This window comes from Antedon mediterranea, chromosome 1 (assembly GCF_964355755.1).
Source record: "Antedon mediterranea chromosome 1, ecAntMedi1.1, whole genome shotgun sequence".
Taxonomy (NCBI): domain Eukaryota; kingdom Metazoa; phylum Echinodermata; class Crinoidea; order Comatulida; family Antedonidae; genus Antedon; species Antedon mediterranea.
This window is the reverse complement of record NC_092670.1, coordinates 34,078,322-34,203,792: the sequence shown is the minus strand read 5'-3', so window position 1 is coordinate 34,203,792 and position 125,471 is coordinate 34,078,322. Positions and strand designations below refer to the sequence as shown.

At 34.2% G+C, this 125,471-nt stretch overlaps 5 protein-coding genes across 6 annotated transcripts in view; 3 read left to right on the top strand and 2 right to left on the bottom strand.

Moving 5' to 3' along the window:
* Positions 1-5,686: 5,686 nt before the first annotated feature.
* Positions 5,687-13,063, bottom strand: LOC140054331 (cathepsin B-like). Its single transcript, XM_072099673.1, has 9 exons — positions 12,962-13,063; positions 10,932-11,064; positions 9,676-9,882; positions 9,049-9,164; positions 8,060-8,289; positions 7,639-7,752; positions 7,030-7,158; positions 6,838-6,922; positions 5,687-5,950 (listed from the first exon to the last, which is right to left on the bottom strand). The coding sequence occupies exons 2-8, from the start codon at positions 11,055-11,057 to the stop codon at positions 6,843-6,845; spliced, it is 1,002 nt and encodes a 333-aa protein (XP_071955774.1). The 5' UTR covers positions 11,058-11,064; positions 12,962-13,063; the 3' UTR covers positions 5,687-5,950; positions 6,838-6,842.
* Positions 13,064-16,018: 2,955 nt separating this feature from the next.
* Positions 16,019-72,159, top strand: LOC140044479 (uncharacterized). The gene is made up of 46 exons (XM_072089002.1): positions 16,019-16,097; positions 16,577-16,693; positions 19,908-20,045; positions 20,966-21,133; positions 21,510-21,580; positions 21,891-22,110; positions 22,482-22,655; positions 23,448-23,558; positions 24,093-24,218; positions 24,812-24,934; positions 25,755-25,916; positions 26,521-26,685; positions 27,192-27,347; positions 27,957-28,154; positions 31,231-31,365; positions 31,882-32,001; positions 32,135-32,254; positions 32,804-32,989; positions 34,002-34,163; positions 34,626-34,838; positions 35,292-35,483; positions 35,899-36,078; positions 36,985-37,146; positions 37,673-37,834; positions 39,593-39,733; positions 41,887-42,048; positions 42,510-42,668; positions 43,951-44,145; positions 45,026-45,157; positions 46,156-46,350; positions 47,821-47,952; positions 49,110-49,274; positions 49,726-49,890; positions 64,434-64,565; positions 65,548-65,655; positions 65,778-65,915; positions 66,030-66,137; positions 66,645-66,779; positions 67,415-67,522; positions 67,664-67,792; positions 67,888-67,995; positions 68,597-68,749; positions 69,504-69,611; positions 70,225-70,353; positions 70,924-71,067; positions 71,417-72,159. Exons 1-46 carry the CDS (start codon positions 16,019-16,021, stop codon positions 71,443-71,445), a joined length of 6,615 nt encoding a protein of 2,204 aa, XP_071945103.1. The 3' UTR covers positions 71,446-72,159.
* On the top strand, positions 50,597-64,271 carry LOC140050704 (uncharacterized). The gene is made up of 37 exons (XM_072095808.1): positions 50,597-50,600; positions 51,335-51,469; positions 51,986-52,090; positions 52,397-52,531; positions 53,343-53,450; positions 53,558-53,692; positions 53,875-53,982; positions 54,086-54,220; positions 54,313-54,420; positions 54,522-54,650; positions 55,653-55,760; positions 55,871-55,999; positions 56,189-56,296; positions 56,402-56,530; positions 56,723-56,830; positions 56,944-57,072; positions 57,254-57,364; positions 57,475-57,609; positions 57,813-57,923; positions 58,035-58,169; positions 58,268-58,375; positions 58,495-58,623; positions 58,719-58,826; positions 59,380-59,493; positions 59,609-59,740; positions 59,871-59,978; positions 60,135-60,269; positions 60,375-60,482; positions 60,765-60,911; positions 61,150-61,257; positions 61,843-61,983; positions 62,168-62,275; positions 62,370-62,504; positions 62,666-62,773; positions 63,046-63,180; positions 63,660-63,767; positions 64,243-64,271. The coding sequence occupies exons 1-37, from the start codon at positions 50,597-50,599 to the stop codon at positions 64,269-64,271; spliced, it is 4,266 nt and encodes a 1,421-aa protein (XP_071951909.1).
* A 1,050-nt stretch (positions 72,160-73,209) lies between the features above and the next one.
* Positions 73,210-112,832, bottom strand: LOC140052453 (uncharacterized). 2 transcript variants are annotated; one of them, XM_072098428.1, is made up of 22 exons: positions 112,671-112,832; positions 95,849-96,062; positions 92,878-92,970; positions 87,694-87,794; positions 86,300-86,367; positions 83,795-83,973; positions 82,754-83,512; positions 82,494-82,616; positions 81,936-82,046; positions 81,567-81,695; positions 81,150-81,399; positions 80,540-80,697; positions 80,077-80,205; positions 79,657-79,794; positions 79,031-79,438; positions 78,587-78,697; positions 77,985-78,116; positions 76,988-77,095; positions 76,645-76,779; positions 76,333-76,449; positions 75,425-75,538; positions 73,210-75,126 (listed from the first exon to the last, which is right to left on the bottom strand). In XM_072098428.1, exons 1-22 carry the CDS (start codon positions 112,701-112,703, stop codon positions 75,098-75,100), a joined length of 3,639 nt encoding a protein of 1,212 aa, XP_071954529.1. In that variant the 5' UTR covers positions 112,704-112,832; the 3' UTR covers positions 73,210-75,097. The 2 variants fall into 2 exon arrangements, with proteins under 2 accessions (XP_071954529.1, XP_071954616.1); XM_072098515.1 differs by having other exon boundaries at positions 73,210-75,123.
* A 7,497-nt stretch (positions 112,833-120,329) lies between these two features.
* The window catches only part of LOC140044468 (uncharacterized), a 7,171-nt gene continuing 2,029 nt past the window's right edge, over positions 120,330-125,471 (top strand). The window contains exons 1-7 of the mRNA XM_072088991.1: positions 120,330-120,691; positions 121,426-121,492; positions 121,669-121,807; positions 122,941-123,026; positions 123,474-124,138; positions 124,291-124,502; positions 124,897-125,192. Coding sequence (XP_071945092.1) covers positions 120,330-120,691; positions 121,426-121,492; positions 121,669-121,807; positions 122,941-123,026; positions 123,474-124,138; positions 124,291-124,502; positions 124,897-125,192 — 1,827 coding nt within the window. The remainder of the gene's footprint in view (positions 120,692-121,425; positions 121,493-121,668; positions 121,808-122,940; positions 123,027-123,473; positions 124,139-124,290; positions 124,503-124,896; positions 125,193-125,471) is intronic.

Sequence of the window (125,471 nt, the reverse complement as noted above, 5' to 3'; positions counted from 1 at the left end):
TGAACTTGAATCTAATAAAGAATATTTTAATTCATTAATTAATCGTGAAAAAATATCTGAAAATCCATGGGCACATTTTGAATCACAATCAGTTAAAGATTATATGGTAGAATTTTTATGTAATATTCGATCTGAACTCATACGTTATGAATACATAATCGATTATGATATTGTACATCGTAGCCTAACAATTATAGAAAATGTACTTCTCTGTGATAACACAGCATTTAAACTTGGAGATCTCGAAGAATTGGCAATTGCATCATTTTGCCTTGCATTGAAATGTGCTGAACGATACCAATCTAAACACATCATCCCTTATGCTTGTGACCGCCTCCGGAATCTTGGCTTCTTTAATCCTAAAAAAATTGCACAAATAGAATTTAAAATATTACAGATATTAAACTTTAATATCAATAGTGTCACTTGTCTTGATTTTGTTCACATTTATTGCGATATTGCTATCAGTAAAGCTACAACCAACAACAACAAACGTAGAATAGAAAAAGTGAGACACGAATCTGTCAAATATTTGATTACAAATAAAATATCTCTTACAACAGTAAAGCCATCAGCAATAGCTTACTTAATAATTAACGCAATTCTTGAGAAATTTGAATTACAAGACTCATTCTATTTTGAGAATAATGACGATAGTTCTTGAGCAAATTAAGATAATTTAAAACATAGTTTAAGTAACCATTTACGTTAAGACAAAACAATTTAAGGGATTAGATTTAGAATATAGTTATAGGAATCTTAAGACGATTAAATTGATTGAAGAAAAGTTAAACTAAATAGACTAGTCTAAGATGTGCAATAAATGACTACTATAAGGTAAGAAGTATATAAATAACGTTTTAAAAATGTAGATTACTGAAGCACTTATACTTAAGAAAAACAAAGTAAGATACCGTAAGTAATGTGAATTAAAAACAATATTGCTATTGTAATATTATAATGATAAAACAAACTCTAAGGAGGATATTAATATAATACCAATGATAAATTAAAAATAGATTATTGATAATAATGATAAAAATAAGTAATTTGTTTCACTAGTAAGCAATACAAAAAAAGGAGGAAATAACAAAAAAACATTATTTAATTAGTTTTAAAAAAAATTGTTAATGATATTTAGGATAGTTGATAGAAGTTTTTAGTTAGTAAGAATAAAAAAACAAAATTTTTTACGAATTTATATTTTATTAATACATTTTAATAAAAAAATGTTATCGTAAGTTGATTTAGTTAGTAAGAAATAATTTAAAAAAAAATAATAATATTGTAATTATTCCTATTAATTTCGTATAATAATAGGTTTTAGACCTATATTATTGTAGAGTAAATAATTAAAATAAGTAATTTGTTCAATAATATAAACTTATTTATTTAGTTTATAAGGAATTATAAAAAAAAAAAAGAACAAAAAAAAAAACACAAAAAAAAAAACATCCCAGTCTGAAGTCGGAGATGCTACCTCATCGTGGTAGACTGGTGTCAACATCATTGGTAACCAAACTTGTACCAAGATGGCTAACAGCATCACGCATCTTGTATCATAGTTAAAATCGCACACTTACCATACAGTTGTGCTGTCACTGTCAATTTCGGTCGGTTACCATTATTTAAATGCTTTTGATATTTGTAAAACTAAACAATACTCACTAACCTAAGTGTCTTAGATGATAGCGTTTTAGGCGTATAGTGTTTATTGTAGATATGAAAAGTGGTAAAAAAGAATATCAAATGTTTGGTAAATTGTAAAACAGTCAAGAAATCTTCTAAAAATAGTATAATTGTGTTATAAATATAATGCAATATTGTGTGTATAAATGTGGATGGGCGTTTATTAGATGTATTTGGGGTTGGGGGGGGGGGGGGGGGGTGGGGGGGGGGGGGGGGTTGAGTAGCGAGATAATTATTTTAATTGATGTTTTATTGGGGAGGTGTTCCGGGCGTTTATTCAAATAAATCCCAGGGCCCTGACGGGACACAGATAACGCACAGTAGGCATATACATAAAGTCCTGGAAGCTTACTCAACAAATCGGCTATCGGGGTTTTATTCGATTTCAAAATAAAAGCTTTTATCATCAATTCTCTCGATGTAATGTAATTTTATATAATTATTTCCCACAATTTACTCCTTTGTTTCATGAATGTATTTAATTTGATCTTTATGTACTACCATACCTTCATAAACAAAAAAACAAAATGGCTATCGCCACCAAGCACCAACGGCCAACTTACGAAACAGTTGTTTTACAACTCACTGTTTTTTTTTTATTTTTTTTTTATTTATTCAATTTCTGCCATATGCATAACAAAGAAGACAAAACAATTATAAAAAGGAGGCACGGAAAGACCAAACAGGTGCTAAACACCTATGCTAGTTGGTCAACCCAGAACAGAGAAAAATAAATAAATTACGTTCTACAATAAAAGCATCGACAAGAAAGCGACCAACTACACACATTTTCAATATCAAAATTATTTAAAAAATAAATATTGAGATAATTAAGTAATTTGGTTTTAAAAGAACTAACAGAAATATTTAAGTTGCGGATTTCACTGGGTAAGTTATTCCAAATTCTGGTAACACGTGGGATATATGATTGAAAAGAAGATTCAGTTCTGCAGCGACGAATATCAAAAAAAGTACCAACAGAAAAAGAGCTACGAGTAACACGTTGTGGATTACGAATATTAAATAAATTGTCAGTATTAATTATATTAGAATTGAAAATCTTAAAGAGAAAAACGATATCAGTAAAGTGACGCCTATAACATAATGGTAATAAATTGCATGTTTGAAGTCTGCATTTGTAATCAGCTTCAAAATTATTTAAAATAAATTTAGTTGCTCTACGCTGAACTCCCTCAAGTTGTCTTATATAAGTTTTGTAATTGGGAGACCAGACAGTAGAGCAGTATTCAAGGTAACTACGAACAACACTTAAATAAAGAGACCGTTTTACATGTGAATTACAATGGAAACTAACACGTTTAACCAGGCCTAACATACGATTTGCTTTGGAAATAATATAATTATAATGATCCTTCCAAGATAACTGAGAATAAATTATGATACCAAGATCATTCATTTCACTAACTCGTTCAAGAACATCGTTATTAATTATATAATCAAAATGAACAGAATTTCGAGATCGGGTAATAGAAATAATTTTACATTTAGAAGTATTAAAATTCAAATCCCATTTTTTAGACCAGGTGCTCAAAGTATCAATATCAGTCTGAAGTGAATGGCAATCCTGGACACTGTGAATTTCTCTGTAACATTTGGCATCATCAGCATAAAGTGCAATATTTGTGTCACAACTTAATTTATCAGGCAGATCATTAATATATAGGATAAACATTAATGGCCCTAGAATCGATCCCTGTGGGACACCTGATGATACTGGGAACCACTCTGAAGACTGACCTTCAATTACAACTTTCTGTGCTCGGTTTGTTATATAATTACGAAACCAGGTAAGTAAGTTACCAGATATACCATAAGACTGAAGTTTATGAATCAATTTAAGGTGAGGCACAGAGTCAAAAGCACGGGAAAAATCAAGATAAATTACATCAGTCTGACCTAACTGCTTATCTAAGACTATACTAAAATCATTGATGACCTCAGTGAGTTGACCTCATGTTGTCCAGCATATATCTTGTGTTGAAGATGAGGATATACTTTGTCAAAGACGCACCGTTCAAATACTTTAGATACAGTACTTAGTAGGGAAATTGGCCTATAATTTTTTACGTCCTCTTTATTTCCTTTCTTATGAACTGGAGTTACATGTGCTGCTTTCCATGAAGATGGAAGGGTACCAAAGCAAAGTGATTTGTTAAATAAACAACACAATTAGGAAGAAAGCTCAGCTCAGGATAAGCGGAGAAATATTATCAGTTGAAACCAACACCTTCCGTGAACCCGGAAATTACTTCTACCGCGCGTAGAGTTAAAATTTACCGATTGAAATCAGAAAATTTCTTATAAAACCCTTTATAATATCTTCCTAAGATCTTTAAAGATTTGAAAAAATGACGCACTGTCAGACTTATATGAACATTTTAAAGAATAAAGTTAATGTTAAGTTGGTTATTTCGGCCCATAGTTCGTTTGATTGTCGAAATTATTTTTTTTAAATTGAATATACACACAATTAATGATGACTTAATCAATTTTTGTTCTCTTAATGTCATAATTAATCATACATGATACATACACTTTAAGTAAATGAAATGCAAAATAGGTGTTCCCGAGCATTCTGACGATCTATATTAATTTCAAAATGTAGCATATTTTTACCCTTTTGTTAACTTAGGCCTACACGTGTGCGTAGCCTGTCACTTTTGACGTGTTTTAGTATAACGCAATTTCAAGTTGAAAAGTGGATCAAATATAGGCCTACATACATTAGTGGAAATCATCATTTTTATTTTCATTCGGATATACAGTAAAACAAAATATATACATAGAAATTGTGTTTGCTCTGAGACACAAAATATTATGATATTATTAAAGAAAGGTTGTAAAACAGAAATCGGGCAAAAGAGTTCATATCAACGTTTAACGCGCAGTGCGCGTGCAATTTTTAAAGGCCTAAAATTGTCTGAAACGTACTCTAATTTCATCGAAAATTTTAAGCGCGCGTACGCATGCGTTATATGCGCTAAACACGTAATTGTATTGCCATATGATGAAATATGACCTGAAATTTATGAGTGCCAAATGTTGTTTAATTTTTATTCATGTTTTTGAAAATATGATTACAAACATGATTTCGTTAAATCGTGCGTAGACCGCGTAATTTGTGATTGCGCACTGTAAAAACATAACCACATCGATACCTGGCCATAAGGAATAAACTCTGAAAAATTGAATTAGCTAGTATCCATCTCCAGTACGTCAATGTATGCGAGAGCTGGCCTTCCTTGTTTTTCAAATCCATGTTTTGGCTGCCAAAGCAGAACATCTGAAAACATTTCTTCTTTACTGCGAAGACAGTGTCCAGCAAATGCCAGTCTTCTAAGCTTATTATTTTTGGTATGGCCAAAGAGCCATATAGTACTTCGTTACTGATTCTTTGTTGCCATTTTATGCCCATAGCAGCACTAAGTAGTGAGTGACTGCCATCAATTGATTTTTCAAGTTTCTTTGTAATGGTTCAACTTTCTGACCAATATAGAATGATTCAACAATACTCATGAAGAGCCGTAGTTTAAGGTTTTTACTTATATTTTACCTCCATATTTGATTTAATTCATTAATTGCTTTTCCTTTTCTTATTTCAAAATCTCTGCTGGTCGTGTTAATAAAGCTTCCCAGATGAATGTAGGCCTACATAATATAAAAACGATCACGAAATGTATAATGAAGACGAAAATGTATTTAGTGCGCCAAATACAAAATAGCACGACGCAATAAAACCCAATCGATTATCATAGCTGGTGGCGCGTGCCATAAAAAATTGCAAAAGTTGGTTTTATTATAACCAAATGGTTAATGTAAATTCAAGAAAAAGCCAATAGAGGTTTGAACCATCTTTCCTTTTTCTGTTCAAACAAGGTAAGCAATGGACACACCCTCTAAAAGTTCTGGCTGCAGGCTGGCTTAAAAAGTCAACATCCTTCTTGAGCCATAACATAAAAAGTACACAAACACCAGGTCATAGGTCATAGTTTATTTCAAGTACTGTGCCTTTCTTGCTATTAACATTTATCACCATCACGATTTATAAAAACGGACAAATTTAATTCATGATCTATGATTTATTTCTAATATTACAAAATATAAAAAGACTTCTATTGACTAGTGGGACATCTTCATTTGTTTTTTTTTATGTAATTACACAAAATAAATTGCATTTAAATACAGCTGAATTAAGTTTTTCTTCAATCTTGCACTTATTATCATTGAATCGACAATGATCCTAAAATGAGAGAAATAAAATTGTTAAGAAAAAATAAAATTGTTGAAAAAAAAGTCAAACTGTTTTATTTGTTAGAACTGCACCATAAAGCTCCCGGAGAAAAGAGAGGAAAAAAAGAGAAAAATGGCATGGCAGTTGAAATGACTATTAATAAAAACCAGTGCTTCCCATTTAAAATTCATACCTTTGAGGTATTCATTGCTCAATGTTATCCTTCTTACTTTTTTTTGGGAAATTTGGAAACAAATTGTTCAATAAAGTAAGAGATATTAACAATAAAGGATTGATATAAATATAGCTCCAGGCCCATTATAAGGTTCGTTTGCTTTTATTTCGAATCCATACATCATACATAACAACAGTCAAATAAAAAACATCAGAGAAAAAACAAAGGAAAAACATTCAATGATGAATTCAGGAAAACCCAATTAATCCTAAAAAAAGAATTAGTTTTCATTAGGGACTGATGGTAGTTCAGGTAGTTTCATAATTTGAATTGCATTTCAACAATTCTGTTTGGTTAAAGATGTATTGTCTCCCTGAAAAAAATAATTATTAAAACAATTTTTGTTGAATATTCCATAACATAATAGTTATCCACTTTGACCAAAAATTGGATTGAAAAAAAATGTATTTACCTGAAAAAAATGTAATTTAAAGTAAAAAATGGTCAAATTGGCTGCCAGCCAATGGATTTTTGGTTGAATTTAACCATTTATTTTGTCATTTTACAAGTGAAAACATTATTTTTTTTCGTTTTTTTTATGCAAGTGATTAACTTTATTAAAACTACAAAATAACATATTCAAATTTTGATTTAATTAATTCATTTTTCATGTTTTTGGAGGACAATATATCTTTAACCTTAACTACTAGTATAGACTCACTACAATTAAGGCAGTTTGGGAATTCCAGCATTTATATCACTCTCTATTCCACATTCATTAGTGCCACGAACAATCTTGAAAAAGCCTAAAATGTAAAGAAAAATAAAACCACATATGATAAGAGATGTACTCTATGTTAAAAAAAAAATTAAAAAAATTAGAGTAATGAAATAAAAGAAATGAAATAAGTACCATTATCACCCCAGTCTGGATTCCAGGAGTTGGCAACAAGCCAATAGTCAACACCATCCTCAACACCCCAACCAAGGATCCTGATAGCATGTCCACCTAACACACCTCCGGTCTCATGCTTGTAAACACCTAAAAAAGAAAGAAAAGGAATTAGATAAACAATATGCTTACAGTATGATATACATGAGAAGGAATTGTTATAAAAACTGAAGATGACCTAAAACAATTGGTAGCCTACAAGTATCAAGTACAATGATCATGGATGGATGGATCATAATATACAGTAGTAAGTTTACCAAATTGCAAAACCTCAAGCAGAAACAATGAATAATTCATGAGATTAATTATGGCATAAATTAGGACATCATAGGGGGCACTATATAAGCATGGACATAGATGTAATAGGTAGTATCAACAGTTTTTATTGCAAGCCAGCTTGTGAGCAGCAACTGTTTAGATTTTAAGTTGTGGAACTGAAGCCCTTGGTTCGACCACTAAGTTATAGTTAAGAAATAGGTCAGCTTTCTCAATAATAAATCTCTTATTCATGATTTCTCTCCAAGACTTTGAGTAATAACAATTTTATCAGACAGCAGCTTGCATGCTTACCGGATTTGTAGGTTGGAAAATCTGCATACACAGTGAAGTCTGCTTCTACTGGTCCATTGGTCATTATCTCCGTCATAATTTGTTGTACTCCAGAAACTTGATAGGCTGTAGCACCTTTAGGCGATAAAGAAATGACTTTATGTAGATTTTGAATAAGAACCAAAGATCTGAGCAGTAGAAATTTTAAGCTTAAAACACTGAGCGACAGTTGAGATGCAGCTAATGACTAAGCGATGGTATGACCTCTATTAAAGGACTCATTTGACTTTCGTGTCGGACAGACGATGCTTTCTTCATGTTTCTAACATATTCTGTACATATATACTATATTAATATGAATTTACAGCATTTGGGAAGTTTTATATATATAAAAGAACAAAATGTTGAATACATAGTGAAATATTTATTGTGCAGTACTTACCAAATTTCTTATCATCATTGTACTTGACTGAGTAGCCACTCTCGCAAGACCTGGAACATTTTGGAGTTGGCTTGCTATCACCACATGGCTGAAGCTTTCCAACGACATGATGGTCACATGATGGAATGAGGTATGGCTGACAGCCTTGATTGGTGTTGTAATTACCCCCCGTTACAATTCCGTTATTTTTCCAGTAGTTCCAGGCTTCAGGAGGATATCCACCATTGCATCTTTAATCAAAATCAGATCACTAGATAATGTTCGAGATTTTCTAATGAATGTTACGCACTTTTTTGTTTTTATTTTTTTATTTATTCAATCCATTTTGGAAATAATTTAATTTTGATTGATTGAAGAAAAAGACAAAACGAAATATAAAAGGCAAGGAATGACCAAAGTGCTAAACACCTATGCTAGTTGGTCAACCCAGAACAGTGCACAGAAATAAACAAATAATTACATTCTACAATTAAATCATCTACAATAAAGCGACAAACTACAAACATTTTCAACATCACAATTATTTAAAAATTGATTCACACTGTAACATGTTTGAATAAATGTCAATTTTAAAGAAATACCAATAATTTTGAGAAAGATTTGTAGTTTTGTTATAATGAATTGTGGAATTCAATGCAATGTATTGTATTATCTCACATGATTTTGTTGTATACTGCCTGATTTACTTATTTACTTATTTTTTTATTCACTAATGTTGATTGTAAATATTTATTATTTTCTAAGGTTGCTTATTAGCTTAAAGATCTGTGCTTAATTGCTTAGATCTTAAATTATGCATCCTCCATGTACTTTATTGTTGTAGTGGTAGTATGTTGTGGAAAATAAATTGAATTAAATTTAACCTTTGGTAAGAAGACTAAAGAAGACCGAAGACTGTCCCAATAAACGTGAATTTCAATCTAATGTTTGCAGTTACCTAAACTTTCTAAAAGTGTTGCTGTAAAGTTTAAACCAGTAGCAATACCCACCCAGCGCCGCAGCTGCTACAGCAGGTTGTCAAATCTTCTGCAGAGATGTGGAAATTTACTTTTCCTCCCGAGTGGATACAGTACCTATCAGACATTGATTCAACTGCGCCGAATGCCTACAACAATCAACAAACATTTAATAATTATTATATCATAATACTGTAGTTGATTATGTGTACAAAGGTGCGTTGTACAAAAGAAATGACATAAGCAATTTGCAGATTTAGAATCTAGGAAATACTTAATGAATGATTAAAGATGCATGTCCCCCCAAGAACATAAAAAAAAAGTTATTCACATCCGTAAAAAAACCCCCAAAAATAATGTTTTCACTTATAAAAAGACAAAATAAATGGTCAATCAAAATCTCTGGGGGGAAAAGTTTTAAATTTTTCAGATCCAATTTTTGGTCAAAGTGAATACTATTATGCGACATTAAAATGGCATATTCAACAAAAAGTTTAATCTACCTCTAAGTAACAACAATGGTTATAGGTAGATTTATGAGTGTATATAAACTTGTATGTCTTGTGAACTAGATATTTAGAATAAAATGCTAAGGGTTTTGCCATGTAAAGCTCATTCGTCTAAGAATAACCCGTCCCTTCACACTTCTCCAACACTTACCCAGCAAGACCCACATGAGCCCTGATCACGAACTTCCTTGATAGTTGGGCAATTAGACCACTTGGTTCGGCTGTCAAAGTTTTCTGGTAGATCACCAACAATGACAGATTTCCTGGGCAGCTTCATGCTTTCAGGAACTGGTAGAGCTCCCATCATTCCTTTGATTTGCTTTATTGTCATGCCTTCAAAATTCTTGTTGTGGCCAGCCTGTAAAGATTGTAACACTTGTATTTTTAGATATATAATTTCTCTGATGTTTCACAAGTCAAGTGGCTGAGCGGTTAGGGCAGGGGCGCCGCAAACCATAGCTATACAATCGGCACAGGTTCAAGACACTCCTTGACCATTGTTCTAGTGGTAGAACAGGTCTTCTCGAATAAGGACTTAAAATTGGAGGTCCAGTGTAGATCATCATCATCATCATCATCATCATCAGTTGGCTGCGGAGCAGGCGACTACAAGCTTTCTCCAGCCACAACGGTCCTTGGCGAACATCTTTCAAAAGAGTAAGGGGTTACCCTGGTTTACTGGTCCATTCAGCTCCAGTCATGGACAGACGAACAGGAGCCGTTTGGTGGCAGCACTCGATACGAAGGGACCCTTAGGGAAGAAGAAAGTTATGGTATCGTCCACACCTGTGCGCAATTCAGTCCAATGGAATGCAAGTCGCAGGTGATTCCCCATTTACATTTATGTTTAATGCACAATGCACATTACTACCACTTCAAGATGTTTATCTTTCCGGGCATCTGCCTTCATTCCTTGACCTATTATCATATTATTTGCATTGTATTTTTCCTTACTTTTTTTGTCAGAGTTTGTTATGTTAAATGTTATGAATGAAAAAAAAATACTACCCAAGTCATTAATTCTTAAAGTCAAGTTTGCCATTCTTGTGTTTTATTGTTTTTTTAAAAAGAAACATTTGGAGTCAAAATCTATAATTACTACTAATTTAATAGCTCAAATATTATAAATTTGGTAAAATTAACAATTTGTAACATTGTGACATATCAAAGGGCGGTTTAGAATTTATTCTGTGCCTGTGATGGGTATATAACATAATGAAGATATTTTCAATGAGCATACAGCTGCTGTATTAAGTAGACATTTCTCATCAATTAAACAAGGGTAAAGTATGTTTTAATATACAGCCAACACCTACTCAGGTATAACTCGTATTAAGGCAACACATTTGGAAAGTGTCCCCTGACCTTAATAGGTGTTCTACCAGTGTGTTCAATTGGTATACTTACTTTCCAAGTAGTGTTGATATAGTTGATGTAATTCACCATATCTTGTGATAATGGTTTTAAGCCATACAAGGTTTTGGCCTGAACCATGCCTAAACAGGCTACAGCAACAAAAATGACAATCTTCATTTTTTATCTGTTGACCAAAATTAAATGATTTATAATATAAATAATACAATTTTTAGCTACACTTTCACGAAGAACTACCAACCATACAAGAAATTCAAAAGTCGACATGCGAAATTATTCCAAACAAAATAAACTGAACAAGTTTTAGTCAGTATGAGTGAGAGCAACTAGTAGCGATCAGTTTGATGTTACCATAATTATACAGTAAGCGCTCCTGGGACTGGTTCCTAAACTACGCGCATGATACGTGGAAATGATATTGATAACCATGCCTATAGTTACAATCAATTATCAATTCCAGTGTCGACAAATGCACTCGCCAACCAGTTTGGTTGCTAGAAAAATTCTCTTGCACAACTATAGATAGCTCCTTTCATTTGAGTACGTTGCGTTGAGTTCTCTGTTGTCATAACAACTGCGTAAAGGAGATGTTATTAATTCAAGCTGACAGTGCTCCATAAAATACCAAAGTTGATTTTTTTCACAAAAGTAAAACGATTTATATCAATCATTAAATTATGGTAAACCGCACCAAAAACTGGGTGTGGTACTGACCAGGAAGAGTATGTTTTTTTTTGCAAATAATATAAATAAATTATTAAAATTATTTATTTATATGATTTTTTTGCAAGAACTTATAGCCTACATGAGAATATTTCTCCATGATGCATGCCATCGATCGGTAGGTAGGTAACACTAACAGCAGCTAAGTATTTAGCAAAAAGACCTTAGAACTTAAACAGACCAAAATGGGCCTGCTGGTACTACAAAGACATAATTATTATAGTTATACATGTGTTATGCGCGATTTGAACGATTTGCGCAATTTGAAATTGCGCAAAAAAAATCCTTGCGCAATTTGAATTGAAACATGTGTTTCAAATTGCGCAAGCAACGTATTAAATTGCGCAAGTAATCTGCAAACTGCGCAAGGTTTTTCGACAGATTGTGAAATCATGCACACCCATATTTATATAGTAATTTCTAAGAATGATTCAAAATTAAAGATAAATATTGCATTTCCTTATTTTAGTAGTGCAAATATTGTTATAAGTTAGCATACCGTCGAAGAACCGACGAAGGAAAACGAAGCGGTGGTGTTCCACCAGGCGGGCGCGGCGCGGGCGGCCGGCTATACTACTCTAGCCTAGCTAGGGTCTGGACTACTGATACTGACTAGGTTACATATGGCCTAGCTTAAACTAATATTAAAAACTTAATTTTTTCATTTATTTTGATTTATTTCAAGTTACAGTGATAATATTATTTAATTGTAATAATAAATGTTATGCATTTATTATACACATGTTATCTTCGCATTTATTATGTTTTATTTTGAGTTATTTAGTTTCCAATAAATTATTATAATACCGTTGTCTGGTAGAATTTTGTTGCGCAATTTGAAAATTTACAGTTCGTTTTCAAATTGCGCAAAGGTGTCATATTGCGCAAGAACTATCTTGCGCAATTTACAAATTGTGCAGCGCAATTTAAAATTGCGCAAAGATTTTCTTGCGCAATTTGAAATTGCGCAAGTTGATTGCGCAATTTGAAATTGCGCAAAAAAATCCTTGCGCAATTTTAAATTGCGCAAGAATTCTTTGCGCAATTTCAAATTGCGCAAGGATTTTTTTGCGCAATTTCAAATTGCGCAAATCGTTCAAATCGCGCATAACACATGTACTATTTTACTAGGCCTAGCTAGTTAGGCTATGCTTATGGTGCACACAGTTGGTTGGTGTAGACAATCATTTATCATTACCTATCTACTACAGACACTATCTAATAATACACAGTCAGCTTTCCCATCTGTGTATGCCACTCAACTTCAAACAAGTCCCATCGGCAGCAGTGGAATTAATTTTCTTACATACAAAACAAAGAAACCCTGAACTGATACATACCGATGTTTCACCAACAAAAAAGAAAACTCAACTGCGAAACACCGAGTCCGAGTCGTTTAGAGTCATGTGATGAATACACATGTGATCCAACTCACGTGATACTACTAAACTTAAATGCACGTGATAAAATCACTGAAGTGTATCGATAGTGATGTACTTATAATAGTAGACTTACCAAGTCTGTATTCATTGTCTTTTTTTAAATTTATTTGTTTTTATTTCGATTTCTGTCTGAAGTATCCAAAATCATATGTGCCAAAATATCTTTTTACTAATATTAAGACAATGACAATGACAATGATTCTTTATTTCTTTATCGACCCTTTTTCAGGGTATGAAAGAACATTCTTTCAATCTTATACAGAAACAAATTAAACACTTCCACACATAAATATTTGGTCTTATACATAATTGATATATCGAAAAGCAACATCTAACTAAAACATATTAAATTTCATGAATAAATTTAGCTAAGTTTGATAGTTTTTTTTCGGATCTGGTATTAAGTAGCCTAATTGGTGCATTTTGGTTCTATTTCGGCGGGTGATATAATACCTTTGAATGTATATTTGGCGCATGAGAACAAGTAAGGGGAAAATAAATAAATAGTGATATTCGTCTCCAGTATCGTTTTGGTTACATAAAGTACATTTGGTTTCGTGTTCATTACTGTATATTTTAGATATTGGAAGTCGATGATTTCCCCATCTGAACATGCAGAGATCATCCTTTCATTATCTTTTAGTAAAATTAATGACTGTTCAAATACTAAAATATCCTTAAAATATCTATAGTTATCACACATAATTAGGAAAAACATCATGGCGCCATTTCTGTTTTGAGATGTCACTCAATCGGAGATTAATACTCTTAGATAACAATTTTTTATTAAAATTATCGAATCATTCCACATTTTGGGCATACCACAATATTGTTGAGTATATTTTGAATTTTGCTAGTCCATTGCAAGAGATAAATTCCCTGATCATGTATTTTTTTAGCAACCTGAACATAATATTTGACAATTTGCTTTGTTTGCTACTTATGATGCGTACCCAAAACTGAACACTCTTTTATCAATTCCTAATATAATGTTTACTCTACCGAATTCACCATAAACCATGCAAATTGCAGTGGATTTATTTAGTTTGAGAAAATGCTTAAAACATTTCCTGTAAAAGACCTCGATCCGATCAAGCTTTTGGAATCCCCAAATTTCGTAACCACATTACCAAAATTGGCAAAACGAGCTGGTCAAAGAGTTCACACACAATGTCTAACGGAAGATTTAATTGTTTGGCTTTTGTTAACATACTGTACATTGCTCTTTTGGCTTGTGTTACCTGCTTGTCAATAGGTTTATTAAATTTGCCATTAAAATTAAAGGCTGTCTCTAAATAAATGTAATCATCTACAATCTCAATTTGTTCATCACCAAACATAAACATGGGTTTATTTCTAACTTTACCTCTAGAGAAAATAATAATATATGTTGTTGTCGTGTTAACTGTGAGGTTCCACATACCACGATAGTTATGAATAGCTTTTAATGCATTCTGAAGTTCTGTGGGACTTTCTGCCATAACAATTGTATCATCCGCATACAATAAAACATATAATTTGAGGAAAACTTCTACATCATCATCACTTAAAACCTTGTTGAATTCTTTGTATGTAATCTAGACCTTTATAGTAACGACTAACAAAACATTCAAAATCATAAAGGTAAATCGCAAACAAAAGTGGTGATAAGTTTTCCCCTTGTCGTACTCCAATATTACATGGGAAACAATCGGAAATTAAACCATTCAATTTGACACAAGACTTGGCCGTTGCATACATTTATTATAAATAACAGTAATAACTTTACCGTTTTTGCCACATGAAATTAATTTGGTCCACAAAAACGATCTGTCAACTAAGTCGAACGCTTTCTTATAGTCAATGAATGCGCAAAACAACCTTTTGTGTTTGTTTAAATATAATTCAATTATGGAGTGTAAAACTAGTATATTATCATTAGTTGAGTACCCATCCCTAAATCCTGCTTGTTCTTCGCCCATAATACCTGCACCTTCGATGTAAGAAGAGAGTCGATTGTTAATATAGTTGCCGTAAACAATTTCCCCATAATGCTAAATAGGGTGATCCCTCGATAGTTATCAGGATCATTGGGGGAACCCTTCTTTTTGTAGATTGGCACAATAATTCCGATGCACCAGCCTTGTGACACAACACCCGAATCAAGAATCAAGTTAAACAATCGAGTAATTAATTCAATTAATTCAACAGGGCTGTTTTTAAAGTATTCGTTGATTATGTTATCAATAATACCACCTCCTTTATTGTTACGCAGTTTGCTAAATTTGTTCAATTTTATTTCTTAGTGTAGGCCTATAGATTATACACATGATTTATATTGAAATTTAATTAATGTAACAAATGTGGTTTATGATATTCTACACACAGGGATCTTTGATCGGATTGTGATACCAGCTATTGTATTTGCGTAAGCAAGATCCTATCATATAATAGGCCTAATATAAATAATAAAAGATTCTGACAAAATCAATCAATCAATATATCTTTTAAGAAGAAAGTGCATTATTTCAAAAGGAAATCATTTAGAAAATAAAAATTGTTTAATGAATTAACCGATTGGTCAATGCAACCGTAGAACAGAGCCGATAATACGGCCAAGTTTAGTACCGTAAGTTTTTGACCACTGACGGATTAAGTTTGGGGAGGGCTCACAGGGCCGCCACTTGGAAGACTGGCTATTTAAATCGCGCCATAGATATTCTTTTCACTAGCCAATAAAAGGCGTGCCTTGTAATTAGTAATTAAAAGATTAAGTAATATTAAATTATTATATATCATAATACCAATTAAGATCCAGGCCATCGATGTTCCGTTATGAACACCGGAAACCCGTTTCCGTTGCAAGCTCTGCCAACTTTTTCTTTTCGTTTCTTTATAAGCTCACTCTTTGGAAAGGTCGTGAGCTGAGAAGAGTGGAGTACTTAATGTTAATTAGTTTAAAAGGCGTTAACAAAGATGTTTAACGGTTGTTTGTATCTGGTTATTAGCGTTTTATATGCTACTATTCTTGTACCAGGACACGTGACTGCAGATCGTAAGTGAACTTTTATAGTTTGATGCTAGGAATATTTTTGTTCGTAACTGTAATTTGTCAACTAAATATATACACTTATGTGCCTGATGTTTGTGTTAGCTGGTCATTGGATGTGGCCATAGTCCAATTATTACCGCTGTTGTAGGCCTATCTATGTTTTGGCCAGGTTAATAACGATCTTTCTAGACGGGACATCGATCACAGAATACTTCCTGTAGGCCTATGAATGATATGATATTATCGCATACGACATACTATACTTGATTTACATTTTTAGCCCATTAGGCCGGTATACGTAGAAAATGTTTGTTTAGGATAAGCGACCCTCCTTCCCAAATTTTATTATCGATTTCCACATTATAGGCTTATTTATGTTTGTCATCAAAATAGTTTGATAGTGTAGACAGAGGTGTATACGTCCAAATGAAAACCAAGCTTTACATTATGACAAAATTTATGAATTTGTATAATTATAACAGAAAGTTCGTGTGAATCAAGTCCTTGTGAAAATGGTGGAACTTGTACCCCTGGAAACGGAGTTGGAGTGTTTGAATGTGAATGTAAAACTGGATTTGCAGGAGTAACTTGTAGTGTTGGTGAGTATCGGTCAGTTATCGATTAATTGATTAAACGGTTATTAATCATTCATCACAAATCATGCATTTTGTTAGTTGACAGTTTAAATGACCGAGATTGCAAGAACCATGGAAACATGAATAATCTAGGTCCATTATATTAATATGTATTGTCCCCCAAAATATGAACAATTATGAATGAACTGAACTAACTGGTTGGCTGACTGAATTGACTAGTTGACAGACTAAATTGACTGGTTTACTGACAAAATAAACTGACTGATTGACTGACAAAATAAACTAACTGGTTGACTGACAAAATAAACTGACTGGTAGGCTGACAAAATAAAATGACTGGTTGGCTAATTAAAGCTGACTGGTTGACTGACTAAATAAACTGACTGGTTGGCTGACTAAAACTGACTGGTTGACTTACTAAATAAGCTGACTGGTTGGCTGACTAAAACTGACTGGTTTACTGACTAAATAAACTGACTGGTTGGCTGACTAAAAGTGACTGGTTTACTGACAAAATAAACTGACAGGTAAACTGACTAGTTGACTGACTAAATTAACTGGTCGACTGACTAAATAAACTGACTGATGCTGACTTACTAAACTGACTGGTTGACTGACTGACCACTAAAAGCTGACTGGTCGACTGATAAAATAAACTGACTGATTGCTAAATAATTTTGCTAAAATGACTGATTCAATAACCATATTGATTTGAATGATCACCTGAAACGTCGAGACAGTAACCTTAACTGATTAAACTGACCGATTGTCTATGACTGTCTAAAGCGTCACACCACACGTCCTAATCAATACGTACGATGACTAAATCTAAAAAATGAGTAATTTAATATACATAATTGACAAGCAGTTATTGTATGCAATGTAATATAGACATTTTATTAAATTTGACGGTAACACTATCTTTAAATATTATCAGAGAATTAAAAGCTAATTGGGTGTGGTTTGCTAATCCATGAGCCTTCGATGATAATCCACGGTAATCCAGTGATTAAGGAGTGTTTTAAATTTGTTCCTGTCGATGTCCCACCTTTTGGATTGCTAACTAACTATTTATATTAGATTCTCGTCCTTTTTTTAACAGGCACAATATATTATTTGAACATCAGTATGGATTTAGGAAAAACTTCTCAACGAATCTTGCTTTATTAGACATTTATGATAATTATTATAACTAAAGCCCTAAGTAATGATAAATTTACTATTGGACTTTTCCTTGACTTGTCAAAGGCATTTGACACCATTTAACCATGATATCCTTCTATATAAACTTAGACATTATGGAGTCAGAGGCCTTCCTCTCCAACTCATTACAAGTTATCTATCTAATCGTTACCAATTTACCTCTGTCAATTCCTTTACTTCTAGTTACTCACTTATTACATGTGGAGTTCCCCAAGGCTCAATCGTAGGCCCACTTTTATTTTCTATTTTCGTTAACGACATACCCTCCAGCTCTAGAATACTCAAATTTATTCTTTTTGCCGATGATACTAACATATTTTATTCACATTCTAATCTTAACACTTTATTTAATATCATGAACAATGAACTTTGTAACATATCAAACTGGTTAAAATGCAACAAATTAATTCTTAACATATCCAAAACCAATTACATTATTTTTTCAAAACCTAAAGCCAAAACAAAAACAGATAAAAATATATACATTGATAAAATGCTAATTAACCATGTTCATGAAATCAAGTTCCTTGGTGTCATTATTGACTCAAATTTGACATGGAAGCAACATATTAATACAACCAGTAGCTTGATCGCTAGAAACATAGGTATAATTAACAAACTTAAACATCTACTCCCTCAACAAATCCTACTCACATTATACAATGTCTTAGTTTTACCTTATCTTTCATATATTAATTTAAGTTGGGCCGTTACCTTAGATAAGTTCGATACATTGTGCCCATGGCTTAGTAATGAGACTACCCATATTGACTGCTTGTTCAAATTACAAAAACGTGCTTTACGTATTTGTGCAGGGCAATCTTATAGATCACATTCGAAATTACTTTTTTATAAGCTTAACGTTCTAAACATTTATGATTTGAATAAGCTTCAGATAGCTCTATTTATGTTCCGCTTATCTAAAAATATCTTGCCTTTTCATATAAGTTCTCTATTTTCAAAAACTGCTGAAGGTCATACACATAACACTAGAAGTTCGATAAATAATTTTATTCCTGATAAGTCGTTTTATAAGCCCCGTCGTCACTCTGTTTTTTATGTTGGACCTAAGCTCTGGAGAGTTATCTCACAAGAGTTAAAAAAAAAATGTACAGTCTCTAGTTTTAAATACAACTACAAAAAGCTTTTAGTCTCTGAATATAATAAATAATTTATTAGTACGGTACTTAAATACTACGTATTTATTATTATTATTAACTTATTATTACTTGTGCAAATGCTAAAGTTTAAAACACTTATGATTCATTTTAATAACTTATACTCTGTTTTTCTTATTTATTTACTTTTCTAAATTTTTTATTTTACTTATGTATTTTTACTTCTTATTTTATATTCTTACTATGTATTAATTACTCGTTATACTTGATAATGTTTATTGTATCTTTTCTGGTGGGTAAGCCTTAAAGTTCTTTGAACTTATTTGCCCACCAGCCACACATCTTTCTTGTATATATATATATGTTTATTGTTACTTAATTATCATATTCATTTTGTGTGGAAAATCAATAAAAACAAACAAACAAACAAACAAACAAACTCATCCAAGTGTGTAAACTCGGCCTCCTACTTTCCCTATTCAACAGCCACTATTATATCAGAAAGAGGGGGAGGGAACATTTTGCATTGATGCACCATTACACACATAATGTGCCTCGATATAATTATAACTATTCCTTGACATTGCTTAAAATAAATAATATTAAACGGAGGAGCACTGACATAAAAATAAAGTACGGTAAGAGTTCGTAATTTCACTTTAGCTGTCAAGGGGTGGAGGTTGTGGTATGGGTCAGATTTTCACCCATACCCCCTTTAATATTGAACACTACTCGTTCCTGTTTACAAATATAAAGGACATACTGTGTACTTTTGCATCTTATCGGAGTGAAAGTTTCTTTAAACGACCAAAAGAAAAAAAATCAAAAATAAAATTTTTATATTATACTGTTTTGTCTTTTTACTGATATTAGATATTCTCATTTTATTTCTAAAGGAAAACCTGCAGCACCAGTATCTGTGACAGCAACAGCTGTTGCTGGCGATATTAGAACAATTCTTATAGAGTGGTCTCAATATTCAACAAAGAAATCCAGTCAACCTGAGGAGTATACTCTGGAGTATAAGATGAACAGTAAGTTTCTACTGTTGTTAATATACTAATACAGTATTTTCAAGGTTAAACGGAGGGTGAAAATGGGCCCGGGTGGGTGGCTGTACGGCACGTCACAATTCTATCTTGAGCGGTTTCATTACGGACTCGAATGTAAACCTCATTTTCTCCATGTGTTAATTGGGTAATAAGTAACTACAGATGTAACGTATTTACTTTCTTTAATTATTATGCCAAAGAAAAAAGAAGAAAATTCCATTCCAGAGCTGCGCCTAAAAAAGGAAGAGTGAAAAAGTTTCTTTTTGTAGAGGGCGTCAACAAAATCGACCATACATCCATCATCCATCCATCCATGACCATCCAGGTCAAGCAGCGCTAAAATCAAAACAGTTTTAACTTAACGCAATGTTAAACTCAAACTCAATTTAAATAACTGTAGCCCATCATATAGTTATTACACTAATACATTTGTCTATCCATAAGCTTGTAGGCCTAGCTAATTAGGTCGTAACACAGAGTTTAGAGTGAGATATTCCTAGCTAAGCATTACCGGTAAATACTAAATAGTATAGCCTAGATAGGCCTACCTAGGCCTAGCCCTAGGCCCCACTACTAGACCTGGTCTAGCTAGGCCCTCTCTAGCTAGGCCCTTATTTAGGCTATACTTACTTATTATATTTAGGCCTCCTATCCTAGGTATAGGCCTAGTCCCCTAAAGTTTAGCCAAGCCTAGGCTAAGGTAGGCCCACTCAACCTAGCTTAGCTAGGTCAGGCCTAGATTAGATAGATAATAGGCCTAGCTAGGCCTAGCTAGACACTGGCTAGCCAGGCTATAGGGTAGGCCTATTTTGTATTCTAATGTGGCTGGGATGAGGAAGGAAGGAAAATCAAAACTGTTTTCTTTTAGGACCTAGGCCTCATAATCAATTTTTACATTTAAGCAAAATCTTATAAACGGGTGAAGGCATCCATATTTGGAAATGAACGATCACACGAGGTGACATCACTTCAACCAGGAGCGACGTACAAATTCCGATTGATTGCGATCAATATTGCAGGTGACAGTAGAGCTAGTGAACCCAGCAATGATGTCATTATTCCAGAAATGGGTACGAAAAATGTTTTGTTATTATATTCTGATAAAAATCAAACTACAGTACTTTTGAATCCTCTTTTATGATGAATACCCTATTCAGAAGACTTTCCTGTGATTGTTAAGGATCTTTTTCTTTTCAATTTAATATTGTTCTTTCCACCATTTTTGTGTAGAGCGTTTTTCCAAAACTTGAAAACAGAACATTGTGTAACCAACTTGCCGTAATAAGGTTTTGGACGACTTCAAATCGGATTCAGATTCATGCTATGACAATATGACATTACATAAAAGAGAATACAATAATAACTGATTATCGAAATCTAGTTGTTTTATTACTGTACATCTGATTGTGTCTCCCAATGACATTTCTATTTACATTGTATGTTTAGCGCCCTCAAGTCCACCAAGAGAGGTGTCTGCAAAAGCAAAATCTGCCACAAAAATCCGAGTTCGCTGGAGGGTAAGTAAAAAAAAACAAAACATTAATACTCACACTATTAAGAACATTTATAATTACAAATATAGTTTATCTCTATTGGTAATATGATTGAAACATTTAAACTGTGGTTAAGTAACCACTGCAGGAAATGGTCTAGCTAGCATATTACATTTCAATTGTTGTATTTCAAACGTCATTATTGATTGTGTGTAAATATGAATTTCTGATTATAGGGAGGGTGTGCAGAGGATGTAACATCTGCTCACTCCCACCCTCTGGATTCACAACTGAGTACTAAATCAAAATTTGATTCCAATTGTTGTTGTCATAGAAACCACACAGAGACGATTTGAATGGAGTGCTTCTTGGATTCCGGGTAATTTACCAGGTGGATAATGAAGACAAATATATTACGGTATCAGATTCGGAACAAAGTTATGTGGATTTACTAAACCTTGCACAAGACACAAGTTACACAGTATACGTAGTTGCATTTAACGCTGCTGGTCAAAGTTCATATTCTGAGGCCGTAGAAGCAAGAACGCTCATGCGTATGTCTGTCAATTTTAATATTTTAAATTCCTGTAGTAATCCCCCAGTGGCATAACATAGATATCTAAAGCCCCTGGTTTAGGAATATAAGTGGAGGCCTCGGGCGTTTTTAGCCTTTTTGTCATATTTTAATGCCTGTTTTTTCCTCTGGGCACTGCTCAGGGGCCTCCATAAGCTCCGGAGCCCCTGGCTTTAGCCAGTGAACTCTCATAGCCATTACACCACTGTAAACACTGTTAAATAAATGAATATTCATTTTATAATAACGTATTGTTAGTAGAAACCGTCCTTTGACAAAAAAAAAAAAATTCCTTATAAAAAATCATAGGGGCCTTATTATTTATATTAATTTTATTTTTGTTTTATTTAGAAGGTGCAACAATTCAGTCTCGTATTGGAGAAGATGGAACCCCGTCTCCAGGGGCTGTAAATCCACCCTCAGGTTCTGGATGTCCGTGTGTAAATGGCGGAAAATGCATTCTGTTAAATGACAGATATTCTTGTATATGTGGACATCGATATACAGGAGTGCATTGCGAGAAAAGTAAGTGTTTGTCAAAGTTGTATTTTATTTAGTGGAAAAGAATAGAATGGCAAAATCAATGTACCCCTTCTCTCTGTTTCTGCTGCATAGCGCTGCTGAATAAATCATTTATTTCAAAATAGATTTAAAATATAATTTTTATACCGAATGTATTTCTGCTTAATTTTATAACTCAATAACTTTGAGTCAGCGGGTGGTCGTCGATGGAAATTGTTAGCTGTACCCAAAATGCAATGGTCACTGGCAGTCAATTCAAACATTACTACAGTATAGTTGATAGCAAATGTCAATCAAATAACCATTTTTTTCGCATTGCAGCTAAAAGCTGGTTAAACAACGTGCTAACACCGAATCGTTTGTTTTTTTTTCACCGTTATTTTCAGGCTGCCATTTAACCGGTTATGCTCCCAAGAAATTGGGGTTAATTTAATCACACAGTTATTATTACGGTTATGTTTTTGCACTGCAGAAAAGGACCTATAACAGGACAAAGTATTTAATGGAGTTATTTGATAAGCCTGGATCCAGTCCCATCCCTCAAAGTAATTCTCCACCTGCCCACTTTTCTAAAATGATAAACCAAATAGCATACACACTGGAGATCCTAAGTGTGTGAGAGTAATGATGGTCCCCACATTTTTTGTATAGAATTATCAACTACTTTGTATTGTTGGAAAGCCTGCTTTAATTTAAAATTGTTTTTTGACTTCACCACCTGTGGTGAAAATTTGTTTGTTGTCTGTATTGGTTAGGAGAAATTTGAATAAATAAGATAAACATGTATCTTAATAGAGATTAGTGACTTCTGCTTTCCGTGTGTGGATGGTACTTGTAAGTTGGCTAGTGATGGTAAATATTATTGCGTATGCCATCAAGGATTCTATGGAGAAAACTGTGAACATCGTAAGTATATTTAGTGAAATTACATTGATTGAACTTTACTCTGTAATCCTTGTGTCCAAGATTTTGCTAATATAGACCCAATACTGTAATAAACTTATTAGGCACCTCAGACCAATGTGTTTGTAAGTCAATGTGTTTGTAAGTTAAAAAATAAATTTTCAATATTAATTTTACTCAAATACCCTTTTCAAACCTGCGAAAAATAACAGCCAGGTTTGCCTTGCATAGTGTGAAGAGAATTTTCTGGCAAATCTTCCGAGATTTCACAAGGGACCCCTGTAAAATCTGAAAAAAAAAACACTGACAAGAGGCCTGTTTTTTTGTTCTGAGATGTCCTGAGTTGCCGGGCAACTATGTTTTTTGTCCCAAGATTTCTCGCGATTCGCGTATGCATGTATGAAAATGTGTAAGAAATTGGGAGATCAAACCCAGTTGTAAAAATGTGCGTGAAAAGGGTTTTAGTGTTTTTGTTTACATTTTTTATTATGCTTCATTTTTACAACCTTACAGTTAGTTTTTTTTTTTTTTTTTCAGGTATTGTTACTGCCTGTACCAATAATCCGTGTAACAATGGTGGAATGTGTAAAACACATATCATCAACATCAACAAGTACACATGCGAATGTCCACCTCAATTCACTGGACTACATTGTGATGAAAGTAAAGTCATATTGTAGATTGTTGATATTATGTATTTGTGTATTTATTTATTTAATCACAATGAAATACAAGACCAGCCAATTCTGGCTTATGAGTGAATATATAAAATAACATTTATAAATAGACACCGATTAAAAATAGACACGGATAAAAAACATGAAATAAAATAACTACTTTAAACAGACTTACTACGCCAAACTTTTATTTTTCTTCTCTTTTTCCGAGTAGAATTATGTGCCTGCAAAACAAAAATTTAGAAAGAAATACTCTGATGGCATAATGTGTTGTTGCACTATACAAGCTTTATGTGACGTCATATCACTACCATATTTGGCACGTCACACATGTAGACGTGGCTTTAGGAATAATGTCGAAATCTTTCTACTGCAGTTACTGCAGTAACTGCATTTTTTTATTTTAGCTTTTTCAATGCCTGAAGGTTTTTTAGTTCAACATCACAGCTTGGTAAATAATTGCATTAAATAGGTGAAAGAGTACAGTAAACAAAAGTTACTGCAGTAGAATAATATTAACATTGTCCCTTAAAAAACATCTATGTGATGGATTAATATTACTATCATTTTATTTATTAGGAGTTAAAGGACCATGTGAAGAGACAAATTATTGTCAAAATGGAGGTGCATGTATCGAAGTCAGTTTAAAGATTTACAGATGCCACTGTCTCCCTGGATTTATTGGTCACAACTGCCAACAAGGTGAGTTAAGATTGATTGTATTTCTAGAGAGGGTACTCTCTAGAAATATGTTCATTTTTTAGTTATACACCTTCCTAGGGTACAATATTGTTTTCAATATTTGCATGGTATCAATATAAGCATGTAAATATAAATAAAATACTTGCATTTAAACTTAATCTTTATTATCAGTTAAAATTCATTAAATCTTGAAGAAGAAAATAAAAAAATAAGAAGATACTTTACCATGGATCAGATAAAATATGCAATCTCTATGTTAAACTTAAACTTTACAATTATTATTATTTATGAACTTGATATGGTAAAATAATTTGAAAACTTGTAAATACTAGTAAATTTAGATTTGCGGTACACCATTTGTTTCCAAAAGGATATAAAGTTTGTCTTAACATTTTGGTTGTTATACTACAACGCTACATCATTATCATTGTCATCATCTTCACATGTATGCAGGGTCGTAGCCACCAGTTATTCAGTTTTCGACCGGACCACTTCAACAAGACACACACTACTGGATTTATCTCTTCCTATCACGCACCATTAAATTATTGGAGATTTCCTAAAAAAATATAAAATTTTTACATGATACTGTGCACTTTGACAGCCTCTTACTCTCTTATTACCCAGCCAGAAGGATCACTTCTTTGGCTACTGCTCCACACTTCTTGGGGCTACAGCACTAGTATGGAGAGTGAATGAGTGGCCAAATGGTTAAGACACTCTGGTTTTATTCAACATTTTAAATAAAAAATGTAGAAAGATATGTGGTTACAAATTAAGATTGTATTAATTAGTTGATTTTACTTGTGTGTTCTTTCAGTCGACGACAACCAAAATTCCTTCTCCTTTTCAAGTGAAAATAGTGAAAGTGAACTGCAACTTTGTGTGCTTGATTGTGGCAACAATGGAATTTGTCGAGGCGGCCCATTTAATAGAGAGCAGTTCTGTGACTGCTATGATGGTTACACTGGTGAATTCTGCAGTAAGTCTTCACAATCACATATTTGGACATATCACTACCATATTTGGGCAACTATACTACCCAAGCACATCACACTTTTTTTGTAAAACTAGTTTGATAGTGTAGAAAGAGCTTAAGACAACTAAAACTTGGTTGCAATGCAATGACGAATAATCAATGCAATTAATTACATCAATCACATGTGACAGTTTGAATGATTTATGTGATTGGCTGAACAACGCGTGCGTGTAATTACATCAATCACATGTGACAGTTTGAATGATTTATGTGATTGGCTGAACAACGCGTGCGTGTCCTTATGTTGTGACCATAGTGAGAACCAGGCTTAAAGGTGACAATAGGAAGCTTTTTATTTCATGACCCACAACTTTCTAGGTGAGGTTAATCGATGTGTCGTCTGGCCTTAGAAGCGATCAAAACTGTGTCAACGTGGGGAGCGATGAAACAAGTCCCAATATCCCTGAATGCGCACGGTGAACATGACACGCTGATCATTGGTCATCGCAAATCAAATGCTCCCTATTATCTGTTTGAGTAAATGTCATAATAATAAACTATTCAAAACATACATTGAATTTATACATATTACATATATTTTTTTTAGCAATTCCATCAGTGTCCGAAGGTCCTTGTCATTCACATCCATGCTTAAATGGCGCCACCTGTAGTTCAGTACCTGTACCAGGTGTCGACAACCTAGTTAATAACTACGTGTGTATCTGTGAGATTGGTTTTGTAGGCACTAATTGCCAAATAATTATTGAACAAGGTATGTTGTTTTCAAAGAATTTAATCTTTAATCAACATTTCTTTTTAAATAAACTAAATGATTAAATGGAATATACTCGGAACGTTGATAAAGCAGCCTGGTTGCGAAAAGTTTCCAGTAAGCAGCATATTTACCACCGTGTGTGGCAATTTTTTGCCGACCTTTTTTCTGAAATTCGTGGGTTTATTCAAATCAGCATATGCCAAAAAGAATGTTTTTATATATATTGCTAAACAATGACAGCATCAATTTGGAAACTGATATTAATAATACAAGTGGACTGCATGGGAGTGATTTCCATAACTCCTGTATTTAAAATACATTTATACAATATGTGTTTAATATTTAGTGTAATAATTTTAAAAGTTTGGAAGACTAACTTGCTATAATCAGCATTTATAATTGTGCTACTGAAATAAAAATGTGTTTACTTATATTGTTTTGTATTTTGTAACCATCAATCAAATTAAAGTTATATAAAATAAAATAAATTTCTTTCACTGAAGAATTATGCACACCACAAAGATGTAAAAATGGTGGTACGTGTCGTGAGTATATTGGCGATGAAGAAGATTCATATAGTGATTCATCTGCTTTCGAGCATTACATATGTACCTGTCGTGTTGGTTACACTGGAACACATTGTGAAAACCGCATACCACGTGAGTAATACACATTGACTATATGGGGTAATTCAGTGTTTAACGCTTTAAAAAAGCTTAACAGTTACTATGGTTCTGCATAGCATAGCTCAAAACGGATATATTCCAAATAAATTTATTTTGTTATAAAACGCGTCTGTGGTGCAATGGTTGTGATACTGACCTTGTCATCACCTTGTCAGCTAGAAGTTGATGGTTCAAATCTCTTAGGATTCATTTACTACTCAGAGTAGTGCTAGTCATGTTGTGTCATTGAAAATCAACTTAAATATGATATGTAAAGGTAAAGGTTATGTAAAGGTAAAGGTAAGTCCCATATTTATCCCATAATGTATTAAATGATTCACACTTTTTCCGCTTTAAGCTCTGTCTACAATAGCAAACTAGTTTGACAAACAAAGTGTGATGTGCCCAAATATGGTGGTGATGTGCACAAATATGATGTGATGATTGATGTGATATCATTTTGTCCATATATGGGCACATCAAATTATTTTGTCACATATTGTTTTATAGTGTAGACAGAGCTTTAGACTATACATCTTCAAATATAATATAATCACTCATTCTTATCACAACGAATGTCTTTTTTGATATTTTTATCACTAGTTGAATCATCAACATCTTCAGCATCCGTCATCGGTCCATGTGACCTGAACCCATGTCAGCACGAAGGGCGATGTTTGGAATTACAACCAGCTGAAGAAAAAAGCGTAGCTAGCTCATTCAGCTTTAGCTTCAGCTACACTGAGGAATATTCATGTCTTTGTAAGCCTGGGTATTCTGGGAAAAATTGTGAAATTTCAGGTAAACAATAATTTAGAAAATTTTGCATTTATGCTTGCGTTTCCTGTATTATGAAGTCATATTTTTTTTACTGCTGCAAACACAATCACATACATCTAGTTAAAACTACTGAGTGCTTATAAGCTCAGTGATGTAGCTAGAGATTGGTGGAAAAAGTTAAGCTGGCTGGAAGACTTTGAAATTGTGTCTGTCCACCTTTCATCTTTGAAAGTTAGAATTGATTAGAATATAACAATTGTTGCACATTAAGGATAATACTCAAAAGTCTAGAATTCTAAAAGTTGAGTATACCGAGAATTAATCCCCTACTTGTTTCTGAAGAATGTAGCCCAACTGCAATTTTTATAGAGTATAGCTCCAAGTAGGTAGGAGCTTATTTTACTACACCTCTGCATTATGTGTTGAAACATTGGCCAGTTCCTTTCCGCGCCACCTTATCCTCCCTTGTATTTTCAAGCAAGTACTCATTTACAGCTGAGTAGACTGGAAGTTGACAGGAATTGAACCCGGGTCTCTCTGTATGACAAAGTGTCTTAACCACATGGCTACTCCTCCACTCTGCTACCCAACTCTTGGTACCACCACTCACCTATTTCATGAGGCTTGTTTGATGTTGTTCCAAAGGTTTTATAATCAACAAACAATAGAATAGAACAATAGAAATGTGGACAGGATTTATTTGTTGCAAAATGATACCAACAGCTAGAAGAGTCTCATACTCATTATGTTCACTGTGGTCTCTAATGATACCAACAGCTAGAAGAGTCTCATACTCATTATGTTCACTGTGGTCTCTAATGATACCAACAGCTAGAAGAGTCTCGTACTCATTATGTTCACTGTGGTCTCTAATGATACCAACAGCTAGAAGAGTCTCATACTCATTATGTTCACTGTGGTCTCTAATTATACCAACAGCTAGAAGAGTCTCATACTCATTATGTTCACTGTGGTCTCTAATGATACCAACAGCTAGAAGAGTCTCATACTCATTATGTTCACTGTGGTCTCTAATGATACCAACAGCTAGAAGAGTCTCATACTCATTATGTTCACTGTGGTCTCTAATGATACCAACAGCTAGAAGAGTCTCATACTCATTATGTTCACTGTGGTCTCTAATGATACCAACAGCTAGAAGAGTCTCATACTCATTATGTTCACTGTGGTCTCTAATGATACCAACAGCTAGAAGAGTCTCATACTCATTATGGTCACTGTGGTCTCTAATTATACCAACAGCTAGAAGAGTCTCATACTCATTATGTTCACTGTGGTCTCTAATGATACCAACAGCTAGAAGAGTCTCATACTCATTATGTTCACTGTGGTCTCTAATGATACCAACAGCTAGAAGAGTCTCATACTCATTATGTTCACTGTGGTTTCTAATGATACCAACAGCTAGAAGAGTCTCATACTCATTATGTTCACTGTGGTCTCTAATGATACCAACAGCTAGAAGAGTCTCATACTCATTATGTTCACTGTGGTCTCTATGTTACCAACAGCTAGAAGAGTCTCATACTCATTATGTTCACTGTGGTCTCTAATGATACCAACAGCTAGAAGATTCTCATACTCATTATGTTCACTGTGGTCTCTAATGATACCAACAGCTAGAAGAGTCTCGTACTCATTATGTTCACTGTGGTCTCTAATGATACCAACAGCTAGAAGAGTCTCATACTCATTATGTTCACTGTGGTCTCTAATGATACCAACAGCTAGAAGAGTCTCATACTCATTATGTTCACTGTGGTCTCTAATGATACCAACAGCTAGAAGAGTCTCATACTCATTATGTTCACTGTTGTCTCTAATGATACCAACAGCTAGAAGAGTCTCATACTCATTATGTTCACTGTGGTCTCTAATGATACCAACAGCTAGAAGAGTCTCATACTCATTATGTTCACTGTGGTCTCTAATGATACCAACAGCTAGAAGAGTCTCATACTCATTATGGTCACTGTGGTCTCTAATTATACCAACAGCTAGAAGAGTCTCATACTCATTATGTTCACTGTGGTCTCTAATGATACCAACAGCTAGAAGAGTCTCATACTCATTATGTTCACTGTGGTCTCTAATGATACCAACAGCTAGAAGAGTCTCATACTCATTATGTTCACTGTGGTCTCTAATGATACCAACAGCTAGAAGAGTCTCATACTCATTATGTTCACTGTGGTCTCTAATGATACCAACAGCTAGAAGAGTCTCATACTCATTATGTTCACTGTGGTCTCTATGATACCAACAGCTAGAAGAGTCTCATACTCATTATGTTCACTGTGGTCTCTAATGATACCAACAGCTAGAAGATTCTCATACTCATTATGTTCACTGTGGTCTCTAATGATACCAACAGCTAGAAGAGTCTCGTACTCATTATGTTCACTGTGGTCTCTAATGATACCAACAGCTAGAAGAGTCTCATACTCATTATGTTCACTGTGGTCTCTAATGATACCAACAGCTAGAAGAGTCTCATACTCATTATGTTCACTGTGGTCTCTAATGATACCAACAGCTAGAAGAGTCTCATACTCATTATGTTCACTGTGGTCTCTAATGATACCAACAGCTAGAAGAGTCTCATACTCATTATGTTCACTGTGGTCTCTAATGATACCAACAGCTAGAAGAGTCTCATACTCATTATGTTCACTGTGGTCTCTAATGATACCAACAGCTAGAAGAGTCTCATACTCATTATGTTCACTGTGGTCTCTAATGATACCAACAGCTAGAAGAGTCTCATACTCATTATGTTCACTGTGGTCTCTAATGATACCAACAGCTAGAAGAGTCTCATACTCATTATGTTCACTGTTGTCTCTAATGATACCAACAGCTAGAAGAGTCTCATACTCATTATGTTCACTGTTGTCTCTAATGATACCAACAGCTAGAAGAGTCTCATACTCATTATGTTCACTGTTGTCTCTTTTAGGAATTTGAATTTTGACAAAATTATTGTAGACATTTTCAAATTGGAATTTCCCATTAGATACAGTAATTCAAAAATATAATATAATAATGTTTATTCTAATGTAATAATTTCTTGAAGATCATCCAGAAGAGGTAGACCACTGTGAGAGAAACCCATGTAGGAACGGAGGAAGGTGCATTAATGAACCCATGCGATATCGCTGTGAATGCTTACCAGGGTTTGAAGGTGCCAATTGTGATACTGTTCCTCCAGGTACTGTTTATTTCTGGAAATGAATATATAGTCAATTTTTAGTATCCTACTTAGAAAAAAGAAAGTTTGAATTTGTAGTACACCATGTGATTCCAAAAGGAAATAAATTATGGTTAGTTGTTCTACTGCCATCTGGGGGAAATGGTTGGTAGCACAATTTAATCGGTTCTTTTCTAGACGAGTTGTGTGCAATTTATTGTAAAAATATTATTTACACTAGTAGTACCATTAATACAGGTATTATTCAGTCCTATTTTTTAGTTCTCTTAAGCCTTGTCTACACTATCAAACTGTATGTGTCGAACAAATGTGATGTGCTTATATATGGACATAATGATCACTTCCATATTTAAGCATAGCACTACCATATATGAGCACATTTTTTGGACATAGTTTGATGGTGTAGTGTAGACAAGGCTTTATAAAAAGTTCAATGCACTTTTCCATAAATGAAGGTAATTACTTCATTGACATTGAATGATCATTAATGTTGGTGTATTACTTTGTATTTAACAGTCCTTGATCCCTGTGTGATTAATCCATGTCAGAATGGAGGTATATGTATCAAAGAAGGAGCAACGTACCGATGCCAATGTCCACCAGGAGTAGAGGGAGATACTTGCAGTCTTATTTCAGGTACAGTAATCCATGTAAAAGTGATTTTGTGCAATTGTAGGTTAAGGAAATTCTGTGATTAGCATTGCCCCTCCTGATTAAACATCATACCTCATCTGGCATGTAAAGATGCTATGTATTTGTATTTAACTAGTGCCTGATCCCTGTGTGATTAATCCATGTCAGAATGGAGGTATATGTACCAAAGAAGGAGCAACGTACCGATGCCAATGTCCACCAGGAGTAGAGGGAGATACTTGCAGTCTTATTTCAGGTACAGTAATCCATGTAAAAGTGATTTTGTGCAATTGTAAAGCTTTGTCTACACTATGAAACGTGACATGTTGTGTGATATGTTAGTGAAATTCCCAAATATGTTAGTGCTATGACATCATCATGTCACATTTTTTTGTCACATTAAGTTTGATAGTGTAGACAGAGCCTAAGTTGACATTCTGCGATTACCGAGTGATGTAAGAGTCCCTCAAATTTCTCAAGAGAGAGTAATCTTTTGATCTCCACTAAAATGCAATTTCTCCAGATTGTTTTAAATGTACAAATAGGTTGTAGTTGTGTGGAATTTCATATGTCGTAATCTGATAAATATTTAACCAATGCACTCTGCAAAGGTCTGGTAATCCTTTTTTAAAGCATCCATTGTATGTAGATTCACCATTTTGTATATGAGTGTTTACAACTAACTCCTATTACTTTCGTCAATGATTAGAATCTTTAGATTTGCTTATCTAAGCGACTACCTTTACATTTTAATAAAATATCTTGTGACTGTGACTATATTCATTAGATGTTTTTGAAATTATAGGTAGGAGCGAGTCATCAGATGTTGTTGGACCATGTGATGAAAATCCATGTCAAAATGGAGGTACATGCCGTGCTCTCCGAGTACCGCAGTGGGAGTCATTCAGTAGTGCTTCCTCAGTTGAGAGTTATACATGCATCTGTGACGAGGGTTATGCTGGTTATCATTGTGAAATCAGGACATTACCAGGTAAGATAGAGGAGGGAACCAGGTAATCCCCTTTCACACTTAGTCTAAAGGAAACCCTTAACCTTAAAATAAAAATCTCCTACAGTATCTATCAATACAAGTTAAGGAAAATATTTAAATATTTATTGAGTTAAGTGAACTACTTAATATTTAAAGATGTATTGTGCCTTTGACTAATTCCAAAATAAATTTTAAAAAAATCGAAAAAAAGTGGGTCATTTTGAAGTATCATAATAGTTATTAACTTTCACCAAAAATTAGTAGAAAAAAAAAATATTTAACTAAACTACAGACGTTTTTTTGTTCAAAAAATAACTTTGACTTCCAGTCAAAATTTTCGATCAAAACATATCTCATAATGCAACACACTTATTTGGCTACTCTGTATCATAAAACTTCCTCGCGATCTGTGTGAAAACACATTCTCAACCGTAAAGAGTTGTAAACAATCCTAATTAGCATCATGCATAATGCATACTCATTGTTTGAAATCTTTGTTTACTTTCGCTCGCTACGATTTTCCAGACGAAATGTAATCAAATTAATTTACCTGTTAATTACGTAAACTTGTTGTTTTTGGCCCGAATTTTCGACTTAAAGTGAATAACTTTAATATTACTTTGATATGGCCAATTTAAATTTAGAATATTTTGACCTTCATTTTTTTTGTGTTTCAAGGGACAATACATCTTTAAGGGAAATATCTCGCTTAAGTGTGATTGGTGAATATGGCCACTGGGCCACAGCTAGCTAATATTTCCTATAATAATCTTAAATTATAGATATGGCCTGCTTAGAGATGTAATATAACATTTGATATCATAGGGAATTTTTTTTGTGTGAATATAATGTTTTGGATCCTGTGAGAGCTAGTCATGTAATGCCATTTCGATCAATCATGTTCTCCTATCACATAGGCTATGTAATATAATGATTATTATTAGCCATGTTTCAAGTTGAGCTGCAGACTACTACTACTACTACTACTACTTCTATTTTCAATATTGTTTAGCTACATGTCCCACACCAGCGATAATTAACGGAGTCGCCATTGGCTTAAACACTGAAGGTGAGATGATTGAGGTTCACTGTAATGAAGGATACACATTAGTGGGTCGTCAGTTTCTCACATGCATAGATGGAAGCTATGGAGACATACCAACTTGTGAAGAAGGTACGTTAATCTTGTTTGTTTGTTTGTTATTATTTATTTATGCTGGGCGAACCTCTTTAGTCAAAGACTAGTCTCCCAGGACCCAGTTATGATCAGTAATCCACTAATCGTCTCGAAAGATGTTCTTTAAGGTGTCCATCGGTAGGTCCTCTGGTAAGTGTCCACTTCCCATTATTGCATGGACCTGATTGTTGCTTAAAAGAGGGTCTCACAATAGATTAAATTTATTAATATTTAAGTAAATAAATATCAATATTTATTTAGTATATTATTATTGTGACTTAACTGACAATTAAGGTGATATTGCATGCAAAGGATGTTTACCTTTCCCATGTTGAAACTTTTTATTTTATAATTATACACATTTACCACACAAACTGGAGAAAGTAGGGCTTGGCTTTCGATTTTTGATGAAGTTTTTGTGTTCCCTGTATAATAACACTTTTTTTTTGTTATTTTCAGTCGATTATGAGTCTTCCGCACCTACACCTCTACCAGACTTCACAACTACACCTCTGCCAGACCCCTGTGATCCAAACCCATGCTACAACGGTGGCAATTGTATTCCTGGCGATTTATTACCACCAGTCGCAACATCGTTTACTGGAGAAATGCAATTGCTTTACTTGTGCCAGTGTGAGCCACCATATTCAGGGTTCCATTGTGAAGTCTCAAGTAAGTTGTGATGAATAGCTTATGGCAGAACTCCCAACTATCTGGATAATTGTGGGAGTTTTTCCAATTCAAGTAATCCTCATGTTTCCTAGTAATGTGCAATTTTTAACTACTATTATTTTTAATATGGAAAATACTTGCAGATAAAGCATACATTTGTCATTTACTAGTAGGTCCTAGTTTCTTTATAAGGTGCGATAGATGTTTTTTTCCCCAACACGTTTTCCACCATTGCCATTGTTTACTGTAAATGCAGATGTCCGAGCATGTTTAATAGCGCCCTCTACAATTTTATTTAAAAACAAATTTTTTTTTAGCACTTGGAACTCTGTTAAAGGGGCCAAAACAGAGCAATTATTTTTAAAATGGATTTCAAGCAGATTGAAACACAAAATCAACAAATCCAATTAGGGTGTTTCTGAGTTGTTTTTCATGTTTTCCCTTTTTTTAAAGAACCTGAGCCTTCCTATTCATCTGAGGATGTGACAAATCCATGTTCTGTGAATCCCTGTGAGAATGGTGGACGATGCATTGTAAAAGACACTTTAACCGATTTATCGTCAAATGGCCTACCTAATTTCTTAGAATTTGAATATGTGTGTGACTGTCCATCAGATTTTAAAGGATATCACTGTCAGATTCCGGGTGAGTTTATCTGGTAAAATTGTTTGAATATGGATTTGATGTAATATGGGTTCAAGTCTGTTTGCACCATATTAATTATGGATTATAATGACATTGATAAGGATGACACTGATGAGGGTGACATAGATTCAGGTGAAAGCAATAAAAATGATGAAGAGGATATGAATTAAAAAGAAAGTGATAAAGTTGATATGGATGAAGAATCAGTAATAGGCCATAACAATTGAAGTGACTGTTATTATAATATTGTGAACAATTGAACAATTGAAGTGATTGTTATTATGATATTATGAAGAATCAGTAATAGGCCGTTAAGAAAAAAATGAAAAAAAAAAGATTATGAGATGATAGATGATGATTTTGATTTCAATTTTATTTCGGCAATTTACAATTATCATTTTCTTGATTATTAAAGAGGGAACTTCATCATCGTCCGATTACAATCCACAATTCTGCGAAGTTAATGTGTGCCAAAATGGAGGAGATTGTCTTGTGAATTCTCTGGAGGATGCATTTGACTACAGTGAAGATAACCCTGGCTATAAATGTATATGTCCAGTAGGCTATTTTGGAATGCATTGTGAATACCCAGAAGGTATTAAGTTGTACGCATTTATTTGAACACACTGAATTACCTATTCAGTGGTGGATCTAGGCTTATGAAATAGGGAGGGTGCCAAACTAAATTTAGTATCCTGTCTTTTGGATTATTTAATTATTTTATTTATACTGGCCGACCTCTTCAGAGTCAAAGACTGGTCTCCCAGAGGGCCCAGTTATGATCAGTGGCTGTGATGTACTAGTACACCAGGGTACCCCCTACTCGTTTTGAAAGACGTACTAGGTTCTTTAAAGTGCACATAAGCTAGATGTGTACACTGGACCTACGATTTATAGTCCTTATCGGAGAAGACTCGTTCTACCACCAGAACCATGGAGCGAGTGAGCCTCGAATCCTTGCTGATGTTATCTTAACCGCTCGGCCACTCATGATTACAATTAGCAAAATTTAGGAGTTGGGGGGAGAGGGAACCCCGGGGCGGCGAGGGAACCCTGGGGCGGCTGGTCCACTACTTGAATCCACCTATATTATTAACATGTTATTATACAACTTACTACAAGTTACAGAAATTGGTAACAATTTTTTAAATAAAAGCCAATGATATAAATACAGTGTATAATCCTGATGGTCAGGATTTTTTCTTGCATCAAAACAGCCTCTAAAACTTTGTAAAATGTCTTTAGTGTTCCTTTTTGTTATCTCAATAAATATCACCTATATTATTAGATAATGTTGGTGGAAACTCTTGACAATATGCCATATCAAATATCACATCAAAACAGCCTCTAAACCACAAACTTTATCTATGTCTATATAACATTTTTTTCTGAATATCAACCGATATTAGTGGATTACAGTATGTTCGTGGAATCTCTTGACAATGCCTTAATAAATATTTAAATGAAATATTTTAATATAATTCCTTGCATATTTATTTAGGAAGTTGCCCTTTACCTACAATTCAAAATGGATATGTAAGTGGAGACCCTACTCCTGGTGGTGTGACCACATTTGGATGTTTGAATGGATATAGATTGTTGGGGCAGAATTCTCTTGTCTGCTTAGATGGAAAATATGACCATGAAATTCCAACATGTGAATGTAAGTTAACAACATTCTAATCATTGTTAAGTTTGATGGTTGAAGTTTAGCTTTGTATTGTCATTGAAGCCTCCCATAGATATTAAGATTTACAGTATATAAAGGGACACCTTTTGGTCCCAGAAAAGCATCTCCTTAAAGGGTGTTGTATATATCAATATATGTATTGCTGCTGGTTTGTTCTACAGTACATGAGAATATCGGAGTGTTCCTAAGGAAGTGTTCTGTATTAACTTCATCTGTACCTAATTTTTTTTATTGTTAATAAAAACAAGTATTACAATGCATCTTTGTTCATTTAATGACCAAAACTAATTATAAGAACCAAGGGAGTAACTTTCGTATCAGTACGAATCAGTAAATACGGATGAAAAAAGAATGATAGTGGAACCTGAGCTTTACTTTATTAGGAAATTGGAAGGGTATCCCATAGGGGCACTCAGAATTAAGGGTCAAATTGCCTTTTTTGAAAGATGAAAACGTGTCCTAAAAATAAATTAATGGTTCATTTTTTTTTGGTATTTAGTAATAGTATATTGCTATCCTATACTTGAAAATGGTCCTCCAATTAGTCCTGTTGAAGATGGTGATGTGGTTGAGTTCTCATGTCTTGCTGGCTACGTTTTAGTGGGTCCACATTCTTCACTCTGTGTAGATGGTACCGTAACAGAAACACCTCAGTGCAAAGGTTAGTAATAAAAATATTTCAGGAAACTTAAGATGGCATTGTTCAATTTTGTATACAACTTTGCACTTTTTAAGAAAAAAATGCTGATAATATAGATGATTTTGAATCCAATTGTATTTGCAATTAACATTTTTTTAATTACTAAAGTGGGAACTTAACATTGTCTGATTACTCTCCAGAAATTTGTGAACTTAATCGGTGCCAAAATGGAGGAGAATGTTTTTATGAATATCATGAGGAATCATCTGACTTTGGTGAAGATTACTATAAATGTATATGCCACGGAGGCTATATAGGAAAACGCTGTGAATACCCAGAAGGTAAGTTGTACGCATTTATTTTAACGCACACTGAATTACCTATTTACATATTACTATACAATTTGCTGGTAAACAAACCCATTTTTAAAATAGAAGCACAGGATACCAATACCATCCAATGATATATGCAGTGCATAATCTGATGGTCAGGATTTTTCTTGAATCAAAACAGCCTCTAAAACTTTGTAAAACGTCTTAGTATTCCTGTTTCTCATCTGAATAAATTACCACCTATACTATTAGATAATGTTCGTGGAAACTCCTGACAATATGTCTTATTAAATATCACATCAAAACAGCCTCTAAACCACAAATATTTGCCTATGTTAAACATGTTTTTCTAGATAAATTACCACCTGATAATATTGGATAATGTTGGTGGAAACTCTTGACAATATACCTTAATTAATAGTTAAAATGAAATATATTAATATCATTTTTTGCATATGTATTTAGGAAGTTGCCCATTACTCACAGTTGCACATGGACATGTAGTTGGAGATCCTACTCCTGGTTCTTTGATCACGTTTGAATGTATGGAGTACTATACATTAGTGGGGCCGGATTCGGTTGTCTGCCTAAATGGCAAATATGACAATGAAATTCCAGCATGTAAAGGTAAGATTGCAACATTCTAATAATTATTAAGTTTAAATTTTGACTCTGTATTTATGTAAGCCTTCCATAGATGTACAGTATATAAAGGGACACCTTTGAGTCCCAGTAAAGCATCTTCTTAAACTTTAAAGGTTAAAAAAATGTATTGATGCTTGTTCGAAAATGTCTCCTTATTAGGAGTGTCTCGAAGGAGGTGTCCTGCTATAATAACTGCATCTATACATAATTTTGTCTTGGCAATATTAAAAACCAGTATTACAATGCCTTTTTGTTTATTTAAAGACCAAAGCTAATTATGAGGGCCTAGGAGTACCCTTTTTTATAGGCCACTATTTATGGTGTGAACTTCAAGAAATTGGAAGGTTATCCCATTATAGGGGCACGACTCAGAATTTGTTGAAAGTGGCTTAAATTATTTTCTGGATGAATTCACCATCCTCATATATTTCTATTTTATCATGTTTCAAATTTGTTGGTATTTAGAATATTGTATTTCTCAACTTGAGAATGGTCCTGAAGTTATTGCTGTACATGGTGAGATGGTTGAGTTCTCATGTCATGCTGGCTATGTTTTAGTGGGTCCACAGTCCGCACTCTGTGTAGATGGTACCGTAACAGAAACACCACCTCAGTGCAAAGGTTAGTAATAAGTAAATATTTCAGGAAACATAAGATGGCACTGTTCAATTTTGTATACAACTTTGCACTTTTTAAGAAAAAAATGCTGATAATATAGATGATTTTGATTCCAATTGTATTTGCAATTAACATTTTTTAAATTATTGAAGTGGAAACTTAACATTGTCTGATTACTCTCCAGAAAAGTGTGTACATAATGAGTGCCAAAATGGAGGAGAATGTTTTAAAGACTATCTTGAGGAATCATCTGACAATGTTGAAGATTTCTATAATTGTGCATGCCCAGTAGGCTATATAGGAAAGCGCTGTGAATACCCAGAAGGTAAAGTTGTACACATTTATTTTAACCAGTGATTTGTAATAGCCGAAGGCTGGATAGCAGTCTATAGTGTTATCGCAGTTCAAAAAGTGATTCTCCATGGAGAGGGAACCAACAAGATGGCGGCTGCAATCGACCAATCAGATATGCCCTACGCAGTACGCACTACGCCTGTGTTGAGCCCATCTGCGTGAGAATGATACGCAACGCAGTGCGTTAAGCATATAAACGCGAACGCATTCTATTTGATCCTCGTATACAAAAAATGCTAGATTACCAAGAAATTATTCATTCTATTGCGATTAACAATAATTATATTTCATTTTATAAAAACTTCACTGTGCTTTGACAAGAATATGTGTTGTAATTTATTTGGTCTTAAAGTATTATATTAGATTATTATTTTTTATATTAAATAATGCTTTTGAACACATTTACGGCCGCCATCTTGCTGGTTCTCCTGCTGTTGGAATCACTTTTCAGTCTGGAGTGCGCAAGCCTTTGGCTTACAGCTCACTGATTTTAACGCACACTGAATTACCTATTTACACATTACCATACAACTTGCTGGTAAACAAACCCATTTTTAAATAGAAACACAGGATACCAATACCATCCAATGATATAAATGCAGTGCATAATCTGATGGTCCAGATTTTTTCTTACCATTGGCCATTTGGTTACCGTTACGTTTAAAAACCTCAAAAAGTGAGGTTTTCAACTATTACTGATGTGTGAGATTAATGTGTTTTACGGCCGGTTTCAAGGACTATGCTTGTTAAACAGTGGGCTGTTCACTGGTCAATTGATTGCAACACTGAGTTCTAACCGGAGCTGTGATGACCTTGCAAGAAAACAATAAGGCTAGAATTTTAATTGAAAAGTGCCTTAGTATTAACAGGGAGTTGTCAACTCTCTGGTATTAACAAATGGAAACAAATTTGTCTATCTACAGTAAACGTAAATGTGACCTGATCTAGCAAAACCCTACTTTTGTCGGAAATTTTCATTTTGTACTTTATTTGAATCTTACAATTCAATTCAATTCATTTATTTTTCCAGAAAGACATAAAAAACATATAATATAATAAAAAATACAAACATAAGAAAACTGACACCAATCTGGCGACTATACGCTATACTTAAGATCCTCTGGTTGTTTGTATTGTGTAATTGTATTCAATTCAATTCAATTCAATTCATTTATTTTTCAGAAGACATATAAAACATATAATATAATAAAAAATACAAACACAAGAAAACTGACACCAATCTGGCGACTATACGCTATACTTAAGATCCTCTGGTTGTTTGTATTGTGTAATTGTATTCAATTCAATTCAATTCAATTCATTTATTTTTCCAGAAGACATATAAAACATATAATACAATAAAAAATACAAACATAAGAAAACTGCCACCAGTCTGGCGGATTGTAGAAAAGTGACCAAGTCACTATGTGAGTACTCTCCTTCTGGTGCAGACAAAAACAACTATTCAGATTATTTTCGCCGTCATCGCCTGTATAAAGACGTACTATTGGGTGTTCATGATGCTGGTACATCAAAATGCGGGCTAGCTTTAGTAGTAAAGTTACGTCAATTCAGAAAAGAGTTATCAGTGAATTTAACATCAATAAGTTGTATAATTTGCACCCAAGGTGTAGCAAGAAACTCAGGTCCAGATACATTGGTGTTCATTGGTCAAAGGGAATTGAACAGACACACTTATGGGTGGTGAAGAAGTTTAGTTATTGATGAATTGTCCTTGGAAAAACACATTAGTTGGGCTGACATACTTAATGACTTTGTAACAGTAACCAGGGCTTCTTCAGATAATGCATCAAAACAGCCTCTAAACCACAAACCTTTGTCTGTGTGAAAGTCTTTAGTGTGTCTGTTTCTCAGCTGAATAAATTACCACCTGTATTATTGGATAATGTTGGTGGAAACTCTTGACAATATTCCTTATTAAATATCGCATCAAAACAGCCTCTAAACCACCAAACTTTGTATGTAACTGTATGTTAAACATTTTTTTTCTGAATAAATTGCCACCTGATAATATTGGATAATGTTTGTGGAAACAATATAAAATATACCTTAATTAATAGTTAAATGAAATATATTAATATCATTTTTTGCATATGTATTTAGGAAGTTGCCCATTACTCAAAATTGCAAATGGACGTGTATTTGGAGATCCTACTCCTGGTTCTTTGATCACAATTGAATGTATGTTGGACTATACATTAGTGGGGCCGGATTCTGTTGTCTGCCTAAATGGCAAATATGACAATGAAATTCCAACATGTAAAGGTACTGTAAGATTACAACATTCTAATAATTATGAAGTTTAAATTTTTACTCTGTATTTATGTAAGCCTCCCATAGATTTACAGCATATAAAGGGACACCTTTGGGTCCCAGTCAGAAAATGTAATGCTGCTCGTTCGAAAATGTATCCTTATTAGGAATGTCCCGAAGGAGGTGTCCTGCTATAATAACTGCATCTATACATAATTTTTGTCTTGTTATATTAAAAACCAGTATTAAAATGCCTCTTTGTTCATTTTTAAAGACCAATGCTAATTATGAGAGCCTAGGAGTACCCTTTTTTGTAGGCCACTATTTATGGTGTGAACTACAAGAAATTGGAAGGTCATTATTCATCATATTTTTGAAAGTTGAAAGTAGCTTAAAATTATTTTCTGGATGAAACAACCATCCTCATATATTTCTATTGTATTTTATCATGTTTCAAAATTATTGGTATTTAGCTGATTGCTTTTCTCAACTTGAGAATGGTCCTGACATTTTTACTGGACATGGTCAGATGGTTGAGTTCTCATGTCATGCTGGCTACATTTTAGTGGGTCCACAGTCTACACTCTGTTTAGATGGTAGGCTTACTGTAACAGAAACACCCCGTTGTGAAGGTTAGTAATAAGTAAATATTTCAGGAAATATAAGACGGCACTGTCAATTCTTTATACGACTTCAGTGCATACAAATATTCAACAAAAAGTTGCAGTCATGTGTGAATGTATTTAAGGCCGTAAATGTGATTAATAATAATAATAATATCCTGGATTTATATAGTGCCTAATGTTGTGAAACCTCTAAGCGCTGAACATTATTACCCCAGTCATTTTTTCCTGATCAAACACGTATGGAAACATACTCCCATAAGGCAGCTAGTAATCAGCGCAAAGTTGTGTCTTGATCTAACCGGTTCCCATTTATACACCTGGGTGGAGAGAGGCAAACGTAAGTAAAGTGTCTTGCCTACAAGCAATGCGGCGAGAGTTGGATTCGAACCTCGATCAGTAGACGAACGTCAAACACACTGTGCCACACGCCCTTGATTGGCTCTTGTGTATTTGTTATTCATGGCAAGCAAGACACTTTCCAAACCACAGTGTTTGACGAAATAAATAAATTTAATTTTAAAAATAGATCAACAATTAGAAAGTGCAGATGTGAATTTACACTTTTTATAAAATGTATCTAATAAATTTAGGTATGCTGCAGAAACATGGTAGCTATGACAACATGATTTAAAAATTGATGCATTTTCATTTCTATCCAAATCACGAACATGAGATTCTGTGATGGAATTGCCAACATTTAAAATTTATTATCATTATTTTTCAGTACCATGGCATATGTTATAGCATGGTCCATGGTTATAGCATATGCATATACAACAAAAAGTAAAAATGCAACTTGATATACAATGTGTAATTATATGTATATAAAATAAATGATAATAGAATAATAAAGGTGGCCGATACCCGCAAAAGAGAAAAAAAAAATCATTTTTCTGGACTGATCTCTAGTGAGTGAGTGGCCGAGCAGTTAAGACAGTGGAACCGTAGTTATGCAGCCACTGTCACACACAGGCGACTAAACCCGTACCCACATCAACTCCTTTAGGAGCAAGGTGTGCGGGGTGGTTGGACACCCAGTTGGTACTAAAAAAAAACCAGCCACAAGGGACGTCGGTTCAGGATAACCAATGACGGCCAGCCAGCAAAAAGATAGGCACCACTGGGAGATATGGCTTATGCCTGTGTATCATATCATGATGAGTACTACTACCGTATCTCATCTGCTACGTCCATAAGATTACCTAGGTCATGGGAAAACTAGAACTGATTTTTAGTGAATTTACACAATAAGGATTTTTGTAATATTTTTATATTCTGTCTGCTTTAGTGGAGTCGAGTTCATCATCACCAATAGACTATTCATCACCTGACTATGATAGTAGCAGTGTTGTTGTGAGCAGCAGTAGTTCTACAATAATTCTGCATACTTGTCGCGCTAAACCGTGCCTTAATAATGGAACTTGTTCGGACACTCCTACATCTTACACATGTTTGTGTCCAAAAGAATATACAGGAGTCAATTGTAAGTACAATATGAAGGTGTTGGTGTTGGCATTTGACTTTTTGCTAAGTGTTGTGGTGTTTGAAAATTTATCTGTGGTGTACTGTTTAAAGGTTTTGTATTTTTAATAAAAAAAATAAATAATTTTGTTTTGTAATATTATCAGTTCTATAAATAGTTTTAAACAATAGTTGTGATGTACAATATTTTTCTACTTTTTTGATATTGTAACCTTTTATTGTGTTTTTTTCTAATTAATGTTTCATGGATTTTTTAATTTGATTGTAATGGGAAGATGAGTCGTACATTTTATTTATTATGTCACAATAAAATATGTCTATATATGGTGTTTGATGGATGGTTTCTTATATACTGTGGCCGTTGATGTGTTGATGATCTATAATTTCTGCTAATATTCAAATGATAATGGACTGTGTTCAAAGATGTTTATTAGTTATTTCCTTTTTATCCCCATGAAACATAGAGCCACTCTTGTTGTTTCCGTAACAAAAGTGGTTCAACTGGTTGCCCAATGTGATAAATAGTCCAAAATACCAGGGTAAGGTGACTTGTTCTGCCACCAGAACTATGGGGAAGAAGTGCCTGAACCTGAGTCAATATTAGGACTGTGGTTTTCAATGCCCGTCTTATTACATCTCAAACACTTCACTCAACTAGGTATGTTATTATAGACGTGGGCATATTTATTATATATGCGCTTTCAATGTCATGTGTGCAACAGTACTTAATATGGAGTGAGGGAGAAATTTTATTTACACTGCATAAGAGTTTAATTGTATTTGTTTTTAAGATGAAAGGCCGAGCCCATGTGCAAGTAGGTTATTAAGGAACGAAGGATGCCAATTACATCACATAACAGTCTTGTTTTATTTGTTTTAAGGTGAAAGGATCAATCCATGTGCAAGTTATCCTTGTTTGAATGGAGCTAGTTGTCGCGTAACTGATGCACCTGGAACAGAAGGATTTGAGTGTTTGTGTTTAGATGGATTCACAGGAAATTTCTGCGGTATTGGTAAGTTCAACTCATGTAGATGTTTGACTACGTAGGCATAACAAAAGCTAATGAACAATCGCCATGTCAAGTAATTTTCACAAAATTCATAAATTCATATATAAAAGAGGACATATTATTAATTAAAATTATTGTATTAAAGTAATAAAAAATATTTAGTATTGTCTAGTTCTACTTTCGCTTGATGGGAGGAAGTTGGTTTCATTGTTTATATTTTTTCCTTAAGGCCTACTTGCCGAGCTTTCTATTCTCATTTCTATTCTACCTCCAGGTCATCCTCCAAGGTAGAACAAAACGCTTCCTTAATTATTTTATTCCACATTCAATCAGACCTTTGAATCAATTAGTTAATCATTATTTATCAGATTAATTTTGTAGATATGTTGTATATTTTAAATATTATTGTCTTTTTGTTTGTTAAGCTTACTAAACTTTCAACTAATTTTGAGCGATTGCATGTAAACATGAATTTCTTCTTGGATAAATAAAATGAACTATGAACTAAAACACTGATTCTGTGATGGAATTGCCATCATTTTAAATTTAGTAGCATTATTTTACAGTACCATGGCATATGTTATAGCATGGACCTAGGTCCATGGTTATAGCATATGCATATACAACAAAAAGTGAAAATGTAATTTGATATGCAATGTGCAACGTATAATTATGTGTATATTAAAGGATTGATAATAAAATAATAAAGGTGTGTGATACCTGCAAAAGAAAGAAAAAAATCATTCATACCCAGTTGGTACTAAAAAAAACCAGCCACAAGGGACGTCGTTTCAGGATAACCAATGACGGCCAGCCAGCAAAAAGATACGCACCACTGGGAGATATGGCTTATGCCTGTGTATCATATCATGATGAGTACTACTACCGTCTCTCATCTGCTACGTCCATAAGATTACCTAGGTCATGGAAAAACTAAAACTAGATTTCTAGTTAATTTACACAATAAGGATTTTTGTAATATTTATATATTCTGAATTTAGTGGAGTCGAGTTCATCATCACCAATAGACTATTCATCACCTGACTATGACAGTAGCAGTGTTGTTGTGAGCAGCAGTAGTTCTACAATAATTCTGCATACTTGTCGCGCTAAACCGTGCCTTAATAATGGAACTTGTTCGGACACTCCTACATCTTACACATGTTTGTGTCCAAAAGAATATACAGGAGTCAATTGTAAGTACAATACTAGAGGGTACTCCGAGAGTACAAACCTCCGCCTACTGTAAAATTCCCCTACATAAAATTCCCCCCGAAAATGTTTTTTTTTAAACATTTTTTTTATTAGTTCTAAAGTGTAAATAGGCTAACTGCACACTACAAAGTTGTGGATGAGAGTTTGGTGTAATGGTTATGTATCCAACCTCTCACAGTTAAGGTCCCTGGTTCAAGTCCGGCTGAGAGTTTTTTTCTATTTTGTTATTTTTTTTTTTTTTTGTGGACCTTGATCTTTAACCCTGACCCTTCAAAATGTAACAAAAATTATATGATGAGTCATTGATCATTGTGGCTAAGTTTGGTGAGAATCGGATCAAAACTGTGGTCTCTAGGCAGTAATATAGTTTTTTGTTAGTTGTGACTTTGACCTATGACCTTTCTCCCTCAAATTTGAACTCGTCCGAGCTTTTTGGGCATAGATCATTGTGTCCAAATTTGGTTAGAAGCGGATAAAAACTGTGGCCTCCAGGCTGTTCACAGACACACACACAAACACCCCAACACACACACAAACATACATACAGGGGTGAAAACATAACCTCCTTGGCGGAGGTAATGAAGGTGTTGGTGTTGGCATTTGACTTTTTGCTAAGTGTTGTGGTGTTTAAAAATTTATCTGTGGTGTACTGTTTAAAGGTTTTGTATTTAAAAAAAAAAAAATAAATAATTTTGTTTTGTAATATTATCAGTTCTATAAATAGTTTTAAACAATAGTTGTGATGTACAATATTTTTCTACTTTTTTGATATTGTAACCTTTTATTGTGTTTTTTTTCTAATTAATGTTTCATGGATTTTATAATTTGATTGCAATGGGAAGATGAGTCGTACATTTTATTTATTATGTCACAATAAAATATGTCTATATATGGTGTTTGATGGATGGTTTCTTATATACTGTGGCCGTTGATGTGTTGATGATCTATAATTTCTGCTAATAGTCAAATGATTATGGACTGTGTTCAGAGATGTTTATTAGTTATTTCCTTTTCATCCCCTTGGAACATAGAGCCGTACTCTTGTTGTTTCCGTAACAAAGTGGTTCAACTGGTAGCCCAATGTGATAAACAGTCCAAAATACCAGGGTAAGGTGACTTGTTCTGCCACCAGAACTATGGTGGAGGAGTGCCTGAACCTGTGTCAATATTAGGAATGTGGTTTTCAATACCCGTCTTATTACATCTCAAACACTTCACTCAACTAGTTATTATATGCTATAGACGTGGGCATATTTATGTTTGCGCTTTCAATGTCATGTGCAACAGTTCTTATTAAGGAGGGAGGGAGAAATTCCATTTACACTGCATAACATGTAAATTGTATTTGTTTTAAGGGTGAAAGGCCCTGCCCATGTACGAGTGTTATAGGTTATAAAGGTGGGAAAGATGCCAATTACACCACATAACATTCTTATTTTATTTGTTTTAAGGTGAAAGGAACAACCCATGCGCAAGTGACCCTTGTTTGAATGGAGCTAATTGTCGCATAACTGATGCACCGGGAACAGAAGGATTTGAGTGTTTGTGTTTAGATGGATTCACAGGAGAGTTCTGCAGTAATGGTAAGTTTTACTCATGCAGTTGTCTTACTACTTATTTTCGCAAAATTCTCATACATTCATTAGAAATGCGAAAATAATTGGATGCAAGGACGACACTGCCCAATTTTGGTTAAAATCTGGACCACAGTCCCAATTGTGGACCACTTTTAAAAATTATTTTCAGACCTGCTAGTGTTAAAAGATAGGACAGAATTATCAAAAGCCGGTGAGCAGTTTTAAATTAACAAGTAAACTAAAATTGCATTTTCTCGAGAACTACTTCTCCCAAAAACTTCATTTTTGTACAAGAGGCAAGAGTTATAATTTGTGATTTGTAATTTTAAAACATAAGTTGATTTAATATAAAGGTTTTTTGATGCGAATACTTTAAAAAACCTAATTCTTTTCAAATTCACCCGTGTGTTTGTCGCGTTGCTGTTCTATTGTTAGTCGACCGAAGCTATTGTTAGTTGAACATAACCTTGACACCAAACTCGTATACACATGATTGTAGTGAAATTAGCCTAAATCACACAGCATGAGACACACACTTTTGGTGAAAATTGGGTCAATGTCAGGAGGCCAATTTTGATTTGGCCAAGTATCGCGCTATGCGATAACTTGATTTAATGTGCACGTTTGTTGATGCGAGTAGTTTAAAAAACAAATTTCTTTTCAAATTCACTCGTTTGATTTTCGCCTTGCTGTTCTATTGTTAGTCAACTGAACCATATTGCTAATTGTTACATAACCATTACACCAAACTCGCATACACATGCTTGTAGTGAAATTAGCCTAAATCACAAACAGCATTAAGACACACACAAATATATATAGATATATATTTTACTGGAGAGAAATCTTATGTAGGAGAATTTTACAGTAGGCGGAGGTATGCACTCTCGCAGTGGCTTTCTAGTTATTTGATGTTGCCAAAATCATTATTTGCTTTTGTTATTGCTTTTGAGAAATTTGTTGTCCAAAATTTAGGTTAGGCATGAGTGGGACTCCAACCCACGACCTCCAATTCATACCTCTAGACCACCGAGCTCGCACTAATGTCTAGGGTTTAGATTCAAGCACAAGTAAGCAGCGGGTACTGCACCAACATGATTTAGAATTGTTATTGTATTATGCGGAAAGTCGGCAAATGTCTAGATACATTTACTTTTTTCTAGAAAATTGTGTATTGCCTCTTGGGATACCACATGGTGATGTGGCTGGTTCAACGAAACATAATGAGTACATAACATATACATGCTCAGAAGGCTTTACTCTAGTTGGAAATCGTCAACGAAAGTGCGTAGATGGTGTGTATGGAGGAAGCACCCCCTCATGCCATCGTATGTATTATTTTATTTTCTTTCATAACATTTATTTACAAATTCTGACAAAAAAGAAAAAAAAACCAATGCAAGAAGATAATGATAGTCAGAGATTGAAAGCAGATGCCTAGAAGATGAAGGAAACATCTTGTGATGTTCCTTAAAAAATGTACATTTTTATTTTAATTTAATCTGTTTATCCTGTATTTATAAAGCACCTAATGTTGTGAAACCTCTAAGCACTGAACTTACAAACTGAGAGAAAAACAAAAGAAGCCAAACCTCGTCGCTAACCAGAGTTCATCAGCCTAAATTGAACCTATGGGACCTCATCTCAGACATCAATAGATTTTTTATATATAAAATATTAATCATGTATTGTTTGTTTATGGTCATATTTGTATTGTTTACTGATATGGGCAGAGTATCTAAAATAAATATAAACATCATTAGATACATTTATTTTTAGTTAACTGTGACCCATTTTATATTGAAAATGGCATGGTCGTCGGTGACTTTCGTCATGGAACAAACGTATACGTTGTTTGTGAAGAGAATTTTGTGTATGAAGGAAGTTCGTTTATAAGTTGCATGGATGGGTCTTACAATTTTGATGATATGCCAGTATGTAAAGGTTAGTGAGCATTATTACTTTTAAGATCTGTTTACACTGTCACACTTTATGTGACAAAAATGTGATGTGACCATATATAGACATGATGACATCATATCACTTTCAATCACTGTCTCAACCAGGTCACTTATTTTTCTTAAAATTGTACAATCATACTTTCAATTTGCGAGGAAGGAAATTTTATTGTTTACAATTGCGAGTTTAGACATAGCACTCTTGTATTGTATCGAGGTCAATATATCCCTTGACCTAGGGTTCATTAAGCTGTCCCAGTATTTGAAGTGTAAAGCCGATTTTGCACTAGGCGAATTTGTTCGCACCAATCCAACGTTTTACGAAGAAAAAATTCATGCTACCCTTCCACTAGAATGAGCAAATTTTCATGTTCATCGCATGTCTGCTGATCAAAATGTGGAAACAATTCAAAAGACCAATTTTGCTAAAGCGAAAAACTCAAGGAACTAGAATTTGTCGCAGAGAGGGATTTAGATGATGGAAACAGGATACGCATTTTTTCTAGTGAAAAATAGGCTTGATTGTTTTTTAATATTTTTGCAGCTCCATGAGCAATGACTATTGGAATGGGGCTATATAACAGACAGGACAGAAACGCAAATTTACCTCTACCGATTTTCATAACATTCTCAATGCATATTCTCAGCGAATATTTATACAATACTGTATAAAATATTCATTTTTATTCAAAATGAGTATTAAACAGTGGTTCCTATAACTAGGTATCTTTGCATCTTCTTTACAAATATATTAGTTCTCTCGTCACTCATGAACCAATTAAGAACTGTTTTAATCATTCAGGAGATTGATAATTATGAAATGATGATGGTAAAATATGTATAATTATTCATATTTTTATTAATCATTTGAAAATATACAAATTCATATTTTTGCAACATATGCAGCTGCGATCTAGGTAGCATATAAAATATGAATGAAAGATACAGCTCAAATTCGCATAATCTAAATCGTCTCTCTCAACGAGGTTTTTCAAAACATTAGATGAACAATATTCATTGAGTGATAATATTATAATAAATATATATCTGAGTCATAGAGTTTCAAAAACGGTAAAGTAATCCAGTTTCATTTTAAGAGATAATGAAATGGTACAACTTTTTTTTACATGCAAGTTAATAACCCGTGGGGATTGAACTTTCGCACATCAGCTCCAGTGAAGCACTCAATGGCTAAACCAAGGGGCCCCAAGAGCATGAGCAGCCCCTATACAACTACCGTTGGAGTGCTAAAACAGGATCTTTTCTTCTTGCGTTACGCCACTGATAAATTTTGTAGCCTATAAAACGGAAGGAACTGAACCTAATAATTAAAAGAGATTACTGATAATCATTAATACATTTTTGTTTTACCTAATTATTCTACTAAAAAAACTCTATGATTTAAATATATATTTATTATATTATTTAAGATGTGAATCCGTGCGTAAGTTCCCCTTGTTTGAACGGAGCTACCTGTCGCGTTGCTAAAGACCCTGAAACGGATTCTTCAAAAGGATTTGAATGTTCATGTAAGCAAGGATACACTGGAGAATATTGTGGAGAAGGTGAGTTATTTTTAGAATTTTACTATTATTACTAGTAGTATTTTGTTCTGCTGAAACTGAGGCTTAAAACTCTCTAGGGCTTGAAGCTCTCTATGGCTTGAAGCACTCTTGGGCTTGAAGCTCTCGTGGGCTCTCCAGGGCTTGAAGCACTCTTGGGCTTAAAGCTCTCTTGGGCTTGAAGCTCTCTTGGGCTTGAAGCTCTCTAGGGCTTGAAGCTCTTTTGGGCTTGAAGCTCTCTAGGGCTTGAAGCACTCTTGGGCTTGAAGCTCTCTAGGGCTTGAAGCTCTCTTGGGCTTGAAGCTCTCTTGGGCTTGAAGCTTTTTTGGGCTTGAAGCTCTTTTGGGCTTGAAGCCCTCTAGGCTTATTGGGATCTGTACCGTACATGTACATTAATTAGTCATACTGTATTAAGATGGCAATACATTATTAGGGATTTTGTAGTTAGATGTAATATAAACTTAATTTTGTTAGGCAATTACTGGATTTAAAATAATGTAACTAACCATTTTTTTTTAGTTGTGGATCCTTGCAAATCACAACCGTGTCTGAATGGTGGCGAATGCATGGTTGATTTTCTAACTTACACATGTAGTTGTACTGAAGAGTATTTGGGTGACAAATGTAATCATTTTTTTCCTTAATTTGTATCTTTAATGTTTTCAAAATATATCATAACTGTTCTCTTTGAATCTTATTAAATCTCATCAGTTTTGAAATTTTTATAAACTACAATACTGTCACAATATATAGCCTGAGCCAATTATATATTAACATGATATAGAAGCTTCCAGTGGGTTACCCCTTTTTTCATTTATTATGTATTATTTTTGGAAAATGTTATCTGTACTTTTGTTTTTATTTTATATTGATTGATATTGATGTATTACCCTGTTGATTGACAGATTATTTATTTTATTCAATTTTAAGGTGAGATAAGAAACCCATGTTCGCCATCTCCATGTAATCATTTTGGTAGGTGCACCACACGCCCTGGAGAAGAATCATCTTTAGAGGCTGTGTGTCATTGTACTGATTCTTACACAGGAGATTATTGTGATGAAGGTATGGGTTTTTTTTGTATATTCATGTTTAATTACCACCGTCACAAAGGCCAATATACATAGACGAGCAGTAGCAGTAAACGGTAAACGATAAGCAGAAAACAATCTACATTATTTCTTATGACCATTTGGTTGACCAGAAAACCCACTCAAGATAGATACTAATTTTAGGTGGAACAAGTTAGGCAGTTTTCCACTTATAGTTACTGTTGGTCTGTGTAAATTATTATTAGTAAAATAAAATCTAAGCAATGGTACTTATGTTATGATGATTGGCATTGCTTCACTTTGTATCCAAGACACATTATTAGGACGACTGGTGGTGTGGCGGTCATTACAAGTGAAATGCTGCCATTCATCATAACATATGTTAAGTTGCTTGAATTTAATTTACTTTAACCCTAGCTTACTTTTGAATATTTATTTACCTGGATTACAGCATACTTAGTCTCTGTTGGCCGAATGCCTTTACTGTTTTTCACATCTTAAAACATATTTATCCATTATCCAAAAATGATTTTAACATACATAATGATATGCACAGCATTGGTCATTATTGGTTATGTCTGTGTTTTGAGCGTGTAGTAAGGATCTGGAGACACAAAACATTGTTGAATTGTGTAGTAGTCTAGACATACTTTGTTAGGTAATATCTGCATTGGATTATGATTATCTAAACTTCCAACTCAAGTATTATACATATGAAAGGCCATGTGTGCCAAAATATTTATCTTTTCATCAATATTAAGTTGAAGTGCCATCTAAAATCTAGACTACTGACTATCTAAATATTAGTATTATTTACTTTTTAGTTGTGGATCCTTGTAAATCACAACCTTGTATGAATGCTGGAGAATGTGTTATGCTTGATTTCTCAACTTATTCATGTAAATGTGCTGACGAGTATTTGGGAGACAATTGTAAGTAATTAGATCGTTTAATAATAACAATTTTATTCTCTATCAACAAACTTTTTTTAGGCTAGGTTACACAGAATACATTTTGGTTTATTTTTTTTTTACTTCAGGTGAATTAGAGAACCCATGTTCACCATCTCCTTGTAAAAATGGAGCTGCTTGCGACACATTCCCTGGACAACTATCGCGCTACGAGGCTGTTTGTGAGTGTACAAAAGGCTATAAGGGAGAATATTGTGATGAAGGTATGTTTTGGTTTTGTTAAAACAATAGTGTAGCTGAATCCTTACAAGTTCTGTATTATTTTTAGCCAAACATTGTGAGTTTAGATATTCAATTATGTAATTCATATTCACATGTCAGATCTTCATCAAATCCTAGATATTTTTCTTTAATTTGGAATGGTTTGATAAATTGTTCATTTTAGTTATTGATCCTTGTAAATCACAACCGTGTCTAAATGGTGGAGGATGTAATATGATTGATTTCTCAACTTATACATGTAGTTGTACTGAAGAGTATTTGGGAAGCGATTGTAAGTAATTTAATTTTTTTAAACAATTTTGTACTCTTATTAACAAACAACATTTTTTAGGTCATGACTTTCTGTTAAATACTATACATTTTGTTAATCTTAGGTGAAATAAGGGACCCATGTAAACCAACTCCTTGTAAAAATGGAGCTGCCTGTACCACAGGTCCTGGTCAACTACCACATTGGGAGGCTGTATGTGAATGTACAGAAGAATATGAGGGAGAATATTGTGATGAAGGTATGGTTTTACTTAAATTGTTGAAATTAACATCTTACAAATATTGTATTCTCTTTTGAATTTATTTTGGTTTATGATTTTATTTCTTAAAGTTGTGGATCCTTGTAAATCACAACCGTGTCTGAATGGTGGAGAATGTAATATGATTGATTTCTCAACCTATTCATGTAGTTGTACTGAAGAGTATTTGGGAAAGAATTGTAAGTAATTTTACTTTTAAATGTTCAACAACAATTAGAATATAAGATGTTATACATTTCACTTACATAATATATTGTATATTTTCTCTCCTTTATTTCAGGTGAAATAAGCAACCCATGTTCATCATCTCCTTGTAAAAATGGAGCTGTCTGCACCGCAGTATCTGGACAAACCTTAGAGTTTGTATGTGAATGTACTGAAGACTATGAGGGAGAATATTGTGATGAAGGTACGTTTTGGTTTTGTTGAAGTAACTTTACTCACCTCCTTACAAGTTATGTACTGTATTTTTAGTAGACAAACATTGTGAGTTCAGATACCCAATCTCTAGTTCAGTGTCAGGTCTTTGCCAATAGCCCTAGATATGTTTGCATCTCTAATGTGAAATTTTTCAGAATATTGTATGACATCGGATAAATTGTTCCAGACATGTTTTTCTAAGTGCAATATTCCTGAATAGCGCTTTTTTATTGGTGATATCAATTTATGTGATGAAGCTTTAATTCTTGGAATCAGTGTCCAAAATGATTTAAATAGCCATATTATTAATATAGGCTTTGGGAAAATAGAAAAAGTTTTAAAATCTTTAAAAGATGGGCTATCCATTGAAGAACTTTGTGCCAGTTATACTGGATACATTAGACCGGTTATAGAGTATGCCGATGCTATTTGGCATCCGGTCTTACCAAGTCGCTTAGTGCTAAACTAGAATCTATCCAGAAGAGAGTTTGTTGTAATATTATGGGACAAGATTTCAATGATCATGCCAAAGCTATTTGCAAACTCGATTCTCTCGCTAAAAGGAGAGCAGATCATTGTCTTATTTTTGCCAAAAATCTTGTCTTTACAAATCATTCTGCTAATTCAATTCTTCCCACTAGACTCTAATTACACAGTAGAAAATGACATAATGTTGACAAACTATCTCAACCCAAACTTAAAACTAGTAGATTTTTTAATAGCCCTATTCCGTTTTATACTCAGTTACACAATAACCCCCTTAAATATTTTTATATTCTGGCTGTCTAATTTTCTTTCAACGATTTTGTTTTTGTTTTTTCTGCAATATCAAATTTTAGAGTTTAGGTTTTTTGTAATTGTTTTAAGATTTTTATACTTGTGTATTTAAAAAAAAGAGTTAAAAATTACCTCTGACCATGATATGTAATTGATTTCATGTGGATTATTAAAAAAATGAATATGAATAGTGAATATATATTGTTCTTTTTAGTTGTGGATCCTTGTAAATCACAACCGTGTCTGAATGGTGGAGAATGTAATATGATTGATTTCTCAACTTATACATGTAGTTGTACTGAAAAGTATTTGGGAAAGGATTGTAAGTAATTTTATTTTTAAATGTTCAGCAACAATTAGAATATAAGATGTTTTAGGTTATACATTTCACTTACATACTATATATTATATATTTTCTCTCCTTTATTTCAGGTGAAATAAGCAACCCATGTTCATCATCTCCTTGTAAAAATGGAGCTGCCTGCACTACAGTATCTGGACAAACCTTAGAGTTTGTATGTGAATGTACTGAAGACTATGAGGGAGAATATTGTGATAAAGGTATGGTTTTTTGGTGGTTTTGTACATGTTACCTAACTACAGTCATTCTTCAATATTTTCAGTCTAGGTTTTTTCGTTTTTTTTTTCAATTGTTCCATCGTTACTTAACTATATTTATAATATTATTTACTGTACACAAAATTATTTATGTACTTTTTAATATGATTTTTTTTTTTCGTTTTGATATAGTTGTTGATCCTTGTAAATCACAACCGTGTCTAAATGGTGGAGAATGTAATATGATTGATTTCTCAACTTATACATGTAGTTGTACTGAAGAGTATTTGGGAAGTGATTGTAAGTAATTTTACTTTTAAATGTTCAGCAACAATTAGAATATAAGATGTTTTAGGTTATACATTTCACTTACATAAAATATATATTTTCTCTCCTTTATTTCAGGTGAAATAAGAAACCCATGTTCATCATCTCCTTGTAAAAATGGAGCTGTCTGCACCGCAGTATCTGGACAAACCTTAGAGTTTGTATGTGAATGTACTGAAGACTATGAGGGAGAATATTGTGATGAAGGTATGTTTTGACTTGAAGTCATAATAACTATACTGTATTTCTGAAAAATATTGTGATTTAAAATACTAAATTTCCAAATCAAATTCCATGTCAGATTCTGATCTTCACATCAAATAGCCTTAGATATTTTTTAATCTCTAATGTGGAATTCTTCAGAATAGTTTGTGACATCTGATAAATTGTTCTTTATAGTTGTGGATCCTTGTAAATCACAACCGTGTCTGAATGGTGGAGAATGTAATATGATTGATTTCTCAACTTATACATGTAGTTGTACTGAAGAGTATTTGGGAAGTGATTGTAAGTAATTTTACCTTTAAATGTTAAACAATTAGAATATAATATGTTTTAGGTTATATATATTTCACTTACATAATATACATAATATATATATTTTCTCTCTTTTATTTCAGGTGAAATAAGGAACCCATGTTTATCATCTCCTTGTAAAAATGGAGCTGTCTGCACCGCAGTATCTGGACAAACCTTAGAGTTTGTATGTGAATGTACTGAAGACTATGAGGGAGAATATTGTGATGAAGGTATGTTTTTTTTGGGGGTTTTGTACATGTTACCTAACTACAGTCATTCTTCAATATTTTCAGTCTAGGTTTTTTCTTTTTTTTCCTAACACAAATTGTTTCATCGTTACTTAACTATATTTATAATATTATATTCTGTACACAAAATTGTATTGGATTTTTTTTTTTCGTTTTGATATAGTTGTGGATCCATGTAAATCACAACCGTGTCTGAATGGTGGAGAATGTAATATGATTGATTCAACAACTTATACATGTATTTGTACCAAAGAGTATAATTTGAGAGACGATTGTAAGTAATTTTATTTTCAAATATTATTCTTCTTCAACAATTAGATTAAAACGTGTTTCAGGTCATAAATTTCAATTACATAATATTATTTTTTCTCTCCTTTATTTCAGGTGGAATAAGGAACCCATGTATACCAACTCCTTGTAAAAATGGTGCTACTTGCTCCACACGTCCTGGAGAACTAACACCATTAGAGGCTGTATGTATATGTGCTGAAGGATTTAAGGGAGAATATTGTGATGAAGGTATGTTTTGCTTTTGTTAAAGTAATATTAACTTTTTCAAAGTTCTATACTGTATTTTTAGTAGACAAACATTTTGATTTTGTACACTAAATTTCTAGTTCAGTGTCTGTCAGGTCTTCACCATATAGCCCTATATATGTTTGCATCTCTAATGTGAAATTCTTCAGAATATTGTATGACATCTGATAAATTTATCATTTTAGTTGTGCATCCTTGTGAATCACAACCGTGTCTGAATGGTGGAGTATGTGCTATGATTGATTCAACAACTTATACATGTGGTTGTCCCGAAGAGTATAATTTGAGAGACGATTGTAAGAAAATTTTTTTCAAATATTCTTCTTCTTCAACAATTAGATTAAAACATGTTTCAGGTCATAAATTTCACTTACATAATATATTATTTTTTCTCTCCTTTATTTCAGGTGGAATAAGGAACCCATGTATACCAACTCCTTGTAAAAATGGTGCTACTTGCTCCACACGTCCTGGAGAACTAACACCATTAGAGGCTGTATGTATATGTGCTGAAGGATTTGAGGGAGAATATTGTGATGAAGGTATGTTTTACTTAAATTATTGAAGTTAACATATATTCTTACAAGTATTGTATTCTCTTTTGAATTTATATCGGTTTTATGATTTTATTTCTATATAGTTGTGGATCCTTGTAAATCACAACCATGCCTGAATGGTGGAGAATGTAATATGATTGATTTCTCAACTTATACATGTAGTTGTACTGAAGAGTATTTGGGAAGCGATTGTAAGTAATTTATATGGTTTTATATTTTGTTCTTTATAAACATTGAGAATAAAAGTTGTTTTAAGACAAGTTGTTTTAGTTACGTTATATACAGTTATATAATATACATTTTATTTCAGGTGAATTAAGAAATCCATGTTCATCATCTCCTTGTAAAAATGGAGCTGTCTGCACTACAGTATCTGGACAAACCTTAGAGTTTGTATGTGAATGTACTGAAGATTATGAGGGAGAATATTGTGATAAAGGTATGTTTTTGCATAAATTGTTGAAATTAACATATTCTTACAAGTATTGTATTCTCTTTTGAATTTATATCGGTTTATGATTGTCTTTCTTAAAGTTGTGGATCCTTGTAAATCACAACCGTGTCTGAATGGTGGAGAATGTAATATGATTGATTTCTCAACTTATACATGTAGTTGTACCGAAGAGTTTTTGGGAAGCAATTGTGAGTAATTGTTATAATTTTATTTTTTTTTTCTTTATCAACATTGGGAATAAAAGATGCTGTGTTGTTTTACGTTATGGAAACCAACAACAAACGGATGTTTTAGTCAAAGTCTCATATTTTACTGTAGGAATTCTAGCATTCAGGATCTCGTTCAAATAAAAAATGAGAAACGGGATATCTATGATTGGAAAATCTTGTTGTTTCACGAATTCAGATAAAAATACTGAGTTTTCATGGACAAAACGGGATATTTGATCCTGAAAATCCCGGTATGGTATATGTAATAGGGATTCAAAAACAAACTTGGGACGTCGTTCCGGATCCTGACATTTCCGACCAAAAATCCCAGTACGGGATGGGTAATCAGGATTCTCAAACGATCAGGACGTCTATCAGGATCCCGACCAAAAATCCTGATTTTTTATGACTCCCGATGAAAATCCTGGTACGGCGATGGGTAATCAGGATTCCGGCGGGATCCCGGATGTTATTTTTTTATTTTTAGGGCAGTTATATAAACATACATTTTAGTTTCTCTCCTTTATTTCAGGTGAACTAAGAAACCCATGCTTATCATCTCCTTGTCTGAATGGTGGAGAATGTAATATGATTGATTTCTCAACTTATACATGTAGTTGTACTGAAGAGTATTTGGGAGAGGATTGTAAGTAATTTTATTTTAAATTTTCTCATTCTTCATAAAAAATTAGTATCAAATATGTTTTAGTTTATAAGTTTTACTTTCGTAATATATTATTCATTTTTCTCTTCAATTTCAGGTGAATTAAGAAACCCATGTTCACCATCTCCTTGTAAAAATGGAGCTGCCTGCACCACAGTATCTGGACAAACATTCTATGAGGCTGTATGTGAATGTACACAAGAATTTGAGGGAGAATATTGTGATGAAGGTATTGGTTTTGTTGAAGTAATATTGATTACTATATTTTAGACAAAGAGTTTTTATATTAAATTTCAAATTCAAATTCCCATGTCAGAGCTGCATTAATAGCCCTAGATATGATAAATTGTTCTTTTTAGTTGTTGATCCTTGTAAATCACAACCGTGTCTGAATGGTGGAGAATGTAATATGATTGATTTCTCAACTTATACATGTAGTTGTACTGAAGAGTATATGGGAAGCAATTGTGAGTAACTTAATTTTCTTCTTCTTCATAAACATTTAAGTTTTCTTTAAAATATTATTATTATAGGTAGAATAAATAAATAAATTTGGAATAAAAGATGTTTTAAAGTATTTTTTTTTCAGTTTAGAGTACATTAATTTATTTATTTTATCTCAGGTGAAATAAGGAACCCATGTTCACCATCTCCTTGTAAAAATGGTGCTGCTTGCACCACACGTCCTGGAGAACAATCACGTTATGAGGCTGTATGTGAATGTACTGAAGACTATGAGGGAGAATATTGTGATGAAGGTATGTTTTGGTTTTAAATAATTATAGTATTAACACCCTTTTATAACATCCTTTTGTTATTTGTCTTAGACAAACACTCATAGTCATTGTGCTTTTTCTTCTAAGTTGTTGATCCTTGTAAATCACAACCATGTCTGAATGGTGGCGACTGTGATATGATTGATTCAACAACGTACAATTGTATCTGTACTGAAGAGTATTTGGGTGACAGTTGTAAGTACCTGTTCTTCATTCAACAATTCTGTTCTCTCATGTCATTCAACATGAAATGAACCCATAGAAATTCCTCTATTGTTAGACAAATCTAAAAATATTTTTCTCTAAATGTTTATTAGTTTTTGTTCACATATTTTAAATCTAAGAGCATTCCTTTAAAATCCCCAAAAGCAACGACTCTGGGTACCGTGTTTTAAAAATATTTATATGTTTTATGAATTATTGAATTGTATTATAAAGAAATTTAAGTATTAAGTTTTGTTTAATTTTTTTTTGTAGGTGAGTTAGTGAACCCATGCATGCCCTCCCCTTGTGTTAATGCTCTGTTCTGTGACATACTTAATGCTAGCCCACCAGGCCAACAAACTCCATTTGAATTTGAATGCACTTGCATAGAAGGATACACTGGAAAGCTTTGTGATCAAGGTATGTTTTTTACATCAATTTTAATGTTTTGTATACTATTTGTGTTTTATTCGTTCAAACTCGTTTGAACATTTGTAAGCTCTGTCTACACTATAAAACTTTATGTGGACACGATGACATATCACTACCATATTTGGGCACCACACTTCTTTTGTCAAAATAATTTGATAGTGTAGACAGAGTTTGAGTTTAGTTAGCTAAAGAGTTGGAGTAATGTTCCTTTTGTTATTGTATGTAGTTGTAGATCCTTGTGAATCGAATCCCTGTCAAAATAACGGTCAGTGTGACATGATTGATTCATCAACTTATATGTGTCACTGTACTGAAGAGTATAAAGGTGACAATTGTAAGTATATTTCGATATGTTCATTGCATGATCTTACAATCTGACTAAAGGGGTGCAAGTAAAAAAGAGGGTTGGTTAATTTGTATTTTTCCCAGATTCTTATTATATGAGTTTAGTTTTTACTCATTTTGGCTCTGATGCTTCACCTGATCAATGCACAATGTACCAAGTTGTGGCTTTAATCGTGGTTATAAGTTGACTAACTATCACATTGTCCTGGAGTCAAATCCTGTCAGATTTCAGGATTTTTATCATGGAAAAAACAACTCCACTCCCAATGACTTGTTTTATATTATGTTTTCTGTGAACATGATGGCCACCATTAAGAAAGACAATGCATGAAATCGCTAATGACTGCTCAAGTTGATTATACTGTAAAGCCCACAATCTTTGCTGCCCTCATTTTTGCAATTTTACATTTCCAACTATTTCGTTTATTTTGCGATTTTATTTTATTAGCCTATGTATTTCGCCTCCGTGATCAATGCCTAACAAAGGATCTTGTATATTGGGTATATTTATACAATTTAATATCAATATCCTAGTTTTTTTTCCTACTTTAAAATTAAAATTTTTTTTAATTAGGTGAATTAAGGAATCCATGTGTTCCATCTCCTTGTGAGAATGAAGCAACTTGTACCACAATGCATTCTGGTCCTGGATCTTCCTCCTTGGAGGTTGTATGCCATTGCACGGAGGGATACACTGGTGAATATTGTGATGAAGGTATGTAACTATTTTAAACAATATTGTAAGCATGATGTACATATTTTGGCTCATGTGTCAGGACTTTTGTTCATATTCAGTCAAGGTAATAAATACTCCAGATAACTTTTTTGATAATTTCACTATGATTAAAATTTGAATGCGGATAATTAATAAGTAAGTAATTTGTTTAAACAAATTTTAGTTGTTGATCCTTGTAAATCACAACCGTGTCTGAATGGTGGAGAATGTAATATGATTGATTTCTCAACTTATACATGTAGTTGTACTGAAGAGTATTTGGGAAGCGATTGTAAGTAACTTATTTTTATTTTTACATCAAAAATCGGACTAAAAGATCTGTTTGTGAACATATAGTATACATTTTCTTCATTTTTTAATTTTAGGTGAAATAAGGAACCCATGTTTACCAACTCCTTGTAAAAATGGAGCAGCTTGCAACACACGTCCTGGAGAACAATCATTCTTAGAGCCTGTATGTGCATGTACAGAAGAATATACTGGAGAATATTGTGAAATAGGCATGTTTTTGCATATTAATATCTTTAATTATGTCCTTAAGTACTGTATTGCTTTAAAAAAATGAGATACTGTTTACTTTACCAATATTAGTTCTAGTTGCTTTTTCTAATGCAGAATACTTCAGATTATTGTATGACATCTCATAAATTGTTCTTTTTAGTTGTTGATCCTTGTAAATCACAACCATGCCTGAATGGTGGAGAATGTAATATGATTGATTTCTCAACTTATACATGTAGTTGTACTGAAGAGTATTTGGGAAGCGATTGTAAGTATGCTTTTTTTATTCTTAATTTTAACAATTTTAATTGACACGGTGATGTCAGAAGACTAACATATTTGGGCGTATCACTACCATATTTGGGTACATCACACTTTTTTTTGTTAAACTAGTTTGGTAGTGGAGACAGAGCTTTATACAATTTCTTAAATACTGTATGCAACCATCTATTTATTAAACCTTCTGACATTCTCTATTAGCATAAATTTAATTGTATTGTTGTGATTGTATTTTATTTCTTTTCCAATTTCTTACTTAAGGTGAATTAAGGAACCCATGTTCACCATCTCCATGTAAAAATGGAGCTGCCTGCACCACAGGCCCTGGACAACAATCAATCTTAGAGGCTATTTGTGAGTGTACAGAAGAATATACCGGGACGTTCTGTGAAGATGGTACGTTACAGTTTTGAAGAAGGCTAAAATCCTTAAGCATTGATATATAGACAAAGGGATGTACCCAATTGTAGTGGAGCTGTAGCTTGGTGGTTAACATGCTTGCTTTCCAATCCCGAGGTCCAGGGTCCAATCCTGACCTAGTGCCAGGGTCCAATCCTGACCTACTGTAGTGCCAGGGTTCAATCCTGACCTAGTGCCGGGGTTGTAACTCACGACTCTTGAACTTCGCTCCCCAAATCTCAAATGAGACTTAATTTATAAACATGATAAATTATAAAATAATGTATCCATCCTGTAATTGGCGAGTTACTCGCTGTTGGATGCATATGAAATAAAAAAAAGAAACAATGTCAAATTTTGAACTATCGAAATGAATCACAATGCCAACGATGATCACAATGTTTACACGTTTTCGGAGTCCCTAGTGAAACAAAACCTTTTATTAAACGAGTTCAATATTGCATTTTCTTTTTCAGTTGTTGATCCCTGTTCATCACAACCATGTCAAAATAACGGTCAATGTGACATGATTGATCTTTCTACGTACATGTGTCATTGTACTGAAGGTTATTTAGGTGACAAATGTAAGTATCAATTATGTTATATAAGAGGTATAAATCCAATAATGGTTGCAGAAAGACAATGAGAAGAAAGAATGAATTTACAGTGCATTAGCTGAATTTGGTATTTCTTTCTGGTGACTTCTTCCATCCTATGAAGCGGAGCTTTACTATGACATTCTTCTGTATAGTTGTTATTATCACAAAAGAATAAAAAATATTTTAGGTTTAGGAGATTTGTTTACAATAATGTATCATAGTTTATATATATTTATATTTTTATATTATAATGCACTTGATTGTATTCTTGCAATATAGGGTTATTACATATCATGTATCATTTGGAATTAGTTCTACCAAGCAGAAAAATGATATCTACTGGTGATATTATATTTACACATTTTCATGATTAATAAATGAAGTCATAATAGTGTCTTGTCATTTCTTGTGTACTATGTATGTATGTACTATTTCGTAAACACTTTTTGTCCATTTTTAGTGGTTTTGAACATTTTTGCAGATAGTTAACCTAAAGTACTTAAATGTTTTTAATTATTTATCTGTGAGTATTGTTATTTTTTTTGGGGATGGATGTCTAATTAATTGATTATGTTCTTGTTGTTTCTCATTTGGTATTTAGTTTTCAGACATGGTGAATTTAATTTGTTTATATATATATATATTATTAAGGTGAGATGTTGGACCCGTGTTCACCATCTCCTTGTCAAAATCAAGGTAGCTGCACCACTCGCCCTGGACAATCACCACCAGAGGCTGTGTGTTTTTGCACAGATGAGTACACAGGAGACTATTGTGATGAAGGTATGGTTTTACAGACCTATTTTGAGTATGGCTGTCTTTTCACTCTGGCTCACTTTCAATTTTCTTACCATTGACAGCACTATCGCTAGACTGTTCAGAGTTTGTTACTCAACTATTTATATTGTATATTATTCAAATAATGAATGTTTTTGAGTGTAATGGTACAAATATTGGCATGAGGTAAATGATGAAAGGTTATATTTCAATGAGGTGACAGCCGAGTTGATATATAACCTTTCATCATTCACCAAATGCCATTATTTGTACTATTGCACGAATATAAACATTCAGACGGGCTAGTTTTGCCTGAAAGCTCTGCTAATTTTTCTGGCTATTTTACTTTATCGTTTATTTAGCTTTTTGCTTAGGTTATTTTGTATCTCCATTGAGATCCAGCCACTGATACCCACAGCATTGTCATTATTTTCAGTAATTTGCCTTTGGATTTATATAACATATATACTGTATATATACATATTTATACACACACAGTCAGAAGAAAAATAGCAAAGAGCTTTACTACTTTTTAGGAGTACTATGTTAACAGATAGTATATATTGTTTTGAAAACTCTTAAAGATGTATTGTCCCCCAAAATCATGAAAAATAAAGATTTTTAAAATCGGACTTTGAATAGGCCATTTTGCAGTTTTAATGAAGTTGTTCACTTCCATAAGAAAAAAAATGGGGGAAAAATTATTTCACCTATAAAAAGACAAAATAAACAGTTAAATTACCCAAAAACTCATTGTCTTCCAGACAATTTGACCATTTTTTGCTTTAAATTACATTTTTCTCAGGTAAATAAATTTTTTTGAGACCCAATAATAACTATTATGTGACATTAAAATAACATAAAAAAATTTAAAAAAATATTTTTTTAGGGGGACAATATATCTTTAACTCACAATTTGTAACATGACCACAGCCATTTTTTTCAAACACACTTATTTTATTTACTTTTTATTGTGTTTTATGTTTAGTTGTGGATCCTTGTAAATCACAACCGTGTCTGAATGGTGGAGAATGTCATATGATTGATTTCTCAAGTTATGCATGTAGTTGTACTGAAGCGTATTTTGGAAGCTTTTGTAAGTTAATTTATAATAGCAGGCACTGTCACGCCTTGAGAGGGCCTTTACTTCAGAATATCTCAGAGTATCAGAATATCTCAGTGAATTTTGTTAATACATTTTATTCTTGTTTAAACCAGGTCAGGTATTTGAGCCATGTTCATCATCTCCCTGTAATAATGGAGGAACCTGCAACTCATTCTCTGTAGAACAACAAGAAGCCCTAGAGTTTGTATGTGAATGTACTAAAGACTATGAGGGCGAAAATTGTGATGACGGTACGTACGATTCTCGATCTGGCCGGGTTTTTGCTATTGTCGTTTACTTAATATTATTTATAATCTATACTTACACATTTGCTTTTATTTATAATATTCTTTGTTGTGGTATAGTTGTGGATCCTTGTAAATCACAACCGTGTCTGAATGCTGGAGAATGTGTTATGATTGATTCAACAACTTATACATGTAAATGTAGTGAGGGTTACTTAGGAGACAACTGTAAGTTTGTTTTTTTTAAATTTATATTGTTTTTAAAAAATTAAAGCTATTTTCAATACAAAATCTTTTATGTTATTTTATCACAGGTGAATTTTATTTTCAAATATTCTTCTTCTTCAGCAATTAGATTAAAGATGTATTGTCCCCCTGAAAAAACTAATTTGTAAACAAATTTTTGTTGAATATTCCAAGTTAATGTAACATAATCCACTTTGACCAAAAATTGGATGGAAAAAAAATATATTAACCTGAAAAAATGTAATTTAAAGCAAAAAATGGTCAAATTGGCTGCCAGTCAATGGATTTTTGGTTGAATTTAACTATTTATTTATTTTTTTTCTATGGAAGTGATTAACTTTATTAAAACTACAAAATAACATATTCGTAGTCTGATTTAATTAAGTCTTCATTTTTCATGTCTTTGGGGGACAATACATCTTTAAAACATGTTTTAGGTCATAAATTTCACTTACATTATAATATATTATTTTTTCTCCTTTATTTCAGGTGGAATAAGGAACCCATGTTCATCATATCCTTGTCAAAATGGAGCTGTCTGCACCACAGGCCCTGGACAACAATCACCTATAGAGTTTGTATGTGAATGTACTGAAGACTATGAGGGGGAATTTTGTGATAAAGGTACATGGTCTGACGTAGTATGCAGTATTTCATAGTTGCATCTTATGTAATCATTTACATCAAATTGATAAAATTATAGATATACACGTTTACTGACAGCAGAATCACTCTGATCTTGGTCGAAAATAACAAGGTTTAGTTGTATGTCATGAGTGAGTGGTCGAACGGTTAAGACAGTGAAACCGTAATCATAGCCATAAGGAGACTAAACCGTAGGTCTAGTGTACACAAATAAGCTAGTACGTCTTTTTAGACGAGTAGAGGGTTACCCCAGTGTTCTAGCTCACACAACAGACAAATGTATTGGCAGCACTGACATGACGTGACCCTTAGGGAAGAAACATGTAGTTGAAATGAAAAGTGTAACATCTCAGCGCGATGAGCAATGCTTGTTGGAATGGCACTATATAAATTGAAAATAATATTATATTATTAATTCTATATTATCATCAGCATTATACCATTTTTTCCACATCATATATAGTAGTAATAATTACAAACATTCCACCTGCTGTAAATTGGATATTAACAAAAGCGGCCAAATAACCAACTAATGTAGGATTTGACGGAACAGATTTGAGATCTTTCAAGGTCAAACAATTATTTATGTTCTATTATGATTTTCTTTTCTTAAGAGTTGGATCCATGTTCACCTCAACCATGTCAAAATAATGGACTTTGTAATAAAATTGATTCATTAACGTATGAGTGTGATTGTACTGAAGGGTATTTGGGAGACAATTGTAAGTAATTCCATATAGTTTGACTTTTTTCATCGATATAATTGGAATAATAATTGTTTTTAGACATGATTTTCAGCTTTATAGTATACTGTACATTTTGATTGTGTTTTAAAACTTGTTATTTTTATAAAATTATCTCAGGTGAAATAGATAACCCATGTTTACCATCTCCTTGTGAGAATGGAGCTGCCTGCAATGTAGTCGCTGGACAAGCTTCAGGGTTTGTATGCGATTGTACACAAGAATATACTGGAGATTATTGTGAAAAGGGTATGTTTTTGCCTTCAAAATTATTATTAAATACTAAAAAGTGTTACCATATGCAAACAACCATTTATGTTTTCTAATTGTTTTCTTTTCCTAAGCCGTGGACCCTTGTTCCTCTCAACCATGTCTAAATAATGGAATTTGCGATAAAATTGATTCAATAATATATGAATGTCGATGTACAAACGAATATTTGGGAGATAATTGTAAGTCACTTTTTTTTATCTATTTTTTTTAACATAACATCTTTTTTTTTCAGACAAAGTAGAATGTATTCACCATTCACACTTAAGTGAGATATTACCCTTAAATATTAGGTATTTCACTCAACTCAATAAATATATAAGTATTTCCCCCTAAATTGTATTCACAATAGATAGATTTTTCGGGTGTTTCTAAGTGTGAATGATGAATACAGCTAGCCACAGGGGCCTAAAGTTAAGTCAGGATACACAAAAAAATCACATTCATCAAACAAGACAAACAGATCAATATCAATTGCCACTCACTCAACCCAGTCTTAAAATGAACACCCTTGTATTTTATTTTTTTAAAAATTGTATGTATTTAGGCAATGTGGCCAAGAATTACCAGTGAATTGACTGTCCTATCAGATAGGTGGTTATCCCCTTGTAACACTGGTCCTAGACTTTATATCTTAAACAATCATATAATTGTGTTTTATTTAAATGCTAATTTAATCACTTGTATATGGTTCTTTGTATTTGTTATTATTTGCATAGTTATATTTAGTTATTTATATACTATAATTGAGATGACAAGATCTTAATTGTCTATTTACATTAGGCGAGATAATGGACCCTTGCTCACAAACTACTTGTAAGAATGGAGGAATTTGCACCTCAAGTATTCTTGAGCCACCTGGACAAGACCCCACTGCAGTGTTTGAATGCGAGTGTTTAGTAGGCTATACAGGAAACTATTGTGAAGACGTAATAGGTATGTATTATTGGATATCCGCCCTTTGCGGATAACACCTTGTTATTGTCAGAATATTTTTTTATTCTCTTTCATTCCTCTTTCCCCGAATTTTGTGGCATGTGTATCTCTAATTCTTGTCAACAAACTTTGTCAGAAGATTGACCTAACTGTAGATGTGCAGGAAACTTTGTTTTATGACTTTAGAGTCACTCAGCGTAAGTTACGCGTGATTTTATGAATTTGGCGTATTTAACATATAACAATTTAAATTGAAACTTAGTAAAAGTGTCATTTATATCATGCTCCAACTTTCTGTAGAAAAAATTGTCATGTTTCACACAAAGTTACGCGCGTATGTACGTTAAAAATTTTGAAGTGCAACAAATCAATTTCTAATCAATTTTCTACATGTTTCATGTCATTTAAAGCATGTAAAAATGTCCATGTGCGCAAATATTTACACGCACAGTGAATTATGTTTTTCCAGCCTTTTCTAGTAATTTTGCTAACTTTTAAACAATTTCGGCTTAAAATCATGTCATACGAGCAATTCGAATTTTACAATTCAGGCGCATTTTTTATAGTGACGTCCATAATCCATAGTGATGAGTTCAAATCTAGTTTTAATTGATGTAACATATACATATTCTGGATGTGACATTTTAAAGTAGTACTAGATGGCGACCTTACAGTTCTGTAGCACTTATTTTGTGAATAAGAGTAGAAAGTAATTTTTCAATATCACCATTTATCAATATTCTGTTTTTGTTAGTGGTTGATCCGTGTTCATCAGGACCTTGCCAAAATGGCGGAGAATGTCAGCTTAGTCAATTAAACAGTTACGTATGCAACTGTGCCAATGATTACTATGGCCATCATTGTAAGTATAGCCGATTAGATTAACATTCAATAGTTTTGAATTTTATCCTGTGTGTTGTTATCCTGCAAATTATTGTACAAAAATGCTTGCTTTATATGTTTGTATGTTAGATTTTTGTCCACGATAACGTCGATAATTTAAAGTTATCATCTCTTTTTTTTCTTTAAATAATAATCTTTATATGTTGATATAAAGTTTGCGGTACACCACATGTATTAGTTCTGAAAAGAACTGATTGAGTTTCTCGACGTTTCGATCAATATGCTTTGACAACATTTGGTTTCGCCACGCAAACCTTCAAACAATAAATAATCTTTATTCCAACAAACACATAATCTCACTACTGTCATTTGATTCCATTATTTCATAAAGCCTTTGGTATACATTATTTCGGTTAAACACCCTTATTATAATGTAATGAAAGATTCTTGGTGTATGCATTGATATTTATACAGTATATAAGTTAGGATAGGATACTACTCTATTTTATTAAGAGTCTTTCTACTTCTGGGAATGGTGAACAGGTCGAATTCTTCTTGAACAGCCCAAATCCTATCCAATCAACACCAACTGGATAAAAATTAGACAAATTTCATGTATGCTTATATTTTAGGTCAATTGCAGAGCCCATGTCTGTCAAATCCTTGTTTTAACGGTGGAACATGTAACTCTGTTACTGATGGACAATCAGTGAGTTATCAGTGTACGTGCATTGAAGGATTCATTGGAGATCGTTGTCAAGGTAAGGATAATAATAATCATAATAATATTCTGGATTTAAAAATGTTGTGAAACCACTAAATGGTGTACATACAGTATTATTACCCAGGTTATTTTTAGATCAAACACTTATGGAAACATTCCCCCATAATCAGCGCAAAGTTGTGTCTTGATCTTACCAGGTACACGTTTGTACACCTGGGTGGAGGGAGGAAAATATAAGTAAATTGTCTTGCCTAAGGATACAAGCAATATGATTAGCGTTGGATTTGAACCCACGATCTCACGTTGAAATCGAAATAATGTTTCTGCGGGCCAGTGACATATTTACATATGACACTTAAGTGAGATACAACTTTTCTCTTAAATATTAAGTATTTCACTTAAGTCAATAGGTATTTATAAATTGGCCATAAGTGGTGTATGGTAAATATGTTGACTAGAGTATGCAAGAATATGCAGTATCCTAGAACTTACGTTTTCATGAGCCATGGGGTTTCAATATTCCTCTGTAAGACTACAGTATTTACAGAACAGGTGACAAGGTGACCAAGTAAGTGCAGTATATTACATTATACTTTTTATACTTCAGAATTTTCCGATGTTGATACCAGCAGCAGCAGCTACTTCGACCCATGTGCATCAGAGCCATGTCAAAATGACGGATTTTGTACCTTTGGAGACGATTTTGTGTCCTATGTGTGCTATTGCCAAGGGAACTATGATGGAGTGAATTGTAAGTTTGGCAGTGATTAATAAAAGGATATTAAAGACCAAATATCAACTGGGTCACATTGTGTAACCCAAGTTTGGGATTCAATTTAATAAATTTATTTCCAAAAAAAAATATAAACTAACTGGTTACTTCGTATAGTCTATTTCCAGACTTATTTGACCACCATCCAATATTAACAGTAACAGAAAAGGCACCACACCCAAAAGCTTTAAATATTTGAGTGTCTCATCATTATTGACAATCACATTATTACATAACAGCTTCGTCGAAATGAAGTCTTAAAATTAGATGTCTTTTAATACCTTTTTTTAGATAAATGAAATAATAAAAGTCTCTTTTCTTTATCTAGGTGAAAATCCAATAAGTATGGAAAATTGAAGACACTACATCTTTTAGACAGCAGTCAAACAACGTTAAATGACAAGACTAAGATTTATAATGATAATTTGTTGAAAACTATTGTTTTGGAAATTCCAATACCTAATTGTATACATTGTTTAGAAGATTACCAATTAGTAAAAACATTTAATTGAAGTATTTTGACTAAAATTATATTTAACTAACAGAAATATATTTGATTGAAATAAGTTGAAAAATTAAGACATTTAAACTGTGTTTTGTTTTACGTGAACAATATAACTTACGTTGCTGTTTTTACTGAGAAATCTGACTATTTCATCAAGGTTGTGTTATTGTGTTTTAAAGCTAATTTAAAGTGTCATAGACACGTGTCTGTGCGTAGTTTGCACGTTGATATACACCGTGTAAATGTTAAGAATTAAAAAAAATTAAATTATTATTATTATTAAATTATATTTTAATTATTAAAAAATATATTCTATTTATACTTCTTCTTTATTTCTAATTTCTGAATCCGCCCCAAATATTGTTAAATTTATTAACATATATTGAACCATATTGTTTTTTTTACATTTGTATGTTTACACATTTCCTTATTTTGTATTTGCATTTTTTGCAACTTTAACTTCAAATGTAATTTTAAAGTTTGTTTAAAGATGTATTGTACACCAGCAAAACATAAAAATTAAGATTTTGGAGTTTTAATAAAGTTATTCACTTCCATGATAAAATGACCGAACAAACCTATGATTTCACTTTTTCAAAAAAACTGTTACATTCTCTGACCGGCAATTTAAATTCTAATTATATTAATTGTTTTTACTGCTTTTTCCTTAATAATTTGGGAATGGACATTGTTTACTTATGACAGACACTTGAGGCCCCTGGCTTAGGAACCCCCAAGTGGCGAGTGTTTTTAGCCTTTTTCGACTTCTTGTAATGCTTGTTTTTCCTCTGGACACTGCTCAGGGGCCTCTGGGTTTAGCCAGTGAGCGCTCATAGCCGTTACGCCACTGGCGAGTATAGGAGGAAAAGTAAATATGTATGCAAATTGACTTAGAGCACGCAGACGATAATAAGACGCAAGGCGGTCAGTGGCGTAACGGCTATGAGCGCTCACTGGCTAAACCCATGAGCCTCATGTCTCTACGTTGCGGCTGTACGTATTTGCTTGATGGCAACATGCAAGACCAAACGTCTAAGGTCGATGAGCCAAATGCGAGTGTTATCTTTTTATTTTTTAATATATTTACATTATGATTGGGAGTATTTTTGCTTTGAAATCTTTAGAATTATCTTTGTGTTTACTGAAACACGCAACCGTTCCATTTAACATGAATTAATTGAAGAGATATAGGAGTATTGGATCATGGTTTTCAGTTTCTAATCTAAAGGTCTGTCTACACAATTACCAAATATAGTAGTGATATGCTTAAATATGGTAGTGATATGACATCATCATGATGTCCATATTATGGGAATATCACTTTTTTTGGCATATAAAGTTTGATAGTGTAGACAGGGCTTTAGTCCAAGTTCAGACACATTCCTAAGCTCTGTCTACACTACCAAACAAGGAAGTTGTATTCTGATCAAACTTTATCGAATCATTTAGGCATCACATGTGTCTGTCGTCGGCGAAGCGTAAATGCTGGTTTACGTTAATCCACCGCCCAGTTCAGACTACGCTACTTCATGGCCAATAGCTATCGTTAACACATTATGATACCGTTTATAACACACGTTTGCTGAACAACAAAGATATATACAAATTATAGTGTTCAAAATAATTTATTCATTATACTGCTTAGACAATTTATTGAATAGATTGGATAAACAATCCTTCCCTAAGAAACTGTACTTAAAAAGGCCTAAGCAGAAGTCGACATTCAATTGAGTTTTTAGTGTCCCAAATATTTAAAATTTAAATGGAACTGATTTATTTGTGTATTGATGCTTTTTTTTCTCAACTAGACTAAATTTTCCTTTATCCTCCTAACTATATTCCCCCAAAACTATTTCCGAAAAACTATATATTTTACTTTGATATTGCTTAGTTTTTTTTATTTATCTAAGTTTCCAATTTCTGTTGTCAAATATTATTTATTGTGTCTTTAATTACTATTTCTAGTAGGCTTAGGCCTATGGTTACCTCTTCTGTTAGCAATTGCATCTGGATACAGTTTAGTTATTGCTATAGGCCAGGCCCACCATATTGATCCTCTATGCATATATTATACAAATACTTTTGTTAAATTATATAAAACCTTAGATTTATGTCTGAAGATATTATAACATCCTATGGTGCTGTTATTGATATTTTTATATTTTCTGAAATTTTAATATCAATAGAAAACAATGCTGTAGTTATAAGGCCTAGCATATTGTCATACAAATAGCATGCAATGTTATATCCTCATTCGGGACATTGGCATCATTAACAATGTCCCGACCGGCGCCCTGTAGATTCAGAAACCTAAAATATAGGTTGTTATTAAAGCGTGGTTCCCACTAGCGACGCAACGCAAGGACGTAACGTAACGCAAGTGAATTGACCAATCACAAGCGATGGCTTATTCGCTTGCGTTTTAACCAATGACAAGCGAAGTTATAGACAGTTAGCAATCACAAGCGAATAAGCCATCGCTTGTGATTGGTCAATTCACTTGCGTTGCGTTACGTCCTTGCGTTGCGTCGCTAGTGGGAACCAAGCTTTAGCAATCACAAGCGAATAAGCCATCGCTTGTGATTGGTCAATTCACTTGCGTTGCGTTACGTCCTTGTGTTGCGTCACTAGTGGGAACCACGCTTAAGTACGCAATGCATGTGGGTGTGTTACGATAAATACGTAATAACTCTTTCACAAAATACATTCTTTTTTAAGTTTTAAAATTGCTTTAAATTTATTCATAAAACACTACAAAACATAAATTATTCTTGTTAAAATTATTTAAAAAGTTTTTTCTATTTCTGATTACAAGGCGTTGATTTTCAAAACTCTAACATGTGTATAACTTATTACAATATTTTCTCAAATGGACGGACAAACAAAAGGAATTTCTTTCTCTATAAACTCTTCTAATAAATAATAAAATGCTATATAAAGTTCCACATTTCTTATAGCAAGATCTAATAATACAAACGTATACAACAAAACATAAACGTTATACGTGGTTCCAGCAGGTTCATGATTCTGTAAGGTTTTCGAGCAAATCATTATTAACTTCTGTACAAAACTTGATTGCAGTCCTACATTTCAAAGATTAACACAAACTCAACATGAGCGTCATTGCGTAATCTGTTGCGTGTCCACCAAACTCAACATGTTCGTCATTGCGTATTCTGTTGCGTGTCCACCAAACCCAACATAATCGTCATTGCGTAATCTGTTGCGTGTCCACCAAACTCAACATGATCGTCATTGCGTAATCTGTTGCGTGTCCACCAAACTCAAAATGATCGTCATTGCGTAATCTGCTGCGGTGTCCACCTTGGCACGCAAGACTTCCACACCTTATATTACAAATTCCGTAGTCAGTTAGCACTTTGCTAATTTTGAACAGATCGACTGCAAACAAATGTCGCGTTCGATGGCAAGTAAACCTTTGTAGACTTGAAGCTGCAGATTGTATTATTGATGATTACAAACGTTTTACGTAATCTTTAATTGCTAGGTCGTCTGGTCGCGTTCGGCAACTTCTAATAAGAAAAGAATCACATGCAAAAACATTTAGTCGGCAAGAGAGGTCTGTAGAGCACAACTATTCTCAACATGTAATGCAATGTAAACTTTAGAATGGTATTGAAGTTAAAGACTGAGACACTATTGATAGATTTGGGGACACATTCGAAAAAACTTTTTTCTTTTCTTTCTTCTTTTTTTCCACCATATTTTACTAGATTTTAATTACTGTAACCTCCAGTAAATGCACTTTGTGAAGTACAGAAAGCTATGTAAATATTAATATAATAATGTTTATCTGGTTTTGTACGTTACCTTGCTGGCAGTTATCTCCATCATATTCGTGTGTACAGACACAGGAATAGTCGGTACCATTATTAATGCAAACTCCACCGTTGAGACATGGATTACTGCCACACGGATCTAATACTGCATTAATAAGAAATAACAATAAAAGTAGTAGTAGTAGTGACATATACAGTGTATATATATATGTACTGTATATATATATATAAACACATCAGGCAAAGAACATTAATTCTAAACCGCCCGGTGATATACTGACATTTAATTAATTTTAAACGATAAAGATGCGGACATCTGCCCCAACCGAGACTCGAACTCGGACTGTCTGCTTGATATGCAGCTGTCCTAACCATTAGACCACTGGGGCCTTCATGGTATTGTTCAAACTCGATTGGATAGCGACTCTTTCACATTCTCCCTCATCTTTCAGTATTTTAATTCACGAGGCGGGATCTCCGAAGAGATACTTTTATATATATAAACACATCAGGAAAAGAACATTAATTCTAAACCGCCCGGTGATATACTGAAATTTAATTAATTAATTTGAAACGATAAAGATGAGGAAATCTGTCAGAATGAGACTCTAACTCGGACTGTCTGCTTGATATATATATATATATATATATATATATATATATATATATTGTTTGGAGGTTTGCATGGCGAAATCAAATGTTGATATAAAGTTTGCGATCAAATCATATTGATCGAAACGTCGAGAAAGCTCAACAGTTGTTTTCAGAACTAATATACGTGGTGTACAGCAAACTTTATAGCACCAAATAGTAATATAAAATAAATAACAAGCTGAAAGAGAGCACATATGGCATGCCCCGACTATTATTAGACTATCTATGTACTGGTCCAATAAGCGTATAATATACTCATGAATGAAAATGTTGTAGTAATAGTACCTGTGTCTTCACAATGTACACCCACATAACCCTGTGCGCAGCTACAGGCGAAACTTCCGGTTTCATTATGAGTACAGTGACCTGCATGATGACATGGATTTGGAATACACGGGTTATCTGAAAATATTAATAGAAATAAAATAAAGTTGTTTGTAGTCATCATAGCAGTCATTACAAACATTCATCTTTGTTATAATTTCATTCATTCTCATTTAGGTCGTTGTATTTTTGTAATTAGTTGAAGATTGAAGACATGTATTAGGCATTGAATAGTGAAATGCCACCGCAAATAAATTAAAATTGTTTACAAACCATGTTCACAATTTCTCCCATAATTCGGTGGAAGGCATTCGCAATAGTAAGCACTGAAAAGACCAATCTTTTGTGATACACATGTAGCTTCGTTGAAACAAGGGTTTGATTGACATGGGTCAGCCGGATACAAATCTGAAAAAAAAACACCAATGATTTATGCATAAACAAAGATGCCTCTTAATATGAGGTTGGGACGTTTGGACGTTATCGTATTTAAGGTTCTTGAGATCAACCTCCTAGGACACAGTGCCGCTAAGGTTTTACTCTCGTAAAGTTCGTTATCATTTTTTATCTACTAGGATTCATATTAAAAACAATATTTCTAATGTTGCCTACTTACCAATCTCACAGTAAGAACCAACATATCTTTCTGGACATATGCACTCGCTAGTATATGCATTTGGTATGCATGTACCACCATTTGAACAAGGAAAATCATCACATATACCTGGAATTAATAAGGTTCACCATGATATATAACCAATTAACAGTAAAATTGATGGAATTGGCTTAGAGAAACGAAATGATATTCATATACAAGTAATTATCAGAGAAATTTTAAGTATATTAAGGAAATGTATTTTCGATTGAATTTATGAGTTCAAGTTATTTATATAGCGTTATGCTATTTATTAAGTTGCTTCAGAAGTTAAACCCGGAGTTGCTCTTTAAGCACAAGCTCTTTAGAAGTTAAGCCGGAGTCGCCCTTTAAGCACAAGTACTTCAGAAGTTAAACCCGGAGTTGCTCTTTAAGCACAAGCTCTTCAGAAGTTAAGCCGGAGTCGCCCTTTAAGCACAAGTACTTCAGAAGTTAAACCCAGAGTTGTCATTTAAAACACATGTATTGCAGAAGTAAAACTCGGAGTTGCTCTGTAAGCAATAGCTCTTCATAAGGTAAGCTGGAGTCGCCCTTTTAGCACAAATTCTTCAGAAGTTAAACACGGAGTTGCCCTTGAAGCACAAACTCTTCGGAAGTTAAACCTAGAGTTGCCCTTTAAGCACAAGGACTTCAGATGTTAAACACGGTGTTGCCCTTTAAGCACAAGTACTTCAGAAGTTAAACCTGGAGTTGCCATTTAAGCAAAAGCTCTTTGGAAGTTAAACTTGAATTACCCTTTAAGCACAAGCTCTTCAGAAGTTATACCTGGAGTTACCTTTTAAGCACAATTACTTCAGAAGTTTAACCCAGAGTTGCCCTTTAAGCACAGGTACTAAAGAATTTAAACTTGGAGTTTCTCTTTAATCTTTAAGCACAAGTACTTTAGACGTTAAACTAGGAGTTTCCTAAACTTCAGAAGTTAAACCCGGAGTGGCCTTTTAAGTCGTGGCAAACTTACTTTGCTCACAGTGTGTACCATAGAACCCATCATCCATACATTCACATTCATATGATACGTAAAAGTTAGTGACGTCGGTGACACATAGACCCTGGTTTAGGCACGGAGACGACAGGCACGGGTCACTATACTCTAAGCAAAAACAAACAACATATATTCATATACTGTATAATTGCAAACGCTGTTTGCCTGTAAGCGTACGCTTTGATTGTCCGTGTGTTCAAAACAAAAACGATAATAGTGTAATTGTTGGGGACCCTTTGTGAAAGATAGCTAATTCATAATATAACTAAACCTAACCCTCCAAATAAGCTTTGTCTCACTATAAAGAAAAAAGAAGTTTCGAACCCTATATATCGACATGAAAAGTCCATGGTCTAATCCATTCGACTAAACAGACGGCTCGAAGGAGTATTAGTGATGTTACATCACACCTTATGGATATGAATAACAAATATCCATGTTTATTTTGCGAAGTTTCATGAAGGGTCTCCAACGAAAAGAAATATCGCGTACGGAACGCGATACAACATTTTTGGCGTGCGTGCATTATGATTATCTGATAAACCCAGGTCCTGAATAGAAAACTAAAAACAACATACCCAGTGTGCACAAGCTGCCGAAGTATCCTTCTTTACACTTACATAAAGGGTTACCTTCGAATTCGAAGCATATCCCACCATTTTGACACGTAACATTAGAACAAATATGATCTTCAAAATAAAATAAAACAACTTAAATAACAAAATAGTACGTGCTTTTACATTTTTTCTCAATAGAAAATATAAATCATCATTCAACATTATTATTAAGATTCATTATCGTAGTTTCGTATACATTTATTTGTAATGATTATGGTTATTGATAAATCTTTTAGAAAGTATGTCGTAAGTACGTTTAGTGTCCAGTGTTTTACTATACATCTATTTTGTTTGTTCGTTTTATTTTTTTACCAGCTATGAGTTATCTTTTTACTTTAACTGCTGCGATGATCGTTAATCGTATCTTATTGGACCTATTGGAAGCTGTGCTATACCATTACCTACCTGATTCAGTGCTGTTAAATGGATTAGAAGGTGGTATACAGATTCCAATATCGTTTGACTCGATCATGTGGTCACAGTACTGCTCGAACGTTGAAGAATTCATCGGCATCAGGTTAGGACAAGATACGCGAATCTGATTGCACAGAGACTTGCAGGCGGTCCTTGGTGCACCAATCAACGCGTTGCTTGGTACACACTCGGGGTTCAAAACAGAACACAAAAAACGTTCGACATCTGGATGATCGCAGGCTGCAACGGATCTTTGGAATTGGTCTTCGATAGTGTCTTGACCGAAATAATCTTGATCCGTGACGTCAGGGTGAGAGGTCAAATTGTACGGGAGCACATTAATGCAACTACTCATGACATCAGAACATATAGACGCATACATATCTTCACCATTGCTTGCTTTAAAAGTAAAGTAAAATGTTACATTATCTATACACAATACAGTATATCATTCTAGTTATGTGAGTGGAGTCCCCGAAATAGACAATATCAAGAGCTTCATGCGTATCATATCTACTACAACAAAACACACCCATCACCGTATCGTCAACAGCAATCAGGTTAGTGTGTTAGTACAGTTACACATGGAGGTATCCTCCATGATTTAAATAACTTACATTCTTGGCTACCTTCTTCAATTTCACACTGTTGTCCGATGAAGCCTTCTGGACATATGCACGTTGGAAGGTAATCGTCTTCTTCACAAGTGGCACCATTTAAGCACGTTGACGCCGTGCAGATAGATGCAGTAAAATCTACAAAAGACGATATTTATTATTGTATGCCTGCTGCTAAAGAAATAGTAGATGTCGGTTTTCCACTTTTAGGAAGGTGGATAGATTTGAGTTTTACATATGTAAGCAGTAAGCACTTTCCACAAAGCAGTAAGCAATTTGGACACAATTGTTAATCGTCAGAGGCTATTTAAAAGATTGCTTATATTTTATTTTGTTATTATGTTATTTTTTTCAAATTAAACAAAAAATTAAAATAACTTTTATAAAACTTTTTAAACATATATCAATATGCCAGCTTACCAAATTCGACATCACAGATTTCACCGATATAACCTTCGAGACATTCGCACATGTAATATTCAAGTTCACCAGCACCATATGTCGTGCATGAACCTCCATTAAGGCACGGATTACTCGAGCAGGGATCAACTGTGAGGTAAAATATTCTGTGTTAGTTTTGAGAGTGAAAGATTTGCTATATCCAATGTGATTATCATAAAGCTTCTGTGGTCTTAGTGGTAGGCGGGTCGAGGTTTGAAATTTCGGAGATTTCCTCGTCATCACACTTTATTTCAGCAATAAAGGTAACACATTTCATGCAAATTAACAAATTGAAAGAACCAGATGTCTGCAATAAAATATCTCTAAAATGTTTTTTTTTTAAATATCATTGTTAGAATATTCCTCTTTGCATAGTTTTAGAATGAACCAAACAAAGCCACATTTATTATACAAATTATTACTCTATTACTTTATTTTTTACCAGTTTGTTCAATTTCCTGTGGTCCAATACAGACTTCTTCGTTATCCGTTGGTAGTACCATACATATATAAAACAGCGTATTGATAGCCTCATATGTCTCTTCTGTAAGTGGGTCAATCATATCCGAACATGAATTCAATACTTCCAAGCAATAATCGCTACAAAAAAATTATGATTAGAAGAAAAATCTGTAACCAGGCAAGAGTGTAATGATTGTAAGTTCACTCTTCCCTGCTGTAAAATAAACTGTTTTCGCATTGGATATTAGTTCTGTCTACACAATCGAACTTGTTTGACAGAAAATGTGTGATGTGCTGAATATATTGTAGTGATATGACCAAATATGGTAGTGATATGACACATCACATTTTTGTCACATAAAGGTTGATAGTGTAGAAAAGGTTTTAGATTTCTCCAATACCCTTTTTCGCAATAGTATACATTTGTGTGTAGAATTTTAGGATTTGGGCAATTTTCATGAATTGTATTATTTTCCCACGAATACGCCGACAAGAATTTATTATTATGTCACCTTGTAGGCCTAATTTGCATAGGACGATATTAGTTAGTATCTACTAACATGTATACAGTGCTGCCCCGTATTACATACCTACAAGCTGACCGCGGAAAGCCGGATTCCAAAGGGCACTCTGGACTAAATATCAAACAGAGAAGACGATCGATGTTTTCATCACAACTTTGCAGAAGGGTTCGGTAGTGTATGATTCTTTCGCTGGCTTCTTCTGGCGAATCAACCACTCCATACGGATGATCCAGACCACTTGTGTTATACGGAACTTGATGGCGACAAACGTCTAATGGAACTTGTAAACACATTGGGGGCGGTGTGTTCTCTTCATCTACATAACCGGAAATAGAGAATTGGAATTTGTCGATAGTTATATAATCTGTAACAATTTATTAATCACATAGGCCTAGACATATTACTCACATACTATGCGTATGCATTAATATCATACTGACAGACAAAACACTCAAGTACAAGCTACCGTACTACGATACATACCAATGGTGTTTTTCTCGCAGTTATAACCGCCGTATGGATAAGGACAATTGCAGAAATAATCGTCATAGTACACTGTACAATTTCCGCCATTTTTGCATGGATTACTTATGCAAGGCTGCACTGACAGAGCTAGGTGATCAAATAAAAATAATTATTAGTTTAACAATTAATAATTGTTAGTATAATAATATGATATATATGATAATAATGATTATGTGTTTTGAAACAAATAATAGAATTAACAAGGCGCGAAATTCAACTTCAAGAGATGACACGAGTCGTCAAACTAGTAGCCTATTTGACATCACTGTAATTTGATAAAAGATACGGTTTCCCTAAATTGCACGCTATAAAAATTTGCAACTATACCTATTTCACAAAAAACGCCTAAATATCCATCAGGGCATTCGCATACAACGTTATACATTCCATCCACCCGGCACGTACCACCATTGTCGCACGTTTTAAAGTCGCACTCGCCTAGAAAAAGAAACGTTACAAAATACGTATTAAATATAATGGGCCGATGATGTTTTTGGTTACCATTAATTTGCTATTATGATACTTTTCTTGGAATGTAAAGCTCTGTCTACACAATCAAAGATTATGTACGTGACAAAAATGTGATATGCCCATTATGGACATGACATAATGTCATATCACTAAAATATTTAAGCATATCACTACCATATTTGTGCACATCACTTTTTTTTGGTCAAACTACTTTTGATAGTCTATACGGAGCTTTAGGTAATATAGATAGAAGGTAGACATAGACATAGGTAGATCAGCAAATGAAGTCTGAAAATATTGGATTTTAGATCAGATTGCAAGATTTCTTTGACCCGAGTCTACTTAATTTAAGTTACTTATAATGTCATCAACCGGTTTACAAGGAACATACAAAATATGTAAGTAAGTATTTACTCTGGTCGCAAGCTAATCCAAAATAACCTTCGATGCATTCACACGTTGCAAAACCAGAAGTGTCATCACACGAACCACCGTTTAAACAAGTTAATGAGCCACAACCGTCACCAAATACATCAGCTGAAAAAAAATCACTATAGTAAAAATAGTGTAATTGATTTTATTCGTATTCGGACATAGCCTAGACCTATTTAACTACTTAAGTGTTTTCTCATCACATCACATGAAAAATGATCAATGCATGTAGGCGTACGTACGTAGTTTTGCCGAAGTTGTTTCTCTTTGTTCGTCCGTTGTTTGCAACTGATTCTGCGTCGAAGCTATCGGTGTAGTAGACATGAATGTCGTCGGAAAAACATCTGCACTAGTTGTATCTTCTTGTACGGTAGTTACATCTGTTGTTGTCGATATTGTTGTTTGCATTTTGGATGTTAATTCTTCCGTAGTTTGTTGCAGTGTTGTCGATTTTTCTGTCGTCATAGTTTCTGTAGTTGCATGTGTTGTGGGAACAGTGGTTGTTATTGTTGTCGGGACTGTTGTAGGTTGTGTAGTTGCTAGATGTGTTGTTGTTACTAGTCGTGTTGTTGTTACTAGTCGTGTCGTCGTTACTGGTTGTGTTGTTGTTGGTTGTGTTGTTGTTGGCCGTGTCGTTGTTGGTTGTGTCGTTGGCCGTGTCGTTGTTGGTTGTGTCGTTGTTGGCCGTGTCGTTGTTGGTTGTGTCGTTGTTGGTCGTGCCGTTGTTGGCTGTGTCGTTGTTACTGGTCGTGTCGTCGTTGTTGGCTGTGTTGTTGTCACAGACTGTGTCGTTGTCGTTTTCTCTTTCTGTGTTGTAACTGATTTGGTTGATCTCACCAGCTGAGGAGTCGTTTCAGCTCTGTGCGACGGCATTGTTGTTCCACGTGGTAATGGTCTTACTGGTGTGTTTGTTGAAAAGGGTTCTTTTCTGTCAACCGATGCTGTCGTGACAACGCCAACGGGTGCTCGTATAGTAGTCAGTACTTTATCGTTATCGTTTTCTGAGGAAGTCAACATAATATCAAGATAAAGTGAAATATATGTTTTGTCTTTTCTGAATTGCCGTTTAAACCACAACAATGTGATAATGTAGGCCTAATGTACTGTGGAAATATGATTTCTTTTTAGAAGAAAGAATGTACCGTTTATAATATTATTTTGTAGTCTGTAGGCCCCGTACATTTATTATCATTACAGCATTAGTTAATACTAACTTTTCTAGCATATACAAATGTCCCAAACGGCACCCCGTATACAAGAATTAAAACAATAAGTCATCATACTTATATAAAGTTTGACTGATTCTGGATATAGCTGATATTCTCCTAGTTGGCCATCTATCGTTTCTTGGTAAAATATCTCTATCGCCTGCTTCGTCTTTGGATACGCATTACCAAGTATTGACTTTTTACCAATTGGTTCCTTTATTAACATATCAAAGTAAACAACAACACTCCCAAGCCTGTATAGGAACATAATTAAAATAATATATTAAAACCGGCCGAAGAAGCATTTTAAAATCCTTTTCTATCTGTGAACCTACATTTGTCAACGTAACAATTGTATGACAAAATAGGCACATTTTTACTGTTTTTTTTTTCTTGTGGTTTAAAGGAATGTCTAACATTAAAGATGTATTGTCCCTTGAAACACAAAAAAATGAAAGTCAAAATATTCTAAATTTAAAGTGGCCATATCAAAGTAATATTAAAGTTATTCACTTTAAGTGGAAAATTCGAGCCAAAAACAACAAGTTTACGTAATTAACAGGTAAATTAGTTTAATTACATTTCATCTGGAAAATCGTCACGAGCGAAAGTAAACAAAGATTTCAAACCATGAGTACGCATTATGCATATGCTAAATTAGGATTGTTTACAACTCGTCACGGTTAAGAAGGTATTTTCACACAGATTATGAGGAAGTTTTATGATTATGCATACAGAGTAGCCAAACAAGTGCGTTTCATTATGGGATATGTTTTGATTGAAAACTTTGACTGGAAGTCAAAGTTATTTTTTTAACAAAAAAAACGTCTGTATTTCAGTTAAATTTTTTTTTTTTCGAAAAATTTTTGGTGATAGTTAATAACTATTATGATACTTCAAAATGACCCACCTTTTTTCGAAATCTTTTATTTTTTATTTTTTTGGAATTAGTCAAAGGGACAATACATCTTTAAACAGTTATGTATGACTGGTCACATAATAAGTTTTCGACTATAGGGTTATACATTTAAAGTCCATGGTAATATGAAACTTTGTTCGTCGCCTGGACTAAAATCTGCCAAAAATGTCGAGAGTGGGGAAGAACGTCCAATGTACCAGTTTGCGAAAAAATGAATTAGCTTGAATTATTAATTCTAGGTAATCGCAAATGAAAAGACACAAAACTATTCCAAACACTATAAGTTAAACTACACTCAAACTTATTGTAGAAAATATATCCATGCTCAAACAAGTATCGATTATTGTATATGTATGTATGTGAATCCAAAGGCAAAATACTGAAAAAATTACAATGCTTTGGGTATCAGTGGCTGGATCTCAATGGAGATACAAAATGACAATGCTGTGGGTATCAGTGGCAGGATCTCAATGGATACAAAATGACAATGCTGTGGGTATCAGTGGCTGGATCTCAATGGATACAAAATGACAATGCTGTGGGTATCAGTGGCTGGATCTCAATGGATACAAAATGACAATGCTGTGGGTATCAGTGGCTGGATCTCAATGGAGATACAAAATGACAATGCTGTGGGTATCAGTGGCTGGATCTCAATGGATACAAAATGACAATGCTTTGGGTATCAGTGGCTGGATCTCAATGGATACAAAATGACAATGCTGTGGGTATCAGTGGCTGGATCTCAATGGAGATACAAAATGACAATGCTGTGGGTATCAGTGGCAGGATCTCAATGGATACAAAATGACAATGCTGTGGGTATCAGTGGCAGGATCTCAATGGATACAAAATGACAATGCTGTGGGTATCAGTGGCTGGATCTCAATGGATACAAAATGACAATGCTGTGGGTATCAGTGGCTGGATCTCAATGGATACAAAATGACAATGCTGTGGGTATCAGTGGCTGGATCTCAATGGATACAAAATGACAATGCTGTGGGTATCAGTGGCTGGATCTCAATGGAGATACAAAATGACAATGCTGTGGGTATCAGTGGCTGGATCTCAATGGAGATACAAAATAACAATGCTGTGGGTATCAGTGGCTGGATCTCAATGGAGATACAAAATAACAATGCTGTGGGTATCAGTGGCTGGATCTCAATGGAGATACAAAATGACAATGCTGTGGGTATCAGTGGCTGGATCTCAATGGAGATACAAAATAACAATGCTGTGGGTATCAGTGGCTGGATCTCAATGGAGATACAAAATGACAATGCTGTGGGTATCAGTGGTTGGATCTCAATGGAGATACAAAAAAAGCGAAAAGCTAAATCAAAATTATAAAGTAAAACAGCCAGAAAAGTTAGCAGAGCTTTCGGGCAACACTAGCCCTTCATTAGTGCAAGTGAAGGTATTTGGACAAAGATAGATATTATCAGGAAAGCGCTGCCCGCAGACAGGAATGAATGAAATAAAACAAAAGAGGCACAAGGCTAGTGAATAGAGGGTGGAGATAGTATAGGGTAGAAAACAAAGAAGATAGAATGTATGTATATATATTGACGCTTTTCGACGAGCGCGAATAATTTGCATCGTGTGAAACCGCATTTAAGTTGTAATAAAAGGCAAACTCTTAATTGTTTTCTAACCTTAACTGGGTTACTGATGTTGACTCATAGTACTGCTTTACTAAACTATCTTTATACAAACTATCTACCTGCAAAGATAAAAAAAAGTGGAATTTAATTTGTTGTATTATTCTTAAAGATATAAATGTCCCCTTAAAAAAAATATATATATTTTTTAAATATGCCATTTTAATGTCACCAAATAGTGTTTATTCGGGACAATACATTTTTAATAAAAAAACAAGATGTTTAAGTTTAACAAGAAGGATTTTTAATCATGTATTTTACCGCCATCCTTCATTTTTAAATTTTAATTAGCATCGTATCTAAAATGTTAAATGAAAACAAATATGGTTAATACTGAATTCAAGTATCTATTATGTAAATATAACTGTATTTTCACTACTTTAAACACTTGTCACAAATGTACTTATATGTATACAATATTTATCAATGAGAATTTAAATAAACGTGAGATGAACTCACACAAGACAAAAAAAAAAACAAGACGATTGAGTCATAATTTAGTAAACATAACTCCCTCAACGTTTGTATTTTCAACTAACACTACGAAGCACATGTGTGTTCAATCTCTAATGCACACACAGGATAAATTATAAAGCAAATAAAATCGGTCAAATTCATTTTACGCGCTGACCTAAAAGGTTGTAAAATTGGTTACATTGTTTTCAATATTAATTTATTAGAGTTTATCCAAAGAAAGTTTAAATTGCCATATTTCCTTCTACAAACAACGTGTGAATATATCTAATTAAGTTTTGATTTTAGCCGCTGGCTCTTAAATGACCTTAACAACGATCAGTAATACATTGTTGCCGTAACTCAAACCACATCTCTAACTTAACTTTTCGCAACGCCTAAATTGGCGGGCTTTTACCCGTGGGCAATTGTAGCTCAACTATGATTATCTTACGATAATAATCGAGGCTGTATTTGGTCAGGATTTACCATTGACCAAGGGAACAGTTTCCCATGGACCGTCAAGATATCTCAAGTATGCCCTTAACGTGAGGCTTAATTGATTAAAGCGGAACCAAGGTGTAATTGCTTGAACAAAATAATATGGCAATGTGTCGTTGTTGCTTGTTTTGAAACAAAAGAAAATGTGATGTCTGGATTTTCCTGACATGTATATAGTCCGCATGCCCAACCACGGAAAGCCAATAAAATGTGTTGTTTCAAATTTTGGGAAATCGTCACGAGTCCACGGAGACATAACTCGCCCAAGAATACATTGAAATTACTATTTTAATCACTTAATTTACATATATCCCACCCCTCTTCCGACATTGGTAAATCTCCCCTAACATTTATCGACAGAACTTTCGTCCACATCATCAAACCCCATGTCGCCATCGCTGTTTGCATGGGAATGTTTTGTATTTGTTTCTTACCGCTAAAACGAACTTCCTAGTGAGGTCCTCTTGTTCAGAATGTAACCTAGGGAATCTTATATCTAATCGTACTACACCGACAACTACCATTTCTTGTGTATCTGTAATAAAATAAAGTGAAAGAAAAAAAAGAACAACAAATCACATATCATTAATACTAACTCATCACTTGAAGACAAATATGTTGGTACACATGGCGTTTCATACGTAAAAAATAATACACTGTAGTTAAAATATAATTAAAATTCAGACAAAAATCGAAACGTCGACTGACAAACGAAGATAATACTTACAGACTTTGGGGAAGTATGTAACTAAAATCGTACATAAACGGGGAAAGCACAACAAGTAAATGAATTTGAGTAGGGTAATTAAAAGGGGATATTGTTCAGGTGACCATGGCGTAGTATCTCATCTTCTGTGCCGTCGTACAAATTGCTACCGTGAGGATATTTATTTCCACAGAGAAGATGTAATTACATTATTAAAACTAACAATTATACTACTTACAATATATCATTCTATATCTCTATATAAGGGCTTAATAAATTTATTTTTATCTAGTTGAGCAAATTTAAATGATTATTAAGCGGTTTAGATCAACGTGGAATTCAATGCCATGGCATCAAAGAATATTCCTCTGTACGATCTATCAGTACAACAATGACCTATTGAAGACGGCATACGTTTAGGTCATGATAAAAATATGTCTCGGGCCCAGCGTGAGTCCCACGTTGTCGGCATACTATTTGGAAACCCGAGCGCCTGATTCAAGCAGGGTCCATATTGAATTAGCTTGAACAGAGGCTCAAAATAGGAGTTAAAATTTAAAGCCCCATTCCCTACGTTTTTTAGATCTAATTTAAGATCACAAACTATATTTAATGTAAAAATAATACTATATGGTCCTATTGCGATAACTTTTTTCGTCTTTAAACGGTTAAAAATGTGAAAAATAAGTCGATTCTAATAATTATAGCGGCCCGCTATAAATCCCAAAATGCATTGCGCGCGGATTGATATTTTTGTTTTTTACCTGTAATTCGCCCACTTTTCGATCGATCGTGAGGCCAAAACAAATGGAAGACTCCTAACTTTTCAGCAAAACTACCGGGTTTTCCCCAATTTGTATCAACGGAGTCTGGCAAAAATAGAAAGACAATTAATGCAGCAACTATACAACGTCAGGCTAGGTATATAGCTCGCGTACGATGTTCGTACGTTACCGATGTTTACCAGCTAGGCCTACAAAACTAAGCCTAGCTAGGCTAGGCCTAAGACCGTCCACGAGAGGTCGATCGCCGCGAGCTACTTAGGTAGTGCATTGTTTCTCACTTTTTATCATAATTTACCATAAAACGTACATTTAAGACAAGGAATGACATGGTTTAATGTTTTTAAAGTGATATATATGTATTATTTTCCAAAAAACGTCCAAAATTGCAGGGAAGGGGTCTTTAAGTATTACAGAATCACATACACGGGGTTGTAATGATATTGAATAGAAGTGTGATAAGATGAAACTATTTAATTGGTTATCCGCAACGAAGTTGCAGGATAACCTCTTGTGATTGTACGAAATCATCATGTATGATTTTTGTGTAACGCTTTTCTCTAAAACTCGCAAACATAACATTTCGGTAACTATCTTAACATATTGACATTTACGTAACGTCGTCAAGCGAAGCTTTTCATCACGTTTACAATTGCGCAACGTGACTTACGCGCGATTTAACGATTTTGTCGTATTTAACATAGCTCGACAACCAAATAACATTTCAACTTGAAACTTTGCAAAAGTTTAATTTATATTATGCGCTAACTTTCTGTTGAAAAACAATTCCGTGTTTTACACAAAGTTACGCGCGCACGCGCATTTAAAATTTCAAAATGCGCAAAATTAATTTCTAATCAACTTTCTACGCGTTTCATGTCGTTTTAAGCATGTCAAAAATTCCCACGCGTGCGCACATTTTTACGTGTGCGGTGCGCACGTAGCATTGAAAACGTATTTTTTTCGCGTGATTTATGTTTTTCCAGCCTTTTCTAGTAATTTTACCAAATTTTAAACAATTTCGACTTAAAGATACGTCATACGAGCACGTCGAATTGGACAATTTGCGCGCGTTTTTTATGAAAAGGTTAAAAAATTCGTTTAAAATATGCCTTTTTTTAAACAGTCATAATTTCTAAACTAGACGGTCAAATTTTTGTGGATGACATATTCTAGAAGTAGATGAGTTGTAGATATCGGATCAGGTATTAATATGGCTAACCGGACATTGTGACGTCATCGTATGGCCACGGGAATATAAAATTTAGGATTTTTGTATCTTTCGTCGTAGACCATCACATTGAATAGAGCGCATCTCCACTTATCCGTTTTCCATTTTCACCCCGATTTTGATATTGTCTAGGTCAATCAAGTATCTTTCGCAGGAGTTAAAAATATTTTAATTTTTTTGACGTCATCATGCCTAAAAATTTAAATCACATGTGGCATCAATTTCATCTTTACAGTAAATTTTATTATAGCTCGTAAGAATAAAATGTGATAATCACGATTAAAATTTTTTCTGGAAGCTATTGGATTGTAGATACGAAATTATGTAAAAATGTTGCCAATCGGATGTTTTGACGTCATCATATGGCCAGTTAAATAAAAAAGGTCGTATTTTCATCTTTTGCGTCATAATTCATTACATTTAAAAGAGCGCGCATCAATATTTCACGTATTCAAATTTCTTCTACACGCTAATACGTTGTTGCTGAGATAATTTGCTTTCGGAATTGCTACCTTCGCGTTTCATTTTAAAACCGTCAACATGTTAAAAATTGCAATAAATAGCGGGTCCCGTAATTTCACCTATTCTACACTGTATGTGATATGGATACAGATTATACTGTGTATATACTATATATGAATTTAAATAATAAAATTCAGCAATAACAACATATCATATTCTTCAGTTCAGGTCATAATGCCAACGTGAACACTTCCTTTTGTCCTCAACCTATCCCCTTAATGTTAATGTTGCACCACTTGCGCGGCGGATAACCAAACTCGTCAAAGTGACGAGTTACATGTCTAGTTCAATTTAACAGCGTTTCATTCCACAAGGGTGGAGCTTTAGTTTCACATGAAAGCCTCGTTTAAATTTAGATAATTATGATTTTATTTTAAATTTTCTGGTGCCGAATTGTGAAAGAATCAGAAGACACGTTTCTCTCAACCATCATTTTAAGTCATGAAGAAATTATGTTTTTATTAGCAACCCCCTTCACAATCTGAGGAATGATTATATTATAGCTGAATTCCATGAGGAGGCCGATCGTTCTGAACCGCCTGAACTTGAACTAGTATTTTGTTGTTCTTGTGTTATGAAATACCAGCCTTGGTCTCCCTTCTCCCAAAAACTCACTGATTTAAAACTGTGGAGGTTGTTCGCCTCCACAGGATTTTTAGACTTGCTCCAAGTCTGTATTTATTGTCTTTTTTATGTCATTCTATACGTCGTCGTTGATAATACATCCAAACTCAAGTAATACACGTACGAAACGCCATATGTGTCAACATATTTATATTTTTATTAATATTAAGACAAAACTCCGTCTGGAGCCCAGACTACAGGATTTTGAATGAATTGACAACATTTACGGTTTGTGTAGAAATAGGTCTAAATGGCTAGGCCGAAAGGTAGCTAGCTCAATCCCCCGTGGTACCTCGTGCCTACATTTTTCCCTGACGAGGATGTATCGTAACTATAAATCTTGTATGTTTCTTTAACATTCCATCACCTCATACATTACATTTCGATAAATCAAATGTTGATATGAAGCACGAATGTTATGCTTCACACAGAGCAGGAAACGTTTTATATTTAAGGAATTTGTGAACAAGTCAAATGTTTGCTTATAATAATTTACGTAATAAGGAAACTATTTTAACATATTAGATGTAACAGTAGGCTACAGAAAATAGTTAAGATATTTAAGTAAAAATCGTATGTTATCGAGCTATACTATAATTTGTTGGTTTAATAATATTACACATAATTTAAGAAAACGAATTAAGAACAAATTGAAATTGAATATTTTGAAGTTAAGAATGGGCAGAAGGAACGATAATATTTTTAGAAAGAGTTATTGCTGCATAAGGTTTTCAGAGATTTTTAGGTAACGGATGGAAATAAATTAATGTTTTAATAAAAAATGAATAGGCCTATTTAATAAGATGTTAGCTATTGTAGCCTCCTTGTGTCTGTAAAGCTCTGTCTACACTATCACACTTTATGTGACAAAACATGTAATGTGCCCATATATGGACACGATGACGTCATATCACTATCATATTTGGGCAAATCACATTTGTTTGTTGTCAAACCAGTTTGATAGTGTAGGACGCAATGCAAGGGCGTAAGCCGCAACGTAAGCGAATTGACCAATAAAAACGATGGATTTTGTGATTGGTCATTCGCTTGCGTTGCCTGTTAGATGGGAACCAAACTTTAGAGAACATTGAGCCCTTGTTCTCGACGTACACACCCGGGATGCCACCCCGGTCAATATCACACTATAATAATGAAATACTTTGTATTTTGAAGGTCTCTTTGGTCCGTATAATAAACATAATTGCCGTAAAATAAGACATCTACGGTCCGTTAGGCATAATTAAACTCGTCTGACGTACCATAGCCAAAAGGGAGTTATGACAAAACAGAAACAGACACGAACTTGTGTTTTTGAAATGCGTTGCAATAGTTAAATGCCTTAAAGTGTAGTTCGTTATGTATGCTCTATATTGAATAACGGTATGAAATAGGTCTGGAAATTAAGAATGTTATCATGATAAATAATTACAGTCATTCAAACCAGACATACCATGGCGCTTGCTAAATGGAAATATCATCAGTTGTCAACTAATTGAGGAACCAAATATATGAACAATTAAATAAATTGCCAATAGTCAATTAGAATGGAATAATAAAAATGATGTGATTAATACTTTTGTTTTTTTGTTCAGTGTATCTTTCGTCTGCTTGGTAGCACCCTATAACTTTTTGAATACTAAGCGATTATGTACGGTAGCAGAGAAATATTTTAAAGTATAGGACGATTAAAATTATTTAGGCATTTTTTTTTTATCATTGGATGATTGATTTGTTACATTGCTTCTTGACTTACCTGGATATAAGGTTGTTAACATATTATATGGAATGCTTGATGGTACAGCTGATGGTATATTTTTATCCTCGATCGTCGGAGTTTTCTTAAATACTGCAAAGAAATATGACAGATAACTTTCGATAATACTAAGTATCTTCATATTATTCACATGTATCGTGTATCATAGACCATACCCAACTCTCTAGCTTTACATGATACATGAACCACACGTGGTACAAATAAGATGCTGTATTATGGAATTTTCCTATGATAACGGGAACATTTTTTGTCGCGGAGATACAGTACCGAGAACCGGGTGTTCATATTACGTTGATTTACGCAGATATTAGAAAAAGAAATATGAACAAAAAACCATAAATTAAAAAAAAATGTCACTAAATGCCGTCGTCAGTATTTTAATGTACGGTATTATACGCTTTTACTTATATTTTGATCGTCAGCCAGCATATTTTTTTTGCCGTCGTCGACGACCTTGCATTCGTACGAGATTGACCATCAACACTGATATCATTTAATAAATATATGTATTGGTTTAGATTTTAAAATACCGTATTATTAAACACACAAATTAAAGCGCATCCAAGGCCCCGATTACTTCAAATATTTACAAAATAAATTAGTATAAACCATGGAAATGGAACTTAAATTATGAGCCGGCGCGCATGCTCACATAGAAATAGCTTTGAATCACAAACGAAGAAGCAAACGTCGGACTCCTTGATGAGGTTTATAATTATGTAGAAAATGATAGAACCCGTATTTATAACGCAATTGACCAATCAAAAGTGAGGATTATTCCTGTTGCTTGTGATTGGTCAATTCGGCTGCGGCTTACGTCCTTACGTTGCATCCTAGTGGGAACCAAGCTAAAAGCGTGGTTCCCACTAGCGACGCAACGCAAGGACGTAACGCAACGCAAGTGAATTGACCAATCACAAGCGATGGCTTATTCGCTTTTGATTGCTAACTGTCTATAACTTCGCTTGTCATTGGTTAAAACCTGGCGTTACATTCTAGTGGGAACGAAGCTTTAAGGAGGACAACGCCGAGACCCAACAAAGTTTCCACTAATGGCGATGTCCACCGAATAGGGACTATAATTATATAAATGTTACACCATCATGTTTTATCACGCTCATTTCACTGGAGAGTAATCGGAAAACCGCATAGCCTGTAAGTCACACATAGAATCTCTCTCTATTCTGACCTGTCCGCTCCGCGTTTTGTGTAAACTGGTCATAAGATGGTCATAAGAAATGACGTTCTATTGTTATTACCGTTAATCGCTCGCCTGTGTAAACTGGCCTTAAGTAGGCTATACTTAGTACAGTGTGTCATTTAATCAATCTCCTCTTAAAATATATCTTGTGCGATCTTATTTAATTATGGTGAGAGACATGATAGTAGGGCCATAACCTTTGAACAATTTATTTGCCTCCCTTGGTGGATTCTGTTACATTTTCACCAGGTATGTACAATCATGTATGTAGAGTACCTTAAGGGGATCATGTGATAATACATAATGTTTCTCCTTCTCTCTACTGAACTTCACACCAGGCGAACATAACATTGAATAGTGAGAAAGAATGTAAATTTATAAGGCCGTAAAATTGTTACATTTAAAAGGGTACAGCAAACAAATTGTTATCGCCATTATTGCCCCAAAATTGAAATTTTCTTTCGTCACAATTGGTCATATACGGTAGGACTAGTAGTCATCTTTCGGTCTGACGACGCTACCAGCAGTCTGCTACGAAATATTAAAATTTAGCAGAACCATACGCATGCTCATTTAAATAACACTAATTAGGTTCTTTAGTGACAACTTCAAAATGTGACCAATAACACGATACAATCTTGAAACAGAGATCACCTAACTCGTCTGGTGACGAGTTAAAAATCTAGTTAAATATTTTTATTTCAAAACATTGTTTATAATAAACCAGCTCAGGGATGTAAAAAATATGCAAAAACAACACCAAGAAATATTAAACAACCAGTAATAATCTTCAATTCTATTGATTGTCCTCTTATTTTTTTTCGGCTGGTTTTTAGGCCTATTGCAACCGTATCCATATAGATGAATTTCCACAAGCTTTTGTTGTTTAAATTATTTTTAACAACCGGTAATAACTTCGGCGTCCCAAAGACCTTTGAGGCGTGTCTAAACGGAGGCGGACTAAAACTCCTACCACAACTAACATTACCAATATTAAGCCTATGTTAACAATTAAAGTGTCTTGAGATATCTTTCAGACGACATTATCAAAAACTGATGTTAATCTAATAATCATATCACTGCAAAAAATAAAAAAATATTTTAATTCATTAGGGCCCATTTAACGCTACATTTATGGGTAACGGATGGGCACCTGTTACGCGCTATGTCAAAACCAGGTGTCTTCAATCATTTCACTGCGCATGCTCACAACTTGCTTCTGATAGCTCAAAATGAAAATATACAATTCAATCGTTTACAGAAAAAGGTAGAGTGAAAATTATTTCAAAAGCTTTAAAATGTATCGGTATTAACTGTGAGATGTATTGTCCTCCAAAAACATGAAAAATAAAAATTAATAAAATCAGATATTGAATATAGATTATTTGTAGTTTTTTAATTAATAAAGAAAAAAAATCCGAAAAAATTAAATGTTTCCACTTATAAAATGACAAAATAAATGGTTAAATGCAAACAAAAACCCATTGGCTAACAGCCAATTTGACTATTTTTTGCTTTAAATTACAGTTTTTTAGACATTACTTTTTTTTCCGACCCAATTTTTGGTCAAAGTGAATAACTATTAGGTGACATAAAATGGCATATTCAACAACAACACTGTTAAGAATTATTTTTTTCAGGGAGGCAATCTATCTTAAATATACTTATTCGGTAAGAAATGCAGAAGGGAGGAGAAGATCTGGGCGGTTTTTGGTAGCGGTTTACTAAAATGATAACTTTATGGCCTACCTGTTAGCGCCAGCGCTACTGAAACAGCACAAATGGTGAGAAGAAATATAAAAAGACATGCGATTATGAGTATTTTCTTTCTCCTTTTCTTTTTCTCTTTGTCTTGCAGAGCTTCCAGTGTCGTCATGTATGGACGATACGTTCTTACTCCGTTCAGCCTATCTACTTGTAAAGGTGTGTGGAACGTTGGGTTGTCAATTATCGTCGTTTTTGTCTGTAAGTAATAAAAAAGAAATGTCATGTTTCGAATATATTTATACATAGTTTGCATAGTATTATAGGTAATATCCTAAATACAGCATTAGGCCTACACATGATATTATTTTTTGCCATAGCCTTAAATAATTATATAATATTAAACAAGAAATAGTATAATGTATTAATCAACGTTACGTTGTACGTCACATGTTACAAGCATTACGTCATAGTTTGTAACACGCTGTACGTCACTCTTCATCGCCAAGAATTTTACCACACACAATATCTTGTCAATAATGTTGTTACCAAATTAAGTTATTATCATTGAAGCGGAAATGAAGACATTACACTTTGAATTTATTGCAATCAAACAAAACATACAAACACAATTACGGCCATATACAGTGTTTCGACCTATGGCTCTAAACAAAATTGGGACCACATGTAAATACACCTTTGCGAGCAGATCAAAGGCAACCTTTTTTTGTGAAACTAGTTCCCATCTTTGTGTGCAACCTAAAAAAAAACCTGAATTAACTAGGTCACGTGATTGTAGATGGGTCAAGTAGCCCCAATGTCCGACAGACGGGAGACATAAAAGTTTACCGATGGATTAGTTAGCCCCTCGTCTTGCTATCTAATCCAGGAAGTGGTGTCAATATAAGGCACGACCATTACCGACAACAAAAGAGAGGCAAATACTCAACGGAACAAAACATGAATAGTCGGGGGAATCTCCGGTAATGACATATTGAATAACATCTAGAGATATTATAATCCATTCAGTGAAAGCTTTGTCGGGGCCACCTTTTAGTGTGGCGGTATTACAAGGATCCCATGTTCATTCGGCCCGGGTTAAAGGACTACCCATCAAAGTTTAATAGCAGTCCGGTGTTCAAATTCCTGAAATCCTAAATGATTTTACAAAATGAGCTTTAGATCGGGAACTCCCTGTCACACAACGCATCATCGTCAAAATAGGTAGGCCTATCACCGCCAATTCATTGTCTAAATAAGCGTTATCATAGAAATAAGCGTCATCGTAGAAATAAACATCATCATAGGAATAAGCGTCATTTTATTGTCGAAATAAACGTCACCGCCGAAACAAACGTCACCGTCAAAATAAGCGACATCGTCGAATAAACGTCATCGTCGAAATAAATGTCACCGTCAAAATAAGCGTCGAAAAAAGGGATTTTCTCTAATAACATCAATGTTACAGTTCATAATGATGATAGCTTCAAAAACAAATTATTAATGAAAACAATTATTATTAGGAAAAGAGATTAACTGATATTTGTTACTCCAACGCAATGCTTATGTTGTTTACGTTGTTATTTCCGAACACTTTGGATTTAGTACGGTACTAAACACATTTCCTGACAATTACAACTTCAACTCACTTTTTCGTTTAATGTGTTATGTGAAGGCAAGACGATTGCAGGACCGTAGCCAAAAAAATCGACTGTGGGTGGTGTTCATCAGTAGTGGTACGCGCGCGCAACCTGCCACCTAAATCTTGCATAGGCCCGACCCAGTATAATTCAGATTCAATTATCATTCTAATTCAATTGTTTGGTCCATCAAAGGCTCCAATTTTCCATATTCAAACCCCTCCATAACAATTCTAGTTACAAGCCTGATATATAATAAACAAACAACACGGGATAAATGCATAGTAGTAGTAGGCATAATACCATGGAGTGAGTGAAATTTCACCCTTCTCTTCTATATAAAACCAGTCATTACAGTATGTACCTAGTGGAAATGTCGTAAATGCTGCTTATACAGTAATAGTAAATTATTTTCTAATAATTAAGGCATTATTTAGTCGATTACTTGGTCTTTCTTTGTTCATGATTCACTTACCCACTATTTTGATTAAATAAATGCGACCGACTGAAAAAATCCCTGGTTTCTTTATTGATAAATATTTGTTTAACCTTCCTTAAAGTTGTTTACGGTTCTAAAAGTTTGATAAAAAGGCAAACTATTATGAATCACTGGAAGGTACGGCAAACAATGAAGTTTGGTAATAATTAGAGAGCTGATTGTGGGTCGTGTAGGCCTAGCCTACGGTTTGAGAAAGTAATGGCGCACAAAACATATTTCTGAAGACGATTGATTTCGGCCTTTGTAGGCCTATACATAGTTATCCTCAACTTGGGGTTAGGCCTAGATAATATATGGTCTTATTATTATGACCTATGAGCCATTACATTTAGGTTTAGTAGTTTGATATCTATATTTATTTTATATATTGGTATCTATATTTCCTCATTATCATAGTAAATTTCCGTAATAGGCCTACAGCACAAAATGTGTTGGTCTACTACATTACTGTTAGCTTTCATACTCCTTTAGAAGATAACTTAAAGATTAGTGATTTTTAAATTAAATTCCGACTGTTTCAATTCTGACCATGGACACATTTTGTAAACAACCTATTCCACAAACTTTTATGTCAATCCCTTCTTTTCTGGTATGATATACAGTACTGGATTTTCCATAAACAAATGTACAGTACTATTTATATAGTGGATGATTGTACAATGATTTATATTATTGACCTATAGTGTTTTGATTATGAACCGATGTTTTATACCAACAGCTTCATAAATTAAATACTGTAATTCTTCCGAGTTAAATCCGTATAGAACTTCTTTTCTGAATTGGGTCACCTCTTCAGTTTAACCATTCTGCAAACTATCTCATTACGATTTGTTTCGGCCTACACACGGATAAATCATCGTGTTATGTTCGTATATTGAAGAATGTCGCAGAGCCTGTCCTGTCTTCGTATTATTGATTTACATAGGTATGCGTGACCAGTACTAATAATTTTTCGTTGATGCGTTTCAACTTGTGCTACATCGGTATCCCACGCAAATAAAGCTTGGTTCCCACGAGTGACGCAACGCAACGCAATGACGTATTGACGCAAAGTGCTGTATTGCGTAATCACAAGTGGGAACCGACGACGCAACAGCGCTGCAAACATCGCAGGTTTGATTTCACGCAGGAGGCGGGGGCAAACACAATTATCGGAAAGGCATTTTTTTACGTTGCGTAGGTTGCGTCGCTATAGTGGAAACCAAGCTTTAAACATGATGGCGAGTCTCGACAAACCGCGCGCGGATAAAGTAGAATTCATCCACGGACAAACTAACACGCAATTTATATTCAACTACTGTATACCTCTTTGATATTCATTAGAATTAGATTGGTAAGCTTGGTTCCCAAGGACTTAAAGCGCGACGCAAGTCAATTGATTACTCAAACGTTGGATTATTCGTACTGTCGCTTGTCATGCATTGGTCAACTCGCTTGCGTTGCGTTAACATCGTTGCGTTTACACATCTAGTTTTTCTAGTGGAAACCAAGCTTTATCGGTATCCCACGTAAAATAATGACTAGTCTGACAAACCGCGGATGAAGCAACATTCTTCCACATACAAAAATTATCATTGATAATAAATTACATACAACTTTCTATTTTTTAAAAATGCAACAATAATCTTAAACTACAGCACATTACTCTTAACCTAACCTTATATGATACAGTACAGGCACCACATGTGATTTAAATTAGATGCTGTATTACCAAATTCCTATTATTATACTTTGGAAATAGATAGTATGTGGCGTATCCGGATATTCACCCCCTGGACATTTACCCCCCGGAAAACTACCCCCGGACAACCACCACCTGGACCACTACCCACTTAGGACAACTACCCCTTTAGGACAACTACCCCCCGGACAAATACCCCCCGGACAACTACCCCCTTAGGACAACAACCCCCTTAGGACAACTACCCCCTGGACAACTACCCCCCGGACAATTACCCCCTAGGAAAAATTACCCCCCGGACAATAACCCCCCGGACAATTACCCCCCCCCCCCAGGTAATTACCCCGCGGACAACTACCACTGACACAATACTCCCCGTAGGACAACTACTTCCTGGACAATACTCCGAGGGCAAATAATCTTATAGGACAACTACCTCCGTAGGACAACTAACCCCTGGACAACTACCCCCTGGACAACTACCCCCCGGACAATTACCCCTAGGAACAATTACCCCCTGACAATTACCCCCGGAGAATTACCCCCCCCCCCCTGGGTAATTACCCCGCGGTCAACTAACTCTGACACAATACTCCCCGTAGGACAACTACTTCCTGGACAATACTCCGAGGGAAAATAATCTTTTAGGACAACTACCTCTGTAGGACAACTAACCCCTGGACAACTACCCCCTGGACAACTACCCCCCGGACAATTACCCCTAGGAACAATTACCCCCTGACAATTACCCCCCGGAGAATTACTCTCCCCCCCCCCGGGTAATTACCCCGCGGACAACTACCTCTGACACAATACTCCCCGTAGGACAACTACTTCCTGGACAATACTCCGAGGGCAAATAATCTTTTAGGACAACTACCTCCGTAGGACAACTAACCCCTGGACAACTCTCCCCGGACAATTACCCCTAGGAACAATTACCCCTGACAATTACCCCCCGGAGAATTACCCCCCCCCCCTCCCCCGGGTAATTACCCCGCGGACAACTACCTCTGACACAATACTCCCCGTAGGACAACTACCTCCTGGACCTGGACAATACTCCGAGGGCAAATAATCTTTTAGGACAACTACCTTCGTAGGACAACTAACCCCTGGACAACTACCACCCAGAAAACTATCCCTTTAGAACAACTACCCCCCGGACGGACAACTACCACCCAGACCATTCAACAACCTGACTCTGCAACAGTGTATAATAGGAATTAATAACTATATTTTAATTCGTTACTTTGACGAATTACTATTCATTATTGTAAACAAAAGTAAAAGATTGAACATAAATATAGCCTGGTATAAACTGAAGATTGTCACACATGATCATAGGATAGTCGAACGTATTATATAGAACTCCCTGTATTTACTGTAAAGACTGGGTTCGCTAATAATAATAATAATTTTTGCGTGAGGACAATGCTTCGATAACCACTGGTCTTAAAAGAATTAATTTTTGTCTCAAATTTGTCATATATGTATTTTTGTACACTTGAAGAATAATAGCACTTTTGATATTTGACCTCAATGTTCACTCACCGAATAAACGGCGATCTTTAAATAAATTCCCCTCAAATAAACGGTGACCATGTCACTCCCATGAAACATCATATGGAATAATCGGCGTCTATTTCCATTAGATTATACCCCTCTCCCATTGAATAAACAACTTTCTTCCAATAAATGTACACCTAAAAACCACCTAAACAATAAACAGCCCAGGCCGTTTTTTCAATAAAGGGTCTAGCGTGCTGTTAAACAGAATAATCGGTTAAAAACGGGTGTTTCGAAACTAGAGACCCGAGACCAGAGACCAGAGACCCGAGACCCAATACGAAAAGAGAGACCTAAATATACGAAAAGGAAGACCCACGTACGAAAAGGGAGACCCCACTATACAAAAAGGGAGACCCCACTATACGAAAAGGGAGACCCTAATATACGAAAAGGGAGACCTAAATATACGAAAAGGGAGACCCAAATATACGAAAAGGGAGACCCAAATATACAAAATGGGAGACCCAAATATACGAAAAGGGAGATCCACTATAAGAAAAGGGAGACCCCACTATACGAAAAGAGAGACCACACTATACGAAAAGGGAGACCCTAATATACGAAAAGGGAGACCCTAATATACGAAAAGGGATATATATATATATTGGGTCTCGGGTCTCTGGTCTCTGGTCTCGGGTCTCTAGTTTCGAAACACCCGTTAAAAACAGATGATTTCATTTTTACAGAAACCGGTCCTATATATTTGTCTACTTTTGGATTGCGGGGGGGGGGGGGGGGGAGGGGGTGGTAGTTAACCGGGGGTAGTTGACCGGGGGGTAGTTGACCGGGGGTAGTTACCCGGGAGGTAGTTATCCTAAGGGGGTAGTTGTCCTAAGGGGGTGGTTGTCCGGGGAGTAGTTGTCCGGGGGGTTGTTATCCTAATGGGGGTAGTTGTCCTAAGGGGGTAGTTGTCCGGGGGGTAGTTGTCCGGGGGGTAGTTGTCCTAAGGGGGTAGTTGTCCGGGTGGTAAACATCCGGGGGTAACTGTCTAGGGGGTAGGTGTCCTAGAACCAATTTGTGGAGATACAGCTCTGGGAATCGGTATAAGATAAGAGGGCTCACGGTCGTGAAGATAGACCTAAATCACCATGAAGATTTGATTTGATTTGAATTTATTTGGAAAATCATCATAAAAAATACATACAAAGTGATAACATTGAAGAGGTTTTAACCGATTTCGGCTACGAACTTACAACAATAGCAGTTAAAATGTACTTAACATCCGTGACGCTTGGATGTCTTACGCAATCCATCATCGACGAACCTAACCCTCTAAAATGCCATCAATTTATTGTTATTATCCTCGTAATCCATACACATTTTCTGCCGTAATCACATTCATAAATTGATATTTAAAGACGTATTGATCTTTCGTAAAAAAATGTTTAAAAAAAAAACTGACATTTTAAAATTTAATTTTATATACAAAAACATTTTGATCTCACATAATCCTTTTCCATGTGTCATCTATTTGATGTAAACTGTTGTCAGTGATTTTGAATTTTGAAGTGTGATGTTTCCAAATATGGTATTGATATGCCCAAATATGGTAATAACATCATCATGTACATATATGGGCACATCAGATTTGTTTGTCACATAAAGTTTGATAGTGTAGACACAGAGCTTCAGAAAACGTAGGAAACAATTGCACAATAAATGAAATATTCTGTCGACGAATCATCTGACAGATAAGAACAGAAAAGACTGAAAAAAGTGCATTCGTATTGAAATATGTAAGACCTGTCTTACAGCGGTGCTGTTAATGAGATGGTAATGTGTTGACAGTTTAGTAGAAACCATAGTAGACCATTCAGTAATCTTGCTAATTACTTAATTGCCTGATAAATCAGGCCAAGGGTGAGAATTATGTCTATTGATATCCCATTCTAGGGAACCATTCATTGAAATTGACACGTCAAGATGTAACAGTTACTACACGAGAAATTAAGTACCAATTAAGACACCAGGGGCATTTCATACATTACAAGCTTTGTGTGGATTAACTTCTGATCAACCTTGTTGAAAAGATATTTGTAAAAGTAGGGTCTAATGCATCTACAATTTGCAATGTTCTGACGTCAAGGGTGTGAAATGAGTAGAACCAGTGTAAAATAGGGATGTGTCCTGTATATAATATAAGGTTTGTCGTAGTGTTAAACAAACAATTCATAATTGATTGCGAGACGCTGTATACTATACGATTGGATAGATACATTTATTAGACATGTTACAATCAGATTTCCTACAAATAACCTAACGGCACCGATGGCGTTTCATAGCAAATATAATGTAATATATAAAAATCAAAGTTTACTCTCTCGAAGAATATTATTGGTAAAACAATGTCGTGTTGTGTGTGAAAATGTTACTTGAACCTACACATTATATATTTATAACTGTTGTTGTCAGAGAAGTCATGGTTAGTCAGACAGACATGTTAGTACATTGTTCAGAATGATACATTGTTTAAGATGACACTCTAAGTTGTTGTGCACATTTGTAATGATTACTAATACCAACTGAATGCAATTTAAAACACGTGAACCATTAAGTTCATTGACCTTTGGCAATTATAACCGTGTGAATTACAAAATAGAAGGAAACAAACAATTTAGGGACCATATGAAAATTAATTTTACTGCAGTTACTATGGAGGAACTACAATACATATTGTATTATTTTATTTATGAACATGAGACACTGTAAAAGTGTGTAGGCCTATCAAACAAATTACTAAATAATTTCATAATCGTAAGCAGGTTAATAAGATAGTTACTTCAGTAGTAGACTTGCCCCAAGTCTGTATTATTATTGTCTTTTTTATGTTAGTCCACCAGTCGACGTTTCGATTCGAGTTGTATACGTATGAAACGTCATATATGCCAAAATATTTATCTATTTACTAATATTAAGTCAAAACTCCGCCTGGAACCCAGACTACGTCAGTAGCTGCAGTATTAGAGAATGCTGTCATGGCGTGATTATAGGCTACTTCTAATCTCAATTGTGGAATTTGCGTACGGAAATACCTTTAAAAATCAAGTTATTTTATTTGTTCATGACGTATTCAATACATTTGTAGGCCTACTTATAGAATTTAAAGAACGATGAAAAATGTAACTGTGTCGTTTTAATTATGACACTTCCCCCAGCCTGCATCACACATTTGCAAGAACTGTTTTATTGTCAAATATAAATTATAGTAAAATAATTCACAAGCTTTATTGAATTTATGTTTCAATATTTTAAAAATTAGTATCCTTTTATGATTGAATCACTTTGGAATCTAGATGGTGATTATATATACACATAACTGTTAAAGCATTCAAATAAAGTACATCAGTGCCACGGGTGTCGACAGGTGCGCTGGTTCCCGCCGTAGTAAGTACGTACAATGTTAGGTATTTTAGGATTATGTGCTGATGACAGATTTTCTGTCCCGGTAGATATGTCTGTCTAGGATGACGGTGGTCTGCCAAATGAATCCGTTTAGGCTTTTATTTAAAGGGGAAACAATTTTGGGTAACAAGACTTAACCCGTGCATATCGGAATTAGTCACTTTAAGCTTGGTTTCCCACCAGGCAGTAAACAGCACCAAGAATTTGTATAGACTGAACCAAACTTTATGCATTTATTCGTTCAGTTATTTGGTCAAAAACATTGTCAACATATGCACAAAAATAAACATCAAATAGGTATAAAACTGCAATAAAACAATACAAAGCAGAAAGAACGAGTTAAGATATTGATAAATTACAGTCATAAAAGATTAAAGTAAATTGGCCCTAACGCCGAAATAATTAAACGTGTTTAAATTGGAATGAACCATGATCATAAAAATACCCAATTCAATTTGAATCAGCATAAAAAAATGACGTCAGTAGGCGTATTTTGTATAGACACTACATTGCTTATTAATTTGACGGGTCGATTTGAAATAGGCCTAATAATAGGCCTACAGTTCCAGAGCACGTGTTCACCGGAAATATATTAATAATAGACAATAATAGAAATTACATTAATCCTTGATAGACGAAAAACAGGTCATTAACATTATATTTAAGGGGGAGATTTGGATCTACCGAATAAATTACATATTGGCGCACCATACGATATGACGTGCACGTGCGTCCAACTTTCTCACACTAAAATTCCATACATCAGTCTTCAGTACAGTTGCCTACTTCATTGTTCAGCCTAAGGACTAGCTGACGAACTGACTAACAATAGATAGGCCTCTACCATAACAGACGTACTATTTAAATTCGGTTTAAGCCTGTCAAATCATTAATAGCTATTAACTATTAAATTGCTATTATTATTAACTTTAGCTATATAATTCATCTCATTACTTAACAAGGTCGACTAATTTACAAACGTATACCGCGCTCAAAATACGTACGGTACCTACATTTATAAAACACGAGAACCAATAAGAAATTAATTAATTATGACGTACCATGACGATTTAAAGGATTCATGCACATTATCTCCCACGCAATTTCGTTGAACTTTATCACATCCCTGGTGAAACTTGAATGAAGCATTAAAATGTTGGTATGCGAATGACATTAATATATATATTTATTAATCAAATTTCGTATTAGTAAAACATGATGCCAGATTAAAACATTACTAGGCCTAATACCGTAATTAGTACGAACACTACATGTATCAATCAAAGCGTCCAAAAGAACTGTAGATATTTGTAGGCCTACTTTTACAACGCTGAATTTATTAGATGTGGAGCCGTAGGCCGACCTGCTCCTCAACTTCTTGAGTCCCATATAAGATAATTAATGTCAGGCCTACTTGATCTTAGTTATGTTAGTTATTTTGTATCAGTTGAGAGCAAGTGCTGCTCCTCTACTAAAACTATAATATCTTAATACAGTAGTAATACTGATTATTATACCATAACCGACTTCCAATCCGTTTAGTTTTTTATTTAATTAGCCTATAGGAAGGAAAAAACTAATTTGTTCTTTCATAGGCCTAATGGCAATATCATTACCTGTCAAGTTTTGTGTGATGTTTTATATAGTCATCGTAGGTGCAAAGTGCATCTCATGGTGACATTAAATATCGTGGTTAAACACATGTAAGAGTTGGGTACACATTAATGTCACCGTGTCACTAAATAAATCGTGTGCGTACAAACAGCCAGAGTTCTTGTGGAACCGTCAACCACGATATTTGACATTTCTACATTATAGTCTGATGTACCATTTGTTTGCTTTCTATGATTAAAGAATTACAAAATAAATTTAGTACCGACTATAAACAATACAGTTAGGCCTATGAAGTAAGATTTGGTACACCGTTTCATTGACAAAATCGTGTGCGTACAAACAGCCGGAGTTCTGGTGAAACCATCAATAACGATATTTGACATTTGTACATAGCATGATGTTTTCATTCTGTGAGCATTATGAACTAAATTTAGTGCCGACTATTAACAATAAAGTTATGAAGTAAGAGTTAGGTACACCATGCCATTGACAAAATCGTAGTGGAACCATCAACCACGATATTTGACATTTTGTACATACAGTATATACACAGATGTGTATTTGTTTCCTTTCTATATAAACTAAATTCAGTACTGACTATAAACGGTTATGCAGTGTAGGAAATCCATGAATTAACTTGTTTGTTTAGAAAGTTGGCAATAAGTTTGGCCCAATTTCCAAAAACCAGGAAATGTATTCGTTTGTAAATATTTGTGTCGCTATAATAAAAACACAGCTGTTTTATTGTATTTTACGTTTTATTACAAGACACGTCCTCCTACACATTTGTAATAAAACAGTTAATTTTTTTTAGCGTTCATATTTTTTTTCTCGTCATATGAGGCCTACGCGTTGGCGTATAGGCTATTCACACTTGTACCGTTTCACGAACCGGAAGACGGCCGCCGTTCAATTATTTCTGATTTTCCAATTATTGAACAACGACGCCGTCTTCCGTTCCGTGAATCGGAACAAAGTGCTTTATTACCGTTAGATTAATTTTATCTTCTCTGGTTTATTATAACCGCAGACTGTTTTGGGGTGCCGCAAAAACAAAACGACGTTATGGTAATACGACAGATTATGTAACCGCAAACTGTTTTGGGTGCCGTAAATCAAACGTTAAAATTATATAATACTCAACCGTCGTCATAAAGATGAAATAAATAATTTCGTTTTCACATTTTATTATTTATGATACATATGTTATGAAATGTTTAAAGCAAACAAAAAATTTCCCCCGTGCTCAAATCATGTTCTTATACTGTATTGCCAATTTTAGCCTCATCCAAATGTGTTTGTAATATATTTAATTGCTGTATATCAAAAGGTGCCTAGAAAGATGATTAAGATCTTTGATCAAGATAAAGCAATTCTTATACATTCGGAATTTAACAGTTTTCTTTGGCACAATATTTTTTCTTATTCTGTTTGGCTATTTTATTGATTGTTTTTATTGTATAACACTGCTTTGTAATGTCAATAATACATATGGATATATAACAACATCAGTGTGACTTTTGTTTGATTAACATTTAGTATACAAACATAGAGCCTGATAAATTAATTGATAACGCACCGGTAATGATCTCATTCCGCATGTGGAAAAGTCAAATATCTACCGTGGATTGTTTGTTACAGAAACATAAAGATATAAATATATCAATCAATTCCTTAGATTTTGCAATGATATCCGGTGGTATTTTTTTTATAAAATACACTTCCTTTTTAAATCATAAATTTATATACTGTATCATTCAGAATTCCCTAAATTCTACTATGGCTAATTTACTTGTATCATATTTATATTATATTTAATGTCGTATTCAATTGAATTTAATGCTCTAAACTTTTGAGCTTTCGTTTTCTGTCGGCAGATGGAGCAGAGCCGTGTACTAGGCTTATTTTTATATATTTTTAAATTTCGTTTTACAAGTTTAAGTATTATACTTATGAAACGTCATATGTGCCAAAATATTTATCTTTGTATTAATATTAGGTTAAAACCCCTTCTGTAACCCAGACTAAGCGTTGTACCAACTACCTGGTCGGAGAAGGTGGATATTATAGGCGCATGCGTTAGAGGTCCAGTCTATTCACCGTTACTGTATTTGGTTGATTCAAAACATGTACATGATTGGTATATAAAGATACAAATATAACGTTTTGATATCTCAATTATCAGTTAAATTAAATTGACAGGAGAGTTTGTGCTTTATGTGAACTTGCCACAAATCAATGCTTTTATATTTGTGCTCTATCTTTTTAATCTGACGGTCAAATAAAGAACGGGAGCGAAATCAAACGGTCAACAAGTTAGGCCTACAATGAGTGTTAAAATTCTCACGGGTAAATCATGATTTAACCTACATTTATGTGTAGAGCTAATAAAAATATCGAGAAAAATACACAACATAAAAGACAGAGTCACGAAGGATAGATATGCACCCAACACCCACACAAATGATCATCCATTGGGTTTATTCAACTGGGGATGAAAGTGGGGGGGGGGGGGGGGGGGGGGAGGGGACGAGATTGTGAACGCGTGCGAGCTACTAAACAAATATAAACATGATCAGTCCATGGAGCTGTTTTTTACCTCCAAGGTCTAACCCAGTGCAGAGCAGTTCAAACATTATTTAAGTGCCAAATACAATAATCTATTTCCGTAAGTCTAGTGTATCATTTTGGTATATTGCATATATCAATTCCAGATTTGTTTACTTTGACGTCAAAATGGACCGTAAAGTAAGTATATTAACACACTATTAAATTACTAAACAGTCACTTATTTTTTATTATTGATTATAAGGGTATAATCTAGGTTACACATGGGTGGCCACTCCAGAATATACATATGGTATACCGGTGCTTGCGAAGATCATTAACACTTGGTAAGATGTACATAAAGATGTACTGTATATGATATAATAAATAAGTAGCGATTGCTATCCACCCATGTGACCCCAACACAGCACATCTCACGAATGGGCCAATACTTTTAAATTGAAGTGGAATTTAACGTTCTATATTTTGCATTTTATTATATTTTGTCGACGGGTCGCCCCTCCCCTACTCTCCCAATCAAGGAAAGACAATTATTGGTTTTTATAGTACATGTTATATACTTGATATAAATGATTGTAGATGGCAAAACATAATTTCAATAGTACAGTTATGCAGTGTTTAATCCCCGAACAAAACAATTTGTACGTCACCAAAATATTGATGTATGAAAATGGGTTGAGCTTTCATTTTTCTAAACTTTTTCTTTATTCTGATATAAATAATAATAATAAATCAAATCATTACAGATTAGAAAGAGACGTTCTAAAAAATACTCAATGTGTAGTTCGTTTGTTTAATCCTTATATGGTACCGATAATGAATAAAGGACATAATCCATGTTTGTGTGTACATTCATGAATAGCAATGAAATATGACCTATTACGTGAACTCTTGAAATCTTTTCTTTTTTAAATATAGCCGTGGGATATTATAAACAAACAAGAATACTGTGTGGACAGTTGGATTAAGAAAATGGCTAAGCTGGTAAGATTTTAAAGTATGTGCGAAATAAGAATTGAGTTATAAACCATCATTCATAATAGCACAATATAGTGATATAATTGACCATTCTATTTTGTTGATATAAGGAGTTATTGACCATACCGTATGTAAAGCAAATATATATGTTCAAAATTAAAATCTACAGAAAAAAAATATCAACATTAAAAAGCAGCAAGTAATTTTTAAAAAGCAAATCGTTTTAAACACGATAAATACTTTGCTTAGAGAGTAGAGAAATAGAAAATAAGAAAATATTGAGCCCACTAAAATGTATTATCTTACTATCACAGATTGTATGTAACATACTTCCGTAAAATTGAAAACATGGTCCACATAATGTGTTTAATAATATATATATATATATACATGTATACAGTTATAAACATTAGGCCCTATAATATTATAGGCCTACTAAAGTACTAATATTTTATATCAGTCTTTCAATGGAACATACACCCTGTGGTGTTGTGGCGCCACTCCAATATGACTCACGACAAGACTCTGATGAAAGTACACTTAATGTATTGTATGTAAACCATATAGGCCTATAATTTACAGATATCATATAGTACTTTCCGTCTCGCATGATGACATAAAGTATACTATAAACAAAAACAAATTTCTTGAAAATCCGGCGGCAAACAGATAGGCATGACAGTACCGGTATTGCAAACATTAATTTTTCTGGGCATATAACAGCCAACAATTCTGAAGATGATGCTGAATTTTTCGTTCCAAGATCTTTACTGGAGGAATCCTTGTCCGTGATCTTTAGTTTTTATAAATTCCCCAAAGAAATTGATTTGGGGGTTGGGGGAAATGTTTGTCACATTTGTATTATTTTACAACTTTAGTGTTTAACCGCTGATTATCGGAAAATAAATAATCTTCACATAGGGGCCTACCGTACATAAAGTTTAAACTTACTTCGAACTTCGAATGCCCTTTTGAGTTTTCGTATTTACATCTAATCGTCTGATCTATACAGACTATTACCACCACTTCCCTCGCGGGCATACATAGGGCATACGTTAGTCCCCTTTGTGTGCATTTAATATTGGTGGTAATGTATGAGTGGCCGAGAACTGGGAAAACTCGGCATGTTTCAATCTACTATATTAGGCATAGAAGCAGACCTCTTATCGTTCATAACGAAATGAAGGATTGCAACGTCTGGCAATCATAAAACTCTACATGAGGCAACAAGAAATAAGTCAAGAAATTAATAATTGTAAAGCCTTAAATATGGATCAAATTTAACCTGAAAATAAAGCTATAGCGACCACGACCAGGCTTGGTGTTTGTAGACATGTTGTAGCAGCGGGTAGGCCCACTTATCAAGGACATAACCCCAACAAGTTCAGAAAGACTTTGACAATGAACAAGTTGCAGTTTATAAGTATTAAAAAGTATGGCACTTCAAGCTGTCATATATTCAGAAAATAGAGATATCTTTTTATAAAAAGATATATTAATAGATCAAACGGCAAATTACTGGGTCTATAGTGAAAACACCACATTACCGCTCATTAATTACAAGCAGAAAACGAAAAAAAAATGCATTAAATCGGTATATCAACCAATAGTCTACATTGGCGGATACAGGATTTTGTTTTAAAAGAGGAAGACAGGCTTTACAGAATCAAAACCTAATTGACTATAAAACCTTTAAGAGATAATGCATTTCTAACATGTACAATAAATCGAAAAACAAGTCAACGAAGTAAGGGTTTTAGAAGAAATGTTTAATCGAATGTAAACACTTATTTAAGAAATAAACAGCGACTTCGATAAAAATTTAATAATAAACACAACGTATTACTGTATATTTAGCCGTACATATTGTAAAGAGAGCTAAAGCAGGAGACAAAGAAGCATTTTGCCACTATTATCGGGTACTTAAAAAGTCGAATTTAGGCTATAACACCACTCCAGGCAGTGAATAACGCAAAGATATTAATACAACTACAATAGTTGGTGTTATACATTCTAGAGTTTCTTAATATTAGGGAAATAAATTTAAAAAAAAACAGATCACGTTCTTAAAAATGTTGCGAAAAAGAAATTTAACAATTGTATTAATATTTTAAATGTTTTTTGTCTGGAATTGGATTTTATTTTTAGCCCTTCTGAATGTTAGTATTGTTGTAAACTTGGTGATCATTTAGAATAAAATGATCACCTATTGTTATTGTATTAAATCTTTTGAAATTTTAGATTTGTACATATTTGAATTAACTTTTAAATGCATTTTATACAGTATTTGTATACTTTTTATATTACAATTTAAATGCGCATTTCAGTTATTTCTTAATTGAATTGAACAATACACATTTTTTTTTAATGGAAAAAGGACAAGTTATGCGTTTATATTTACTATTAGGATGGAGTCGGAGTGAACTTGAATTCATGTATACTTGCTTTATTTGTCAGCACTTAAATTGATTGATTGATTAATTAAAATGATGTAATTTATTAACAATTAAAAATATAAGATAATTCAGAAAGTTGAAATAGTTAAAAAGTTAGCCATAATAGAAAATCCATAGCCTATAGTGGGTAGTACTAGGTACAGTAGGCACAAAAGCAAATATGTAAAAACAAATACTAATTAATATGAAATTAAGTATTAGTAGTGAATCTATTACATTGTGTACTGTATCAAACTAATTCAGTGCTAATAGATGCATGACATGGTATCTTCACAAACAATAATAAGTTCATATTAACGTTTGAGTAAACATGGCTAGCATGACAAAGAATTAAAATTCTTCATTCTTAAAACGTGAACCTTCTGCCCAGCATCGAACTTCCTTGACCTTTCATTACTGTTATCATTAACCATTAAAAAACTATTATTTTTTACTACAGTACTATTAGTAGGCCTACCTTATATGGCCCATTCTTGTAAGATGTCGACATGATTGGTATCAATATCCACTATCTAAATTCATTCCACGGTCCAAGTCCACACGATAGATAGCCAAAACAAATTAAGCGGCCTGTTTTTGTATACTTCCAATTGTTATTCCGTGTTCTTCTAATAACGGTAGCACGGTAGCAAATCATAAGCCAATTAGCTCCAACATTTACGGTATGAAACATTTATACTTGTGACATTGAAAGTGTTGGTATGCGCATGCGCTGTGTATTAATTTCGTTACGGTCTGGTAAATTTAGAATGAATGATTTGTGTTTAGTTACGAGCACGAGGTGGCGAAGGGTCTTGTGTCGAATGGAGGAGTATGTCCTCTCAAAACAAACATTTTAGTTCCTTGTATTGTTTGTTTCCGATTTGTTTGATGACTGTTGATTGCGTGGACTGTACATGCATCATGAGGTCATTGATTATAGGAAAATGGAAGGAACAATCAAGTCGCCTTTCTTTTCTTAAATGAACTTCCCAGACCGTTCGCAGATGCTGCAGTCCTACTAGAAAGCCCATCAGTCTTCATTAGAAAAGTTCACATTCATTTTAACTGTTTGTCCTATGTCTTTTGTGTAAAATGACTTTGGGGTTGGGTCAACCGGCTCAGCTGCAGTGATTAAGTTCACTTTGGTTTACCCTGTTCTCCCCAATTTTAGTTTTTTATGCATATACTGAAACAGACCGAATAAATAATGAAATGAAATATTGCATTAAGCCAAATATAATAATACAATGCCAAATAAAATACTGAGCGGAGGAAATCTAAGTTTGTTTTAAAAAGGGACCGATGCAGATATAGGCCTACCTAAAAACGCTACTATTAAGGGACACACGAGGAGGGACATTTTTTTTTGTGTAAACACAAATTGTGTTAAAAAACGAATTAAAAAATGAATTTTTGAATTTACTAAATCTTTCTAAAATGAAATCTCCCGCAAAAAGACCTACTGCACTTTTGCAGGCTTTGAGGGCGCTCTACCATGTTTTGGAACGAGTTAAACAAAATCTACATTTAAACGATCGAGACAGTGCACATAATACGCGCGAACTTATGGAAGGACTGCCCTCCAACTGTGCTCATCTAACGCTATGAAAAGTGTAGGCCTACTATGGAAAATATTTTATTCGTAAACAATAATATGGAATATTTATGAGTAGAATGGGTAGAATTTCATGAGTTAGGATCTGTTCACAGTGCTGTATTCGACGAGGCCGCACCTGACAGTATATACTTCCATTCAACCAACACAAACTCATGCTACTACTAACTGAATCGAATGTTGAACGCTAGCCCCGCTAAAAAAGACAGCTCTCGCATTTTTGGCAACGTCAACTAGGTTGGTACCGTAAATCTTCTAATAGTCCTAACCCACACTCTAATAGTAACCCACCTAATAGTAACCCACCTAATAGTAACCCACCTAATAGTAACCCATCTTATAAGTCAATCTATAATAATAACCCAATACTCTAATAGTGACGCATGTGGGAATTACTATTAGAGTCACAACAACTTATGATGCAGCCGTTTAATAAGGAGATAATGCACGTTGATCTCGGGAGTGGGGGAGGATCGAGTGCTTTTGAGTTTATAAAATAAAGTTAGAGTTCAACCAAATTTGTTTATTCGTACTGTTTTATTATTTTGCTATTACTTTTGCTGACCGCAAAAGTTGAGGGTGGGTTACTATTTTCAGGTGCCTAATTTAAGATTAGTAATAGTAACCCACTAGTGAATAGAGATCCCTCTTCTTCCTAAAAAACAATCAAAGAATAATAGCCCATGGTTACAATTAGAAAATTTAAGGTATTTGACGACACTCACATCCTACCGCGTCGCACATTTTCTCAAGAAAATTCACGGCACGGCAAATGAATGGTTGTGTTATGAAATAGTATAATTATAAAGCAGTAGTCAGAGAAGAGTGAAATTACAGTGTAATTTCACTCTTTCCTGGTACTAGTACAGTAAAATTGTATACAATCATTGGATCATTACAAAACATTTAAAGTAAATGTAATCGTCACGCATAGCGGACGAGGACCACTCCATAGAAAGAGATTGAAGAGTAATCCCTAATCTATAGCTAGAACAAAAAGTGGCTTACCGACATAACGTCTGCTAACTTATTAAAGATAACATATCATACGTACACCTACGTAAAAACGTGTTCTTGTCCGATATGGTCTTTCACACTGACACACGGTGTGCATTTCAACACTCCTGGAATAAATACTTTTTTCGGATACAATATCCCATGGGAACCATATCCATATGAGAGCATACATTTTTTTTTCTTTATGTGGAAGCATCCCACTTTTATTTCAAACAAACATCATATAGAAAACAGTAATATATATTTATAAAACAAACCATTTTTGTTAATTGATAATGTATGTATCATTTCTATGCAGATGATATACAACTACGTTTCTGTCAAGCCTTGCCAGACTGAGATTCTGACCGCCGTAAAACGGTTAGAATCATGCACTGCTGAGATTAGAAAATGGATGGGCTCCATTCTCCAACTTTTTCAAGCTAAATGATAAAAAGACCGAGGTGATCCTATTTGGTTCTGTTCAGCAGAGAAAAAAGATCCGGTTTGATGGCCTACATATTGGTGGCGTACTAGTCAATCCATCATCAGAAGTTCGTAACCTTGGTGTACAACTTGATTGTAAAATGATCACATATCAACAAAATCTGCCGATCTGCTATTTTCCATTTATGTAACATCGCCAAGATCAGACGTTACTTGAACTATTGTGCAACAGAGCAGATTGTACATGCTTTTGTTACCAGTCGGCTTGATATGGGAAATTCCCTGCTGTATGGTCTGCCAAAGAAGCAGTTGCGGACTCTCCAGAAGGTGCACAATTTGGGCAGCTCGCTTGGTCATGATCACGTCACACCATTGTTCAAAAAGTTAAATTGGCTACCCATGGAGTCACGTGTTAAATTTAAGATCCTGCTGCTGGTGTTCCGATGCCTAAATACTTGCGCTCAGAATTGTTGACAGTCAAGAAGGGAAAGCGAGAACTAAGATCTAGTCATCAGGTGCTACTGGACATTCCAAGGAGCAAACATAGTTTGGGAGATCGGACTTTCAGTGTTGCTGGACCTAGGCTCTGGAACCACCTACCCTTGAACATTAAACACACATCATTATTGAGTCACTTTAAGTCACTACTCAAAACTCACCTTTTCTGATTTTTTTTACAGTGCCATGAGCAATGAATGTTGGAATGGCGCTCTATAAATCGAACGATTGATTGATTGATTGATTGATATATATAAAATAAAATATAAGTATAATCAATGTATAAGATTATAAAAGAAAGGAAATGTATTAATGATGACATGTATAACAATTAATTAAAGATAAAAACGCATCGTATTTGTATTTATGAAAACATTGTTCAAAGAGAAAAAAACAATTTGTTAATTCGATAACGCAGGTATAAAGAAAGGTATATAAGATTATAAAAGAAAGAAAATGCATTAACGTTAACATGTATAACAATTAAAGATAAAAACGCATTTTAAGTTGTATTTATTTTCAAGCAAAAGTAAGAATTAAAAAGATAAAAATTGTTAAAAAGTTAATTGATAATGTATGTACAAAGATTATAAAAGAAATGAAATGCATTGATGATGACATGTATAAAAAATAGAAAATAATTATGGTGAATAATGATAATAGGTATAGTAATGGTAATTCAAGCAGATGATAACAAAAATGCAATTGTATAAATGTATATGAGAGCATACATGGGTTTCCCATATGGGATTCCACTATTTTTGCACCCAAGAACCATTTGGGTCCCACATGGGAAGGCCCACATAGCCCATTATATAAACCATATAAGCTTTAGTCTCAGTTACCTTCCTCATTACGCCAATTAGCTGTTACTGAATCTTTTCCTCATCTTTTATCATCTATTGACTCTTTCCTTCATGATAATTATGTTTAATTCTTTCTTTTTTAAATTTATTAATAAGTTTTTTTTTGTTTATTTTTAATTAAATTTTTTTAAAATCATATTTGTTCTTTTTTTGTTTTTTTGTTGTTTTTTTCTGTATACTCACAGCTTTATACTTTATTTGTTTATAATTATATTTATTTTAGTTAAGATCATGGGACTGCTGACTCTTGTAGTTACAGTAATCGTATTACTTTAGCAGTCCCTGACCAATTTCATCTTTGTACATTATATATATGTTTTGTTGGTCGAATAAATAAATGAAATGAAATGAAATGAAATATGGGGCCCATATTGCAAAGCATATGGGTATCATGTTGTGTTTCCCATATGGGATTCAACTACTTTTGCACCCAAGAACCATATGGGTCCCACATGGGAAGGCCCACATAGACCATAAATATGACCCACATGGGGCCCATATTTCAAAGCATATGGAAATCGTATTTTGTTGCCCATATGGGATTCTTCTTGTTTTGACACAAGGGTACCATTTGGAATGCCCACATAGCCAATATAAACCCACATGGGACCCATATCAGAAAAAATTATGGGTACCATATTTTTCCCATATGGGTCCCATATCCTAAGACATAGTGGGCAAATTATGTGTTGCCCATTTGGGCCCCATGTGGGCCACATCTTGGTAAGCCCATTCCAAACAAAACCCACATGGGGCCCATATCTAAAAACAAATGGGTATCATAATTGGTTGCCAATATGGGATTCTTCTGTTTTTGCACCCACGCCCCTCATGTGGGTCCCATCTTTAGGAAGCCCATCCCATACAAAACCCACATGGGCTCCATATCTAGAAATGTATGGGCATTGCAATGGGCTATCGAAATGTAAAAGCATGCACAGATGCACATACATCTTACACATACAGGACAATTATAAGTACTGTTATGAATTTATTATTTATAATTTGCGTGACCAAGGCCGGCTATTGGAAATAGCTGAAGTTAGTACTTGATAATTGGTTTATCGAAAGTTAAATTCTTTTCAAAAAATAGACTAATTAATGATCGATAATAATGAAAAATTAGACAATGTTCAACATGAATCTGTAGCGTTTAAACCAGGTATTTTAATATAAACGTCAGCTCTTGTCTGTAATATTGGTATAAATAGTAGTATAGCCATATTGTAACACAGAAATACATTTCTACGTCTGCAGTAATTGACCTGCTTCACAGATCAAAATACTATCTTTACATGGACCTAACCAACCAATATGGACAGGAAAAATAGGCCTATTATTCGTTGAATAGAAGAAATGATTTCATTGTTAAGACTGATTGTTACATTTAACTTAGTCTCATCGTTGAATGGCAGTTATGTTTTTTCTAACTCAGGACAATTCATTATTTTGGATACTTACTTTTACTTACTGTACTGTGTTTTTTTTTATAGATATTCTTGGATTCGACGGGCACTATCAAACAACACCTTCCGAGCTATCTGCCGTTTTCCACTGGTCGGAGAGCGTGTGTTGGACAAACATTAGCTAAAGCTAGTCAGATCTTCCTTCTTTACGTGGTTATCTCAGAACTACGGTATACATTTGAGAAAGCTCCAGGAGTGACGGGTGACGTAGCAATCGAAGGAACGCCAATGATAGTGACCTTTACTCGACCTTATCAGTCAGCTGCACATTCACGAAATTAAAACTACAATACACGATTTTAAATGGCAAAGTATTATTTTACTGTCCAAGAAAGATTTAAACCATAGACCTTACACACATCATCTTTTATTTTTCACAGAGAAAACTATATAAAGATAGCCTGACTCGTTATCAAACAGCGTAGTAAAATATAGTGTAGGCCTACATTTCAAAGGTTACAATTGTTTAAAACTCGAGCGAGGTAGAAGTATGATGCAGCAAATATTTATTCGCAAATTTACTCAAGTTTTCAACTCCCAATTTCCAATAAATACAATAGCGTTGAATAAATTAAAAAAAAATTCTGTAAAGTTTTTTTTTGTTCAGCAATAATGAAATAGAAAACAGGAAAGAGTGAACACTCTTCTCTTATCATATTGTATAATATGTAGTTTTCTTCAATGAATAAATTAGTGATTGAAAATGTTCATCTGGTTTGTAGGTATAAGTATATTGAAATTATTCTTTTTTACAAACCAATAATTAGTAAAAACTAACCTTGACAGTTTCGCTGTCCTGATCGGACGCGATTTTTTTTTCGTACATAAGTTGGGGACCCCTCATGAAACGTCACAAAATAAACATGAATAATTCATCAGTTAAATGTTCTTGTTCCGTGTGCACCCAAGCGTATAGCAACAAGAAGTGATTACACAAGTGCGGTACGATTCTAGGCCTATCTCCGCTGTGGTTGCGGCGTGCGATTTCATAAAAGAATAACGGCGTTTTGTGTGGATTGTCGAAATAATCAGCCTTTAGTTTATGGTGTTTTTAATATAATTTATTACTAAAGAATTACGTGTTAAAATGATAGTTTCTATTAATACTACATGTATTAGGCCTAATGTTAGTCTCTAAACCCATGTCTATTCTAGTAGTAGCTGTGTGTGTGTTAGGTATGACACAGTCCGAGTAATACTAATAAGTCAGCAAAATTAAACAATAAACATTACACAAAAATAAATTTTTTATTCTGGTGGGTCTAATCTTCCCATCTCATGTGTTCATATACGCGCATTTTTAAAGTTCCTTTGAGTACATATTGTTTGATAATAAAATAGCAGAATTAAAAAAATTACAGTACACAAGTTCCTTTGAGTACATATTGTTTGATAGTAAAATAGCAGAATTAAAAAAATTACAGTACACAAATTCTATGTCCAATTACTACTTAGTTGAATGTGTCTTGCCTAGCTGTCGATTAGCCTCGACACATTATGCATAGTGCCAGTGGTGTGTGTGAAGAAGAGGACGCGAAGGCAATCACGTGAATTGACCTAGAATCCTAGGCCTACTGTAGAAAGAATCGTATCGCCCAGTGTAATCGCTTCTTGTTGCTATACGCTTGGGTGCACACGGAAAAACAAATTTAACTGATGAATTATTCATGAGGGGTCCCCAACTTATGTACGAAAAAAAAAATCACTGATCGGACAGCTTCTTCAGAAATAATGACGATCTATCATCAAACAGACTGACCTCTAGAGGGCCTATTCTGTTTAATTTAGAATTTCTAGAACAGAAAGCTATAGCGTCAGCACCCTTAGAATGTAAACCTCGGTTATGGAAACGCTACGTGGATGACGTTCTTGAAATTGTTAAACAAGACCAAGTTGAAAATCTCACACAACATCTCAATTCATCTGACCCAGCTGGCACCATAAAGTTCACCTACAAGAAAGAATACGAAAACAAGATCCCTTTCCTCGATTCTCTCATCATTAGAAAACCAGATGGATCTGTCAAACTTTTAGTATATAGAAAACCGACACATACGGACCAGTACCTACATTTTGATTCTCACCATCCTGTACATCAAAAACTGGGAATAATCAGAACACTATTTGACCGTATGAATTCCATTGTCACTATGGATGCAGATCGTAATACAGAAGAGGCCAATATAACATAAGCCCTTTCCAGATGTGGCTATCCTAAGTGGTCATTCAACCAAGTAAAGAAAAAAATGAAAGAAAATAAAAAAGTAACATCCAAGAAGAAAGAAAACACCATGGAAAGCAAAGGATTTGTAGTCGTCCCTTATGTAGCAGGACTTTCGGAGCGAGTTAGTAAAGTGTTTAAGGAGTTTGGCATCAACACAGCTATGAAACCCCACACTTCATTACGCCAACTACTTGTCCACCCAAAGGACCAAATTGACAAATTGAAAGTGGCTAATTGCGTCTACGAAATCTCATGTTCTAATTGTGATCACACCTACATTGGAGAAACGGGTCGTTGTTTTGGCACAAGGTTAAATGAACATAGAAAAGAAACAGAAAAGATAACCCAACAGAGAAAGAACTTCACTCGTCAATCACATAGAGAGTAAATCAGCTATAGCAGATCATGCCGTCAAGTTAAATCACATAATAGACTGGACACAACCTAAAATTATCGACAGGGAACCAGATACAAACAACCGACGCATCAGAGAAGCCATCTGGATCCGCAGACGAGGAAACCAAATCATCAACAGAGACGAGGGCACCCACCAACTCAGTCACGTGTATGACCCTGTCATTAAACAGAATAGGCCCTCTAGAGGTCAGTCTGTTTGATGATAGATCGTCATTATTTCTGAAGAAGCTGTCCGATCAGGACAGCGAAACTGTCAAGGTTAGTTTTTGGAAAAAGAATAATTTGAATAAATTAGTTTTACTAAAAAAAGACTGCATTTTTAGCACGAATCGTTTATTGACCCACTGTAAAATAGATCCATCCTTGAGCTCTTCTTTAAAAAAAAGCCACCTCGTATCTGATCTCTTACATTTAATGGCAGACCGATAAACTAATACATTGTTTAGCAAGTGAGTCGCCGAACTACGTAACCATAACATCGGCAAGGAATCGAGGCTCGCTCGCTCTATGGTTCTGGTGGTCAACGACTCTTTTCGGATAAGGACTATAAATCGTAGGTACAGATACCCCGTACTCAGCCACTGGCTCACACAGCCACTGATCATAATTTGGCCCTCTGGGTGAATAGTCTTTGACCGAAGAGGCTCCCAGTATTAAGAATGAATACTAAAGTTGCGCATTCGACACATTTTACTTTTCAGATGTATAAACACGGTCATGAGAGTCGGACGCTTTCAACTGATTAACAATGAAGCAAAGTTTACAGAAGTAGTGGATTTCACAAATATTGATGAATAATGATAACAAGTTGAAATAAACAAATTGACACCATTTATGACATTCCTCGTGTAATGTTTCAATTTTTGTCTTCTAGGTTATTTGGTTGAAAAAAATAATGTAATGTATAAACAATTGTTGGCTTATAAATGCTTGTTTTCTTATAGGATGTTCAAGTGTACAAGTACATTGTCTCTAGTCGTAGTGCTGGTCGTCCTGCTGCTTACGTGGATCATTTCAACATTCGACGTACACCTGGAATGCCACCTGCTCAAACGCCTTACCCTATCATCGGAAACGTTGCAAGTAAGCAAGTTATAAGCTCTTTTCAGACAAAATGAAGCAAATACTTTTGCTTAGATATATGGATAAAGCTAAGCAAAAGGCCAGGTGCGGGCAAAAAATTTCTATTGATCATACATTCCAATAATTATCGATCTATAGTTTCCCCTATGTTTCATAATTTTTTTGGAATTTATTTGTGTTACATGAGCTTGTTGAAAATAAGCACTTTCTTATCAGTGGGGGGATAGTTCAAATTTCACAGTAAAATCTCTATTCTTTTGTACACAAATTTTGTAAATAGAAAGGCCTTTTAAAAAGCTATGAAAAATAAACGGTGTGGTAAAAAATGTTATCAGATGATTAAATACAGGTAATATAACTTGAATATTACATTTCTGGTATTTTTATTCAACTCCAGATTTTTATTTTCATGCTATAGCAAAAATTATCCACCGTATATCCACCATCTTTTTTACCTTTTAGGTTGTCACCAGACATGTTATTACATTAGGTTAACTACCTAACTACTGAAAAAAAGTCTTCCTGTTTTTTCTGGAAGAATTTTGCCAAATGTTGTATTTGACAATAAGGAAAATGTGTGTTTTTTCGTCTTGATTTCTGTTACAAATATTTGATTTATGTACAATTAACCAAATATTATATTTAAATTTCATGCCTGTACCTGATCTTTAAGGCAGAGTTTTTTTGTTTGATAATAAATCCTACCCCCCAGATGTATTACTACATCTTTTTTAGTCTCAGCCATTTTTGTTCTTTTCGCATTTGGCAATTTAGAACATAATATTAAGAACAATAGTAACACTTACCATTTGTCACGGTGTATCTCTAATTATATAATTTTATTTCCTAATTTATTTTTTATTCAACAATAGCACACTAGTGGGTATACTAAACTAACTTGATTAAATTCAGGATTCATCAGGAATGGCAGAATGCTGTCGTTTCCGTAAAACAAACACGATACATGTACGATTAACAGCGATATTTAAACATTTTCAAACGTGCTCAGATTAAACTGAGCTACTGTTTATAGAATACATTCACAGTATGTACTTTCTATTTGAAAATGGTTGACTGATCGATTGCCGTCTGTTTGTAAACTTTTACCTCCATAACTTTATTATTAATTATATGTTCTTTCGATAGATGTCTGGCACTTGACGGTGTCTCAAGACCTTCTGTCACTACTAATTACACTATACCCGGGCCAACCATTGAGGTAAGAATTACCACATAGACCTATCTTGTAATCAACCAATCAAGGTAAATTTGGCATATTGTACCATAACGGGCTTTTACTCGGGGTACCCGAGTCTAAGACTCTCTCATCTTCTCCTCCTTCCGAAACTATTTGAGTAAAAAGTGCGATTTTTATAGTACTTCTCCTCCCTTATTTGTTGTAGTATTGAGCTGGGATTTGGCATGAATATACTACAGGGACATGTCCTCAAAACAGACATGAATACTACAGGGATACTACATTTTAAAAGCAACATATAAGAACATCAAAAATACTATAAGAATTTATACTGGTTCCAATAATTAGTTAAAATATGCAATAAAAACTGGCTAAAAAATAAATACCATGCTTAATTGACACATTTAGATTATTCAGCGTTATGCAACCTGATCGAGTAAGGCACAAAGGATCTTTTATATATTTAAGGTATGTGAAGGGGATACGGTTCAAGTAAAGTTACTTAACAATCTACAAGATAGAGGAGCAATGACGATACATTGGTATGGAATGCACCAAGAAGGAACCAACTGGATGGATGGTGTTTCCATGATTACGCAATGTCCAGTCGCATCTTCATCTTCGTTTGTTTATGAATTCACAGCAAGTCCAGCCGGCACTCACTGGTACCATGGACATTCTGGTTACATGAGAAATGATGGTATGTATGGAGCGCTGATAGTAAAAAAGAACATGCAATACGAATATAATAGTCATTTATATGACTTTGATCTTCCGGAGCATGTGATGATGATAGCTGACTGGAAAGAAAGACCAACTCTGAGTACATACTTGATGACTGACAGTCCGACAATTTACGTAGATTCTGAAGCCCAGAAGTTTTCTATACTTATAAACGGGAGAGCACAAGAAGAACCCTTCTACAATGATCATGGTGACGTTTTTTATACACCTCTGTCAACATTTGAAGTCGAAGTAGGAATGACGTATCGTTTCCGGATGATCAGTGCTGCCTTTGCTCTTTGTAACCTCGTAGTATCAATCCAATCACATCCTCTAACGGTAGTCGCAGTAGACGGATCTGAGGTAGTACCTGAAGAAGTTGATTCCATTCTTATAGCTCCGGGCGAAAGGTAAGTTGTAATCTATAAACTCTAGTTGCGTGTTTTCTCAAATAATGAGGATGGCAGAAAAAAATCATTTTAAACTTATTTCTTATTATTACAATATCTTAACCTTAGATGCACATGCTGTTTTTATAATTGTTCTTTCTAATTTACTTTAGATACGATTTCTTGTTGAAGGCTACTGCTAAACCTGCATTGTATTGTATATACTACGCTGGATCAAAAGAGACTGAATGCGTTGATGATGGAGTTGCCATTTTGAAGTACACAACTGGAGCCAATGTAGGGCCTTCTTGTTACCCTGTTAGCAAAACTCCAGAGACTCTTACAAACACACCTCAATTTTCAGTACTTGATGCATTGCCTCTCGGTAAGACCATTTAACAAAAATGAATATTCCTCACTCTCATCATTACCTCTCCACCATATTAAAACATTATTATAGGCCCAATACATTGATTATGCACTATATATTCAATTCAATTCATCTATTATTGGTCTAATGTATATAACATTAAAAATAAGAAAACATTTGTTAATAAACTGCGGGTTACAATACATCAACAATGTTTAAAACAATAAGGCAATGGGAAATAAAGTAAAGCCTAGTACTTCTTACTGACACAATATCGACCTTTCTGTGCATGAGCCTAATCAGAATGATATTTTTACTTAATAGTCACAAGCCACGTGGTGTGAAAACGAAAAGTCAAGAATTCCAACTTTACTTCATCTTATGACGTAATTTTCGTAAACATTTTTTTTTTTAGAAAGAAACTTCGATAAAGATTTGTACACCATAGACGTCAAGTATTATATAACGTTAAGCTATTGCGCAGAAAGAATATACGCTCCTGATGGACGTTTAGCGGATGGTAATGTGTTAAGTTACTTTGAAGTCGACAATGTCGCCTTCTTGTATCCGGACACTCCGATTTTGTTCAATCGAGAAACGGTTGAAACCTGCGAACCCACGACAGATGATGAATTGTATCAAAGTTGTGACGGTATCACCGTGTTATGCAGATGTACTAGTATTTTAAAGATACCTCTTGGAAAGGTAAACTCATTAAATACGCCATGCCTATCAGTAGATTTCAAAAGTTGAATTGTCATACTTTGGATGGGAAGGGGTAGTCCGATCGAGTCTGATTCTGCAGCATATCCTAAAATATGTTATAAGAATACGGTATATAAAATACAATATATTATTTACCGTGTTTTGAGTACCTCGTTTCTGCTAAAATTACTACAGTAGGTGGTCGTGTCTTTTATTAAACCAAACCTGCCTTTCGACCCCCAAAATGAGTACAAGTTATTCCTTCTTTGCGTAAATTAG

What these genes read in the sequence shown, in the direction of transcription:
- LOC140044479 (XM_072089002.1), top strand. Translation starts at nt 16,019, where the DNA reads ATGTTTAACGGTTGTTTGTATCTGGTTATTAGCGTTTTATATGCTACT. An exon ending in TCTGGAGTATAAGATGAACA is followed by an intron (nt 20,046 to 20,965) that starts GTAAGTTTCTAC and finishes TTTACATTTAAG; the next exon opens with CAAAATCTTATAAACGGGTG. An exon ending in AAATCCGAGTTCGCTGGAGG is followed by an intron (nt 21,581 to 21,890) that starts GTAAGTAAAAAA and finishes TTGTTGTCATAG; the next exon opens with AAACCACACAGAGACGATTT.
- LOC140052453 (XM_072098428.1), bottom strand. Translation starts at nt 112,703, where the DNA reads ATGTCGACATCTTACAAGAATGGGCCATATAAG. An exon ending in TTTCCGCGGTCAGCTTGTAG is followed by an intron (nt 80,698 to 81,149) that starts GTATGTAATACG and finishes ATTTTTTTGTAG; the next exon opens with CGATTATTGCTTGGAAGTAT. An exon ending in ATTTAACAGCACTGAATCAG is followed by an intron (nt 78,698 to 79,030) that starts GTAGGTAATGGT and finishes TTTATTTTGAAG; the next exon opens with ATCATATTTGTTCTAATGTT.
- LOC140054331 (XM_072099673.1), bottom strand. Translation starts at nt 11,057, where the DNA reads ATGAAGATTGTCATTTTTGTTGCTGTAGCCTGTTTAGGCATGGTTCAG. An exon ending in CAATGATGATAAGAAATTTG is followed by an intron (nt 7,753 to 8,059) that starts GTAAGTACTGCA and finishes TATCGCCTAAAG; the next exon opens with GTGCTACAGCCTATCAAGTT. An exon ending in TTTTCCAACCTACAAATCCG is followed by an intron (nt 7,159 to 7,638) that starts GTAAGCATGCAA and finishes TTTCTTTTTTAG; the next exon opens with GTGTTTACAAGCATGAGACC.
- LOC140050704 (XM_072095808.1), top strand. An exon ending in TGGAGAATATTGTGGAGAAG is followed by an intron (nt 51,470 to 51,985) that starts GTGAGTTATTTT and finishes ATTTTTTTTTAG; the next exon opens with TTGTGGATCCTTGCAAATCA. An exon ending in GGGAGAATATTGTGATAAAG is followed by an intron (nt 58,624 to 58,718) that starts GTATGTTTTTGC and finishes TCTTTCTTAAAG; the next exon opens with TTGTGGATCCTTGTAAATCA.